This window comes from Herpailurus yagouaroundi, unplaced genomic scaffold, assembly GCF_014898765.1.
Source record: "Herpailurus yagouaroundi ecotype Mexico unplaced genomic scaffold, PumYag 197, whole genome shotgun sequence".
In the NCBI taxonomy this organism is placed as follows: Eukaryota; Metazoa; Chordata; class Mammalia; order Carnivora; family Felidae; genus Herpailurus; species Herpailurus yagouaroundi.
Window position 1 is genome coordinate 22935077 of NW_024412428.1, and position 144179 is coordinate 23079255.

Genomic DNA, 144179 nt, shown 5'->3' on the forward strand with positions numbered 1-144179 from the left:
CTTTTAAGTTGCATATAGATTGGTCTTATTTTTTTAAATCCATTCTGATACCCTATATATTTTGATTAGAGCATTTAGTCCATTTACATTCATAGTAATTATTGGTAGATGATAATTTAGTGCTATTGTGTTACCTAGAAAGTCACTGTTTCTGGAGATTTTCTCTGTTCCTTTCTAGTTTTTTGTTGGTTTTGGTGTTTCTTTCCCACTTCAAGGGACCCCTTTAATATTTCTTATAGGGCTAGTTTAGTGGCCACAAACTCCTTTAGTTTTTGTTTGTCTGGGAAGCTCGTTGTCTTTTCTTCTGTTCAGAATGACAGCCATACTGTATAACGTATTCTTGGCTGCATATTTTCCCCTTCAGCATGTTGAATATATCCTGCCATTCTCATCTGGCCTGCCAGGTTTTTGTGAGAGATCTACTGATAACCTGATTTATTTTTCCCTGTTGGTTAGGATGTTGGTAAGGTTAGTTTTCAAGATTATTTCTTTATTTCTATATTTGCAAATTGTACTATGATATGTCTTCATTTTGGCTGGCCTTATTGAATTTGATAAGAGTTCTCTGTGCTTCCTTGTTTGCATGACTGTTTCCTTTCCCAGATTAGGGAGGTTTTCAGCTATAATTTTCTCAAATAAACCCTCTGCTCCTTTTCCCTCTTTCGTTCTGTGACTGCTATGATACAAATGTTTTTATGCTTTATGGAGCCATTGAGTTCCCTAAGGCTACATTTGTGATCTAATACTTTTCTTTCCCTATTGTTTTCAGCTTCACCATTTTCTGTAATTTTATATTCTGTATCACTGATTTGTTCCTCTGCTTTGTCCATCTTCGTTGTCACCACATCCATTCAGTTTTGCATCTGGGTTATAGTATTTTTTATTTTGGGCTGACTAGAATTTAGTTCTTTTATCTGTACATAAAGGGATTCTCTAGTGTCTTCTATGCTTTTCTGAATCACAAATAATATCCTTACGATTGTTGTTTTAAATTTTGATTCAGACATATTATTTATATCTCTTTTGATTATATCCCTGGCCATGACCTCTTCCTGTTCTTTCTTTTGGGGTGAATTCCTTTATTTTGTCATTTTATCTAGGTTATTGTTTGTTTGTGTGTGTGTGTGTGTGTGTGTGTGTGTTACGAAATTTGTTATATATTCTGCTCCTGACTGAGAGTGATGGCTATATTAAGAAGAGGTGCTGTACTGTCCATGGATTGATGCTTCAGGAAGTATTTCAGAGAGTGCACTCTGCTGTTGTATTTTGGCTGCTTTCTTCCTCAGGACAGTCCTCTGAAGATTTTGTCCTTGACTGCAGTGGGGAGTGTTTGGACCTTGACCACAGTGTGGCAAGTTTTAAATAAGTGTGTTTTAGTCTGCTTATTAAGAGGCTAGATCCTGTTTCCCCTGGAGCTGGAGATTTGCAGCTCTCCATGATCAGTAGACTTGGTGTGTGTGGGGAATTGTATTGGTTTTCTGGGTGATGGTCCTGATGCCCTGGTTCTCAGGCTGACTTGCCTAGAAAAGATGCACCTGGAGGGCGCAGTGGGTAGGGGTTGGTGTAAGTTGCTCCAGCCTCCACTGGGACACTGTGTTGCTCACTGAGGTCTGTCAGTGCCGAGGGGCAGGGGAGTAGGGAGAAATGGCATCATCCCACACTTCAGTCCCTGGAGCATGGAGTTCACACCTACCACTATTCTGGAAACTCTCACAGAAGAGTGAACACTCTCCCCTCTTGTGTCCCTGGCTTCCCTCAGATCCCTGCCTTCACCCTGTGCCAGAGCTGTCTGCCTGTGTTTTATCGCAGGCACACAGCTGGGTTTCAAACTCCAAATTTTAGGGACCTGGCATGGTGACCTTTGCTGATCCTCTGGGGGAGGGTCTCCTCACACTGCAGTTGTGCCGGTTAGTCCCAGAAAAGCAGACACATGATCATGCAGCAGCTTGGAGTTTATGGTAAAGTACAGCAAAAAACCAACACCAGGATTTGCTGCCCTCAAAAAGGGGTCTGTGTTCCTATGCTAATGAATGCGGCAGCATGTTGGCTCCCACCATCTCTTTTGTCCCCTGAGAGATCCTGCCACCTCTCCCAAATGCACTCCAAGAAGGGAAATTGTCTCTCCTAGTGTGACCCAGGGGATTCTTAGACTACTACACTGTCTACTCCCATGCCTCTGCCCTCCTTCCCCACAGGAGTACCGCTATGCCTTCCAGGGTCCACCCAGAGGTGGTGTAGACTTCTAAAACTTCAGAGTTTGGGCTTTGATGCTTATAAAAACTTGCAATAATCAGCCCGTCTCATTTCCAAGTCATTGGTTTTGGGGAAGTATTCTCTTGTGCAGTCCTGTGTGCCACTTTCTCTCTGTCTCTCTGAGATCAAGACTCACTCCCCTCTTCAGCACCCACTATTCTTTTCTCCCTGGAATCATGTCTTGGCACCTCCTACCTGCCACATTGTGGCTTCTTTTCTCCCTCAAGTTCCTCAGTTTGTTCTTTGGCATTCAGATAACTTTCTTGGGTGTTTGGAATGATTTAATATTTATCTATGTTCTAGGGATGAGGCAAACCTAGGGTCCCCCTACTGCTCTGCCATCTTAACTCCTCCTCTATGCTATATTTTCTTTAACTTTAGCTTTGATTTTTTAAAAAATACCTTTGTTCTTTAATCTATTTGCATTGACCTTTTTGTATGGTATAAAATTAGAACGTAATTTTTTCACTGTGTACATGAAGGACCTTTTGTCTAAGCACATTTTATTCTATTCATGGTCTGTGTGATTCTCTTTGTTCCCACACTACAACTTTTATAGCTTTGCAATTTGTCTTAACATCTATGGCGTCTCAAGGGTGAGTGACTCATTGTTATTTATTTTTTTCAAATTGTCTTGACTATTTTGGCCTTTTATTCTTTCAAAGTGAATTTCAGGATCAATTTTCATGGAAAATACTGTTGGCATTTTAAATAGAATTGCTCTGAATTTATAAGTAGTTTGGGGAGAATTTTTATCTTTATGATATTGAAGGGACCCTCTTATTAACTAAGGTCTTGCTCATATGTAATTTTTAGACCAATAACATAGACATCACCTGGTCTTGTTAGAAATGTGGAATTTTAGTCTCCATCCAATACTTGTTGAACCAGAATCTTCATTTTAACAACAACCACAGAGTTGTATGCACATTCTTAAAGTTTGAGAAGTGTGGTTTTAAAGTCACCCCTTCCTTTCTTCTAAACAGAGCTAGAGATTAGGGGTTTAACTTTATATTTTAAACCTTTATCTCCACTACATTCTCTTAAGCAAAAAAAAAAAAAAAAAAAAAAAAAAAAGAGATGCTAAAATATCTATCATCTTAATAAGTGCACTCCAACCCCAGGTGCATATCACCCATTTATATTCACTCCCTTTAAAGTCAACCTCCTTGAATGAGACATCTGTGCTCATTGCTCCTGCTTCCTCACCTTCCAACCATTTCTCAGACTTCTATTCTCCATAATTTTATCAAAACTGCTCATAAGAATGAATGAGATTTTGCTATTAGTGACAACATGGATAGACCTAGAAGATATGCTAAGTAAAATAAGTCAGAGAGAGAAAGACAAATACCATATGATTTCACTTATATGTGGAATTTAAAAATCAAACCGTTGCAAATAAACAAATGAAAAAATAACCACACACATAAAGACAGACAACAAACTGTTGCCAGAAGGAAGGGGTTCGGGATAATGGGCAAACTGGTGAAGAGGAGTGGGAGGTACCGTCTTCTAGTTATGGAATGAAAAATCCATGGGGATAAAAGATACAGCATAGGGAATATAGTCAATGGTATTATAATAGCAATGTATGGTGACAGATGGTAGCTACACTTGTCAGCATAGCATGAGGTATACACTTGTTGAATCACTATGTTGTACACTTGAAACTAGTGTCAACTACACTTCAGTAAAAAACCCACACAAGGCATAATGTTGAGTGAAGAAGGCAGATACAAAAGGTGACTTGTTATATGATTTAGTATGTACAAAGTACAAAAATAAAAAATGACACAGGGTAACTGTATCAAAAAGTAAGAACCATTTGTATGCTGCCTACAAGAGACCCACTTCAGACCTAAAGCACATGTGGATTGAAAGTGAAGGGATAGAAAAACATTTACTGTGCAAATGGAAGCAAAAAGAAAGCTGGGGTAGCAATATTTATATCAGATAAAATAGACTTTAAAACAAAGACTGTAATAAGAGCCAAAGTGGGACACTATGTAATGAAGGGAAAAATCCAAAAGTTGATATAACAATTGTAAATTCTATGCACCAAACAAAAAAGCACCTAAATACATAAAGCAACTATTAACAGACATAAAGGAAAAAATTGACAGCAATCAACAATAGTAGGGGACTTTACCTCAGTGGACAGATATTTCAGACAGAAAATCAACAAGGAAACAGTTGCTTTGAATGTCACATTAGACCAGATAGAACTAACGTACATTCAGAACATTCCATCCCAAAAGAGTTGAATGCATCTTTTCAAACACACATGGAACATTCTCCAGGATATATTGTATATTAGGCCACAAAACAAGTCTTAATAAACTCAAATAGTTTGAAATCCTATCATCCATCTTTTCTGACCACAGTAGTATTAAACTAGAAATCAACCATAAGAAAAAAAATCTGGAGAAAGCACAAATACTTGGTGGCTAAATAACATGCCACTAAACAATGAATGGGTCAACCAAGAAATCAAAGAGGAAATAAAAAATACATAGAGACAGATGAAAATGAAAATGCAACAGTCCAAAATCTTTGGGATACAGCAAAAGCTGTTCTAAAATGTAAATTTACAGTAATGCCGGCCTATTTCAAGAAATAAGAAAACCTCAAATAAACAACCAAACCTTACCCCTAAAAGAGCTACAAAAAAGAGTAAAGCCTGAAGCCAACTGAAGGAAGGAAATAATAAAGATTAGAGCAGAAATAAATGAAACAGAGACTAAAAAACAAAACAAAGATAAAATAGATCAATGAAACCAGGAGCTGATTCTTTGAAAACATCAAAAGTTGATAAATCTTTATCCAGATTTATCAAAAAAAGAGAGATGCCTGAAATAAATAAAATCAGAAATGGAGAAGGGAAGGAGTTAAGATGGAGGAGTAGGGAGACCTTAGGCTTGCCTCATCCCTCAAACACAGATAAATATAAAATCATTTTGAACACCCAAGAAATTGGGTGAGAAACCAAAAATGTACAACTAGAGGTGAAAAAGCTGCTACATCATGAAAAGTAGGAACTATGGAGATTTCAGTTGGGGGACAAAAGAAGTGTGGGTGCTGCAGTGGTAGGGGGAGCCCTGATTGTGGAGAGAGAAGGGAGAAAGAGAGAGGAAGAGTGGAAGTACATGTGGGGAATTGCACAAGAAAAAACTCTTCCCCAAAAACATTGAGGAAAGGAGAGGGGAGGACTACTGCAAGTTTTTATAAACAGCAGAGTGCAGAGTCTGAGGTTTTGGAGGTCTGTGACATCACCAGGGTAGCTAGCCTTGGTGGTTTTAGCAGTGCTCTCTGGTGGAGAAGGAGGGTGGAGACCAGGGAGCAGGTGGGAAGGTCCAAAGATCCCCTGGGTTGAACAGGGAGAGGCAGTTCCCCTGCTTTGAGTGCATATGGGAGAGGGGGTGCAACCTCTCTGGGGGCAAGGAACCTGGCAGGCACCACTGAGCTGCCCCATTTGCTAGCATAGGAATGGGGGTTCTAGCTGAGGGCAGTGAGTCTCAATGCTGGCTTTTTGCTGTGCTTTGCCATAAAGTCCAAGCTGCTCCATGGTTATCTGACTGATTTCTGGGCCAAACCTGTATGTTGCTGCAGGGTAATGAGACCCTTCCCCAGAGAATAAGCACAGGCCCTCACCTCATGCATCTATAAAATTTGGAGTTTTGGAATCCAGCTGTGTGCCTGAGATAAAGCCCAGGAGTGCTGTGCTGCCTGGTAGGCAGATAGCTCAGACACAAGCAGGGTGAAAGCAGGGATCAGATGGAGGCCGGGTACACAGTGGGGGAGAGGGGGTTGCTCTTCTTTGAGGGCTTTCTGAACGTTGGTAGGTGCTAACTACCTGTTCTAGAGATGAGAGAGCAGGATGAAGCCATTTTCACCCCACCCATCAGCTCTGAATTCACTGAGAAAAGCAGTGCCACCAAGGGGAAGACAGAGTCACTTACACCAAGCCTCACAACCCTGTGCCAGGGCAAGTCCCCCTGAGAGTCAGCACAACAGGCCTCTCCTACAGAAGAGGAGCACAAACCCCTCACAAGCACAAAGTCTACTGGTCATAGAGTGCTACAAAGCTTCAGCTCTAGAGGAAATAGGAGCTTCCTTTTTATTTTTAATCTTTAAATTAAAACTTAAAAAAATTTTATTTTTCTTTTTTCTTGTTTCTTTTTAAACACACACACACACACACACACACACACACACACACACACACACACAATTTTGGACCTAGCTTCTTTTATCAAGCAGACAAAAACATACCTAGGATCTAGATTTTTGTTTTGTTTTCTCTATATTTTTTTTTCTGGGAAACATGACAAGACAGAGGAATTCACCCCAAAAGAAAGAACAGGAAGTAAAAGTAATGGGCAGAGATTTAATCAATACAGATAGAAGTAAGATATCTGAACTAGAATTTAAAACAACAATTATAAGAATACTAGCTGGGCTTGTAAAGCATAGGTGACACTAGAGAATCCCTTACTGCAGAGATAAAATAATTAAAATATAGTTAGGCCAAAATTAAAAATGCCATAACCAAGATGCAGACTTGAATGGATACCATGACAATGAGGATGGACGATGCAGAAGATATAGAATCTGTGATATAGAAGATAATATTATGTAAAATAATGAAGAAGAAAATAAGAGGGAAAGGTATTGGATCATAAGGTAGGCTTAGGGAACTCAGTTACTTCTTAAAATGTAATAATATTTGTATCATAGGAGTCCCAGAAGATAAAGAGATAGAAAAAGGGATAGAATATTTAAGGTTTATTTGAGAAAATTATGGCTGAAAACTTCCCTACTCTGGGAAAGGACACAGACATCAAAATCTGAGGAGCACAGAGAACTCCCATTAAATTCAACAAAAGCTGGCTATTGCCAAGACATTTAGTCAAATTCACAAAATACACAGAAGAGGAAAGAAACCTGAAAGCAGCAAGGGAAAGAACTCCTTATCCTACAGGGGGAGAAAATTCAGTTTCACAGCAGATCTCTCCAAGGAAACTTGCAGGCCAGAAGGGAATGGCAGGATATATTCAGCATGCTGAATGGGAAAAATATGCAGGTGAGAATAGTTTATCCAGCAAGGCTGTCATTAGATTAGAAGGAAAGATAGAGTTTCCCAGACAAGCAAAAACTAAAGGAGTTTGTGACAACTAAACCACTCCTGCAACAATATTAAAGTTGATTCTTTGGGGAAAAAAGACCAAAGCAACACAGGCTAGAAAGGAACAGAGAACATCACCAGAAACCCCAACTTTACAGGTAACACAATTGCACCAAATTAGTATCTTTCAATAACCATTCCAAATGTAAATAGACTAACTGCTCCAATAAAAAGATATTCTGTCAGAATAAAAATAAAACAACAAGATCCATCTATATGCTGCTTACAAGAGACTCATTTTAAAGACCTCAGCAGATTAAAAGTGAGGGGATGGAGAAACATCTATCATGCTAATGGACATCAAAAGAAAGCTAGAGTAGTCATACTTATATCAGCAAACTAAATTTTAAACCAAAGATTGTCACAAGAGATGAGGAAGGGCATTATGTCATAATTAAGGGGTCTATCCATCAAGAATATATAACAATTGTAAATATTTATGCCCCAAACATATAAATTTGTATATCTGGGAGTACCCAAATATATAAATCAATTAATAACAAACATAGAGAAACTCATTGATAATAATACAATAATACTCGGGGACTCTAACAACTCACTTACAGCAATGGACAGATATCTAAGCAGAAAACCAACAAGGAAACAATAGCTTTGAATGACACACCGGACTGGATGGACTTAACAGACATAGAACATTTCATCCTAAAGCAGCAGAACACACATTATTTTCTAGTGCACATGGAACATTCTCCAGAATAGGTCACATACTGGGTCACAAATCAATCCTCAACCAGTAAAAAAAGACTGAGATCATACCACGCATATTTTCAGATCACAGTGCTAGGAAACTTGAAATCAGCCATTAGACAAAATTTGGAAAGACCACAAATATGTGGAGGTTAAAGAACATCTACTAAAGAATGGATAGGTTAACCAAAAAATTAAAGAGGAAATAAGAAATTAGAAGGAAACAAGTGAAAATGAAAACATGATAGTCTAAAACCTTTGGGATGCAGCAAAGACAGTCCTAAGAGGGAAGTATATTGCAATACAGGCCTACCTCAGAAAGTAAGAAGAGTCTCAAATATACAACCTAACCTTACACCTAAAGGAGATAGAAAATGAACAAGAAATAAAGCCTAAGCCAGCAGAAGGGAAATAATAAAGATTAGAGCAGAAATAAACAATATAGAAACAATAAAAGTAGAACAGATCAGTGAAACTAAGAGCTGGTTCTTTGAAAGAATTAATAAAATTGATAAACCCCTAGTCAGACTTATCAACAAGAAAAGAGAAAGGACACCAAAAAATAAAATCACAATGAAAGATGAGGGATTACAACCGACACCACAGAAACACATACAAATATAAGAGAATATTATGAAAAATTATATGCCAACAAACTGGGCAACATGGAAGAAATAGACAAATTCCTAGAAACATACAAACTACCAAAACTAAAACAAGGAAGAAATAGAAAATATGAACAGAAATTGAATTTTGAATCAAAAAACTCTGAACAAACAAAAATCCAGGGCCAGGTGGGTTCCCTGGGGAATTCTACCAGACATTTAAATAGTTAATACCCATTCTTCTCAAATGGTTCCAAAAAACAGAAATGGAAGGAAAACTCCCAAACTCCTTCTACAAGGCCAGCATTTCCATCATTCCAAAACCAAAGACCCCACTAAAAAGAATTATAGGCCAGTATCCCTGATGAACATGGATGTAGAAATTCTAAACAAGATACTAGCAAATCAAATCCAAAGTACATTAAGAGAATTATTCACCATGACCAAGTGGGACTTACTCCTGGGCTGCAAGGAATCTTTGCAAATCAATCAATATGATACACCACATTCATAAAAGAAAGGATAAGAACCATATGATTCTCTCAAAAGACGCAGAGAAAGCATTTGACAAAATATAGCCTCCATTCTTGATAAAATCCCTCAACAAAGTGGGGATAGATGGAATATACCTCAACATCATAAAGACCATATACGAAAGACCTACAGCTAATATCATCCTTAATTGGGAAAAATTGAGAGCTTTTCCTCTATGATCATGAACAAGACAGGGATGTCCACTCTCACCATTGTTATTTAACATAGTATTGGAAGTCCTAGCCTCAGCTAGGATACATAGGAATAAACCTAACCAGAGAGATAAAAAATCCATAGTCTGAAAACTATAGAACACTTATGAAAGAAATTGAAGAGGACATAAAGAAATGGAAAAACATTCCATGCTCATGGATTGGAAGAACAACCATTGTTAAACTGTCTATACTACCCAAAGCAATCTACACATTCAATGCAATCCCTATCAAAATAGTCCCCTCATTTTTTACTCACCCAGCCAAACAATCCTAAAATTTGTATGAAACTGTATAAGATCCAAAATAGCCAAAGTAATCCTGAAAAAGGAAAGCAAAGCTGGAGGTATCATGATTCCAGACTTCAAGCTATATTACAAAACTGTAATTATCAAGACAGTATGGTACTGGCACATGAAAAGACACAGAGATCAGTAGAACAGAATAGGAAACCCAGAAATGGACCCACAACTAAATGGTCAACTAATCTTAGACAAATCAGGAAAGCATAACTGGTGGAAAAAGACTCTTCAACATTTGGTGCCGGGAAAATGGGACAGCAACATGCAGAATAATAAAACTGGACCACTTTCTCATATTATACACAAAAATAAATTCAAAATGAATCAAAGACCTAAATGTGAGACAGGAAATCATCAAAATCCTAGAGGAGAACACAGGCAGAAACCTCTTTGACCTTAGAGCAACTTTGTACTTGACACATCTCCAGAGGCAAGGGAAACAAAAGCAAAAATGAACTATTGGAACTTCATCAAGATACAAACCTTCTGTACAGTGAAGAAAACAACCAACAAAACTAAAAGGTAGCCTATGGAATAGGAGAAGACATTTGCAAATGAAATATCTGATAAAGGGTTAGTATCCAAAATCTATAACTTATCAAACTTAACATCCAGAAAACAAATAATCAAAATAAGAAATGGGCAGAAGACATGAATAGACATTTTTTCAAAGAATACATACAGATGGCTAACAGATATGTGAAAAGATGCTCAATGTCACTTATGTCCAGGGAAATAGAAATCAAAACCATAATGAGACACTACCTCACACCTGTCAGAATGGCTAAAGTTAAAAACAAAAGAAACAACAGGTGTTGGTGAAGGTGCAGGGAAAGGGAATTGCTCCTGCGCTTTTGGTGGAGATGCAAACTGGTGCAGCCACTCTGGAAAACAGTATGGAGGTTCCTCAAAATAAAAATAGAAGCACTCTATGAATCAGAAACTACTGGGTATTTACCCAAAGGATACAAAAATACAGATTAAAAGGGGTACATACACCCCATTGTTTATAGCAGCACTATAAAGAATAGCCAGACTATGGAAAGAGCCCAAATGTCCATGGACTGATGAATGGATAAAGAAGTGGTATATACATATACAACTGAATATTTCTCAGCCACCAAAAAGAATGAAATCTTGAAATTTGCAGTGATATGGATGGAGCTAAAGTGTATTATGCTAAGAAAAATTATAGAAAAATACCATATGATTTCACTCATATGTGGAATTTAAGAAACAAAGCAGATAAACATCTAGGAAAGCAGAGGAAGAGAAGAGAGGGAAACAAACCACAAGAGACTCTTAGTGACAGAGAACAAATTGTGAGTTGATGGAGGGAGGTGAGTGGGAGATGGGCTAGAAGGGTGATGGGTACTAAGGAGGACATTTGTTATGATGAGCAACTGGGTGTTGTATGTAAGTGATGAATCACTGAATTCTCCTGAAACCAATACTGCACTATATGTTAACTAACCAGAATTTAAATAAAAATTTGAAAAGGGAAAAAAGAAGTGGTAGAGAAATAATACCACAGCAATACAAAATATTATAAGAGAATAAAAAATCATATTCTAGGAATTGGACAATTTACAACAAATGGATAAATTTCTAGAAACAAATAACCTTCCAAAACTGATTCAGGAGACAGTAGAAAATTTGAAGAGACCCATTACTAACAAGTAATCAGTAATCAAAGAGCTTCCAACAGAGCAAAGTCCAGGACCAGATGGCTTCATGGGTGAATTCTACCAAGCATTGAAAGGAGAGTTCACACCGATTCTCAAACTATTCCAGAAAAAGAGAAGACAATCTTCCAAATTTTCTATGAGGCCAGCATTACCTTGATACCAAATCCAGACAAAGGCACTACAAAAAAAGAAAATTATTGCAGCATTGTTTACAGTAGCTAAGATATGGAAACAACCCAAATGTTCATCCATAGATGAATGGATAAAAAAAATCTGGTGTATATATATGCAATGGAATATTAAATGGCCACAAAAAGAATGAAATTTTACCATTGGCAACAACATGGATGGACCCAGAGGGTATAATGCTAAGTGAAATAAGTCAGAGAAAGACAAATACTGTAATGATTTCTCTTATATGTGGAATGTACAAAACAAAACAAATGAACAAAGGAAAAAGGAGACAAGCAAACATGCTCTTAAATACAGAGAAGAAACTGGTGTTTGCCAGAGGGGAGGTGTGTGGGAACATGGGTGAAATAGATAAAGGGGATTAAGAATACTCTTATTATGGTGAGCACTGAGTAATTTATAGAATTGGTGTACACCTGAAAGTAATATAATAGTGTACTTTAATTATACTTCAATTAGAAAGTAAGTAAAAATTTTTTGAAAAGGTTATAAAAATAGAGAAGCTAATGTATAGTGTTAGAAGTCAGGCTAATGTTTATCGTTGGCAGGATAAGTGCAATGGGCCAAGGGGAGGTTTTGGGTATTGGTATTGTTCTATTTCTTAACCTGGTTATGTGAATGTGTTCACACTGTAAATTTATGTGTACTTCTTGGTGTGCATGCTAAACTTTAATAAAAATCTCAAAAATACATTTTCCAAATTGGAAAAAAAAACCCAATCTGTTTGAGCTCAGGTTACTAAGGATTTTCTAATTTCCAAATCCATTGGGCATCTCGAGTGCTCACTTTACTTTACCTTTTTGAAGAATCATTGCACTTTGTTAATTCATTCTTTCTTTTGTCTATTTTCACAGCAGCTGACTCAGCTTGGGCCGCTATCACCTCCTGCCTGTACCCATGCAATTCTCTCCTATTCTTCCCTCTCCAGACAATATACTTTATCCTCTCTAGAGCTTCTTGACTTCTTCTAAATGTAAATCAGATCCGGTTAGTGCTTTTCTTCAGGTTCATATCTCACAGGTAAAACTTGAAACTTCTTGGGCCATCATAAGAGGACCTTGTGGATTATGTTCATGCCTGACCCTCTACCTCATTTCCTTGCCATTCCCTTTCATGAAACTTGTGTTTTAGCCAGGCTAGAAGGCTTGCAGTTTCTTGGTATCCCATGTCATTTCCCGTGTCCATGTCTTTGCATTTCCTTCTGCCAGAAATACCTTGCCTCTTTGCCTATTTATCAAGCATGTACTCATTCTCCCAGATCCAATTCAGATGGCTCTCCCTCTGTGGAGACTTTCTCTCCATTTAGAGGGGATCTCTCTTGGCCACCATGGGCTGAATTTCTATGATTGTACTTATCCCTTAGTATAGCAACTACTGTTTACCTCTCCTTCCCTACCAGCCTGTAAACTGGTAGTGAAAGGTCTTACTCTTACTTGTTTTTATATCCTCAGTGCAGGCATTCTAGGCATGTCATGAATGCTTATTGCATGAACAAATGGATGCCTGAATCAGGTTAGTAGAGGAGACATTTGTTCATGATGCCACTGCTGTCTCTGCTTGTAGTAGTTTCTGTTCCTGGAACTTGCCCACACCCTTCTGGGACCATAGAAAATTCTCCCTCGCCTGGGAAGCCCCTCGCGAGATGCTCCAGCTGGAAGGGACCTCTTTTTTTCTCGTGCTGAAATACCACTTCTTTCTGCCCCCTCTCTTAGTCACTTACCTCTTCCTCAGTATTTGTGCTTCTCTTGCTCAACACAAGTCATTTGTAAATTGTCTGAAGGGACTGTGTCTTACTCTTCTGTGTCCTTCCCCCAAATTCTCACCAAATGTCTTGTACATGGAAGACACTTGGTTGGTGTCTATTGAGTTGAATCAGCATGGTTTTAACTCACACAAATGTGGAGTTTTCATCTAGAACATAAAGGAAGCTTAGATTCCTGAACTGGAGAGAATGTTATGTGGGTGGAGCACACAGAGTGATTATTAGCATCAGGCAGGTGGGTCATTACAGAAATCAAAATAACTGCAAAAGAGAGAGCCTTAGGTCTGAAAAGGCCACCTCTGCAAGGAGGCTGCCTTACAGAAATGCTCTCAACCCCTATGGGGGTGCTTGGTAAACCTGTTACACTAGGGTGGGGGCAAAAACTGCCCTTCACTAAGCCTGTTTAAACTCAGATCAGTTTTGGGGGCCAAGTTCTGGGAAGCTTCTGAAGGGACTTTTAAGAAGATGTCAAAGGAGTGAATGTGATTAAATTTTCTTGAACTATGGGAGACCCTGGGAAAAAACACATTCCCTTTGCCTTAACTCCCTTGGATGAAACATCATGGTGGAGGAGAGTTTTGATCATTCCCAGAGGGCTTAGAATTCTAATCTGTGGTTAAATTAAGCAGCACTGGAGAGGAAAAAGAACTTACTTGGTAAAAACAATGAGCTTAAAAGGGACAAGCTGAGCTTGTGGTGCAGCATATGTCTTCAGCAATTAGATGAGCTCAGATCTCATCCTGATTCTTACCCACACTGCTGGCCTGAAGAAGGGGCTCAGTAATATCAAATATGCTAGTGGTGAACATTTCCTTTGATTTTCTCATGAGACATCAGAGATTTCAATATTTTCTTGTAATATGTGTTCATCATGTGCTATTTTAAAACCTGCCTTGAAAACAGGCTTTCAACCCTCAATCCTTTTTTTTTTTTTTTTTTTTTTTTTTTTAAGAGAGCAAGGATGTTCATGGCCCAGGTGGCTGCCACTGGAGTTTTGGCCACACTGGGGCAGGTGGGCTGAGTACTGAGATCCCCACCATTCCTCTGACAGGACAGAAGTCCTGGCTGGGTGACCTTTGAGCTTCTAGGACTTGGGAATGCTGATCAGAGTATGCAGTGTATGCACACAGTCACTCTGTGGCCCAGAAGGGTCATATCTAATTAAAAAAAATTCTTCAGTATATTCAACCCAATGAAGCATAGACGGAGTGTTTTCATGTGAAGGCAGTAGAGCTGCATTTCAGTGGCTTCCATTTTTTTTTTTTTCTTTTCAGAGTAGAGACAAAGGGAAAGGATTAAAGGAGGTTGGAAGACAGCTCTAATTGTATCTTATTCATGTGGTTGATGAACTTAACACACATCTCAATTCCGACATCAAAGAGGCCTGAGTCTTCTCCATCAAAGTGACAGTTCAGTTGGGAAAGCCATTATATCATGTAAGCACAATGAGTGAAATTGCGTTGGATGTTTTGTTTGCCCTTCCAGTTATACTCTCTTCCCTTTTCCATCATGCTTTGAGCCCCATGAATAAATCAGAAGGTTTCTTACCCTCTGGCTCCAGGTGGGGTTTGGGCAAAGGAAAGCACTAGCAAGAGATTGGAGGGAGGGAGGGCAATCAGGTTGAGGCATTCCTTGGCTTTTCTCCTGGTTATCATAGGTTATATGAGTTCTTTTACTTACGCGCACAGCTTCTGTTAAGTGATTGGTCCTCCTTTATAATTTTACTGATTTCTCAAGGTTTTGGTAATTGCCTCTTCCCCTGCTGGTCCAGTCCTAGGAGGAGATGACAGCTCTCTGGTGTTACTAGCCTCAGGGCTTTGCTATCCTTTCGTATCTCTTGACCCTGGCCAAATTTGTAAACAGTTACTTTATTAAGGGCCTCCCTGGGTGCCCTCACTAAATGTGTGGCTTATTTCCTGCCAGATGGAGGAGGCACCTTAGAAATGCAGCACAGGGTCACTTAACACAGCATGTGGGAATTCTGGAAGGTATTCTGGAGGAGGTGAGGCATGAAACAGTTAAGGGTTAACCAGGTGGAGGGGAATTTAGGCAGTTGGCCCTTAAGGGGCTAAGTTGGAAGCAGTTTGTAGTGGTTGAAACATTGTTCCTGAAGGCAAAGACATTACCTGTCTTGCTTATTGTTATAGACTCAGCTCCCTGAGGACCCAGGGCACATGGTTTATGATCAGTCATCGTTGCTGAATGAATGGAAGAATGGATGAAGTCAGGGAATTGCAAGAGAAGAGGCCAGAATATTGTTCTAGAGGATCCTGATCACAGGGACACTGTGAAGTCTTGGTAAGGAGCTGGGGTAAAGGGGGAGGGCCATATTTAAAAATGTGTAGGGGGTAGGCACCTGGGTGGCTTAGTTGGCTGAGCATCCAACTTTGGCTCAGGTCATGGTCTCATGGTTCATGAGTTCAAGCCGTGCATTGGGCTTGTTGCTGTCAGAGCAGAACCCACTTTGGATCCTCTGTCCCCTTCTCTCTGTGGTTCTCCCCTGCTTGTGCTCTCTTTCTCAAAAATAAACATTTAAAAAATATATGTAGGATGAACAAAATCAAAAGAACTTGATGAATACGTTGACGAGTAGAATAAAAGAAGATTCAAAGATGACAACCAATATGGATCTACATTATCTTTTTTTTAAATTTTTAAACATTTATTTATTTATTTTATGGTGAAACAGTTGCTTTTTTTAAATATGAAATTTATTGTCAAAATTGGTTTCCATACAACATCCAGTGCTCATCCCAACAGGTGACTTCCTCAATACCCATCACCCCACCCTCCCCTCCCTCCCACCCCCCCATCAACCCTCAGTTTGTTCTCAGTTTTTAAGAGTTTCTTATGTTTTGGCTCCCTCCCTCTCTAACCCTTTAATAAGCCATTTTCTCCTGTATTCATTTGAGGTCCTTTTGTGACCATTAATACTGACACCTTGGGAATTCCTGCTAACTGGAGATTTCAACCCTGAGGCAGATTATACCCTACATGTCTAGATAATCATTCAATCAAATGTCCTTGGGCCACCTGAGTTAAAGAGAGCAGTGCTCTGTAGTCTCTTAAGCCCAGGCTCTGGGAATTAGCACTAAGCTTATGTGAAGGAGGCCACATCTGCCCCACCAGACAGGCAGCTCTCTCTGAGGGGCTAGAACATTTCTTTTGAAAGATGGGCTATTCTTTTTTAAAATGCAAATACTTTAAGCAGGTTTCCAGATTTTTTTTTTCAACATGAGCTTTAAGTCTTCCTTTTACCAGTATTTATTGAGAGCCTACTGTGTGCCTGAGGGATAGATTTGGGGATTATAGAGACATGATCCTCGCTTTAAAGGGCTCATAGGACATTTCACCTGTAAAGACAAGACAGTATTCCCTCCCACACAGGATGTTCCTAAAAACCTCTGCGGAGAAGTGTCTGAAGTTTGGGATGCAAACTTTAACTCCTTCAAGAAAGAGCCGTGCATACTGAGATTCTCATGATTGCATAAAAGTGATATAGCCACAACTTTTAGGGGGGTGGGCAGTGTGGTGGGTCAGCCAGGGGTAGTTGGGAGGTGCACATGAAGAGGCACACCAGCTCAGCTTTCTGAGGTCAGGGACAACTGCTAAAATGAGGTTGCATCTGTGCATATAGTCTTAAAGGAATTTTAGGTCTGGGTGGAGAGCTGATGTTTCTGGAGATGATGTTTCTGTCCCAGCAAGTGGTGTATGCAGGGAGAACATTTAGGATTTACTCTCATAGCAACTTTGAAGTATATGATACAGTATCATCAATTATAGTAACCACACTTACATTGGATCCTCAGAACTTATTCATCTTATACCTGGAAGTTTATACCTTTTGACTAACATCTCCTTATTTCTCCCACCCCCCAAGTCCCTGACAACCACCACCCTACTGTTTCTCTGAGTTTGGCTTTTTTCGATTCTACATATAAGTGAGATGATACAGCATTTGTCTTTCTCTGTCTGACTTATTTCACTTAACATAATGCCCTCAAGGTCCACCCATGTTGTTACAAATGACAGGATTTTCTTCTTTCTCCTGGCTAAATAATATCCTATTGTAAATGTTTACCACATCTTCTTTATCCACTCATCAATCACTGGATGCTTAGGTGTTTCCTTGTATTGACTATTGTGAATAATGCTGCAATGAACATAGGGGTACAGATTTCTCTTCAAGATAGTGATTTCATTTTTTTTTTCAAATATATACCCAGAAGTAGAATTGCAGAAAAGAAAGTAATTATGTGAGGTGATGGATGTATTAATTAAGCTTATTGTGGTAATCATTTTGCAATATATATGTGTTAAATAGTATTGTACACCTTAAACTTATACCATGTTATATGCCAGCAATATCTCAATAAAGCTGGAAAGAAAAGAGTGAATTGTATGTGAATAGGTGAGTTTGTGAAGGTAGATAAATGGCAATATAGGAACTAAGCAGGAGTCAGATCACACATGCAGTTCCCTGCTATTCTCTTTCTATTAGCTAGTATTCCATTATGAAACAATACTTACTTACAGTAAACAAATCCAAATGATGCAGAAAGATATAAGGTGAAAAGTAAAAGTTCTTTATCTCCTAGTGCCACTGCCCAGAGGAATCAAAACCTTTGAGATATTCCATGTTTTCTTTCATTTTTCTCTGTGCATACCTCCCTGTGCATTCAATCTTTATTTTTACAATTTACACTGTGCCTGTTTCTGCAAACTGCTTTTTAAAAATAATTTATTTTTTTGGGGGCGCCTGGGTGGCGCAGTCGGTTAAGCGTCCGACTTCAGCCAGGTCACGATCTCGCGGTCGGTGAGTTCGAGCCCCGCGTCAGGCTCTGGGCTGATGGCTCGGAGCCTGGAGCCTGTTTCCGATGCTGTGTCTCCCTCTCTCTCTGCCCCTCCCCCGTTCATGCTCTGTTTCTCTCTGTCCCAAAAATAAATAAATTAAAAAAAAAACGTTGAAAAAAAAATAATTTATTTTTGATATAATTCCATTCCATTTCTACCTGACCTAATTATTGCATCTTACATAAGGAATCATCACAACTTATCAACCAAGTTAAATGATGGACCTTTTGTTGTTTCCCACTATTACAATTAATCCTGAAAGCAACTTCCTTACATCTTTGTGCAAATGTGTGTATTTGTGAAATAAATTCTTAAAAGTGGGATTGATAGCTGTCTATTGCCATGTTATTCTTCATAAATTGCACCATTTTTAGCTACACTTGTGGGGAGAATAGCATAGTACACAGAGTTGTATACCTGAAACTCATGTAACATTATGCTACAACAAAAGAATAAACTTTCTGACAGAATAGGTTCCTATTCAGTTTTAAGTTTTTTTTTTTTTCAACCTTTATTTATTTTTTGGGGGACAGAGAGAGACAGAGTATGAATGGGGGAGGGGCAGAGAGAGAGGGAGACACAGAATCGGAAACAGGCTCCAGGCTCTGAGCCATGAGCCCAGAGCCTGACGCGGGGCTCGAACTCACGGACCGCGAGATCGTGACCTGGCTGAAGTCGGACGCTTAACCGACTGCGCCCCCCAGGCGCCCCCCCTATTCAGTTTTAAATAAACATACTCATGTTTGTGAATACAAAAAAAGTTGCAACACTTCGTATTCACACTAATAAATGTGTGTTTGTTGAAAGGTGTCAAGAGGATGTGACCGCCTGTTGACCTATGAGCTACACCTGGGCTATCAGGCTGCTCACCTGTTCCCCATCCTTGGAATATACCTTCCACTTCGCTGGTTATTCCCACAGCCAGAGCCATTTTCAAGGACGCTTCTTTGAGAAAGCCACATGTTGTTGAGACCATCTGGGCTAAATTGTGACTGAACTCAGTGCAGGTCTCTATATAAACTTTTAAGATTCTGGAAGGCAGGTGTGGACATCTACTCATTTCCCAGCTGCCCAAGATAAGCCTGGTAAGTAAGTTCCCTTGCTTATTGAGATGGCCACCTTCCAGTCTGCAATGGCCTTTCTTCCATCTCTCCTCCTTGCTCTCTGGGCCAGGAACCAGGTCTCTTTTCACCAGGGGAACTCTCAAGGTTGTGAAGCAACAACGTCTGAGAGTGCCAGATACGAGATTTTGTTCAACTTGAAAAGCCTGGAAATTATCATATTTAATATTTCACCATATTGGATATAATTAGACTTTACTGTTGTCTAGCTGATATCTATTTTCACTTCTCTCCTCTGACTATATAATTTACTTAGATATTGGTAACTTCTTATGTATAAATTGCAAATCCCAGTTAGAATGAAAAGAAAGAAAATCTCATAGGTACTAATTAATAGCTTTCCCTTATTTGACCATTTAATTTCACTCCTAGTGTACTTCCTCCAGGACATTTCTACAGCTTCTGAAATGTGTTTTCTTTTTCTGCCTTAAGTAATGACTATTTAAAATTATTCTACATACTAAGTTTTTTCTTAGCCCATCCTTGCTGCTCTCTCTGGGTACTTAACCCTCCTTATTATTTCCTAATTTTTCCAAGGGTAATGTGGCACCTCAATTTCTGCTTATGTTGTAGTCAGGGAGGTAGAAAATAAGCAAAAAAGAATTCATATAATTTCAGATGGAGATAAGTCATGGAAAAACGAAGCAAGGGCAGATTACAGAGTGTTTGAATTAGAGAAGGGAGTGGAAGCCAATGTTCACAAATGAAGGTGAAGCAAGACCTCCTAGAAAAAGTGACTTTTGGGCAGACCCCAAATGGTAAATGAGAATAAGGCAGGAGGTGAACCAGGCAGATGGAAGAATGTGCAAATGCCCTGGGGTGGGAAGGAGCTTAGCATGTTTGAGTAGCAAGAAGCCAGCTTGGCAGGTGAGGGATGAACAAGGAAAAGGAAGGGAAGGCCATTAGGAGGAGTTTGGACTTGACTGGTTGGAAGGGAGACCGTTGGAAGGTGTTAAACTAGGGAATGACATGATCTGATTTATGTTTTTAAAAGGCCATTCTGGAGATACGTGCTCTACTGCCTCTTCCCCCAACTCTCCAACCCTCTTAGTCTCCAGCCCTCATAGTCTCAAGATCTTCTCCCTTTGTAAAAATAGCCCTTTTTTTTTTTTTTTTAAACCACTTGGCATTGTGAAGTTACCAAACAGAACAAAGCAAGGATTAAACTGCTTTATGTGTGGCTTTATATGTGGCCCTTGATCTCTCCTCTGAGTCCTTCAATTCATTTCATCAGAAATAGTTCAATTATATCAAGTCACTGGGTGCTAGCTGAAGGATCTGGAGATAGATCTGTCAAAAGATTAGATGCCATTTAAAAACAATCATTGTTGTTTTATAATACGTCCAAGTACAGATCTGGGTTGCTTTAGGTGCATCCTTTAACTTATTTAACTTGTTAGAGATGCCTGAAATGTTCCATTTCCATGGAAGTTTAAAAGGAAAGCAATTTAACATAAATCCTTTCCTTTTTCCTCTGACTCTAATTTTTATTAAAGTTCTCTTTGTGTAAAAACATTGCCTATAAAAGTCAACTTGAATGTGAATTACAATTAGAGATACAGCCTCTGAGGTTGCCAAAAGAGGTTCTTCACAGATCCATTAACATTTCCCCAGTTCTCTGTTGGATGATGTAGATTCAGCTCCAGGACAGCTTTTGGCTACTTCTCCATTTAGCCTCGGCACATTGGCTGATGTCTATCAAGCTAATTGCTGGCTAATTCTATAATAGATGCGTCCCAGGTGTTTTCTGCCATCTCTTGAAGCTTGTACTCTGTTTCCTTCTGCACTTGGACTCCTACTTACATCTTTACTGACTTGCATAATGCATAAGTATCTAATCTCTCAGAAAGCTAAGACTCTCTCCTTGTTGTAAGCCCTGGATTAAAAAAATCCTTGCTGACTACCGGGAGTAGTTTAGGAATTCTGATTAACAGCAAAAATCAAGTCTGAATGACTTGATTATTTGAAACTCAAATCTGGGACTGTGACACACAATAGCCAAATCATACAGTGCAAACAGAAAGGGAGTTGGCTGGGGTAGGTGGTGGGGAGTATTGGGGGGTGATAGTGAAAGGAAGGTGTCAAAGAAGAGTGATAGGCAGTGCCCACACAACTGTGCTGTCTGCTGTCTCATGTACTACTTGCTAATACAACAGCAGTGAGTGGACCTACAGCTTTAAGAGGATGCCAGCTATCCCTCCATGTTGCTTTTACTCTAGAAGCTAGAAGTTTGGAATCTAATGTTTTCTAGAACCTCAGATGATAGACTCTTTGGCATCCTGGGTGGAATTTTTGTTATCAGTCTTTGAAGCCACAGCTTTTATCTATGATCTGTTATGGAAAGTTTGTTTGAGTAGTACCTTCCTAAAGACACCCATCCTGAACCATTGTATTTAAAATTGCAACACTCGAGACTCCCTATACCTTGTTGTTATTTCCTTTTTCCTGCATCTGTCACCTTCTAATATACTATGCTGTTTATTCTGTTCATAGTCTTTTTCTTTTTCCTCTGCTAGAATATAAGCCTCAAGACTACAGGGATATTTGTTTTAGTGATTCACATATCCCAAGCACTTACTTAGAACAATGCCTGGAACATAGTAGGTGCTTAATAAGTATTCCTTGAGTGAATGAATGATGTTTCAAAATAATAATAGGTAGTAAATATCAGCTCAAGATTCTTTCTTATTTTGGGGATCTGATTAATTCAGCTGTTCAACCAATCTTCATTTGTGAACACTTGCATAATGTAATGTACTGTATCTACATCTATCATAACTTTTAGTATAATTTCCTTACGTACCATGTATATTTCAGTCTTAGGCTCAGACTATCAAAAGCCATTAAACTAGCTATTACCTTCTTGATAGACAAATTGATCTAATATAGTGTGATCCCTACAATTAAGTATATAATATCTTAAGATCTTTTCATTGTATACCACTTTTACTTTTATGTGAACATCCCCTCTCCTTCAATTTATCATAGTGTCTCTGGTGGGAGAGTCTGCCCTGTGTGAATGGAGGTCTCAGCCCTTGAATTCCCCCGCGAAAACATTTATGTGACTGTCCATGCTGGAGTAAAGACAGCCAGAAGGAAAGTAGTAAGCACAAAGGAGTTTATTAAAGCAAAAGTACACTCTCAAGGTGGGAGAGGGGCAGGGTGCTTGAGGTGGCTCCAGGGTTGTTTTGGTATTGGATATTTTTTGCACCTCTTTGAGCTTGGAGGAGCTGTGGCTACAGTGGGGTGGTCTCTACTGGAGGCTGATTCTAATAATTTGGGGCAAGTCCTTTAACAGGTTGGGGAGTTTTTGACCCTTTACAAGGTTGTACCAGAACCATCATGGAAACCTTTCTCTATCAGGTGGGGCTGTCCCGCTGAGCAAATGCAATACAATGAGTCTAGGGGTTACCCTGGGGCAGAGGTGGAAGAGGAAAGCTCATGCTCCACACCTGGGGCTCTTGATCTTTCAGCCCCAAGGTCTTGGAAGCCACTGGGTCGGAATGTTGTGCCCCCAGGCTTCTAATGTACTTTATTTCTTACCATCCTTGCCCCCGTTTATGTCCCTATCATTCCCCTTTAAGGATTTGGGACTCTACCTCCGGCATTCCTTCCACTGCTGACATCTAGTTTCTACCTAACATCAGCTAGGTACTTGATTACTAACTAAAAAGTGCCATAGGAATTTCAGTCTTATGGTGCTTGTAATGATTTTAAAATGTAATTGGATAATAGTTTTGTTATTGGTGGTGATAGCACCTCGGGATTTATTCTCATGAGATGTAAGTTGCACACTGGCCTGCTGCAAATGTTTCCTCCCAGCTGTGCTCCCTGCCCCCAGGTCTTTCCCCCTTGACTCTATCCTCTACAACTGCATCAGACTTTCTTCCCTAAAGCCCAGCTGTGACCATCCACGCTAATCTCAGAAACTTTCAATAGTCCCCCGTGTCTATGCAATTAAGCCCCAATTCTTTAGCATCTTATTGAAAGTTCTCTTTAATGACCTCAAATCACCTTCACAGGCTTACTTCACTGTCTATTTTCATATTCCTACATAATCAGGAGAGTCATTGCTTCCCCTTGTGCTCTAGGCATTGTGATTCCTGAACTTGTCTCATGCTGATTCCTCTGACCAGGAATGCCCCACAGCCTGGGTTCTGTCAAATTCTTGTCATCTTTTAGACCTCGGTGAAAGGCCACCTCCTTTATGGAATTTTTTTTAATTCCCATAATTGGTTGTGCTTCTCCTCTCTTTGAAGTACTGTAACTTAAAAAAAAATCACGATGTATAGATTCTAGTTCTTTTTTAAAACTTTCTTTCGTTGTGGTAAGAACTTTCTTTTTCCAGTTTTACCAAGGAATAAAATTGACAAATAAAATTGTAATATATTTGAAGTATATAGTGTGATGATTTGATATACATATGTATTTTGAAAAGATTCCCACATATAAGAGATACCATGCAGTATTTGTCTTTCTCCGTCGGGTTATTTTACTTTGCGTAATACCTTCTAGATTCATCCATTTGTCACACATGGCAGGATTTCCTTCTTTTTAAAGATCAAATAATATTTTATTGTGTATATATGCCACATTTTCTTTATCCATTCATCTGTTGACAGACATTTAGGTTGTTTCCATATCTTTGCTATTGTGAATAATGTTGCGAAGAGCATGAACATGGGAGGGCAGGAATCTCTCTGAGCTCCTGATTTCAATTTCTTTAGTTATGTATATCCCAAAAGTAGGATTGCTAGATCATATGGTAGCACTATTTTTAATTTCTTGAGGAAATTTCATAATGTTCATAATGATTGTACACTTTACATTCCCACCAACAGTATAGAAGAATTCCCTTTTCTTCACATCCTTACCAGCACTGGTTATCTCTTGTCATTTTGATAATAGCCTTTCCAGTGGGTATGAAATAATATCTCATTGTGGTTTCAGTTTGCATTTTCCTGATGATTAATGATTTTGAGCATCTTTCCATTTACCCATTGGCCACTTTATTTCTTTTCGGGAAAATATTTATTCGGGTCTTTTGCCCATGTTAAAACTCTTTGCTATTGTGTTATAGGAGTTTCGTGTATATTTTGGATATTAGATATGTAGTTTGCAAATATTTTCTTTCATTCTGTGGGTTGGCTTTTCATTTTGCTGATGGTTTCCTTTGCTACACAGAAGATTTTTGATTGGATGTAGCCCTCTTGTTTATTTTTGCTTTTGGTTTCGTTTTTGATGTTAAATCCAAAAATTATTGCTCAGACCAATGTCAAGGAGCTCATCCCCTATGTTTTCTTGTAGGAGTTTTATAGTTTCAGGTCTTATTTTCAAGTCTTTAATTCATTTTTGTGTATGGTATAAGATAGTGGTGCAGTTTATTTCTTTTGCATGTGGATATACAATTTTCTGAGCATCATTTATTGAAGAGGCTGCTCTTTCCCCATTGTATTTTCTTGGATACTTTGTCCAAAATTAATTGACCATATAAGGCATGAGTTTGTCATGGATTCTCGGTTCTCTTCCACTGATTTATGTGTCTGTTTGTATGCCCATCTATATTGTTTGGATTACGATAGTTTTGTAATACAGTTTGAAATCAGGAAGTGTGATGTCTCAGGCTTTGTTTCCTTTCTTAAGATTGTTTTGGCCATTTTGGGTCCTAGTGATTCCAAATTTTAGGATGTTTTTCTACTCTATGAAAAATACATGGAATTTTGATAAGGGATTGCTTTGAATCTGTAGATTACTTGTGTAGTATGGACAGTTTTACAACATTACTTCTTCTAATCCATGAAAACAGAATATCTTTCCATTTATTTATATCTTCAATTTTTTTATCAATATTTTATAGTTTTCAGTGTACAGAACTTTCCATTCCTTGGTTAAGTATTTTATTCTTTTTGATGTTACTATAAATGGGATTGTTTTCTTAATTTTTCTTTTTGATAGCTTATTGTTAGTATTTAGAAATATACCTGAACTTTGTGTATTGATTTAGTTTCCTGCAGCTTTATAAAATTCATTTATTTGTTCTAACAGTATTTTTGGTGGAATCTTTAGATTTTCTGTGTATTAGATGATGCCATTTGTAATTTCTTTCTTTCCTTTTTTTCCCCCCTAATTGCTATGGCTACCAATTCCAATTGCTATGCTATGTTCAGTGGAAGTCGTGAGAGTGGGCATTCTTGTTGTCCCTGTTCTTAGAGGAAGAACTTTTAGGTTTTTACCATTGAAAAGCTCACTATGATGTTAAGAGTGGGCTGGTAATATATGAATTTTATTATTTTGAAATACATTCCTTCTATTCCCAATTTGTTGAGAATTTTTATCATAAAAAGGATGTTGATTTCTTTCAAATGCTTTTTCTTCATGTATTGAGATGATCATATGATTTTTATCCTTCATTTTGTTAATGTGGTGTCTCACATGGATTAATTTGCATATGTTGAAGTATCCTTGTACCGTAGGAGTAAATCCCACTTGATCATGATGTATGATCTTTTTAATGTATTGTTGAATCCAGTTTGCTTATATATATATATATATTTTAAATGTTTATGTATTTTTGAGAGAGACAGCATGAGCAGGGAATGGGCAGAGAGAAAGAGGGACACAGAGAATCCCAACAGGATCCACACTGTCAGTGCAGAGGCTGATGCGAGGCCCAAACATATGAATCATGAGATCGTGACCCAAGGTGAAACCAAGAGTTGAACGCTTAACTGACTGAGCCACCCAGGCACCCCAGTTTGCTTATATTTTGTTTAGGAGTTTTGCCTCTGTAGTTTTTTCTTTTTTCTAGTGTCCTTGTCTGATTTTGGAATCAGGGTAAAGCTGTCTCTTAAAATAGTTTGTAAGTTTTCTCTCTTCAGTTTTTTTAAAGAGTTAGAGAAGGACTGGTATTCTCCTTTAAATATTTGGTAGAATTCATCAGTGAAGCCTCTGGTCCTGGTGAGGATACAAAATCTTTTGTTTATTGGTAAGGTTTTGATTAGTGGTTCAATCTCCTTAATTATAATTGGTCTATCCCATTTTTCTATTTCTTCATGATTCAATTTTGGTCGGTTGTATGTTTCTAGGAATTTCTGGTTTCTTCTAGGTTGTCTAATTTGTTGGCATATAAATGCATATAGTAATTTCTTATGATCCTTAGTATTTCTGTGTTAACCATTGTAATGTCACCTCTTTCATTTCCAGTTTTGGTCTTCTCTCTCTGTTTTTTTTCTAGTTTTTATAGAGAAAATTTTTCTTAAAAAATATTCACTCAATATCAGAAATTGATCTTTTCTATTTTTTTCTAGTCTATTTTATTTATATTTGCTCTGCTTTGCTATTTTCTTCCTTCTATTAACATTCTTCTACTTTTTCTAGTTTATTGAAGTGTAATATCAGGTTGTTGATTTGAGATCTTTCTTTTTTTATAATGTAGGTGCTTATTGCCATAAACTTCCCTGGTAGAACTGCTTTCAGTGCATCCCATTAGTTTTGGTTTGTTGTGTTTCCATTTTCATTTGTCTCAAGATTTTTGGATTCCATTTTGATTTTTTCTCTAGCCCATTGGTCTGGCCTGGCAGCTAATATTTGTTCTCAGCCACATTTTACCTTTTACCATGCTTGGAGGAGATAGGGCTATCAAGTTTTCTTATTCTCTACAAACTTCGTGTCCTTGTCACCTACTTTTTGACATTTTTGTGATCTAGGCAGCTAGAATATAAGTTTTCTTGACCCCTTGCAGACTGCAATCTCATCTCAATCAGAATTGTCAAGTGGGTTGCTGAAAGCCACTCTTTAGACTGATTGGAGAATAGAGCCCTACCTGGCTGCAGACAACTCTTTGCTGGGTATTTCCCAAACCTAGGACATTTCCTGCTTGAGTACATGGCTGAATCACAGAATATGCTCAGTCTGACCTCAGCATCTTTCACTTGTATGAAGTTGGAACCAATTATCAGAAAGAAATATTCTCTATTGAGTTTAGGAATTTTCAATTACTGAAGTTTCCTTTTAGAACAGAAATGTACTTTTTATTGTGCCAGACTACATGATTTTTTTTTTATCTTTGAATGAACGCATGGTTATTTTTTGTTTTTTTTTTGAAGCCTGACTCTTGGAAAGCAGTCTTATACTAATATTTATTTAAACATGGCAGACTATGGGTCAGAAAATCTAAGAGGTAATTTGAAATGCACTTTGGAGTATGTTATATTCAAATCTTCCAGGAGATCAATATGTTTCACTAAACTAGATACACAAAATTTTATATATTCCTTAATACATGAACAATGATTTTTACCAATAACATTTATAGTATCGTGGAGCTAACTCATCAAAGATAATTCTCTACAAGTGCTGCCAAAAATCAGAGCTGATCTTGGCATGAATCCAATGCTTCTGGGTCTGAAGTCTTAGGTCTCCAGGCATGGGGAATTTGGCCTTCTATCATCAGGACAACAAGAGAATTTCCTACATTTTGCCTAAAATGAAACTCAACCAATTTTTCTCCCATTTAGCACTTTAGTTACTTACCTCTAGTTATTTTTCACTGATAGGCAAGAAACTACTTTTATCAAAGAACATAGAAATGCATTTCATCTCTTTCTTTTTTAATGTTTATTTCTTTTTGAGAGAGAGCGAGGAGGGGAGGGGGAGAGAGAGAGGGAGACAGAAGATCTGAAGTGGGCTTTTTGCACTGACACCAGAAAGCCCCATGTGGGGCTCGATCTCATAAACTGCACAATCAAGACTTGAGTCAAAATCAGAAGCTTAACCAACTGAGCCACTTAGGTGCCCCTCAATTCATTTCTTGAATGCCTGTTTTTTGCGGGTACTGTGTGTCACGGGAATTTTTAAAATGAGTAAACTGTGGTCTCTGCTCTTTAAGGAATGGCAATTCAGTAGTAGGGACAGGTAAGGCATAAATAGCTAGAATACAAGGTAGCTCTAATCAGTGCTATAATTAGGATGTTGTGCAAATACCAGAGTATGAGAGATTAATGGTTTTAGAATACGAAAGACTTCCTTCTCCTATTTTCTTCTAGAAACTTCCTTAGGCTAACACTTTTGGCCTCTCTCCCCACTAAGTGAGGAGAAGTGATGTTGTTCAGATCTACTCTCCAATCTATCAGTTTCAGTGGTAGAGGCCTCTGGCCTTGTAAGCAAAGACTGTGTTTGTCTATGTTTGCCTTAGTGAGAAGCTTAATTCTGGCATTTAATAGGCCTCTTTGCCTTTTGTACCTTGCTCTTCAACAATGGTAATAAATTATTGATAATATTGCCAGAGATCAGAATGTGTGGTATAAAAACACATATAAACACTTTTATCAAAACAATTTAATTGTAGAGATATGCTAAGTTACTTCTCATTTTATTGATCAGTTACTTGAAAAATTCTGCACTATGTTAGTTTTTTGCTGATGCAATGTAGTATAATGAACAATTCCAAAATTTCGTGGCTTATGATAACAAATATTGATTCACTGCTTATAAGTCTAATAGTGGGCTGGCCATGGCTCTCCTGGGCTTTGCTAAGCTTGATGTGTCTTTCATTCTGGGATCTTCTCTGGCATGAGTTATTCTCATGGTGGAGGACAGGAATGCAAAAGGGGCAAACTGAAGCTTGTAATACCTCTTACAGTCTCTGCTAACAGCTGGCATATTGTCATCTCTGTTCACACTTGATTGGTTAAGGCAAGTCAAATGACCAACTCCAAAGCCAATGGGGCAAGGACATCTACTGTATTCACAGTGAACCATGACAAAGATGAGGACAGAATAAAGGGTTGTGATATAATTTCCCATATGTACTTCTGGGTTTCAGTTAGTTTCTTGTATATAGAATCTTTAGCTACTTCATGCTATTTGCATCATCTAACTTATTTATTCCATCTGTCTTTGATAAAACTCTGAAGACATTCACAATTGTTTAGTCTTCTGCCATAGAGTATCATTTGGGTGAATATTTTAATGTAAGTTAGTAAATATTACTAAATATTTAATGTGAATTATTTTAATATTCATAAAACTTTGGAAGAGCCTGTGAGGTTGGACAAATTCTTTACTACCAGAAAATGTTTTAATTCTTAATATTCTTAGATGAACTGGGGTCATAATTACTGTTCTGTTTGTGGTGGGCAGACTATAGGGTGCCTCCATGATCCCTGCTTCCTTGTTCTCTGATTCTTGTGGTCTCCTTTTCTTGAGTGTTAGTAGAGCTTGTGACTTGCTTGTAACAAATAGAATATGACAAATGTGATAAGACATATGTGATTATATGTAAATGATTATATAATATTGTAAACCCTGTCCTGCAAGGATATTCTCTCCTGCTGGCTTTGAGGAAAGGTATGACTATGTTGTGAAGGCAGAGATCTGAGAGTGACTTCCATCCAATGGTTAGCAAGAAAGTGAGGTTCTCAGTCCAACAACTTAATAAAACCAAACGCTGGTAACAACTATGTGGGCTTGGAAATCGATCCTTCCAGTTGGGACTCAGATTAGACTGCAGCCCCCACTGATATTTAGGTTGGAACCTTGTGAAATCATGAGTCACAGGACCCAACTAGGCCCATACTCTTGGTCCACAGAAACTGAGATAATAAGTGTGTATATTTCATGTATTGTTAAACATTATTAGAAAACTTTTTAATCCATTATCCATTTTGGAGTATCAAGGATAAAATGTCTTTGTTAATTGTGTTACCTGCTAATTTTATTTGTTTCATTTTGGTTTCCTACTTTGTTACAATTGGTTTTGTGTATTAACATCAAGAATTTTGGGTGGTAAATTCTGTGTAAGCAGATTTTCTTAAATTCCCTTCATCTCATACATACTTTTATGTTTACAGAAAATTAAAAATACATACTTTTAAATTAATATTTAGTAAACCTCTACAATGTATTTGGCACAATCCTATGTGATGGGGCTACAAAGCAAGAGACACAGAAATGGTTCCTGCCTTCATAAAGTTTATGTTTTATTGGAAGAATCAGATAATAACAATGAAATACAGTTTTGAAATTACACACTTGAATAACTGCATGAAGAAAATAAATAAGTTGTTGCTATCTAGGAGTAACTAGATCTTTTCTAGCAAAGTCTTTTGAGGAGTTAGCATTTAAACTGAGATTTAAAAGATGAGAAGCAGGGCGCCTGAGTAGCTCAGTCAGTTGGGTGTCCAGCTTCGGCTCAGGGTATGATCTTGTGGTTTGTGAATTCCAGGCACACGTGGGGCTCTGTGCTGACAGCTCAGAGCCTGGAGCCTACTTCGGATTCTGTGTCTCCTTCTCTCTCTGCCCCTCCCCCACTTGTGCTCTGTCTTTCCCTATCAAAAATAAATAGGGGCGCCTGGGTGGCGCAGTCGGTTAAGCGTCCAACTTCAGCCAGGTCACGATCTCGCGGTCCGTGAGTTCGAGCCCCGCGTCAGGCTCTGGGCTGATGGCTCAGAGCCTGGAGCCTGTTTCCGATTCTGTGTCTCCCTCTCTCCCTGCCCCTCCCCCGTTCATGCTCTGTCTCTCTCTGTCCCAAAAATAAATATACATTGAAAAAAAAATTAAAAAAAAATAAATAAATGTAAAAAAAATTTAAAAAAGAAATGAGAAGGTGAGGGGCAACTGGGTGGCTCACTTGGTTATGACTCTTGATCCCAGTTCAGGTCTTGATCTTGGGGTTGTGAGTTCAAGCCCTGTGTTGGGCTCTGTGCTAGGCATGAAGGTTATGTAAAGAGATAGGTAGATGAGAATGTGCAAATTTAATCTCATCACTTTAGAACTGGATGAGTTCTGTTGGTGCAGAATTTTGTTTGCTTTTGTGTGTGTGTGTGTGTGTGTGTGTGTGTGTGTGTGTGTGTGTAGAGAAAATATGGGTTGGATAGGAATTGGGTTCAGAAATGAATGCAAACAAAAATATCTTGGATTTCAAGAGACTGAAAGAAAATATAATTAACAAAAAGTGTATATAATCTTGTGATAACTTGGATAGGAATTGTATGGTATAATACTATGTCAACAATTCTTAGGTTAAGAAAAAAGATACTTAAAAATAATAGAGACATTGAGTCCCATCTAGTACATGTTGGCCATATACATACTTACTTATGAGAGCAGAGTCAAGACATTTCTGAAACTGCTTTGTATAACTATCTCCCTCTGCATCTCTTCCTTTTTTTTCTGCAATTGTTCTGCTGGCTTTTATTAAGCCATAGATATTTCACCCCACTGTGAATCTAAATCTTTTGCTTCGGTTACTTCTACACACCTGCACTGAATTTTAGAACAGAGGCCAGTATACATTCTGGGAACACCACGAAGAAAATAAAATTTTCTCTTACTTTGGCTTGAACTTTTTTTTTCCAGTCAGTTTCCAGAGTGTTTGTTTATCAGGCATTTTCTCTTGATGGCAAAAGCCTGTCTCCCAAAAGCATGTTTGGAACTGAAAGTGCATTTGTCTTGAAAGGCTGGCGCCATCTTAAGTGTAAATGTGTGCTTTGTGAACATTAGTAGTTGTTGAGAAAGACAAATAATGGAGATTGTGTGTATGAGTTCTCTGTGTCTGTATGTGGGAGAGGGAGAGGGAAGTGGGGAGGAAGATTAGAAGGGAGTCAGGAGGAAGAAGCAGAAGAGAAGTAAGGAGAGAAAAAGGACATCGTTTGAGACAGTTGATAAACAGAAATCAGTTTGACCTGAAGCAGGTACCAGAGTTACAAAGACCATCACCATAGAACTACATTTACTGATGAGACAGGAAATGATGGGAAAACGGGACCACTTAAAGAAATCCTGTCAGATAGACAGGAAGGTACCAGAAAAGAAAACCAGGAACGATATAGTCCTCCTTTTCTGGGCTATGTTCTAGAAAAAAGTGGCTAACTCAAGTTCCTTGTGACAATGGGTTTAATGATTCAGGAGCCAAATTTTTCAGGACTAGGATCTAGATAAGCAGCTAGATACCTGGAGTGTTGTTTCATTTTTCTTTTTAGTTAAGTTTTTAATTTTAATTCCAGTATAGTTAGCATATGGTGTTATATTAGTTTCAGGTGTATGACATAGTCAATAACAATTCTATACATTTCTCAGTGCTCCTCATGATAAGGATACTCTTAATCCCCTTCATCTATTTCACCCATCTCCCCACCCACCTCACCTCTGGTATGCTTTATTTTAAACAAGTACCCTTACTTAAGGTTTTTTGTTTTCAACAAGATCAATTTTTACTTGAAGCATACTTCAGAATACATGATTCTAAAAGATACATTTAAAATATTCCATCCAAGAAAGATGGAATACACACTTTCTTCTAGAACACATGGAAGAATCCCCTGCTTAACTCACATAATAAGAAACATAACAAATAGTACAAATTTAAGAAGATTGAAATCAAATCATTCTAATCACAATGGCACACAACTAAAGATCAACAATAAAACAAAGCCGGAAAATTTACAGTATAAATATTAAATATTTAACATATTAATATTAAACATCACACTACTACATAAGCAATGGGCCAAATAAATCAAATGGAAAATCAGAATAGGTCTCAAAAGAAAAACACAATATTCCAAAACCTATGGGATGTAGCAAAAGCAGATGTTAGAGTGAAATTTATCATATAAATGCTTGTATTAAGTTGTTTATTTGAACTTTTTTCCTAACATTATAACACAAGGAACTAGAAAAAGAAGAAACTTAGCTGAAATTTAGCAGAGGAAGGAAATAAAAGAAAATTCAGAAATAAAATAGAGATCAGAATAAACAAATACATAACATTGAACATAGTGACCAGTTTTTCCAAAAAAAATAAGCAAAATTGGCAATGCTTTAATTACATTAAAAAAAGGAACAGAGAAGCCTCAAAAACCAAAATGAGAAATGGAAGACAATCATCAGATAAACACAATGTGATAACAAGTTACTATAAACAATTATATACTAATAAATCAGATAACTTAGAAAAAAACCAGACAATTCCTAAAAATGCATAAGTTGCCATGAATATTTAATCCAAGAAATAGCAAATCTTCTTAGACAATAACAAGAATGAAATTTGAGTTAGGAATCAAAAATCTCCCAGCACAGAGAAGCCCATGACCACATGGTTTCACTGGTGAATACTACAAAACATTTAAAAAAGTAATTAAGAACAAACTTTATCAAAATCTTACAAATAATGAAATAGAGGGAACACATTCAAAATCATTCCCTGAAGCTGGTAGTACCCAGATACCAAAACAGGAAAAAAAATAGAACAAAAAAGTCTAGTTTGTCCAGTATAAATATTGCTACTCGACTTTCTTTTGACATAGGAAAGCAGAATTGCTTGGGAAATGATCCCCACAGATATTTATTTTCCTAGTACCAGAGAAGTTGAACACTTGAGGCTACCAGCAGGAGGTGCAAGAATGGAATTAGAAATGGAGTATACTAGAAGCCTGATTAATATGCTAAAGGATGTTAATGCAGTCAAAAAGTGACTCTGTCTATAAACTTGTAGTGATTTCAGAAGAAGTGAAAGCACAAGGCAATAGTCCTAATATCCTGCTTGGTTTTGGCAAAAGAAGACAGCTTATTACCGCTAGATCTCTTGGGGGACATCTATTCATTATGCTACTTTTCTGACCCCCACTCCTTATGTCACATACATCATTTTCAGCCCTCTTTCTTGAACATTTGCCATGGTAGTTGTTTAAACTCTCTCTCTCTTCTTTTACTTGCTTTTTAAGACACTCCACTTCTAACCTTTCAAACATTTCTTCTTTAACTCACTATGCTATTGGAGCTTTAAGAACCAAACATATATTAGATATTGTTACTTAATTCAACCATAATTTATCGAACACCCTGGTACTAGATATTGTGCTAAGTGTGGGGATGAAGAGATAAGGAAGCTGACACTGCTTCTTGAGATGCCATCATACCAGCAGGTTAGGATAGATTTTCATTAAACAAGCAGACACTACACAGCATATGCATTCTGATGGAGGTGGGTACAACAGACAATTCTGGGGATGTCCAGAGTGCTTAACAGGTGGTTACATTTGAGGTGGTCTTGAAAGATGGCTAGGAGCTCACTAAGTGAAAGGAGATGTGGGAAGGGCAGAGGAGGGCTTTCAGGACGAAGAGAATGAAGTAAACAGCCTGGTAGGTCTCAGAATTGGATGGAAGGGTAAAGCTGAAACCTGCGCAGTAGGTTTAGGGGAGTGGTGAGGGATATGAATTAAAAGGTAGAGAGGAGCCAGTTCCTGGAGGTTTGGTATGCTGGGTGAGGTAATAGTATGGATGTTATCCTATAGCTGACAAGGAGCCATTCAACGATCCAGGAAAGAAGTACTATGATCAAGATTTTACTTTAAAGATGAAATTATAATAGCTGTGCCAAGGACTGATTTAAAGACAGGTTAGATAGATGAAGGAGACACATTAGTAAGCTATTGCAATTGTTGATGTGAGACATGAAGTGGCTCTGAACCAGGTGGGGGTGGTGGGGATGGACTACTGGCTTAGATATTTGAGAGGCAGAAAAATAGTATTCAGCAACTGGTTGGATACTAGGGGTAAAGAAGAAAGGAGACTATGATTCAGGAGGAGAAAAGATGTTTGGGTGAAGAAAAAGAGTTAAGTTTTGGATATGTGCTTGAGGGGTCATAGGACACCTAGATGGAGTTAATGGAAGTCAGTTTCATTACAATAGAGGGTGAAGCTCTTGAAGAAAATGAGACTGCCTGGGACATTATAAAGAGAGAAAAGATCCTTGAGAATACCAGTAATTGAAAAACAGGGAAAGGAAGAAGGTAAGTCAGCCAAGAGTAAGAGAGCTGTCAGAAAGGTAGGAGAACCTCTTGCCAGTGCAAAATGCCTCTAATCCTGTGGGTTGAAACTGATAGAATTAATTACCTCTGCAAATGAATCACCATTCAAATCAGGAGTATTCACAAATTCAGAGTATTTTTGGTGCTCAAAAATAATGGTACTATATAAATGGTTGTCTTAAACGGAGTGTGTGAAAAGACTCTTCAATAGATCTGGGGGCTTAATGAAACTTACAATAATGTAGGAAGCCAATTTAATCCAGAATGTAAAGGAGTGAATTCAAAAAGCTTCAGTATGAAGGAGACTTTCTTTGAGCAGTTCATTTGGAAAATACATGATTTCTCTTACATTTGTCCTTTTACCTTAAATTTCTTTTTCTCTAAGTTTAGTTCAAGAAGAGATTGATATTCAAAATTAGATTTATGCAAGGGACATTTTAGAGAATTGTAGCTGGAACATCTGTATATATCAGATACAGTTGTGGCCAGTGCTTTTATTCTTCTTTCATTAAAAAAAATATCTTGGCTATCTTTCCATATCAGTACACAAAGAGCTTCCTTCTTTTTTTAAAAATTGCTGTGAAGTATTCTACTGAATGGATGTAAGTAAGATAATAGCTGACTTCATATTGCTGGAAATTTAGGTAATTTTTAATCTTTTCCACTACAAACAGTGCTGCAATGAATAACCATATACATGTGTCATTTTTACAATCTGTTGATCTATCTGTATGATAAATTCCTAAAAGAGGAATTGCTACATCAAATATGCACATTTGTAATTTTAATAGATCTTGCCAAATTGCTTCTATATGAGTTGTTCCAAACAGCATTTTCACCAGCAATATGGAAGAGTAGTTCATCTTTTTGCCACTGCTTTGCCAACAAAGCTGCGTCCAAATTTTCAAAATGCTGCCAATTGCATAAATTAAAAACACAGTATATTTTAATTTGCATTGTTGTTATGAATGTGATTGAAGGCATTTCCTATATTTAGTATATACAGGTCCTTGTCTGTGGACTATTTATTCATTTCTTTTGCCTTTTCTGTTTTTTATTGGTAGGAATTCATTATGTATTAATTAAACTGATACATAAATTTCCCAAAGTTATCTTTTGTCTTTTGCCTTTGCTTATGGTGTTTTTGCTTTGCAGAAAATTTTAACTTAAAAGTAGTCAAATTTATCGGTTATTTAAAATTGGTTTTAAAAAAATTTGTTTTTAAATTTTGTAAGGTATAAAAGTTATAAAGGTCTCTGTTATTCAGAAGTTGTACAAAATATTCTCCTGTTTTCCCTGTAATACCATGGTTTTGTTTGTTTTTTAATTTTCAAAGGTATTTGGAAATTTTGCTGATATAAAGTTGGAATCCCTGGGTAGACAATTAGCTTAGACCAGAAAAATAAGTAATTGAGAATGAGAAACTTGAAGATGTTCTTTTATCCTAAAATACTAGAATTATTATAAAAATTTTTGGAGTGGAAGGTGGCTGCCATGATCTCAACACTCCAAAATACTAGAAGCAATTTCATTTCTATTCTTTTTTGTTTATTTCAGCCATGTATTAAATAGAACTTAGGTAAAGAAATATTCTTTCTTTACATTAGCTTGGAGGCAGACACAAAGAGTTCTGACCAGTGGTAGGTATGGAATGGAAGAACAGAAAGTTAAAGAGCCTTAAAGTATTGTGAGGCGTGGACCAGACTTTTGAGGACAAAAGACACAATAGCATTTTATTTATTTATTTATTTATTTATTTATTTATTTATTTATTTATCTATCTATCTATCTATCTAACTACTAACTAGATTTTATTTTACTTTTTAAAATATTTATTTATTTATTTATTTATTTATTTTTTTCAACGTTTATTTATTTTTGGGACAGAGAGAGACAGAGCATGAACGGGGGAGGGGCAGAGAGAGAGGGAGACACAGAATCGGAAACAGGCTCCAGGCTCCGAGCCATCAGCCCAGAGCCCGACGCGGGGCTCGAACTCACGGACCGCGAGATCGTGACCTGGCTGAAGTCGGACGCTCAACCGACTGCGCCACCCAGGCGCCCCAAAATATTTATTTATTTTTGAGAGACAGAGTGTGAGCAGGGGAGGGGCAGACACACACACACACACACACACACACACACACAGAATCTGAAGCAGGCTCCAGGCACAGAGCCTGCCTTGGGGCTTGAACCAACAAACTGTGAGATCATGAACTGGGCCAAAGTCGGATGCTTAACCAACTAAGCCACCCATGTGCCCCACTACTAACCAGACTATTTTATTTTTTTATTTTATTTTATTTTATTTTATTTTATTTTATTTTATTTTATTTTATTTTATATTTTAATTTAATTTAATTTAATTTAATTTAATTTAATTTAATTTAATTTTATTTTATATTTTTGACCTTTTATCCTTTTTTACTAACCAGATTTTAGAGTGAAACTGGAGAAGGATTATTGGGGAAAAAACTTGAACTGAATTAGTATTGAATTTTACTACCAAGGATGTGATAAATAATGACTTTAAAATAGTCCTTGCAGGGGCACCTGGGTGGCTCAGTTCATTAGGTGTTGAACTTCAGCTCAGGTCATGATCTTGCAGTTTGTGGGTTCGAGCCTTGCTTTGGGCTCTGTGCTGACAGTTTGGAGCCTGGGGTCTGCTTCAGATTCTGTGTCTTTTTCTCTCTCTGCCCACCCCTGCTCTTTCTCTCTCTCAAAAATAAATGAACATTATAAAAAATAAATAAATTTAAAATAGCCCTTGCATTAAGTTTTGTCATCAGTTTGGTTTAGGTCAGGCCAGGTTTTGCTGCCAAATGAGTTTCCAAAAAACATTTGTTTTTCTGCAAATGATTTGAGTTGTGTCGCTGCAGTGATTTTCCCTGTATTTATCACTATCAGAAGAGGATAGTTCTCTGTGGCAGGATATTTTACTCTTTTGACAATGACTGCAAGAATAGAAAAGAAGATTCGTGTTTTATTTTTTTTAATTTTTTTTCAACGTTTATTTATTTTTGGGACAGAGAGAGACAGAGCATGAACGGGGGAGGGGCAGAGAGAGAGGGAGACACAGAATCGGAAACAGGCTCCCAGCCATCAGCCCAGAGCCCGACGCGGGGCTCGAACTCCCGGACCGCGAGATCGTGACCTGGCTGAAGTCGGACGCTTAACCGACTGCACCACCCAGGCGCCCCGGAAGATTTGTGTTTTAAATACGTCTTTACCTACAGTTTCATTTGATGGAATACCATGAACAAAACTCTTCCATAATATATTGTGTATGGAACATTCTCAGATAAAACCACAATCATTTTTTCCCATATATTTCATAGTTTTCAGATCACTTATATTGTGGCTTGTAGTTAATATTCCCCTGGTTAAATATTCTGCATACGTGTTTACACTGCGCATGGTTTTAGGTGTTGGGGAAACAAATGAGAGATGCTCTTGCAGTCCATTTAGTGAGACAAACAAGTAAACCAGTAAGCATAGCCCAGTGTGGTGAGTGTTATGTACAAATAGGAACAGGGTGCTTTGGGGACACGGCGGAAGCACAGCTAAACCAAACAGGGGGCTTGAACTGAGTTCTGAACATCCAAAGAAACTTGAAATTGTTCTTTGAGAAAACTTTTTGGAGTGGAAGGTGGCTTCCATGATTTTAATACCCTAAAAGACTAAAAGTAATTTTGTTTCAGTGTTTGCTTATTTTAGCAATATATTAAATGTAACTTAGGTGGATAAAGAAAAAAAGTTAAGTGAAGACCTGGAAAAATAAATGCAGGAAAAACAAACTTGCAAGGTACATGTATAGGGAAGTTCAAATGGTTTAGCTGGGCTGGAGTGAAAAGTGTGTAAGGGCTGAGGAAAGCACAGCCAGAAAGGTAGGAAAGAGATCACGAGGGGTCTTGGGTCCTGAGTAATGGCATATGACCATTGTTATGAAAGCTAGGGGGTTAAGGAATACATTGAATAATTTTAAGCAGAGATCTGACATAACTGTCTGCCTTTGATAAAGACATCGTGATATTTCTGTGGAGGGTAAATGGAGGTGGGTCAGAGGGAAGTTGGGAGATCTAGCAAAAAATGGTGAAGGCCTAACCTAACAGGACGGGTGGAAGGAGGGAAGACTCAAGAGGTATTAAGGCCATAGAAGCTATAGAGACCAATGATTGACTGAATGTGGAAGAGTGGAAGTAAAGGTGAGTCCCAGATTTCTTGGTTGAGTAGTTTGGTATCAGATGGTAATGACCTCACTGTGGAGGAGCTGGCTTGGAGAAAGGTGATCAATTTGCCAATGGGATAAATTAATAAAGTTACCCAGGATATGGTTAGCAGCATTTCGGCATGTGGGAGAGAGGTCAGCGCCAGAGAATAGATCTAGGCCTTTTCCCAATATTCCTGATTTTTGTGCCAGAGATTTGGATTTGACTATTTAGGGTGGGGCCATAGAGTAAAGAAGAGAGATTATGGGTCTGCGCCTTAAACAGACAAATGCATCTCCTATACAAATTGGGCAGCAATTATTATTTTTAAATAGTTTCCTGATAGGGGTGCCTATAAGTAATGAATTAACATTTCCAACTGGTTGGATCAAATGCTCAGATTGGTTAACACGTAGCAGAAAATAGCCAGGATGGAAAAGTGGCAGATAGGGCCTAAGTCTGTTGCTCCTGATTTGAGATTAAAGAGTTTAAGCTCTCTTTCAAAGGAGTCTCAGTGGATACCTTTCCACACTGGAGAAGTGACCTGAGTAGTGTCTCCAGTGGTCATCATGAAATATTATTGATTTCTTGTCTTCCTATATCTTGCCAGTGGGAGAGTGTTGGAATGTTATGGGCCTAATGTACATGAGCACTTGCAATTTTGTTGAGGGTAGTGAGGCCAGACTTTGGGATTTAGGTCTGTTATTGTTGAGTCTGAGCTGTCAGGTGTTGTTCTCCAGCTCTGGGCAAACTATCCCATTCCAATCTTTCTATCTCAGAATGTATGTAAAAGATAAAAAAGAAGCTTCCAGAATCTCTTTCCATTCCCATTTCATGCTACTCTCCCACTCATTTAGTGTGTTACAGAGTCACTAATCTTACTTTAGTGTCTTCAACTCACTGATCTATTTTATCTACCACAGAATTTCAGCACCCCCCCTACCCCCACTCTTACTCATGACTGGCACTTTCTCATTTTTCAAGTTTCAGATTATTTACTGTCTTTCTCGCTGATCATCAATTGCAAGTTCATCTCCCTTTCCACCTTCTCAGCAATATGTCCATTTGCCTACTTGTTTGATATATTTCCCTTACTAAATTTTAGATTTCAAAGGTAGTAACCCATTTCTGTGTTGTTCAATATCATATCTTGAAAATAATAATAATCATAATGCAAAGACATTTCAAATGCATTTTCATTTGAATCACTAACTGTACCAAGGAGTGTTATTAACATATGTCATTGATTAAATGAGACATTTGAGGACCAGAAAGCTCAAGTAAGTTACCCAGGGTCACACAGCTAGGAAGTGCAGAGCTGCACTCCTGATTTCTGACTGACAGGCCATTGCTCTTTTCATTGTCATGAGGGCAACATCACACTGTCACCTTCCAAAGGAGCAATGTTCCTCTCTAATAAGCTATCTACTTGCAAAGTCTTCACTTGTCTGTCTTTCCTTTTGAGACAGTTTCTTTTATACCCCCCTGAAATCTTAAGTAGATCTATTAGAACTCCACAGAGGGATGATTTTGTTTTCCCTGTAAAAGGGAATAGCCACTGCTTTCAGAACTGATTAGAAGTGATGTCTTTCCCTGGGGACACAATCAGCCCTGGAGAGTAGGTTCTGATGATGTCTGAGTTTCTTTCTCCTGCTCTGCCCTGGAGGAGGTGAAGGGCTTTCAGCCTCTACTTTTTAATGACTCTGTAAGGGAAAAAGAACGAGCTGATGCCAGAGAAGAGGGTGGTCATATTAGAAATGGTAACGGGGCGTGAGAGATTATAAGCCATGTGTCATTGGCAGGGGACTGACTTTGGAGTGCTTTTCCCATACATGGTAATGATTGTAAGGAGCTAACTAATTGCCAATTTCTCTCTTTAAATTACCTCTCTTCCTGTCATTAAGGAGCTCTGTAACACAGATACATAAGTAAAAGTGCCAATTCTATATTTACTTGCATAATCTCTTCCCTCAATATTTACTTCTAAACCAGGCAAGAGGGGGCCACCCTGACGAATCAGAATTTCAGAGAGTACTGATAGCCCTCCAATTAGAATAAGATGAAATAGAAATTACTCTGGGTGAGGTTCCTCCTCCTCCTCACTCTCCTGAACTATCTTAGATTTGTTTTATATAAACCACTTCTGACTTCTATATTTTGTTTCCATGCCACAACCCCCCTTACCCCGCCCCCATTCTGATAAATTTCTCCTTGGTTACAGTGGTGGTATAAAGGAGAACACTTTTAATATTGTCATCTCAGTTTGCTCTCTGAACAAAGAGAATAACACAAAGAAGTGGAAAATCCCTTCAAGGCCGCCTTGGTAGTTCTTTCCACTGTATCAAGAAAGGCCACAGAACAACTTAAAGCTTACTGTTGTGCAAACACATCATTGTATTGAAGCAGTTGCAAAGTCCTGTTGAAGCAGAGTTTTAATTTCCACCCTCAACAAAACCTTGTGTACCTACAACCCAGAAGATCCAGCAAATCACCCTTCAGTTAATGAAATTTGAGTGGAGAAATTCTAATGTATATTTTTCTATATTTTGAAGATCTGTAATTGCATACATTAATATACTGAAAAAATAAACATTATTAAAAATTACCGTGCATGAGCTTCTATATACTATAGAAAACCATGCAGAACAAAAAGACTAGAAAGAAATGGGGGAAGTTATTAATACTGGTTATTATTTTTAAGTTATTTTTACTGGATGGTGGGCCAATGGGAGGTTTGTTTTACTCTCATCTATTATGGAATTAGCATATGTTACTTTCAAAATGGGAAATTAAACCAAAAAAATGGAGTTAGAGAAAGAACCCACCAGTGTGGTAGTGTATACAAAACTTACAATCCAAACATTGATAGAAAAAGCACTCTGGACAAGAGTCCTGTAGCAAAACCAGACACTTTGTATTACAGACTGAAAGAAAAAAAAATCTTCCCAAGAATTTGGGTTACCTAAGCATCAAATTTACGAGTGATGAGGAAGCATGAGGCAGGCTGAGGGGCAAAGCACAAGCTAGCACCTCACCCCTCAGCCCCCCAGGTGGGATCCTGACACTCCTGGCTACCCAAGAACAAAGGAAAGGGGTTTAAGTGCTTGCCATGTTGATGTGGGAAACTAAGGCAAATAAATTAAATTCCCCGGGCACCTGGGTGGCTTAGTTGGTTAAGCGTCCAACTTCAGCTCAGCTCATGATCTTACGGTCAGTGAGTTGGAGCCCTGCATCAGGTTCTTTGCTGACAGCTCAGAGCCTGGAGCCTGCTTCAGATTCTGTGTCTCCCTCTTTCTCCGCTCCTCCCCTGCTTGCACTCTGTCTCTCTCTCTCTTTCTCAAAAATAAGTAAACATTAAAAAAATTAAAGAAAACTAAATTCCCTTACTTCCTTCAGCCCATTGACAAGTCCTTGAAACAGGCAGAGTGACCTCCCTCTAGGAGCTCAACTGCCTCAGTGAGGACACTTCTTTAGGGGCAAAAGAGAACCTTGGTTTAACATTGTCCCAACCTCAAGGATCCTGTAAATCTACCTCCTTTATCTCAGTTGCTCCAGGATATATGCTGGCAATCATGCTCCACCCTTATTGGCCCCCTGATATGCATCTGAAGGGTCTCAAGACTGTGGTTTTATTAAATGGTAATTTATGGTGTTTCCCTAGCAACAGCTAGCCCCTCAAGGTTCTGGAAACCTTGTTTCCAAAATTCCTTGGAAGGTACATACCTTGAGGATATATAATGAGTTGCCCATCACAACCCCAGAGCAGCTCTTCCTGCCCATGGGTCCTGTCCCCCGTGCTTTAATAAAATCACCTTTTTTGCACCAAAGACACCTTGAGGAATTCTTTCTTGGTCATTGACTCTGGACCACCCCACCATCACCCCAAAACTTGATCAGAAGCATGGTGTTCCTAAAGCTATTTATGAAGATGATCCAAGCACTTCAGTGGACATCTATGTACAGCATATGCTTCAATTGGTAAAACTAACCACAAGTAACATACTATTCCTTGAGTGTCTTTGTTTATTTTTTAATTTTATTTCACACTTAATATTTAAAAGCTTTACTGAAGTATAATTTGTAATATTTATCCATTTTTTAAGTATGTGAATTAAATTTTTAAATAAATTTACAGAGTTGGGCAGCCATTACCATGCTTCAATTTTATTTCAAATTTTTTCATTTCTGTGATTAATTTAAATTTAATTTTTTTTTAAATGATAATTCCAGTATAGTTAACATAGGGTGTTATGTTAGTTTCAGGTGCATAATATAGTGGTTCAACAATTCCATGAATTATTCTGTGCCCATCAAGATAAGTGTACTATTAATCCCCTTCACCTATTTCACTCATCCTCCTACCCACCACCCCTCTGGCAACCATCAGTTTGTTCTATATAGTTAGGAGTCTGTTTTTTGGTTTTTCTCTTTTTTTTTCCTGTTTATTTGTTGCTTAAATTCCACATATGAGTGAAATCTTATGGTATATGTCTGTCTCTAACTGACTTATTTGGCTTAGCATTTATACTCTTTAGCTCCATCCATGTCATTGCAAATGGCAAGATGTCTTTCTTTTTATGGCTGAATAATATTTCAGTGTGTGTGTGTGTGTGTATACATACATACATACCACTTCTTTGATTTCCATTCATTTATCAGTGGACCACTTGGGCTATTTCCATAATTGGCTCTTGTAAATAATGCTGCAATAAACAGAGGGATGCATATATCCTTTTGAATTAGTGTTTTTGTATTCTTTGGGTAAATATCCGTAGTGGGATTACTGAATTATAGGGTAGTTTTATTGTTGAATTTTTGAGGAACCTCCATACTGTGTTCTACCATGGCTACACCAGTTGGCATTCTCACCAACAATGCATGAAGATTTCTTTTTCTCCATATCCTCATCAACACTTGTTGTTTCTTGAGTTTTTGATTTTGACCAATCTGACAGGTATGAGGAGATAGCTCATTGTGGTTTTGATTTGTTTTTCCCTGATGATGAGTGATGTTGAGCATCTTTTCATGTGTCTATTGGCCATCTATTGTCTATTCATATCTTATTCCCACTTTCCAATTGGATTATTTGTTTTTTTGGTGTTGAGTTGTACATGTTCTTTATATATTTTGAACACTAAATCCTTATCAGATATATCATTTGCAAATGTCTTCTATTCAGTAAATTCTCTTTATTTTTGTTGATTGTTTCTTTGGCTGTACAAAAGCATTTAATTTTGAAGTAGTCATCACAGTTCATTTTTGCTTTATTTCCCTCGCCTCAGGAGACATAGCTAGAAAAATGTTGCTGTGGCTGACAGAGAAATTACTGCTTATGCTCTCTTCTAGGATTTTTATGGTTTCAGGTCTCACATTTAAATCCATTTTGAGTTTATTTTTGTGTATGGTGTAAGCTGGAGGTCCAATTTCATTCTTTTGCATGTACCTGTCCAGTTTTCCCAAAACCATTTGTTGACGAGACTGTCTTTTTCCCATTGCATATTCTTGACTTCCTTGTCGAAGATTAACTGATCATATAATTACGGGGTTTATTCTGGGCTCCCTATTCTGTTCCATTGATTTATGCATTTATTTTTGTGCCAGTACCATACTGTTTGAATTACTATAGCTTTGTAGTGTAACTTGAAGTCTGGAATTATGGTACCTCCAGTTTTGCTCATCTTTTTCAAAATTGCTTTGGCTATTTGAGGTCTTGTGTGGTTTCATACAAACTTTAGGATTATTTGTACTAGCTCTGTGAAAAATGCGGATGGTATTTTGATAAGGATTGCATTAAATGTGTAGATTGTTTTGGGTAGTATAGACATTTTAATAATATTTGTTCCAATATAATAAGCAAGAAATATCTTTCCATTTGTGTAATCTTCAATTTATTCCATCTTTGTTTTGTAGTTTTCAGAACATAAGTCTTACATCTCTTTGGTTAAGTTTATTCCTAGATATTTTTTTATTTTTGGTGCAACTGTAAATGAGATTGTTTTATAATTTCTCTTTCTGCTGCTTCATTGGTAGTGTATAGAAATGCAATGAATTTCTGTACATTGACTTGTATCCTGTGATTTTACTGAATTTATTTATCAGTTCTAGGAGATTTTTTGGTGGAGTGCTTAGGGATTTCTATATAGTATCATGTCATCTGCAAGTAGTGAAAGTTTTACTTCTTGTTTACCAATTTGGATGCCTTTTGTTTCTTTGTTATCTGATTGCTGTGGCTAAGATTTCCAGTACAATGTTGAATAAAAGCAGTGAGAGTGGAAAACCTTCTCTTGGAAATCCTGAACTTAGGGGAAAAGTTCTCTGTTTTTTTTCCCATTGAGAATGATGTTAGCTGTGTGTTTTTCATATAAATCTTTTATTATGATGAGGTGTGCTCCCTCTAAACCTACTTTGTTGAAGGTTTTTATCATGAATGGATGTTGTACTTTGTCAAATGTTTTTCCTCCTTCTGTTGAAATGATCATATGGTTTTTATCTTTTTTCTTATTGATGCATCACACTGCTTGATTTGCAAATATTGAGGCATGTTTGCCTCTCAGGAATGAATCCTACTTGATCATGGTGGATGATTTTTTAAAAATGTATTGTTACACTCAGTTTGCTAATATTATGTTGAAAAATTTTGGACCTATGTTTATCAGAGATATTGCCCTGTAGTTCTCTTTTTTGTGTCTTTATCTAGTTTTGAAACAGGGTGATGCTGGCCTCATAGAATAAATTTAGAAGATTTTCTACCTTTTCTATTTTTTGGAAAGCTGAGAGGAATAGGTATTAACTCTTGTTAAGGGTTTGATAGAACTCACCCATGAAGCCATCTGATTCTGGACTTTTGTTTTTTGGGAGTTTTTATTATTCAATTTTGTTGCTGTTAATTGGTCTGTTCAAATTTTCTATTTCTTCCCACTTGAGTTTTGGTCAGTTATATGTTTGTGGAATTTATTAATTTCTACTAGGTGTTTAATTTGGCATATAATTTTCTGTAATAGTCTCTTATAATCCTCTGTATTTCTGTGGTGTCAGTTGTTATTTCTCCTCTTTCATTTGTGATTTTGTTTGAGTTCTCTGTCTTCTCTTTTTATGAGTCTGTAAGAAACTTATCAATTTTGTTGATATTTCAAAGAACCAGCCCCTGTTTTCATTGATCTGTTGTTTTTTTAAATTTCTGTATCATTTACTTTTGCTATAATTTTAATTATTTCCTTCTTTCTGCTGATTTGGGGTTTTGTTTGTTCTTCTTTTTCTAGCTCTTTTAGGTCTAAGGTTTGTTCTTCTTTTTCTAGCTCTTTTAGGTGTAATAAATATTGTTTATTTGAGATTTTTTGCCTCTTGAGGTAGGCCCGTATTGCTGTAAACTTCCCTCTTAGAATGGCTTTTGCTGCATCCCAATGATTTTTGGACATTGTGTTTTCATTTTTCATCTGTTTCCATGTGTTTTTTATTTCTTCTTTTATTTTCTGTTTGATCCATTCATTGTTTACTAGCATGTTGTTTAACCTCCATGTATTTCTGCTTCTTCCAGATATATTCTTGTAGTTTATTTCTAGTTTCATAGTGGTTAGAAAAGATGCACAGTAGGACTTCAATATTTTTGTATTTGTTGATACTTGTTTTGTGGCCTAATATGTGACTTCTTCTGGAGAATGTTCACTCTGCACTTGAAAAGAATGTGCATTCTGCTGTTTTATGATGGAATGTTCTGATGTATCTTTTAGGTCTATCTGGTTCAGAGTATCATTCAAAGCCACTATTTCATGGTTGATTTTCTGCTTGGATGATCTTTCCATTGATGTAAAAGGCATGTTAAAGTCTCCTACTATTATTTTATTCCTATTGATTACTTCCTTTGTTTGTTATTAACTGTTTTATGTTGTTGGGTGTTCCCATATCAGGCGCATAAATATTTACAATTGTTATGTCTTCTTGTTGGATTGTTCCTTTTATTATTGTATAGTGTCTTCTTTGTCTCTTGTTACAGTCTTTGTTTTAAAATATATTTTGTTTGATATAGTATTGCTACCCTGGTTTTGTTTTCATATCTTTTTGCATGATAAATATTTCTCCATCCCCTCACTCTCAATCTGCATACATCTTTAGATATGAAATGAGTCTCTTGTAGGCAGCATATAGATGTGTTTTAGTTTGTTTTTCATTCCATTGCCCTATGACTTTTTTTAAGTTTAAAGTTATTTATTTAAATTCAAGTTAGTTAACATACAGTGTAGTATTGGTTTCAGGAGTAGAACCCAGTAATTAATCACTTACATATTATAGTATTTAGTCCATCAACATTCAAAGTTAATTATTGATAAGTATGCATTTATTGCCAGTTTGTTACTTGTGTTGTGGTTGTTTTTGTAGTTCTCTGATCCTTTCTTCTCTTGCTCTCTTGTCTCATAATTTGATGGCTTTCTTTAGGGATACACATGGATTTCTTTCTCTTTATTTTTTGTATATCTATTACTGGTTTTTGATTTGTGGTTACCATTAGGTTTGTACAGAACATCTTCTGCATATAGCAATCTATATTAAGTTGACGGTCACTGAAGTTTGAATCCATTCCTTACTCTTCTCCCTACCACATTTTAGATATATGGGGTCCTTTTATTTTGTACACCTCTTGACTGATCTTTATAGACATATTTATTTTTTCTGCTTCTGTGCTTCTTTTTCTTACTCTTGCCTATGGTCTTTACTTTCTACTAAAAAAAGTCCTCTTTAGTATTTTTTGTAGGGCTGGTTTAGTTGTCATGAGTTCCTTTAACTTTTGTTTGGGAAACTGTCTCTTTCCTTCTCTTCTGAACGATAGCCTTGCTGGATAGAGTATGCTTGACTGCAGATTTTTTGCTTTCGGCGCTTTAAATATATCATGCCACTCTCTTGTGGCCTGCACAGTTTCTGCTGAAAAATCCACTGACAGCCTTATGGGGTTTCTCTTATATACAACTGTTTCCTTTTCTCTTGCTGCTTTAAAAATTTTCTCTTTATCACTACTTTTTGCCATTTTAATTATTATGTATCTTGGTGTGGACTTCCTTGGGTTGATTTTGTTAGGGGAGTCTCTGTGTCTCTTGGATCTGTATATGTTTCCTTCCCCAGATTAGGGAAGTTTTCAGTTGTCATTTCTTTGAATAAATTTTCTACCCCCTTTCCTCTCTCTTCTCCTTCTGGGATTCCTATAATGTGATGGTATTATGCTTGATGGAGCCACTGAGTTCCTTAAAAAAAAAGAAAAGAAAAACAAACAAACAAACAACAACAGAAAACCCCAAAAACTATGCAAAATGAAAATAGACTTAGGGAACTTAGTGACTCTGTGTTCTTCATCTTTGATTGGTTCTTTTTTTTAATCTCTGTGTTAAGGGTCTCACTGAGGTCCTCCACTTTTTTCTCAAATCCAGTGAGTAACTTCATGATTATTTTAAATTCTTTGTGAGGCACATTCCTCATATTCCTTTGCTTAGGTTTCTTGCTGTGATTTTGTCCTGTTCTTTCATTTGCACATATTCCTCAGTCTTCTCTTTTTGCCTAACTCTATTTCTTTGTGTTTGGAAAGTCAGATAAATCTCTAGCTCTTGAAAGGAATTGCCTTATAAAGTAGAGATCCTTTAGCGCTCTGTAGTGCAACGTCCCCTGTTCACTAGAACCTGGAGCATCAGGGGTATCCCCTTGTGTATTGCCTGAGCCCTGCTGCTGTGTCTCGGCCACTTTGTCCTTTAGCCCAGTCATCTGCAGTGGCTCTCTTTGCTTATTTTGGTCAATGTTTGTTCCCTGTGGTTTTAGTGGACCGGCCTGGGCCTGCCTTGGGCTTAAGTTGAGGCAGACAAGGCATTTGCCAGAGATGAGGTAGCACCAGTCTGCAGTGCACTTTTGCTGTGTTGTCCCCTGTGAAGTTTTCATGTTGGCTGGGGCCTGCCATCAGACCAACTGCTGCCCTCAGCTCACTTCTGGGGCCCCAGTCTAACTGGTGCGATGTTTATCTTACCTCACCCTAGGGTAGAGTCCCTTTGGAGTGGTGTTTCCCCTGGTGGGGTTGTTGGCATACTGTCAGGTTTTTGGCCCCAGTTTAAATGGACTCTGACCAACAGCATATTGGAGAGGATACTGTTGCTCCTGGGATCATGCTGATTAGGGTGGGGTGTGAAGTTTAACAAGGTGTGCTCCAGTTTAATGAGATCTGCCCCTGCTGCCACCTTGAGCAGGGCTAGCTAGGGTGGGTCTGCTGGATGCGTAATTTAACAAGGTGTACATAGGTCTTCTGCAGGGTCCACTGCTGCCACTGCTTGGACTGAGGCCCTGTAAAAAGTGTGCAGTATTGGCAAGGTTTGCACCAGCCTTCTGGGAGAGGGGACCCACAGTGCCAGAACTGAGGCAAGCATGACTGGAAAGGCTGGATCCACTAAAGCCCAGTGGGGTGGGGCTTGGTATAAGCATGTTATAGTGAATGTGGGTGTCATGTGGGTTCCCACAGGTGGCCACAGGTGGCTGTGTGTTTATGCTCGGGGGCAGGGAAATGGAGCCTGCCAGCTCTTTGGTTTTTGGAGAAGTCTCTCAGCCACCCTGCCCTGTTGGGACACACTGTGAGATTAATAAATAATTCTCCCTCCCCTATGCTCCAGATGTTTTTCAAACTGCTACTTGCATACTGTTAGGCTATTTGTAATGCTGTTTCACTAAAGGCAGGAACCTATTGCAGGATACAACTAGATAGGCACACTATCTAGTTGTATTCATGGGATGAAGTATGCTTAGGGTCCTTCTACTCCACCATTTTCCCAGCCCCCCCCCCCCCCGGCTTAGGAATCATCTTTGTCTGAGACAGTGGGGTGAGAATAAGTTTCTTTGTTACTTCCCAGAGAAGTTTGAGGTCAGATAGATCCAAATTCCCCCAGGTTGATGACTATTCCATAGCAGTTAAAAAGAAGAAAAAGGAAGGAAAAACAAAAGCTCCTCTCTCACATGTGGAATTTGAGAAACTTAACAGAAGACCATAGGGGAAGGGAAGGAAAAATAAGTTACAAACATAGAGGGAGGCAAACCATAAGAGATTCCTAAATACAGAGTAAAAACAGAGGGTTCATGAAGATGGGAGTTGGGAGGTGAGGGAAATGGGAGATGGGCATTGAAGAGGGCACTTGTTGGGATGAGCATTGGGTATTGTATTTAAGTGATGAATCACGGGAATCTACTCCCAAGGCCAAGACTACACTGTATACCCTGTATGTTAGCTGACATCACAATAAATTATTAAAAAGAAAAAAACAAACAAAATGCCAAAACAAAACCTCCTCTCTCAAGCATTTCAGTTATATGTTGTCCCTGATGATCCTGAAGCCCCGTTGGTTTTCTTTGTTATACAGCTGATGAACGAGTGACTTTGTCAATTTACCAAGCTTCTCTGTGCTTTTGTTTTCTTATCTGAAAATAGGAGTAAAAATGTCTTTCATCATAGGATTGTCCTGAGGATAACATTTGACTTAAACGATTTCTTAAAACACTGTCTGACATAAAAGTAAATGCTCCATAAATGGTATAAATGCTCTTAGCATTTCCCTCCAGCAGTCAGAGCATCATCATTACCATCATCATCATCATTTTCACCATCAACATAACAACAGCAATAACAATACCTTAAAAATAGCCTAGTGGGGATGCTGAAGATGATGGCAAATCAACTTGGACTAGAATTTCTCATTTACACTTTTGCTATTCCTCCTGCAGGAGCCAGGGTTATTTCAAGAGTTGACACAGGCTCAGTGGATCTCAGGCACAGTGCATCTGTCCTGATTCAGGCATTTATTTAAAAAAATGTTTTATTATAATAGACTCTTAGATAAGGAGAACAAACTGAGGGTTGATGGGGGTGGAGGAGAAGGGAAAGTGGGTGATGGGCATTGAGGAGGGCACTTGTTGGGATGAGCACTGGGTCTTGTATGGAAACAAATTTGTAAATAAATTATATTTAAACAGCCAAAAGTTTTATTTTTGGATTCAGGAAAACTTAGATAAAATTAAAAAAAAAAACCATAAGGTGTTCTATTTTGCGGAGGCCACTGTGATGTATATGGCAAGAGTGATGTTCTAAGTTTGCTATGTGTGGGTAACTGAAAAGGAATAAAATGAGTCATCTGGTTTGTTTTCCATAATCTCATGAACTTTGCTAGTTCAGAGCTTTAAGTGGAAAAAAAAGAAAATCTTGATTCCATTGTCTAATAGCAGAGACTTTTCCCCCCCTCTATAAGCATTCTCTCTCTATGTATCTGTTTATACAGATGACAACCCCTCAACTCTTTCATTTTACTCCTTGGTTTAATGGTAATATTGTTTTAGTGATTTATTTTTCAGTTTTCTATTTTAACTGGAATAGCATCAGATGTTGAGTTTGTTGCCTGCTTCACATTTCCTTGCCCTTTCCACCTACTTACTCATCAGTGTTCCTCCTCATATCTGACTGGAACACAGCAGGAAACAGATGTCACACTGAAACTGGGATAATTTGAGGACGGTTTAATAAACGGACTATTTACAAAGGCATTGGTGGGGTGTAGGAAACCCCAGGGAATAGTGAATCACCTGGTGCTAGTAACAGAGGGAACTTGAGTGGGGAAAGGAAGTAGCTCCTTGAATCCTAATGGAGCCAGTGTGAGGAGGTGGGGCTGTGATGAGAGGAGCCCTGACTATTGCATGGTGAAGGAAACAGCCAGCCAGAAGTGTCCCCATACGGAGGGATGGGGCACCAAATGTTCTCACTTCTCCCTCCTGCCTCCCACCAGCCCCCTGCCGGGACTTTTCATTGGCTGATCTCAAGGGCAATCAGAAAGCATGGGAACCTGTTGGTACAATCACTACAGGTCAGTCTTAGCTGGGTGGAGTACATTTGCAGGGAATATAGGTGGTATCCACATGCTATCTACCTTTCTTTCTCTCCCACATCTGAGTCAGGGAGGCAATGCCCGCAGTGCACCATTGTCCATTAATCATCTTTTCTGTGCCCTGTCATCAATCTCTCCTTTTTGATCAACTAGGTCCCATCACTGGATACTTTTGTTCAGGTTTCTTCCATTTGACAACAACATCACAATAAAGAAACCTTCCCTCCTTGCCATGTGTCTTTTTAGCTTTCTTGAAGAAATGACAGTTAAGACGTGGAGGTTTGAGCTGATGTTAGCCAGGTAAAGAGTGCATTTAAGGCAGGAGAACAATAGCCTCAGCAAAGTTCCTAATTGTGACTAGGCAAAGGTCAGTGTGGTTGAAGTCTGGTGAGCAAGGCACAAAAAGAGACTGAAGGACTAGCCAGGACCCAGATCATGCAGAATCTTGGGTTTTATTTTGAGAACAAGGGGAAGCTAATGCAGTCACTATTGCTATATAACAAATCATCCCAAAATTATGTTCAGGTGTTGCCTGGGGCTACTGTCAGCTGAAGTCTCAGCTGAGTTGGAAGGGTAAGATATTTCCCTCGTGGTTGGCTATTGATGCTGGGAGCTCATCTGAGGCTCTGGACTGGAATGCCCATATATGACTTTTATGGAATGGTGGTTTCAGAGTAGTCAAATTTTTACAGTTGGCATCCCCCAAAATAAGGGTCTCAAGGAAATCAGATGGAAGCTTCATGGCTCTTTTGGACCTAGCTTCAGAATTCACACAGTGTCACGTACATGGCCTTCCATTAATTGTAAGTGAGTCATCAGGCTATTCCAGACTAAGGGGGGGAAGGGAGTTATACTCTGCCTCTTGATGTGGAGAGTCATAATCACATGTGGTCATATGAGCTTGTGTGATGGGGGTTATTATGGCCATCTTTGAAAAATATAATCTCTCAACCTATTGAAATATTTTAACACAAGAGTAATGCAGGCTGATATATGTTCTACAAAGATCACTATGATTGCTTTTCAAACAAAATTTAGAGAGTAAACAAGGCTGTACATGATAGTCTATCAAGGTAGTGCAGGCAAGAGATGACAATGGCTTAGTGTAGAGTGCTGACAGATATGGTAAGAAATGAGCAAATCTGAGTTAAGTTGTAGAGTCTGTATTGCCAAACTTCGATGAAGGACTGGGTGTGGGGTGTGATGGAGAAGTGATGCCAAATGTGGTTCCCAGGTATTTGGGTTTGAAGTTTCTGGGTAAATGCCAGTGTCATTTACAGAGGTTAGGCAGTGAGGAGGAGAAATTATGAAGGGGAAAATCAAGGCTTCACTCTAGGTTGATTGTAAGTTGTATTTGGGACAACCAAGTAGACTAGTCAAGAGGCTCATGTCTTGGAGCACAGATGAGAATTCCAGGCTGGAAATATAAATATGGCAGTTATCATCATATTGATGATATTTAATGAAGCCATGAGAAGGGAGGAGATACAACTAGAGAAAGCCTGCAGAGAGATGAGAGATGGAATGTTAGGAGAGAGTACTGAGGACATGTATCCAGCTAGGGAGCGGAGGAGGGGCTTCCAAAGAAAACAGAAATGGCCAAATACTGAGTGTATTTTCAGTGGAAGGATATGTATTTTTTCCAAACCCACATCAAGAGGTACAAAATCTCTCTAGAAATGTTAAATATGCTTCTCCCAATTATCCCTTAAAAAGAATTTTTCCCTCTTGATCAAGCATCTTTCATTCTTCACAGTCCGACAGGCAGTTTCTGATTTTCTGTGATTTCTGTGAGTGAGGTATTTATTTAAAATAATTAGGCATTAGAAGTGAATGCTGATCTCTGTTCTTAAATAACTTGTTTTGCATATTGTGTTCTTTTTGTTTAAAGCTACCTGGGTATAAAAACTACCTGGGTGTAAAAATAAAGTAATAACCTAGAATTAACTGTATTTAAAAACACTTTTTTAACGTTTTTATTTATTTTTGAGACAGAGAGAGACAGAGCATGAATGGGGGAGGGGCAGAGAGAGAGGGAGACACAGAATCTGAAATAGGCTCCAGGCTCTGAGCTGTCAGCACAGAGCCCGACGCAGGGCTTGAACTCACGGACCGCGAGATCATGACCTGAGCAAAAGTCAGATGCTTAACCAACTCAGTCACCCAGGCGCCCCTAGAATTAACTTTAAAAAGTGTCATGTGGTTTGCTTATTAGAGATAATTTGTTCAGCTCCATAGTTGTCAGAGAAATAACTGTCTTGAGGTAAAGGTGATGAAAAACCAAATGGAGGCTCCAAATTAGGTAGTAGACATATAGAGGACTTCTCTCAAGCAACAACATCATGAGGTGGGTTGAATGGCATCAAGAATATGGCTGGGTTGTATCATTTGGTGCAATATAAAGGTAAAACCTAGAATGTCCCAGTTTTTCATCAGTGCAAAATGACAGGAGTGAAGGCTGGCTAGGATGAAGTTGACAGAGGTAAGGTGAAATAATGAAGCTGAAAAGTGGGAATGAGTTGCCTACTAATGAGATGAAGAGCACATAGAGGAATTATGTGGAGGAGATAGGAAAAACATCTTCGATGAAGAGAATATTCCAGTTTTAATATTGATCTATCTTTAGAAGTGACCACCGGAGCATCATTCAATGAGTTTGCCACCTTTTCGAACTTGTAACATTGATCACATCCAACAAGTGATTGTAGGGGTCTCCACTAGAATTATTTGCCCCCTCTTTAGAAAGGGGATCTTTGCTCAGACAGTGGTATTTTCACAGCATGAATTTTGATGCAATAACAGTGAAAAATAATGCTTAAGCAAGAGAGTGTGGCATGATCTGATTTGTTTCTCAGGATGGACAGGGGGAAAGTTGGTGAGACGAGAGGCAAGGTGAATAGTTAGAACACCTGTAACAACCTAGATCTGACAGGATGGGCACCTGAACTGACTCAGTAGTGGAGATGGAAGGGAGAGCCTAGATTTCAGGGCAATTGTTGAAGTGGATTTATGTTTAATCTTGGTGATTGATTCAGTTGAGGCAGGTGAGATAAAAGTAGTGATGAGGCTGGTATATGGCCATTGGTGGACACAAATCTCTAAGAAGGAACGGCCCATGGATGTGAGACCAGGGATATGGAATGAGACAACTATAGACACACCCATACATTATTTTCTCAACAGCTCTATGAAGTGAGCCATGCAGGCATCATTCTCCTCTAAGGAAAGGCAATTCAGCCACTTTTAAAACCTAAGATCCTCCACATCTGCAGAGTTATTTCTTGCTTGCCACTAGCACCCAGGGGATAAGGAATAGGAGTAAGGGAAGGGATTTATCCATCTCTCCAGCACCATTCTAGCAATGACAACGTCCCCCTGGACTTTTAAATATGGTTCTCTTCTAGGAACGCAGTCCCAATTAGTCAGCTGGTTGTAACAAATGTCTTAGTGTAACCCAAGGCAATTTCATGATGCATTGGTTTGTATATTACTCATTCCAGTTCCCCTTTTCATTTGCCTTTTAGGTACTGGGAAGGCTAGAAAGTTAATAGCTAGAATTTCCACGTTCCCTTGCAGTCAGCTTCCATATGTAGCTCAGGTTTTATACATACATGAGATTTGGAAGAAGTGAGTGAGTGATGTGTGGGCACTGTGATTGAAGCATTTGGTTCTTCTGAGGAAGCTCTGATGGAAAATCTGGGGAGAGTGTGGCTTGTGGCAGGATTGAAGTTTGCCCTGCAATGGTCTCACAGTGGGTAGGGTGTTTCTCTTGTCTGCATTCGTTCTTGGTTGTGTAGCATTTACTCTTGATTCTTGGCCCTCCTGGAGATGTTGTGTACCACTTAACATTCTCCAATAAATGCCTTTCTGATCTAACTATCTAGAGTAGATTCTGCTGACTGCACCTGAGAACAATGATAATGCTCAAAGTGTGTGTATCTTTTTTTCTATCTATCTGCTATAATAGACATGTATACGTTCATGGTGAACAATTTCTTTTGGCACAAATCACAGCTTTGATAGTGATTCCAGCATGAAGCATTTTAAGATCATGAAAAGTTATTAAAAATTTAACATTATTAAAACATTAATTTACCAGGCATTAATTGAACACTTAGGATTTTTAAAGCACTGTGCTAGACCTGGATGAATTTGATATAGTCAGTTCTGGCCTTCAAAGACTCTCCAAACCTAATGTCATTCTCCTGCTTAAAATTGCCATTGGAAACTAACCTTAGGGGGGCAGGTTCCATGCCTTTTTCATTCACCACTGTATCTAGGGCCAAGCACCTGTTCTCAGCACAGATATGTGAGCGCACATGCACACATGTGCATATGTACGTGTTCACATATATGTACACAGATATGCATTCATTATGTGAATGAATAAAGATATATGCCAAAGATAATAAGTAAAATAAAGGGGGAGAAATTCTTCTGGGATATTCATTGCCAGACTAAAATGTCTTTCAGCCACCAAACCCTATTTTAAATGTGACTCTAAATTTCTCTAACATAATTTTCTTATAGTAAACTTCTTATCTGCAGGGTAATTTGTTCAGGACAGAATTAACAGGTTTTCTCCTGCTTCCTGATGTGTAGTTCTCCTAAAAATCTACTTCTTTATTGTGGTCATGCAGACTCCCAGTTGGTCAAAACATGATTTCCAGGCAGCTTTTTCTTCTAGGTACTTATCCACCAACTGTTTCTTTCCAGATCAAACATTGGTTTATCTACTGCTCAGTCTATTCAGTTATGCTAACCAATATAGATAAGCAGTTCTATGGGATTTTTTTTCACAATTCCATACATGATCCCTCCCCACCCCCACATTTGGTGTCTGTAGTTCAGGTAAACAGTGAGAGGTATATTTTGCCACATAGTGCCATTTTATAATTGAGAAAATAGTGAAATAACGAAACTAAGAGACTTTCCTGACTTTACTCAGAACTGGAGGAGGAAACAGTTTTTGCTTATTGGTCATTTATCTATGGTCAATGTGCTTGTTCAAGGTCATCTGAAATTTGTACTCTAAACATGTTCCTAGGGCTTTGAAAGTAGGGTCATCTCAGGTATAAAATGACAGTGGTGGCTTAAAAGAAATTATTAAGAGTCATCTCCAGTCTGCATTCTCAGACCACAAAGCTCAAGTGGAACATACAAGGTGATAGAGATCAGGCAGGTAAGCCTCATACTGTTTAGGAAGAGAATGTACTTAAAGTCTAATGTGTTTTTTACAGTTAGAATCTTTGCTTGAGGCTGAAATAACTATCTATAAGAACAGAGAACTTCTAAAAAACGAACAGTTGCCCACCAGCTTCTCAGCCTGAATTTCCTCTCCATTACAATGCAGAAGAAATTATAACACATCAGTTTTTAACTTTATGTTTTTCAAGTTTCTAGGACTATTGATTCTTTGAAAATCTCAAATTCAGTCTTAGATTTCTATAGAGTTGGCTGGGGTTGACGCCATTAACCTAAGCTGGCTTCATTGAAAGACTTTAGATCTAGGATGACGGAATATCAGCTTGTGGCACCTCAGAAAACTGACTTGTGCCACTTTAGACCAAATCAATTTAACAAACATTTATTGAAGAATTTCTCAGACGAAGGCTCTGAAATAAGAGCTCTGGGGTGACAGTTGGAAAAATGTCCTTCCTGTCACAGTTGTTAGACTAATTGGGAAATAGTCAAATAAAAACAAAATCAAGCAAAACTCATCTAATCACAGACTAACATATAATAAGCTATGATATAGGCACCTAGAAAAATGCTCTGCAACAAGTGAAGCAAAAAAGAGGCAATAACTGAACATCCAGGTTCCAAGCATGCAGTCCAATATTTCAAAGGGCATTAACCTCATACACTCAGGTCAGTATCAATTAATCATCTTAGAGGTTTTAGACCAAAAAGTAAGTGAACAATAAAAGAATAGAAAAAGAAGTCTACATGAAACCTAAAGTAAGCATAAAGGAAAGGAAACAGAAGACAAAACAAGAACCACATACCAAAAAACCACCTGACTTTTGGTTAGTGAAACCAAAGCTCATTCAATGAGAGGGTTGATACAATTTATAAGTCAGTAGTCAGACTGATCAGAAAATGATAAAGTATGAGAGAAGTGACATCCTGAAAAATTCTACACATATTAAAAGGATAATAAGGAACTATTGTGATGATCTTCACCCCAGTAAATCTGATGATTTGATCAAATGGTAAAAGTCCTTGAAAGACACAACAGCCGTAACTCAAAAAATAATCTGAATGCCTATGTCACTCAAAGAAATTGAATTTCTGGTTAGAATCCTGCACACACACACATGCACACACACATGTGTGTCAACTCCGGGCAATATAGATGGCTTCCTGAGTGAATTTCACCAAACATTTAAGAAATAAATAATAGTAATTCTACACAAACTCTTTCAGGAAATTGAAGGGAGAGGAATGCTACTCAGACTATTCTAGAGGTCAGTATTATTCTGAAAGATGGTAAGAAAAGAAAACTACAGTGGGCCTCGTAGCTCAGTCAGTTAAGTGTCCAACTCTTGATTTCAGATCAGGTCATGATCTCATAGTTTATGGAGATCAAGCCCCATGTAGGGTTCTGCACTGATGGTGCAGAGCCTACTTGGGATTCTCTCTCTCTCTCTCTCTCTCTCTCTCTCTCTTTCTGCCCCTCCCCCACTCATGCTCGCACTTGCTCTCAAAATAAATAAGTAAACATAAAACAAAAAAACTACAGACTAATGTTGCTAATGATCACAGAAGTAAAGATTCTAGACAAAATTTTAGAGAATTAAATCCAACAGTATATAAGATAGGAGAACATACCATAACTACATGGGATAGTCTTGTTTATGTCAGTCTTGTTAAGGTAGCAATTTTCGTTAAATTGATTTGTTGATTCGATGTAATTCTAAACCAAATTTTAAGCAAACTTTTCCCTAGAAATTGACAAGCTGATTATAAAATTTATATGGATATGTAAAGGTTCTAGAAACACCAAAAGAACTTTGAAAAAGAATAAAGTTAGGGGCTATCACATTTCAATACTAATTATAAAGGTACAGCCATGACATTGGCCTAAAAGTAGACAAATAAGATCAAAAGGAACTGTATACACAGTCTAGAAATAGATCCACATATGTATAAGCAAGTGATTTTTTCACAAAAATGCAAAGGCAATTCAGTGGAGAAAGTATTAACAAATTAGCTGAAACAAGTGGGTATTCATGTGCCAAGAAAAAACAAAACTTGTGTTCATGCCTTCTATCATTTATAAAATTTAATTCAATGGAATGTAGGCCTAAATGTAAGTCCTAAAATTAAAAAAACAAAAACAAAAACAAAAAAACTCCTTCCTTTTAGTTTTTTTTTTTTTTTTTAAGAAGGCTCCATGCCTGGGTGCCTGGGTGCCTCAGTCAGTTAAGTGTCTGACTTCAGCATAGGTCATGATCTTGCCATTCATGAGTTTGAGCCCTGCACTGGGTTCTGTGCTAAGATCTCAGAGCCTGGAGCCTGCTTTGGATTCTGTGTCTCTCTCTTTCTCTGCCCCTCCCCTGCGTGCTCTGTTTCTCTCTGTGTCTCTGTCACAAATAAATAAAAATTAAAAAAAAAAAAAAAAGAAGTCTCCATGCCCAATGTGGGGCTTGAACGCTGACCCTGAGATTGAGAGTCACATACTCTACCAACTGACTGCCCCCAAAACTACACAAACTCCTAAAAGAAGACACAGGAGAAAATTTTGTGATATTAGAATAAAGATTTCTTTGCTATGACACTAAAAGTAAAACCAATAAATCAAAACAATGATAAATTGAACTTCATCAAAATAGAAAACTTCTCTCCAAAGATATTGTTAAAAGAATAAAAGTAAGAGTCGGAGAAAAACATGAAAATCACATTTAGTAAAGGATTAGAATCTAGACTATATAAATACCTCTCAAAACTCAGTCAGAAAACAAATAAGAGAATGGACAGAAGACAACAAACTCTACCTAACTCTATAATTTGATGCTTTAGGTATTCAAAGGCTATATTGTTAGATGAATATGTGTTTAAGGTTATTATAACTTACCTATTATTTTTAATTGGTATTACTATACCTCTTTGTTCCCCATGCCATTTTTGCCTTCCATTACAGTTTTTTCAGATATTAAAATTCCCACTTTGTTTTTTTTTTTATAATTTACATCATAGAGATAAATATTAACCATGCCTTTATATTCAAGGGGTCACCTGAATAAACACTGAGAGCACTCTGCAATCCCCATAAAGAAAGGGTAGCTTTCTCAATGACAGTGATGCAAGACAGCAGCCATATTGGTCCTAGGAGTAAAAATCCCTAGAAATTTCTGACATTGGAAGAACTTAAAAAGGAGTGGGAGATGGCACAGTTGGCTGGTATCTAGAAAATGAAAAAGATACAATATATACAAAATGAACAGGGTCAACAGTTGGGCTTCCAAGAACATTATGAAAACCATGAAATGTATATGAAAGACAGTCTTAAAATAGAATGGGAACCATGAAAATCAAAAGCACTTCCTGTTTTAAGATATGTAAGCAGATTTTTATAAATGAAGTAGATGGTTTTAATGCGGTAGTGGACCCGGATGCTATCACCAACTGAAGGGTTTTTAGCTCACATTTTATTTAGGGGAAAAAAGCAGTAGTTCACCAGGATCACTCAGTCCTGACAGCTCTGAAAAGCCTTGGTAGTTACATTTGGAGAAAGGACACAGAGGCTCTTGTAAGCACACATGTGTCCTGAATGAAATTTTTCCCCATAATTACTTTTGCTTTTGAAAATTGAAAAGATGTGCTTTAAACAAACAGGGCTCTTGTTCTCCACTGAGTACTCATTTAGAATGTGACAAATATAGAACAAAACTAACCTTGAATTCAGTGCCTGCTTTGATTTCCTGGCTTCTGCCTCTTACATTCCTCCCTAGGAACTAAGAAAGAACTCAGCATACCCAGCAGATCCCTCAAATTGGCTATTTCACTTCTTAGCAAATCACCACCTTTTCTGATTTTCTTTTTGGAGCTGCTCAGGGCCGAAATGTGGGTGCAAACCAAAGTAAATCAATTCATTTTGTCCTATGGGTTTTTTGTTGTTGTTGTGTTTTGTTTTGATCCAGTACTTGAGTAAATTCACTTTTGAAGCAGCAACTATCAATTCTGAAAAGCAATAGATAGTCTGATTAATCTTTTTCTTGGGAAAATCTTAGTTGCAAGGTTATAGCATCTTTTTAGAGTAGAAGTTAAGCATAACATTACTTCACAAGTAGCCTTTTTATTGTCAGATCATTTCTTGATTTTAATATCATACAAAGCATATGCTAATTAAAAAAAACCCAACTCTACCTCCATTGCTAATAAAGCCTATACAAGAACAAATTGTATGATCAGTAGGAAAGATTGAGAATCTGGCCCTGGGTAATAAAGAATCTGTGAAGTACGGTTTCATAGGGAGGTAGCTACTGGCATCAGAGACTAAAAGGGTGAATATGTTTCTGCAAATGAAACAAGGGCATTATAAGCAGAGAGAAAAGAATGTTCAGAGGCAGAAGGGAGACCTGCAAGACTTTCTGCTGTGGTCACAGTTTAAAATATTGACATTCACCTGGGTCAAGGTGGGGGCAAGACAATGCACGATGGTGATGCCAAGTCATAGGTCTGCATCTTTGGATCCATGAATATACCAGAATATACCATTATAGAAGAGTTTGCGGATGTGTATCTCATAATCCTACTATCTTAAGTATAGTTTCCTAGAAAAGAGAGACTGAGGCAAATAATACAAGATAATGTTTTATTAAAGAGTACAATTCTAGGATTTCAACAGAGTGGAAGGAAAGTGGGGAAGGAGCAAATGCAATTACAAGGTGATGTGTTACTGTCCTGCAAGAAATCAAACTGATTGCTTTACCATGTGTAGTGTCTCTGGAGAATCCACAGAGAAGCACCTTGTCTAGAAACAATTCTTGGGGTAGAAGTGTGGGATTGAGAAAGAGTAAGGAATTCATCCATTAGCTCCTTCATCTGTTTCTTAGGGGCCAAAGTCTGGATTAGTGTTTCTGATTCGTGACTCATTTTCTTTTATAGGAATAGACATATATATCATTGCACATTCTGTGCACGAGATTTTGCAGTCCTCCAACCACCCCAATGATGTTGTGCCTGGCCACTCTTATGTGGAGGGGCTCACTGAGTATTACCAGCTGACTGATGAGAAACATGACAGTGGAATGTCCTGGCAAGATTATCCAGAAGATGATAAAGCTGCATTATAGAATTCTGAGCTATAAATAGATTCTGAGAACATAGGAATACTACCCAGTTAAGTTGTACTAACACATCTGAAGATCACTGTGGTCAGGATTTGTGGAAGAAGTCTACCAGCCATGTCTCTGATGTGCTTGTCTGAGAGAGTAGCTGAGGCAAATAAACCTCAGAGATGGAGGGGAAAATGCTGACAGTGGAAAGTGAACTGGGGAAGAGAGTAGCTAGCTGGCAAGCTGAAGGGTAACACGGCCAAGGTGGACCAGTAGAAATGAGCTCGACAGCCCAGGTAGCTGGTTTAAAAGAATATTTTCCCTCACAGGTAAGGCTGTCCCTCCATTGCCATGTTAGTCTGCATGGTACTGAGTAAAGCCTCTTCATAGCTGTATGTAAAATCCTGAGCCAGGATTGAGCAGCTATGTAGCATATCTTAGTGGCTATGAGCACAGGCTTGGGAATCACGCAGATCTGGGTTCAAATTCTGACTCCTTTACTGTGTAACTATGGGCATTTTCTAAATTTCTATAAGCCTTTCTCAGAGATAAGGAGAAACAATTTGAAACATGGCTTGTAGGAATTAGCACTGTTGGATGGGAGACCTCTACCTCCTAGGTCCACGGTAGCATTGTTAAGTCCTAACTTCTTGTTGGGTGGCTGGGGCCCTATGACATTCTGGCCAGTGAATTGTGGATGGAAGCTATGGTGTCATTTTTGGGCCTGGTACATAATCCTCTAAAGACCTCTTTCCCTCTAGCATATGGTGATCAAATGTTCAAGATGGTGGCTGCTCTGTCAATTTGCTTCCTGAATAAGTACCGGGAGCAGAATCCCACTGCTGATGTGCAGAATACCTGTAGTGTGAGCAGGTCATAAACCTGCATTTTTATAAGCCACTGAGATCTTTGATGGTGTTGACTACAGCAGCATGACCTGTCCTTTCCTGATATAGCATGAAAGCACCTGATATAGCAGAAAGCTTCTGGCACATAGAAAGTACTCAAAAATATAGTTATTAAAATGGAATCTTATAGTTCAATTAGAAGTATCCTCCAAAGATGTTTTAATGTCTTATCATTAGTGAAAAGGAAATAGGAAGGAAAAGAGCAAAACGGACCTGAGTATCTGAAATTTTGAAGTTTCTTTCTTGTAGTCATTAATGTCATGATCATAATGAATAAGCCTACAGGCAGATCATTATTGCACATGTAATTAGAAAAGTCTGAAAGTGTTGAGACAAGTAATTGATTTCATGAAAAGTTTATGTAGAAGGTTAAGTATAAATGCATATGAATTTCCTCTTCTAATTTCATACCTGTGATAATTTCTAACTTGTTATTTACTTGGACAAGAACTCCAGATAATACATTGGTTATTCATTCAAGGGCTATTATAAAAATAACTGGACAGAAGATGAGAAAGCATCTCATTAGTTTTCTTTAGGTGACATTCACACTGTTACTTCAGTGGTCTCCAAATTCCAGTCATGATGTGCTGTATCAGAATCACTGGGGAATTGGGGCGCCTGGGGCTCAGTCGGTTGTGCATCCGACTTCAGCTCAGGTCATGATCTCGCGGTTTGTGAGTTCAAACCCTGTGTGGTTTGTGAGTTTGAGCCCCACGTCTAGCTCCGTGCTGATAGCTGGGACCCTGGAGTCTGCTTCAGATTCTGTGTCTCCCTCTCTCTCTGCCCTTCACCTGCTTGTGCTCTGTCTTTCAAAAATGTATAAATGTAAAAAAAAATTTTTTTTAAAAGAATCACTGGGGAATTAAATGGAAGAATTCTAATTTAAAACTAAATAGTTTTAAATCCACACAAAAGTTGCAAGATTAACACAGAGCTCTTGAATTCATTTTATCAGGATTTACTAATTTTTTAACATCTTCCACATTTGTTTCCTTTCTCCTGAGTCAAGGATATTCTTTTAAATTACCACTGTAGAGTTATCCAGCTGTAAGGATTTAACAGTGATGTGCTATTTTTATGTAGTAGTTTATAATGTGACTTTGTTTATGGCCCAATTTTGTCAATTGTTTTAACAGTGCTTTTTTTTTTAAATTTTTTTTTCAACGTTTATTTATTTTTGGGACAGAGAGAGAGAGCATGAACGGGGGAGAGGCAGAGAGAGAGGGAGACACAGAATCGGAAACAGGCTCCAGGCTCTGAGCCATCAACCCAGAGCCTGACGCGGGGCTCGAACTCACGGACCGCGAGATCGTGACCTGGCTGAAGTCGGACGCTTAACCGACTGCGCCACCCAGGCGCCCCAGCAGTGCTCTTTATAGATAGTTATTCTTTCAAGAAAGGATCCAGTCCAGGGTTATGGAATGCAGTCATATTCCATGTCTTGCTAATCTCCTTCCATCTGCGATGTTTCTCTTTTTTTTGTCTTTTGTTGCATTGACACTTTTGACAAATACAAGTAATTTATTTCATAGAATGAGCCTTACATTGTTTGCACTTCATGTTTCCTCATAATTCGATTCAGGTTATGTATCCCTTGCCAGAATGCTATAAAAGTGATGTGTGCCTTTCTCGGGGCATCCTGTCCAGAGGTGCTTAAAACCCATCTACCTCTCCTTAATGATATTAGATTCGATCACTCAGTAAAGGTTTTGTACAATTTCTCCACCTGACAGTTACCATTTTTCCTCTTGCAAACAACAAGCAATTTATGGTTAAGTACTTTAAGATAATGCATATATTGCACCTTTCATCAAGTATTACACTTGTAGGTTTAACAATCATTGTTGATTCTGGCCCCAGAAAAACAATCTCTACATTTACCATAACATTACATTATGTTTCTGTGTGTTTATGCTCTGTCTTTATCTATCTACATTATCAGTATGGACTCATAGATTCCTATTTTATTCAGTGGATTATTATCTAAAACTATTCTTACCTGTTTAGATGCTCAGATTGTCCTAGGTGTGGCCAGTAGGAGCCCCTTCAAGCTGACCTAGCTGCCTTCTATGTCTTTTTGACATGTTTCCAGTGTGTGTGTGTGTGTGTGTGTGTGTGTGTGTGTGTGTGTGTGTGTACTGGCAACACCTCCTTACTTTCTAGCAAGGCAAGGTGTTCCAGGCTCATGTTGTACCTCCTCTTCCCCGGCCCTGGATTTATAGATTCCAGACAGTATTTTTATTTTTATTTATTTATTTTTTTAATATATGAAATTTATTGTCAAATTGGTTTCCATACAACACCCAGTGCTCATCCCAAAAGGTGCCCTCCTCAATGCCCATCACCCACCCTCCCCTCCCTCCCACCCCCCATCAACCCTCAGTTTGTTCTCAGTTTTTAAGAGTCTCTTATGCTTTGGCTCTCTTCCACTCTAACCACTTTTTTTTTTTTTTTACTTCCCCTCCTCCATGGGTTTCTGTTAAGTTTCCAGACAGTATTTTTAAAGAAAAGCTCCTAAATAGTTCTAATGTTCAGGTAGCTACATGAATACTGTATTATTCTAGAAAGGGGGTTATAAAATACCTCATAATTGCATTAATGATCAGATCTCCTGGCACTAGGGTGGGTTCTTGATTCCTTAAGGACTCTTTTTTACACTTTCAGACCATTACAATGATATCCAGTCGCTTTCAGGAAATGTCACCCTGTGGTCAAACTGGTGACAAAGTGGTTCTCTCTTTCATGCTCCCCTTCTTGTCTGGTTCTAGCCTTCTTTATCTCAACATTTTTTATTCTCACCTTCAGGTGCTTAGTGCTTTCTTTCCCAGTTCCTTCTTTCAAACCATTATTTGCCAACATAAATCAGGCTTAACATATTTCAGGAACTGAGCAAGTTGTTGGATATCAAGTTTTATTCATTGAATAATCAACAAATATTTATTGGTTAGTCTGAAACTTGAGCTTGCTGGGGTAATTTTTAAAATAAGCATGAAATCAAGCTTCCTCTTTATTTTAAATGGCCTGGGAAGCCAAGAGCAACAGAATTCAAAACTCACAATGATTTCTCTCTCCTTTGCTTTTGGTTTGAATGCCTAGGTAATCATTAGTGATGAAATCCTCTAAAACAACTGGCAGTTAATTATAATGTCTTAGCTAAAATATTAACGGTTTGTTTAATTTGAGTATGAACTGAAGAGCCCCTGTCTCCTGGCATTCACTTACATGCTTTTCTATTTGCTTCCTCTGCAAATACTTCATGAGTAAAGTTTTCTATGTCCTTACTGACTAGAGATAAGGAGCAGGTGTAAGAAAGAAGGACGACAAGATGTGAATGTGGAAGGTGATACAGGTGAGGCAGGCATTAAATGCTTAAGACATACAAATATCAAGCTAAATCCTCGTGTCCAGGGAGTAGATGGAAGAAGAATAGTAACAGGTGAAAATGAATCCTCATGGGAGTCACCATTGAAAGTAATTTTTGATATGAGAAATTAGAAGGCAGAGACAGCCTTCCTCAGAAGCTTCATAGACATCATAGATGCCTGATGGGAAGCTAAGAGTGGGTTGCTGCCCAGATATAAAGCTGGAGGGATCAAATAGGGGAACCTATTGCTTTATATATCCAAAGTATCTGAAAGAGGTTTTCTATAAACTTAAAGCATGAAATAGACTTCTCAGAGAGTCACTCTGATTTCACACTGAGAGCCTCAAAGGGAGAAAACCCCCCAGTAAGATGTGTTCTTTGCTCGGGCCTCTCTGAGAACAATGGGTTTCTGTAACGACTTGCCTGTTTATAGCCTGAGCAGTCCTCATAACTGGAGAAAAAAAGCATTGTTAATGCTGAAGCCTGCACAGCCACAGTTGACAAAAGGCCACATGAGGGAAATTGCTTGTTGGCCAGGGAGTATGAAGATCTATTTGATCTTGTTTCTTCTTTAAGCCTCTTTTCAGGAAACAGCAGTCGAGCTTCCTGAGCTGCTGCTGGTACAAGGTAATGAAAGTTCCATTCACAACAGCATTGAAGGCATGGAAAGGTAGGCCCTCGAACTCCTTGTAGATCTTTCGCGGTCAATCATTTCCCTGTCATGGAAACACATGGCGCTTTTTCTCTCAGTCCTGATGCCTGCAGTCCCCCCACGATCCTCACTGCACAGCTCTGGCTCAGACAAGGCAAGAGCAAGAAAACAATTGACCAAGATGCACGTGTTTCCAGGAAGCGTGTGTGTGTGCAAGGTAAAAGGGGCATTAGGACAGGGAAACGGAGGCCTGCCCCGGAGCACCTCTGTTGCTCTGATCTGTGGCAAAACTACAAAGCTGGTCAGGAGAGAGGAAGATGCAATAAAAAATAACAGGTGGCTAAACCAAGTCAGTTGCAGTGTGGGACAAGTTCAGCAAAGCTCCTGAGAAACTGAGGTCTTTCTACCTGCAGGCAGTTGGAGAACAGGGAAATGCTTTGCTCATTTGGTGACAGACAAAGCTCTAGAGAAACCTGGAGGGCAAATGCAGATGGCAAGGTTGTCATTTAGCAAAGGCAGAGTTTTGAGAAGTGTAATGTCATTGCCACCACACAGTTATAGCTCTTCCTTCGTTGTAAATTAAATGAGCTCACGGCTTCTGAAAATAAACCATAAATAATTTGTAGATCAGCTTTTGATGAATAATAGCAATCCTTAGAAGAGATGAAATATAAAAATGTGCACTTCTTAATAAAGGAGCACAGTGAAATTGCTTGCTGGTTGTTGGATGACAGCCTGTAGGATTGATGTGCTCTTAATCAGGGTATATTGGGTGTGCCAGGCTCAGAGAGGAAGGTTTATTTTCTGTGTTTTGCTGACTTGCACAGTTCCCCTTAAGAAAAACAACAGCAACAACAAATCAGTTACTGAAAGCCCCAGCTAAGAGCCTTGGCTAAGTAATTCACTCTTCCTGTCACTTGTGTGTCCAAATGGCCTGAGCCTGGGGCTGAGTGCCCATGACTGGGCAGCATCTGGGTCCCTGGGTGAGGTGGTGCCTCCCCTCCCACCTCCGTCCTCTGAGCCTTTCTCTCCCAGCAGGAGACCTTTGAAGTTACAGGCTGAGTCTCTGTCAATGACCTCACCTCAGGTAAGGGTACAGGGATGCCTTCTAAAGAGATTTTTAGGATTTGCAGCATTCGCTTTGAGTAGCCTCTGAACAAAATGTCACAGGGGACTAATAGACAAAGAATCAGGTAAAGAGGCTTTATAATTATGTATTGGTTTTTATTCAGAGACCATCTGTATTTAATATTAACATTTGAAGTATTTCCAATTGCTCTGCCCACTCACTTGGATTCAGATACCTGCTGCTCTTCAAGGGCAGCTTGCCTCTGGCTAGCTGCTGCTGCCGTCCTAGCAATAGGGTCCAGGCTTTCTCCCTAGTAGGGAGACGGGGGGGGGGGTGTCATCAAATGCTCGAGTAATGAGGTCAGAAGAGGTTCACATCTATCAGAAGCCCTTACTCTGTGTGCTCAGAAGAGTAGAAGAAAAATATTAGAAAAGGAAGCACCTCTAAGAGAGACAGAAGTATCTGTTGAAAGCATCTCTGTTTTGGGGGTGGTTCACTTCATGTGCACCTGTGGAGCACCACAGCATTCACTGGTCTTTCTTTTGGGTCACTCTCTAGAGTAGCACTGTCCTAAAAGAAATATAATTTGACCCACGTAAGTGATTTAAAATTGTCTAGTAGTCACATTAAAAAGGTTAAGAGAAACGGGTGAAATTACTGTAAAAATTTATTTAATCCAACACACATAAAACATCGTCAGTTCAACATGTAAATAGTATTAAAATTATCAGTGAGATATTTTACGTTCTTTTTCTTTATACGAAGTCTTTGAAATCTGCTGTATATTTTACACTTACTTTTTAATTTAACTTTCTATTGTAAGTATCACTCTGTATTGCTAATCCCTTTACTGAACACAATTTCTAATTGTTGAATGTTACTGAATCACGGAAAAGTGCTGTAATTTTCTGCTTCTATATATTTGGACATGGATGGTTTTCATTTTGGGCTATTATAAATGACACGGTTATTTAGCATTTTTATGTAAAATTAATTTCAGTGTTATGACTATTAAGCCAGATTCACAGGAATAGAACTATTTAGATCTCACAAAAGCTAATGTCGAAAGTTTGTATCATCTAAACTTCCATTACCAATCTATGAGAGATCGTTTTACTTCACTGCCTGTAAATGGAAGGAAGATGTTAAACTTCTTAAAGCCTTAGATCATTTATAAGACAAAAAAGAATTTGAAAAAGATAGTGAATGAGAGAACTCTTTTCCTCATTTGCCAATCAAAAATTACATAAGTGCCCCTAGAGTTTGGAGTTTGGAGGTGGGAGGGGGAGATAAATGTTGAGAGAAAGAGACAGACAGATTGACTGGGAGATAAAGCAAGAGAGTTAGATCCTGTTGTGAGAAGCTGTGTGCATCTTTCTCATCTGGCCTTCCTATGTGCCAAGTCCTGTGCAGGGGCAGGGGATGAAGGAACCCTATTCCACGTTAAATTTGGAGATCTAAGAGTAAATGAGATAAATGGCACCCTTGGGGATCTCTCTGCTCTGGAAATGTTTGTTCCCACAGAAGCATCCTTGAACCATGACAACACATCAGAAAAAAATATGGCTGCATGCAGCATCTTGGGTCTGAGTTCTCTCTGATGCCAGTGGAATGTGGGAAACAGTCAGCTATTTCCTTGGTGGTTAAGGGTGTTTTGAATGAGATGCCAAGAGCAGGAAGGACGCAGAAGTGGCCATAGGGTCAGGCCTGGGCAATGCACCTGAAAACAGCAGTGTGGACAGTACAATTTTAAGCAGTGGCTTTCCAGTAGACACCAATATTAGGAGGTGCCTGTGGCTTTCATACGGGCTACCATAGATGAAGATAGAGGAATGAATAGCTTCCTCCTTACCTGTGTTATACCCTGAAGGATAAGGTGTGGAGAAAATTCTAAAAGAAATTAAGTTAAACCCAAAGTGATTGAGATCACTGGATTTGACAGACTTCACTTGGAATTGAGTTAATTATCATGCCATCAGGTGGAAGTGATGATGGGTAGAGATGAAAATTTAATCTGGTTATAGAAAAATAAAGACATTATTTTTTTCAAAATAAAAGGGGAGGAGTGAAATAGCTAAGCTTTAAAATATGCATCACTTCTGTACTTTTTGTCATGGCTGTGTTTTTCAGAGGTGAAACAAAAATAAATGACTTCGACTGTTCCAGTGCTTCAGAATTGCATGAATCCCAATGGTGATTATTTTCTTCAAGAAACATAGACAGTAACCAAACACAACTTATTTCGGCTGTCTGTATTTGACATGTCATTTCAACTCTATCAAAAGTTTCTGTTTTTCTTGAAAAATAGTTTCATTTATCTCTTTTGGTAGCAAAACAAATTAAGAAGTCTTTCAAGAGGAACAAGATGTGGGAGCTCACTGAGGCAAAGTAAGCTGGGCATGAGGTTCAGAGACCTATTAAAAGGAGAGTCATCTTCATTAAAAATTAGCATAATTGCAATGCCCTGAATGTGTCTTGTGTAGGTGACAAGAAATTGGTAGTAAATATGAATGTGGCTCAACTCAGGTTCCATTATTTGTTGATGATTTACTTAGGTTATTTAAGTCTGGAATGGCTATTTGTGGGCAGAAAGGTCAATAGTTATGGCACCACAATTGAGTATACACTTAAGTGCAGCATAGAATGTTGCAACAAGTAAAATATTCAACTTTCCCCCTGTAGTTTGCCCGCAGAGGAAGACAATGTGGACAAATGGTGTGTCATGGAATTTTAGAGGAAGGGGGAACATCAGAGCGTCTAGTATAGTGACTCTCAACCTTTCAGACCCAAGAACACTTTTATAACGAATCCTTGGTGACACCCTTGTCCTACCCTAAAGTAAGATTCATAGACAAGTAATTTGAGTATGTATACATCTAAAAATACCCTAACTAGAAGAGAAATAAAATGAAAGTGATGATGATACATATTTCAATACTAGATTTACAGGTCTGATGAAAGAAGACGTACTGGAGTAGATGGGACTTGTACTTATGGTGAGTGAGTTAGATTTAAAAGATCAGGAGCCATTCTGTACAATGCAAGTGCAGAAGTACAGGTAGATATTGGAATAAAAACTAGTAGGACCAGTATATTTTAAAACTGTGCAAAAATATTCTGCTTCTCTGTGTGAAACAGGTTTTAGGTTAATTAACTATAATAAAGTCCTTCACTTACCTCAATGACAGAGGGACATTAGAAAGTCATGCAGGATGCAGAACAATTTCTGATTGTCCCAGACTGTGCTAAGCGTTGAAGGACATCTAGCATCCCTATCCACACTTGCTAAATGCCAATTGCACTATCCATTCCTGTGACAACCAGAACTTCTCCCACACATGGCCATTTCCCACCCATGACTCAAATGTCCCCCTGTGGGTAGTGCTGCTTCTGTGGAGAACCACTGATCTAGTCTAATTCTCTTGTTTTATAGACAAGTAAATTGAGGACCAAAGGGATTCAATGACTGGTTCAAGGTCTCTTGGCTGAGTAGAGGCAGAACAAGGAATGGTTCCTCTGATTCTTGCCTAGAGCCTTACCAACCCTGGACTACATTCCTTTCTGGTGTTCCCAAAACTTTTTGGGAAATGGAAAGTCAAATTAAACACCTTCCAATTTTTGGAAGAGGGGACCAGGGCATGCATTTTGAAGCTAAGTTTTCATGCAATTTAGGATTACTGGAGGTGGCTTGATGAAGCTAATGGAGATTATAGAGGAGCTACCCCAGCATTGCTCTCTCCTAAGTACCTCTTGGAGTTGTCAGTTCCTCGGGTCCATTTCTCACTGTGTCTGCCTTGGGCAAGGCTCTGCTTTTAGGCAATTCTTTTCTTCCCAGATATAAGCAATCTGACACTGTATCAGTTATAGCCTCTCCAATACTAACGTCATGAATAATAGTTTTCTATTGCCCTACGGTAGTTTTGTGTGGATTATAATTTTTGTTTAGTACAACTCTTAGTAAAATACTACTGCCACATATCTATCTACTATGTGTCAGTTACTGATATAGGCTCATTTGCAGCTTGATTTATTTTCCTTATAACGATTAAGGTAGGTATTATTAGTCCCCATTTACAAATGAAAAACTGATGCTTAGAAAGATGAAGGAGGGAAGGACAGAAGAAAGAGCACTCCAGGTAGCTGGCAGAGTCTACAAAGATCCCAAAGCTATAAAGTAGGGACTAGTTTAACCAAGGTCCAAAGACTTTGGAGAAGAGTTGGGAGTTGTTCTTTTGTCTCTCTCATTGTGTCACTCCTTCTGAATTAGCTTCACAGTCTCATTTCTTCCATCCCTTTGATACTAGATTTTATGAAAGAAGGTTCCCACACCATATAGGCAAGTTCAAATCTGCAATATATCTCCAAGCTGCACTCTCTAGCAGACATCAGCCTTGGGAAAACCTCCAGTGACCTTCACATTTCCACGTTTTTTTTTGACTCTCCTTTGGTTCCTGGTTTAGAAGATTCTAAAGCTCTTGACACAAATGGCCACCCCTCTTTCTTAGGTCTTTCTTCTCTCTCATGTCTGCTCTTTGTTTCTCCTGTTTTCCTTCAGCTTCCAAATATACATGTTTTTCCCATTACCATGTGCAAAGAATCATTCCCTACAACCATAGATGCCCTTCTGCCCTTCTAGACTATCATAATTTGAATGAAATTAATTAGTTGATTCACATGACTTGGTTCCATAAAAGAATTGAGGCACTTTGGATGATGCCTCTCCTGAGCCATGATTCTGATTTCCAAACACTTCCAGGGAATCCTCATCTAGGGATGATATTGACATCTGAAACTGGGTATTGTCAAAATGGAATTTATTTTTCTCCTGTAAATAAGCTCTTTCACTTTTTGATTTTTCTTCTTCAGAATGCCATCGTTATTCCCTCTAGCATCCTCTTAATAGCTGCTTCATTTTCTTTGCTTGTCATATTTATTAGGTTATAAGCTAAGTCCCAGTGGTCTCAGCTTTTCAGAATCTCTCATATTCGTCTTCCCTTTTCCATCCTTACTGCCACTGGCCTGCCTCACTGTGACCAGTTATAATATTTTTGTTTCTTCATTTTATATTAGACCTCCTCCAAGCCATCTTGCACTCTGCTTCCAGAATAATTATTATAATGCTCTTCAAACCTACAATGTCTCCCACACCCTCCATTGCATATATATTTAATGGAATAATATTTTTATACATTAAATATTTTTTCCTTTCCCTTGATTATTACATCCTCTTCATTCCATCAGTTAGCCAGTCCTCCTGTTCATTGTCTCAGGGCAGAGATGAGGTAGAATTAAAAACGGAAATAATCAGGGAGTTCATACACTTTTTTCCCAAAAGACGGAGCCCTTGAACACAGAACGAGAGCTCGGGTTGTCAACAGTTTCTTGATCAAAAAACCTGCAGGAGTCAAGATTGTCCCAGACTAAAGAGCAGCTGCAGTCTGTGCTGGAGGGAAAAGATGTGTGGTGATGTGGTAATGGTGGTAATAGTAAGGACATGGTCCACTTTCTTTTTTTTTTTTTTTTTTTTTTTAAATTTTTTTTTCAACGTTTTTATTTATTTTTGGGACAGAAAGAGACAGAGCATGAACGGGGGAGGGGCAGAGAGAGAGGGAGACACAGAATCGGAAACAGGCTCCAGGCTCTGAGCCATCAGCCCAGAGCCCGACGCGGGGCTCGAACTCACGGACCGCGAGATCGTGACCTGGCTGAAGTCGGACGCTCAACCGACTGCGCCACCCAGGCGCCCCTGGACATGGTCCACTTTCTAACCCGTGCAACCAGTAATTGCAAAGACTTAGAGAAGTTTGTGGAATTCTAGAGAGGGAATTTGGGCTTCTCAGTATCACTGCTGGGGATTTGGGGTTGTGGGGGTGACCATATGTTATATTAGACAGATAGGGCAATAATTGGCCTTTGGAAGGAACCTCAGGGGCTGGCAAGCTAGGAAGGAAACATCTGTGCAGTAAACTGGATGGGAGACTCAAAGATCCTGTAGGCCAATGACTTCCCGATGCCTGGGCATGATGCAAACCCTGAACTTACTCATTCAGGGGGAGAAAAAGGGAAGAATACTGAAAAAAAGAGATTCAAATTTCTGCCCAGTTCAGCAGAGTGGGGCTTAAACTAGAAATGAAGTTGAATGATTGAAACCAAGTTATATTGTTTACACATGGAAGTTTGTGGACTGAGATGAAGTTTCACATAAAATTAGGTCAAAGCCTTCAAACTGAGTATGAAGCCCTGTAGAATGGTGCTTGAGTCAATGTTTCTAGTTTTTTCTTCTTTTTTGGGGAGGGGGTGCGAGGGGGGAACTTACAAACTTACATTTTATTTTGACGAGTCTGTTCACAATTCCCTGGTCATGTTTTCCTGCTCCTGATGCTTGTTGGCCCTTCTCTCTGCCTAGAAAGCACTCCTCTAACACCCCTCTCCCCATTCTTACCAGCTTTTCAACACCTTCTCAGATTCCATCTGTCTCACAAAAACTCTGTTGTTTCCCTTTGCTGAACTCACAGGCATTTTGCACATCCTCTCCTCTGGCCTTTGCTAGACCGGAACGGGAACAGGAACGCCAGACTCTGCATTTACACTCACCTCTAGGGTGGATGCAGCTAAGCCCATGGACTTTAGCATTATTTGTTCTCATGATCTGCCCCCCATTGATAATTAACAGGCAGAGGGTAAGAAAGGGGATGAGTTTTAGTGACATTCTAGACGGTCACTTAGTGCAGGAAAACCTTGATCAGCTTAGAGGATGGAGGAGAGAGGAGTTCATCAAATGAGCTTAAACAGTGATATGCAGCCCAGTTCTGTGAACTTGGGCACAAGAGCAATGGAACCTAAGTGTCACACTCTGCATCTAACATCAAGTCTCTGTAAAAAGGTTGGTTGGTTTGTTGGTTGGTTGGTAAAAATCCTTAATAAATCTGTTTCACTTAGAACTTTCCTGATCTGTTGTCTGAACGTTGGGGAATTGTTAAAGCGGCAACAAGCCTGGCTCCCCAAATCTACCAGGAATGATTATTACTCAAACTGGGGAGACTTCCAAGGGCACTCACCGTAATCTGCCTCATGTCACTATTACTTGAGTATGTCTCCTATCATTCAGTTTTACACTGCTTGACGTTAAAGTCTATTTGCCTATTTTTATATACTTCTTATTAACTGGTCACTAAATGGTCACTAAATGTTGAATTGGATTCTTTCTTTCATATCATTTATTGAACCTATTTAATCTTTTCAGGAATCATTAATTTTTTAACTAATCTCAAAATGAGACACTGTACGTTAAATGTCTAGGACAGACCATAGTAATAGAGACTGTCTAGGATTTTCTGAGACAATCTCATTTCATGTGCTCTTTTCTTCCCTTTTCAGTAATAATACTTCATTAAATATGAAACTATATGCAAAATCATTTTCTTCGTTTGTAAGATTTTCACATAAACTTTTAATTCAAACTGTTTATGTACTAGATGATGTATCCTAATATTTATAATGGAAAATATGGTGTCTGTTCACATTATAGATGTCTAGTACTGTTTGCTGATTCTGAATCAACTGTATTTATCAAATGTTTTTCTTCTTAGAGTTGCGCTTTGCCTATAAAAGCAAATTGGACAAGGTTATCCTTCTCCAGGAGATTTGAGTTTATATCAGAAATGACACAAACATATATATTAGGCATAATTTTTTGTTAGATGAAAATCACTTCTGATCATTGCTTATTCAATTGAAAGGTTTAGACTGAAAATAACTTCTGCCTTTGCATTGCTTACCAGGGTAATGATAGAATTCATTTTGTACACTTTGGGGGTACCGTGTGGCTCTAAGAGAAAAAATCAACATAAGAGAGTAAATGCCAATTACAGGTATTTGTGATCTAGCTGAACCAGCCTGGTACCAAATAACCTATAGACCTTTTAAGTTCTCATTTTCTAAGTGTGCCTAGTTTAGGAAATTTTTGGTTGTACCAAGCAGTGATAAAGACCAAAATATGACCTTTCAGGCTTGAATAGGTACATAGAAACCAATCTTGTTTCCTGTAAGAATGAAGCAAATGCCTTCTTCATCATTGTGTTTCGTGTGGTGTTTGAGCCTTTGGGGATGTTGGGTAATATCTGAGACATTCAGTAGGAACTTGCAGTCAGATTCCTACTAGAATATGGTTGTGCATGTTTGTAAGTATATGTGACAACACGGATGGATAGGGTGATGACACAATTGTTGTACAAATAAATGACTTTCTCACTACCTATAAATTTTTTGAGATCAGAGTCTGGGTCATTTTGTTTGCCCTTCTTTTTCCCACATCCTTAAAAGTTTAAGTGATTGAGAAAAACCTGTTGAATGGATGAAAGAATCTTCTACTATAGATTAGATTCTATGTAAGCCAACAAGTCCCTAAAACGATGGATGGATCAGAAGACTCAAGAAAGGTTCTGAATGTTTTGATATATGGCAACTATGATGGTTAATTTAATTTATTTTTTCACTCTATAAGATTTTTATTAATTCAAAACATTTTTAAAATTTATTTATTTTTTAATTTGAATACAAGTTACTTAGCATATAGTGCAACAGTGATTTCAGGAGTAGATTCCTTAGTGCCCCTTACCTGTTTAGCCTATCCCCCCTCCCACAACCCCTTCAGCAACCCTCTGTTTGTTCTCCATATTTAAGAGTCTCTTTGTTTTGGCCCCCTCCCTGTTTTTATATTATTTTTGCTCCCCTTCCCTTATTTTCATCTGTTTTGTACCTTAAATTCCTCATGAGGGAAGTCATATGGTATTTGTCTTTCTCTGACTAATTTCACTTAGCATAATACCCTCTAGTTCCATCCACATTGTTGCAAATGGCAAGAATTCATTCTTTTTGATTGCTGAGCAATACTCCATTATATATACATAACCATATCTTCATTATCAATTCATCCATTGATGGACACTTGGGCTCTTTCCATACTTTGGAAAGTACTATTGTTGATAGTGCTGCTATAAACATTGGGGTGCATGTGTCCCTTCGAAACAGCACACTTGTATCCCTTGGATAAATACCTAGTAGTGCAATTGCTGGGTTGTAGGGTAGTTCTATTTTTAATTTTTTGATGAACTTCCATACTGTTTTCCAGAGTGGCTGCACCAGTTTGCATTCCCGCCAGCAGTGCAAAAGAGATCCTCTTTCTCCTCATCCTCGCCAACATCTGTTGTTGCCTGAGTTGTTAATGTTACCCATCCTGACAGGTGTGAAGTGGTATCTCATTGTGGTTGTTATTTGTATTTCCCTGATGATGAGTGATGTTGAGCATTTTTTTCATGTGTTGGTTGGCCATGTGGATGTCTTATTTGGAGAAGTGTCTATTCATGTCTCTTGCTCATTTCTTCACTGGATTATTTGTTTTTTGGGTGTTGAGTCTGATAAGTTCTTTATAGATTTTGGATCTAACCCTTTATGTGATATGTCATTTGCAAATATCTTCTCCCATTCTGTCGGTTGCCTTTTAGTTTTGCTGATCTGTTTCCTTCACTGTGAAGAAGGTTTTTATTTTGATGAGGTCCCAGTAGTTCATTTTTGCTTTTGTTTACCTTCCCTCCAGAGACATGTTGAGTAAGAAGTTGCTGCAGCCGAGGTCAAAGAGGTTTTTGCCTGCTTTTTCCTCTAGGATTTTGATGGCTTCCTGTCTTATGTTTAGGTCTTTCATCCATTTTTTTTTTTGTGTATGGTGCAAGAAAGTGGTCCAGGTTCATTTTACCGCATGTCACTGTCCAGTTTTCCCAGCACCATTTGCTGAAGAGATTGTCTTTATTTCATTAGATATTCTTTCCTGCTTTGTCAAAGATTAGTTGGCCATATGTTTGTGGGTCCATTTCTGGGTTGTCTATTCTGTTCCATTGACCTGAGTGTCTGTTCTTGTGCCAGTACCATACTGTCTTGATGATTACAGCTTTGTAATACATCTTGAAGTCCAGGATTGTGATGCTTCCAGCTTTGGTTTTCTTTTTCAAAATCGCTTTGGCTATTTGGGGTCTTTTCTGGTTCCATACAAATTTTAGGATTGTTTGTTCTAGTTCTGTGAAGAATGCTGGTTTTATTTTGATAGGGATTGCTGTGATAGTTAATTTTACGTGTTAACTTGACTGGGCCACAGGGTACCCAGCTACTTGGTTAAACATTATTCTGGTGTTTCTGCAAGGCTGTTTTTAGGTGACATTAACATTTTAATTGATACAGTAGATTGTCCTCTATGATGTGTGTAGACCTCATCTAACTAGTTGAAGACCTGATTTGAACAAAAACTGATCTTCCTCTGCTTGCCAGACCCTGAACTTCATTTGTACCATTAATTCTCCTGGGTCTCAAGCCTACTGGCACATACTGCAGATTTGTAATTACCAGTCTGCATAATAACATGAGCCAATATTTTACAATGGATTCGTTTCTATAAATGTATATATACATCCTATTGTTTTTATTTCTCTAAAGAAACAAAACAGCTGGCTAATACAGCACCTGGGTGATTTTAGGCAGGTCACCTAGTCTCTCTGAGGCTCTCTTTCCTCTTCTTTAAATATTGATATTTGCCCTTCAGAATTAGGATTATATATGATTGCACATTTGAATCAGATACCTGTGGTTAAAATGTGATTCTAAGTGGTTAAAAATAGTAACTCATGTAACCTTCATAACAATCCAATGAGATAACTTATACCCATTTTATATATAAGGAAACTGAGGCACAAAGGAGTTCAGTAACTTGCCCAAGTTTACATGGTTAGCAATATTACACGTTCACTGACAGTCATGAACTCTTTCTCAACCACACCAAAAAGCTCCATTTCCTGGTCTACCCTGTGGTTAGGTAGAGGGTAGTCTGATTGATTTCTAGTTGATGAAGTGTGGACAGAGATGATGGATATTATTTCTTGGCCTGCCTATAAAATACAGCCGCAAACCATCACCTTCCCTTTTTCTCTTCCCTTGATCACATTGAGGTCATTTGTTGAAGGTAGCAGAGCTATGAGATTAAAGAAACATGAGTCTCTGAGTCATCCCTTTGGGAAGAACTCCAGCAGAGCTGCCCCATGAGAAAAATCTACATTGTGCTTTGCATGATGAGCAATAATTCCTCACTGAATCAAGCCTCTGAGATTTTAGAGTTTATTTATTAGCCCATCATAGCCTAACCTAGACTGTCTAATAGTGTGTTAGAGTTGGGGTTTAAACTAAGGCATTCTGGATGTAGAGATTATTCCCTAAATTGGTGTGGTGCTGTGCTTTTCAGCTCCAGGCACATGGAAGACACTTAAAAATACTCATTCTGATTATTATCTTGCCTTTTGAGAAGTCTTCATAATGTAAATAAAGTAAAAGCACTTGGGTTTTTTTTATTAAAATATAATTAACATATAGTGTTGTATTAGTATTAGTTATATTAAAATATAATTAACATATAGTGTCGTATAGGTATACAATACGATTCAGCAAATCTATACATTACTCAGTGCTCATCAAGATAAGTGTACTCTTTATTAATTTTTTTAATGTTTTATTTATTTTGGGGGGGGAGAGAGAGAGACATAGTCCAAGTGGGGGAGGGGCAGAGAGAGAGGGTGACAGAATCCAAAGCAGGTCCCAGGCTCTGAGCTGTCAGCATAGAGTCCAATGTGGGCTCAAACCCATGAACCATGAGATCATGACTTGAGCTGAATCCAGTCACTTAATCCACTGAGCCCCCCAGGGTGACCCAGGATAAGTGTTCTCTTGAATTCCCTTCACCTACTTCACCCATCCTCCCACCTACCTCCCCTCTAGTATCCACTAATTCTCTAAGTTTTTGTTTTACATTTTTTTCCTTTGTTCATTTGTTTCTTAAATCCCATATATGAGTAAAATCATATGGTATGTATCTTTCTGACTTATTTCACTTAGCATTATACCCACAAGGTTCATTCCTGTTGTTGTGAATGGCAAGATTTCATTCTTTTCTGTGGCTGAGTAATACTCCATTGTATATATCATATAGTATCATATGTGATACTATATCATATATCATATGTATATATCATGTACATATATGTATATATCATGTACATATATCATATGTATATATCATATACACTATATAGTGTATATATATCATATATATCATATGATATATCATATCATATATATAATATATATCATATACATATATATGATATGTATATATATCATATAGTATGTGTATATATCTATATATATATAGTGTGTATATATATATATATATTGTGTGTGTGTGTGTATCACACCAACTTTATTCATGTATGGCTGCACACTTGGGTTGCTTCCATATCTTGGCTATTATAAATAATGCTGCAATAAACATAGGGGTACATATATCTTTTAAAATTAGTGTTTTCATTCTCTTTGGGTAAATACCCAATAGTGGAATTACTAGATTATCTAGTAATTCTATTTTTAATGTTTGAGGAACCCCCATACTGTTTTCCATAGTGACTGCACCAATAATTCCCACTAATAGTGTACAAGGGTTCCCTTTTTTCCCTACATCCTCACCAACACTTGTCTTTTTGACAAAAGTCTTTGTCTTTTGTCCTGTCTTTTTGATACTAATCTTTCTGACAGGTATAAGGTGATATCTCATTTTGGTTTTGATTTGAATTTCTCTGAGTGATGTTGAGCATCTTTGTTTTAATTAAAGCTAAATGGGTTTTGTTATAGTTGGATTTAATATGCTAATGTGCATTATGAATTTTGTAGAGATAGGAGAGTATGAAGTATTCCTAAAATGACTTGTCCCATAGAACTCTTTCTGTGAACAACATTTAGGAAATGTATTTTGGTAACAGCATGTGTAGTAAGCACTTTGGAGCTATACTTTCTCGGTTCAGATCCCAATTCCTCCACTAATAGTGCTATGGTCTTGGACCACTTCACCTTTATGAACTTCAGTTTCTTCCTAGGAAAAATGGAGATGATACTAAGTACCTAACAGGGTTATTATGAAATTTTCTTGGTCTGATGTTTTTAAAAGTTTTAGAATACTGACTGGCCTATAGTAAATGCTCTTTCTCTCTGTGTGTGTATGTGTATGTGTGTGTTTAGTAAATTAATGAATACATCCTTTTCTAGCCTTGTTTACTAGTTTCCTATATTGTAAACCCCCTGAAATTTAGGAATGCTTTTTACAATATTTAGAGATGTACAATGTTAATACCTAGGAATAAGTATTAAGCATATACCTTGTGCTTAATAAATATTGGAGAAATGAATGGAAAAATGGATCTCATCCCATGAAAAGAGATCAGTAATCTGTAACTAAGTTTTTGTTATCTTTATGCAGATCCAAGTTAAAGAATACCCACCTTTTGACATTGTTATCAATAGATACCTGGATGAGAAGAATTCAACAAACAACTTTGGCCAAGATTCTGGTGCTTGGGGTGCACAGGTAAGATAAACAACAATCTGTTTTTCTTCTTCAGGGTGTTACATACCATGTCAGAACTTGAGAAAATAGATTTTAATTAGTTAAACAGCAGAATTAGGTTAAGGATCATTAGCTAATTTTCTTCAATCATTTTCTTAAGGCTGTAATTAATGTTAGTTATTTATCCCAAAACAATATTTTACCTTGTATGCACCAGCAAGTGCTAATCACAGGTTCACCTTGGTGCATATTGGCCTATGTTTCCAGAATCTTCAACCAAAATTTCTAATTGTTGGAAATAGAGACTTGAGCTAACAAAATGCAGTTGATAGACAGAAGGTAACAAATGGAATAAAGAAGACTAAGGAACAACAGCCAAAAATTAGAAGGCTGAATTAATAAAATTTATACTCCACGGAGAGAGGAGCCAAATACTCTCCTTTGTGGGCAGAGGCAAAAAGAGAAGACAGTAGCACCAGGTGGGTTTGGAGGACCCAAGAGTGGTCTTTCCCACAAGTAAGGTATGTGGAAGTGAGATTTGGAGGGGTTTCTCACTGGTGATAAGATATATCCACATAATGACATATGATAGTAAAACTAAAAGATAATCAATTCATAACCATTTGCTGGACTTCTCTCTTTTCAGGAAGGCGAGTTGAAAAGAAGAGAGGTTTGTTGTAACACAGTGTTTACAAACTGGGGTTCTCAGACCCCAGAGATCTTAGGATGTATTCTGGGGTGTCTGAGAGTTCTATGAAAGAATTTTCAGATATTATATTTTCACTATGATGACAAAGTGACCACCCTTTCAACTCAACTAATGGATATTTTGGATTATTTGTATGACCACAATATTATATGGAAAGATGACAGGATATTTCCTTCATTTCAGTACCTGGGTTTGCTATCAGTTAGAAAAATGGGTAGATTAAATATGAAAATGAAATGTTCATGTCAGTTGAGAACCAAATGGTGCCATGGTGTGCTGAAGTAAGAATTTGAGTAGATAAATGTGTGGAAGAATTGAGTTACAGCACATGACAATGTAACTCAATAACATTTAAAAAATATTAACTGATTATTAAAAAAATTCATTTGAGTATAGTTAAAATATATCACTTTAGATTCAGGTGTACAACATAGTGATTTGATAAGTTTATATATTATACTATGTTCATTACAAGTGTAGCTACCCCTTGTCACCATATGACATATTACAATATTATTGATTATATTCCTTATGCTTATGTGCCTTTTATTCCTGTGACTTATTTATTACATACCTGGAAGTTTTTATCTCCCACTCCCCTTCACCCATTTCTCCCATACCTCCAGATCCTCCCCTCTGGCAACCATCAGTTTGTTTTCCATGTTTCTAAGTTCGATTCTTCTTTTAAAACTTTTTTTAGATTCCACATATGAATGAAATCATAAGGTATTTGCCTTTCTCTGACTTATTTCATTTAGCATAATACCCTCTAGGTCTATCCATGTTGTCGCAAAGGGCATTGTTTCACCTCTTTTGTGGCTGTATAATATTTCAGTGTGTGTGTGTGTGTGTGTGTGTGTGTGTACACACACACATGCCACATGTTCTTTATCTGTTCTTCTATGGATGGACACTTAGGTGGCTTCCATGCTACTGCAAACTATGCTGCAATAAACATAGGGGTACATATATCTTTTCAAATTAGTGTTTTCATTTTCTTGGGTAGATACCCAGTAGTGGAATTATTGGATTGTGTGGTATTTCTATATTCAATTTTTGGAGGAATGTCCATACTGATTTTCATGGTGGCTTGTACCCATGTACATTCCTAACCAACAGTGCATGAGGGTTACTTTGCTTCTATATTTTCACCAACACTTGTATTTTTTTACTTTTTTATTTTAGCTATTCTGACAGATGTAAGTTGATATCTTAAACTTTAATTTTTTTTTAACGTTTATTTATTTTTGAGACAGAGCATGAATGGGGGAGGGGCAGAGAGAGAGGGAGACACAGAATCCGAAGCAGGCTCCGGACTCTGAGCCATCAGCCCAGAGCGCGACGCTGGGCTCGAACTCACGGACCGTGAGATCGTGACCTGAGCTGAAGTCGGATGCTTAACGGACTGAGTCACCCAGGCGCCCCAGTTGATATCTTATTGTGATTTTGATTTGCATTTCCCTCATGAGTGATATTGAGCATCTTTTCAGGTGTCTGCTGGCCATCTATATGTCTTCTTTGGAAAAATGTCTATTTTGGTCATCTCCCTACTTTTAATTGGATATTATTATTTTGGGGGGGATTGAGTTGGATAAGTTCTTTATATATTTTGGACATTACTCCTTAGTTATATAATTTGCAAATATCTTCTACCATTCAGTAGGTTGTCTTTTCATTTTGTTGATGGTTTCTTTTGCTATTAAAAAGCTTTTGATTTTGGTGTAGTTCCAATAGTTTATTTTTGCTTTTATTTCCATTGCTAAAGGTTACACACCTAGAAAAATGTCTCTGTGGCTACTGTCTAAGAGATTAGTGCCTATGTTTTCTTCTAGGAATTTTGTGGGTTTAGGTCTCTCATTTAGGTCTTTAATCTACTTTGAGTTTTTGTATATGGTAGAAGAAAGTGGTTCAGTTTCATTCCTTGTATGCACTTGTTCAATTTTCCCAGCACAACTTATTGAAGATACTGTCTTTTCCCCATTGTATATTCTTACCTCTATTGTCATGGATTAACTGACTATATAAATATGGCTTAATTTCTGGGGTCTCTGTTCTATTGACCTATATGTCTATTTTTGTACCAGTACCATACTGCTTTGAATACTACAACTTTGTAGTATATATTGAAATCTGGGATTGTAGTAACTCCAAGATTGTTCTTTCTCAAGGTAGCTGTGGCTATTCAGGGTCTTTTGGGTTCCAAACAAATTTTAAGGTTATTTGTTATAGTGTTGTGATGAATGCTTTTGTTATTTTGATAGGGATTGCACTGAATCTGTAGATGGCTCTGGGTAGTATGGACATTTGAACCATATTAATTCTTTCAATCCAAGAATATGGAATATCTTTCCATTTGTGTCATCTTCAGTTTCTTCATCAATTTCTTATAGAGTAAATGTATTTTACCTCTTGGTCAAATTTATTTCTAAGTATTCTTTTTAGTATAGTTGTAAATGGTATTGTTTTCTTAATTTCTCTGTCTGTTACTTCATTATTAATGTATAGAAATGCTACCAATTTCTGAATATTAATTTTTTATTCTGCAACTTTACTGAATTCATTGATTACTTTTAGTAGTTTTTTTTTTTTTTTTAGGATTTTCTACATATAGTATCATGTTATCTGCAAATAGTGTAAGCTTTATTTTTTTCCTTACCAATTTGGGTGTCTTGTATTTCTTTTTATTATCTGATTGCTGTGCCTATGACTTCTAGTACTCTGTTGAATAGGAGTGGTGAGACTTGACATCTTTGCATTGTTTCTTAGAGAAAATGCTGTGTTTTCCACGTTGGAGTGTGATCTTGGCTGTGGTTTTTTCATATAGGGCCTTTGTTATGTTGAGATACATTCCCTCTAATCCCACATTGTTGAGAGTTTATCATGAATAGATGTTGAATTTCTTCAAATGCTTTTTCTGTATCTATTAAGATGATAACCTGATTTTTACCCTTTGTTTTCTTGTTGTGTTGTAGTATCAACTGATTTGTGAACATTGTATCATGTATAGCTTCCTTTTCTGTGGTGTTGTATCTGGTTTTGGTATCAGGGTAATGCTGGCTTCATAGAATGAATTTGGAAGGTTTCCTTTCTTTTCTGTTTGGAGTAGTTTGAGAAGAATAGGTATTAACTCTTTTCTAAAAGTTGGATAGAATTTATCTGTGAAACAACCTGGTCCCAGACTTTTATTTTTTGATGTTTTATTGATTATCAATTAAATTTTGTTATTAATAATCGGTCTGATCCGATTTCCTATTTTTTCCCAATTCAGTTTTGAAAGATTGTATGTTTCTAGGAATTTATTTTCTAGGTTGTGCAGTTTGTTGGCATGTAATAATTTTTCATAGTGTTGTCATAATTTTTTGTATTTCTGTGGTGTCATTTATTCACTTTCATTTCTGATTTAATTATTTGGGTCATTTTGCTTTTTTTCTTGATGAATCTGCCTAAGGGTTGTCAATTTTATCTTTTCAAAGAAACAGTCCTTGGTTCACTTGATTTTTTTTTCTGTTTTTGTTTGTTTTTTGTTTTTGTTTTTTACTTGTTTTTGTTTTTGTTTGTTTTTAGTCTGTGTGTCATTTATATCTACTCTGATCTTTATTATTTCCTTCTTTCTACCCACCTGGGACTTTGTTATTTTTCTAGCTCCTTGAGGTGTAAGGGCAATTGTTTGAGCTTGTTTCTTTTGGTAGGCCTCTATTGCTATATATTTTTCTCTTAGAACTGTTTTTGATGCATCCCAAAGATTTTGGACCATTGAGTTTTCATTTTAATTCATCTCTTTGTATTTATTTAAAATTATTCTTTGATTGATTCATTGACCAATTGGTTGCTTGGTCTTGTGTTGTTTAGTCTCCATGTATTTGTGTTTTTTTCTAGGTATTTCCTTGTGATTGATTTCTAGTTTGATTTCTACTGTTGTGGTCAGAATAGAAGTATAGGATGATATAAATCTTCAAAAATTTATTGAAGCTTATTTTGTAGGCTAATGTGATCTATTCTGGAGAATGTTCCATGTGCACTTGAAACGCATATTTTGTTGATTTTGGATGGAATGTTGTATATATGTTATATTCTTCTGGTCCAATCCCTTTACTGTATTTTTTATTTGAGTTATTGTATTCTTCAACTCTGGTTCTTCCTATTATTTTTTATCATTTTATTGAAGGTCTCACTGTGTTGATTCATTCTGAAGGAGCAAAATGATAGAAACAAGGGCACTCTTCTTGGGGACCCACATATGCTACCAATTAACTAGTCCACAAACGCTAGTGTGGACAGCCTGGTGAGCATCTTTTCAATCATTACTTACATTCTTTATCAGGCATATTGCTTATCTGTATTTCTGTTCTTTTTCTGTGTGTGTGTGTGTGTGTGTGTGTGTGTGTGTGTGTGTGTGTGTTTTCTTATGCTTTCTTTGGAGCATATTCCTCTGTCTCCCCAGTTTGCTTGACTGTGTGTTTCTGTGGATTAAGTGGAACAGCTACTTCTCTTAAACTTGAAGGAATGGTCTCATGTATGGTTGTCCCCTATGTAGACTATTTGTGTTGATGACTTTTGCTGTCTGCTAGAGCTGTGGTTGGTGTGTACGGGGGTCCCTGGATTCTCCACACAGTGAGTGCCTTGGCAGATAGCTAAAGTTAAAGTAGGTGCACGGTGGGATGTCCTGAGGGTCTGCATGTAGAAAGCACCTAGAAAGGATAGTTGAAGCTGAAGCAGTAGTTTCTGGGGTGTCCTGGGGCTCTTTGTGCAGAGGGAATCCTGGCAGAATGGCTAGAACTGAGGTGATGTGTAGGACTCTCTACGCTGAGGGCAATGTGGTGGGACAGATGAAGCTGAATTTGGTGCAAGCCAGGTGTTCCAGGGTACTTAGTGCAGGGATTGTCTTGGCTAGATAATTGGAGATGAGGCTGGTGTGGGCAGGAGTATTCTGGGGCACTCTGTGCAGGAGGTGCCCTGTAAGCGTGGCTGGAACTGAAGCAAGCACAGACTTGGGGTTCCCGGGGTGCTTCATGTAGTGAGTACTTAGGCAGGGCAGCTGGATTTGAAGGAGACATTGTTCAGGAGTTTCTAGAATGTTCTGCACTGGAGGTGCTTTAATAAACCATCTGGAGCTGAAGTGGCATGGGCCTGGAGTGTTCCCAGGTGTTTTGCACCTATGTCACATTGGCATGAAGGCTGAAACTGTGGTAAACACTGATCATGGGTGTTCTCATGGGATTGGTGGCTGGGGTAGGCTGGGGGTCTGGAGCTCACTGAGGAATCAGGCTGGTTAGGATGTTCAGACTGTGCACTGGTTTGTGCTTTCAAGTTGGGGGTGGAGTATAGATTGTATCCATCTGCCTCTCCCACCTGAGAGTGTTCCAGAAGCTCCATCCACTGTTTGGCACAGGTTGGAGGACTGGCCCTGTTATATGCTAATTTTTCTGTTCTATTCAATGCTTATTTTTGAGAGAGAGAGAGAGAGAGAGAGAGAGGAAAATGAACAAGTGGGGGAGGGGCAGAGGGAGAGGGAGACACAGAATCCGAAGCAGGCTCCAGGCTCTGAGCTGTCAGCATAGAGCCTGACGCTGGGCTGGAACTCACAGACTGTGACATCATGACCTGAACCAAAGTTCGATGCTTAGCCGACTGAGCTAGCCAGGCACCCCAATGTTAGTTGGGAAAACCACAGCTTTTCTTATGTGCCCCAGGGTGACCAGGGCTGGTGTGGGCCATGGGATCTGGGGCTCACTGATGTGGCAGGTTGGCTAGTATGCATGGTTTCTGTTCCTCTTCATGTTTTTAAGGTGGGAGTGGGGGAGTATGTAAATTGTGTCTGCCAGCCTCTCCCACCTGGAGGGCATTCGGGCAGCTCCCCTCTGTTTGGCACAGTTCTAGGGCTGTCTCTTTTATATACTAGTTGCTCTTTTAAATCACAGCTTTTTTTTCTGTGCCCCAGCATGACCAGGGCTGGTGTGGGCCAGTGAATCTGGAGCTCACTGAGGTGGTGAGCTGGCTCTGGCATCCTGACCCTGCTCTGATCTGTGCTTTTAAGGTGAAGGAGGAGCATAAATCACGTTGGGCTCCAGTCTCTCTGATCCAGAGAGAATTCACTCAGCTCATTCACCACTTGGCAGAGTTCTAAGGCTGGCTCTTTTATATGCTAGTTGCTTTTTTAAACTGTGGCTTTTTTTCTGTGCCCAAGGAAAGTGGAAATTGTTTCAGGTCCCTCAGTATTACCCCTTCCCAATGCAGTTTGCAACATCAGGGCTAGAGGTTCCCTTTGTTACTTTGTCTCAGTCCCTTTTCTCTTTTACTGTTACATCTTTTGTTGTATAGAAGCTGTTTGGTCAGCCCTCAGTTCTTCAGGAGGAATTGTTCTACACATAGGTGTAATTTGGTGTGTTTCATGAAGGAGGTGAGTTCAGAGTCTTCCTTCATCACCATCTTGGACTACAAGTCTCCTAACAAATTCTTTGTGTCCATACTGTTCACAACAGAGATGTTAGAGGAGTCCTTTCCTACATGGACTTTATTTTGCATCCTGATACATAAATAGAACATGTAGGAGGTGGAAAACGTTTACATATATTTGGGGCATCCAGAAGTAGAAGGTATCTCTACTTTGCTCCCAGGGTTAGCGCCTAATGAAGGTGGCAAGATCCATACTCATTTTGACTGTTGAGTATAGCTGGGAAATGGGGTCATTGACAGTACAGTGGGGTCTCCTAAGCTTCAGCCAGGCATAGATATGGAGGAAAGTGCTGGAAGACTGAAGGAGCAAAAGGATAGAAACAAGGGCATTCTTCCTGGGGACCCACGTGTGCTACCAATTAACTAGTCCACAAACACTAGTGTGGACAGAGGATTTGAATATCAGATAGTTACATTCCCTGTCCCACCAACCTCCTGTCTCTTTTCATCTCTGTCATGTGCTTTGGTACCATCTAAGAACCACAGAACTTAGGTGCAATCAGGGGGAGAAGCAAGGCAAATCCTGAATTAACTCTGAGATTAAGTTTCTACTGTCCTGGCAGATGACAGCTAAAGAGAAAAACTAAATTGAGTCGTGGAAATGATGAATAAAATGATTTTTACACCTGAATTTATAGACAAAGGTATATTTCTCTGTAGCATTAATTATAGGCATACCAACTCCAATGAACGTGGACAATAACAGATCATTCCCTCTTCTTGTTATAAACAGTGATTTATTTTCAGCAAAACAAGATTATCTGTTACATTAAATAGTGTTAAGTGGAATTTTATCAGTTTTGTAATTTTGTTATATTTAATTCATTTTGGTTTTATAGTTTTTTAAGAGATGTAAGAATTATACCCAATTTTATATTTTTATATGTTGAGTATAAAATACCACGAATTCACATCAACATTTAATCTACTGGAATATTTTTTATTTGAAAGGCGTCCAGAATTTTTAAATCTGAGAAACATTGTCATGAAGACAGAGATGGTAAACTTCAAGGAATCTAAGAACATGAAATTAAGAAGTAAGATTTTGACATTGTTTTTCCAGTGTTGACCAGAAACTGACCACTATTAACTCTGCAAAACCATTTGAGTTAATTATAGAAGCAATCTTTAGATGGAGACGGCCATCTATTTATTCTTGATCAGCCTTAGTAAGTTTGCATTGAGCACTAAGCTAGGGTTTAAAGCAAGAAATAGAGGGCTAAGAACAAGATGGTGAAGGTATGGGAAGAGAAGCATTTGTAAGAGGTAGTAATAATAAAACATTGTCAAAAATGTCAGAGAACTAGGAAATAGAGGCCTATGAAAGGATAACTTTGCAGGGGTATAGTCAACAGTGTTCAATGAGGTCAGGAGGGTGAGAATAGGAAAACATTTATTGGATTTGGCAGTGGTGAGAAACACATTGGTGACTTCAAAATCAGGAGTGTGTTTTTGTGGGACTGCCAAGCCCTCTCCTGTCAGTAGGAAAATTGCAGAAAAAAAAACAAAAAAAAAAAGTTAAAACACCTCTAGCTTATTATCACATCAGCAAGCTCAGATGAGCATTTCCAGTGTGTGTGAATCCTTGGGTTTACATGCAGGGTAATCTCACACTCTACCCCAACTAAGTGCAGCTTGTGATTTCTTCTTTCCTGCTGATCATGCAGGTGCACATTTCTTCTTCTTCATAATGAAAATGTATTGACTGTGAACTTTCAAAGGTGGAATTTATTTCTTGATATTCTTGTTAAGTATCTCTCAACAACTTCAAATGCCTGAGATCATTACAGTTTCTGGGCTTTGTCATTAGAGCTTATGGAACACATCTATGGGAATAGCTTTGATTATGTGGAATTGGAATAAGCACCAATTTTCTGCTGAATTAGGATAATAGCAAAAATATTGAAGCTGGAAAAATCTTTGCGAGCAGGAAAATATAGACAAGGAAATCTGTCTTCTGTACTGTGTTATTTTTAAAAAAAAATATTTTAGAGAGAGAGAGCACAAGCAGGGGAGAGGGACAGAGAGAATCTTAAGCAGGCTCCATGCTCAGTGTGGAGCCTGATGCTGCAGGGCTCAATCCCATGAACCTGGGATCATTACCTGAGGTGAAATCAAGAGGTAGATGCTCAACCTGCTGAGCCATCCAGGTGCCCCTATGCTGTGTTCTTTCTAAAAATCAAAACAAAACATTGATCCTGTTGTTTCCCTGACCACTGACTCCTTAAAGCTACTAAATGAAGTTAAGCTTTTCTGAATTTTCCTCTACCCTACCTCCTTGGGCGCAGTATTGAGAAAATGTGAACCCCTTCCCAAACCTTATCTCAGTATAGCTCCTGCCCACTAAACTCGGCTCTTCAGTCCTACTTGCTCATTGGCTCCTGGGGTGGCATACCTTATTCCATAGAAGGAGTTCAGTCTCCTGTATATCTTCCCAGCCAAAAAAGGAAAAATATCTCTGGGACATCCTCTTTCACTCCTCAGTATTTTCCTTTTACAACTTCTATATTTTACTCTTATCTCTCCATATTTTCCTCAGGCTTGCCATCAGATTTGATATCTCCCTTTTTGAAATAGGCCTTGCTATTTCAGCAGATATGTTTTGAACACATACTCCATTTCTCCTCTGTTGGGAAATGTGACTAACTAAGTGATGGCCTATTCTCTGAGGAAGTTCCCAGAGCAGTTGGGTTTCAAACCTACCAGAGCAGAGACTGCCAGACTAGAACGTATCAGCGTTAGGTAATGTGCCATCGTGATAGTCGCAAAGTCTGGCACTGGGCTTGTCGCCTAGTAGAAACTTCAATATTTACTTATTAACCAGTTCTTAAACTTGATGTGCCTCAGTGAGATGGTTTTAATAATAGATCAGCCTCATGGAGTGGTTGGAGAGAGTTACATTAATATATATGAGGTCGTGGATGGACTTCTGGGGAGGATGGCAGAGTAGGAAGATCCGTACCATAGATACAACTGGATGTCACCATATCAGTGTAAATAACCCAGAAAATGACCCAGAGACTGGCTGAACAGACTCGCCACAGCTAAATGTAGAGAAGAAGCCACAGTGAGGAATTTAGGAAGGGCAGAGACACAGTTGGGAGCTAACCAGACCTTCAAGACTGTGGGAGGGAGAGGCGCCACAGGCACAGAGAGGGGGAGAGAAACAGACCCTCACACCAAGCACTCCAGGCATGGGGAACCCGCATGGGAAGATGAATCCTATAACATTTGGCTTTGAGGACCAGAGGGCTCTAATTTCATGAGAACTTACAATTCAGTAAGTACTTACAATGAGTACTTCCAGGCATAACATCTGGAATTTTAGAAATCAGTGCTTGGCTCTGGGAGAGCTGGAAAATATTGGGAAACTGAGTTCAATCCCTTAAAGAGACAGCACAACAGACAGCCCCTTTGAGATCATAGAAGCAGCAGTTTGGAAAATGCCAGGAGTAGGTATACAAGAAGGAGGATTATTTACTAATCTCAGAGAGTACTGGAAAAGCAGGGATCTTTAGGAGACTTCTCCAGGGACAAATGAGCTGGAGAGTGCCATTCCTTATCCTACCCCAGCCTAGACACACAGATACCTACAGGAATGACACAGTGTCAACGTTCTCCACGTAGATTGCTAACACTGTGTCCCACCTCCTACATTCTCCTGTGAAGTTGCTCCATCCATCCAGGCCTCAGCTTGGGGTCTCCTCCCACAGCAGACCTACCCCTGCACTCTTCTGCAGATCTACTCCTCCGGCCCCTGTGGCAGCAGTTTTCTAAAGAGGATCCAGTTCCTCTCCCAAAAGAGACCTGCATAAACCTTGCTAACATTATGTGCATCAGCCCTGTGTTCTCCTATCTGTCACTTCCAATACACCCTTGCCAGAGCCTATCCAAAGCAGAGCCACAAACGGCAGTGTGCAAACAACTCTGAAGGGATACCACCACTCCAAATGACTCCTGCTATAGGGAAAGGGGAAGATAACCACACACACCAATCCAACTGCAGCCCCAACACTGGGCTGGGGTAGGTATCTAGTCTGACTGCAGACCCTACCCACCATGAAGCTTCTCAGGAAACAACACAGAGGAAGCATTCTGTAGGTCAGTGCTACTGCATGTCTGGCAAATGCCTGGTCTGACTCAACTCAAGCCCAAGGTGGCCCCACACTAGCCCTCTAACATCACAGGGACCAAACACTGCCCACAACAGGCAAAGGCACCATTGCAGATGACTGGACTGAAGGCAAAAGTGGCTCAGTCATAATAGTAGGGCACATAAAACACAAATAGGAGACACCCCTGAAGCAGAAGATTCTGGTGAACATCAGATATTGCAGTACAGAACACTACAGGACTTCTTCTTCATAAGGCCACTGCTTTCAAGAGCAGGAGCTGACTTTCTTAATACATAAAAACAGACACAGAGAGTTAGACAAAATGAGACAGAAGATATGTCCCAAATAAAAGAACAGGACAAAAGAAAAGCAAGTGAGCTAAATGAAACAGATCTAAGTAGTATGCCTGATGGAGAATTTAAAGTAATGGTCATAAAGATAATCCCTGGGTTTCAGAAAAGAGTGGAGGACCTCAAGAGACCCTAAATGAAGAGTTAGTAAACATAAATGAGAACCAAGCATAGATCAAAAATTCAATATCTGAAATTAAAAATACACTAGATGGAATAAATTGTAGACTAGAGGAAGCAGAAGAATGGGTCAGTCACATGGAGGACAGAGTAATAGAAAACACTAAAGCTGAACAAGATGGAAAAATTGGGGGCTCCTGGTTGGCTCAGTCACTTAAGTGTCTGACTCTTGATTTTGGCTTAGGTCATGATCCATGGGTGTGGGATTGAGCCCTGCATCAGGCTCTGTACTGAGTGTGGAGCCTGCTTGAGATTCTCTATCTTTGCCTCTCTCCCCCATATGTACCCATGCACTCTCTCGCTCTCTCTCTCTCTGTCTCTCTCTCTTTCCCTAAAAAAAAGGCAAGAGGAAAAAAATAAATGAAACTAGACTTAGGAAATGTAGTAACATCAAGTGTAATCACTTTCATATTAAAGAGATTCCAGAAGAAAGAAAACAGGGACCAGATAATTTTTTTGAAGAAATAAAAGCTGAAAATTTCTTGACTCTAGGAAATGAAATAGAAATACAGATCCAAGAGGCACTGAGATTCCCCCAACAAAATCAAGCCAAGGAGATCCATAGCAAGACACACAGTAATTAAAATGGAAAAAGTAATGATAAAGAAAATTTTAAAAGCAGCAAGAAAAAAAGAAAACAGTTGCATACAAGGGAAACCCAGAGGCTATCAACTGATTTTTCAGAAAATAAGCCAGAAGGGAGGATACATTCAAAATACTGAAAGGGAAAAATCTGCAGCCAGGAACATTTTATCCAGCAAGGCTATCATTCACACTGGAAGGAAAGAGAAAGGGTTTACAAGACAAAAGTTAAAGGAATTTATGACCACTAAACATGCCCTACCAAAAATGTTAAAGGGGGCTTTTTGAGTACAAAGGAAATATCATAAGTATGAGTAAGGAAAAATATGAAGCAGAAAGTAGTAAATTTAAGTATATCTATAAAAATCAGTCAAGCCATTCACAAAATGAAAGTATATAAAGTATGATGCAATATACCTAAACGTGGGCCGGGGGTAGAACAGTAAAAATCAGGTTCAAGCTCAAGTAAGAGACTGCCAGATGCATAAGATGTTACATATGAACCTAAAATAGTCACAAATCAAGAGCCAGTACTAGATATGGAAAAAAAAAGAGAGAAAAGAATCCAAAGATATCACCAAAGAAATCCAGCAAACCATGAGAGATGAAAGCAAGAGAAAAAAGCAATAGATGGCTACAAAAACAACCGTAACAAAAACAAGTAACAAACTGGCAATAAGTACATATCCATCAATAATTACTTTGATTACAAGTGGACTAAATGCTCCAATAAAAAAAATAGGGTGACAGATGGACAAAAAAACCAAGACCCATCTATATGCTGCCTACAGGAGACTCATTTCAGACTTAGACACATGCAGATTGAAAGTGAAAGGATCTAAAAGCATTTATAATGCAAATGGGGGTGAAAAGGAAGTCATGGTAAGAATACTTCTATCAGACAAAACAGGTTTTAAAACAGACTGTAACAAGAGACAAAGAAGGACACTATATAATCAAAAAGAGAACAATCCAACAAGAAGATACAACAATTGTAAATATTTATGCACCCAATATAGAAGCATCCAAATACATAAAGTATCAAATAACAAACATAAAGGAAGTAATTGATAGTAATACAATGATAGTAGGGGACATTAACATCCCACTTACATCAATGGACAGATCATCCAAACAGAAAATCAAGGAAACAGTGGCTTTGAATGGCACAGTGTACCAGATGGATTTCCAGGTATATTTAGAACATTCAATCCTAAAACAACACAATATACATTCCTTTTAAGTGCACATGGAACATTCTCCAGATTAGATCACATAGTAGGCTACAAAACCAGTGTCAACAATCTAAAAAAGATTAAAGTCATACCATGCATCATTTCTGACCACAATGCTATGAAACCTGAAATCAACCACATGAAAAAAATCTGGATAGAACACAAATACCTGGAGGTTAAATAACATGCTACTAAAAAATGAATGGGTCAGCCAAGAAACCAAAGAGCAAATCAAAAAATACATGGAGACAAATGAAAATGAAAACAAAATTGTCCTGAATCTTTGGGATGCAGCAAAATCTATTCTAAGAGGGAAGTTTATAGCAATACTGGCCTACCTCAGGAAGCAAGAAAAAAAAAAAAATCTCAAGCAACCTGACCTTACACCTAAAGGAGCTAGAGAAAGAAGAACAAATAAAATGCAAAACCAGAAGAAGGAAGGCAATAATAAAGATTAGAGCAGACATAAGTGAAACAGAGACTAAAAAACAATAGAACAGATCAATGAAACCAGGAGTTGATTCTTTGAAAAGATCAGCAAAATTGATAAGCTAGCCAGATTCATAAAAACAAGAGGATTCAAACAAAATCAGAATGAAAGAGGATAAAAAACAATTGAAACCACAGAAATCCAAAGGATTATAAGAGAATGTTATAAAAGTTATATGCAAACAAATTGGACAACCAGGACGAAATGGATAAATTCCTAGAAACCTTTAACTTCCAAAAACTGAATCAGAAGAAATAGATCATTTGCATAGACCAATGACCAGTATTAAATTGAATTAGGAAAGCAAAAATGCCCAAGAAACAAAAGTGCAGGACCAGACTTAACAGGTGACTTCTACCAAACATTTAATGATTTAATACCTATTCTCCTCAAACTATTCCCAAAATAGAAGATGGTGGAAATCTTCCAAATTCATTCCATAAGGCTAAGATTACCCTGTTAATAAAACCACATAAAGACACTACAAAAAAGTGAAGGCCAATATCTTTGATAGATACAAAAATCCTCAATAACATATTAGCAAACCAAATCCAACAATATATTAAAAAAATGATTCACCATGATCAAGTGGGATTTATTCCTGGGATGCAAGGGTGGTTCAATATTCACAAATCTGTCAATATGACACATCACATCAACAAGATAAAGGATAAAAACTATATGAAGATTTCAACAGATGCAGAGAAAGCACTTAAAGTACACATTCATTCATGATAAAAACTCTCAACAAAGTAGGTTTAGAGGGAATATACTTCAACATATTATAGGCCATATATACCTCAGAGCAAACATCATACTCAATGGTGAAAAACTGAGAGCTTTCCCCCTAATATCAGGAACAAGGAAGGATGTCTACTCTCATTACTTTTATTCAACACTGGAACTTATAGCCATAGCAATCAGAGAACAAAAATAAATAAAAGGCATCCAAATTGGTAAAGACGTAAAACTTTCATTATTTGCAGATGACATGAAACTGTATAGAATACCCTAAAGATTCCACCCTGACCTGCTATAACTGACAAATGAATTTAGTAAGATCCCAGGGTACAAAATCAGGATACAGAAATCTGTTGCATTTCTATAAATTTATAATGAAGTAGAAGAAAGACAAATTAAGAAAACATCCTTATTTGGAATTACTTCAAAAAGAATAAAGTACCTAAGAATAAACTTAACCAAGGAAGCAAAAGACTTGTACTCTGAAAACTATAAAACACTGATGAAAGAAATTGAAGATGACACAGACAAGTAGAAGGCTATTCCATGCTCATGGACTGAAAGAATTAATATCGTTAAAATGTCCAGACTACTCAAAGCACTCTACAGTTTTAATGAAATACCTTTTAAAATAACAAAAGCATTTTTCACAGAAGTAGAACAAATAGTCCTAAAATTTGTATGCAACCACAGAAGACCCCCCTGACTATGCAAAGCAATCTTGAAAAAAAGAAGAATAAAACTGGAGGTATCACAATCCCAGATTTCAAGATATATTACAGGGGCTGTAGTAATCAAAACTGTATGGTACTGGCACACAAATAGACACATAGATCAATAGAATAGAGAGGCCAGAAATAAACTCACAATTATACGATCAACTAGTCTTTGACAAAGTAGACAAGGATATGCAATGGGAAAAAGTCTTTTCAGCAAATGGTGTTGGAAAAACTGGACAGCTACATGCAAAAGAATGAAACTGGACCACTTTCTTATACCATACACAAAAATAAACTCAAAATGGATTAATAAGTTTAGTGGATACCTGAACCCATAAAAAGGCTAGAAGAGAGCACAGGCAGTAATTTCTCTGACATTGGTCATAGCAACATTTTTCTAGATATGTCTTCTGAGGCAAGGGAAACAAAAGCAAAAATAAACTATTGGGAGTACATCAAAGTAAAAAGCTTTTGCACACCACAGGTAAAATCAACAAAACTAAATGGCAACCTATAGAATGGGAGAAGATATTTACAAATGACATATCCAATAAATGGTTAGTATCCAAACTACATAAAGACCTTGTACAAACTAACCAAAACCTGCCAAATAGTCCAATTAAAAACGGACAGGAGATATGAGCATTTCTAAAGAACGCATCTGGATGCTCAACAGACACATGAAAATATGCTCAACATCACTCATCATCAGGAAAATGAAAATCAAAACCACGATGAGATATCACCTCACACCTGTCAGAATGGCTAAAATAAAAAAAACGCAAGAAACAAGTGTTGGTGAGAATGTGAAGAAAAAGAAATCCTTGTACACTGTTAGTGGAAATGCAAACTGGTGCAGTCATTGTGGAAAACAGTACGGAGAGTCCTCCAAAATAGAATTACCATATAATCCAGAAATTCATTACTGCTATTTATCCAATGAATGCGCAAACACTAATTTTAAAGGATATATTCACCCCTATGTTTTTTGAAACATTATTTACAATAACAAAATTATGAAAGCAACCCCAGCATCCATATAAAAATGAATGGTTAAAGAAGATTTGGTATATGTATCCAAAAGAATGAGATCTTGCCATTTGCAACAATGTGGATGGATCTACAGAGTATAATGCCAAGTGAAATAAGTTTGAGAAAGACAAATACCATATGATTTCATTCATATGTGGAATTCAAGAGACAAAACAAATGAACAAAGGGGAAAAGATAGTCAAACCAAAAAAAGAGACTCTTAACTGTTGAGCATAAACAGATGGTTACCTGAGAGGACGTGGGTGGGGGTATGGGTGAAATAAGTGATGGGGATTAAAAGTGCTTATCTTGATGAGCACTAAGTAACATATGAAATTGTTGAATCACGGTATTGTACCTGAAACTAATGTAACCCTGTATGTTAACTATACTGGAATTAAAAAAAGATTTCACATCAATAAAATAGAGATTATGAATTTGTAGTTAAAAAATAAAATAGTAAGTGTAAATATAGTATCTAGCAAAATACTTGTTGTATAGTATGCCCTCAATAAATAAATCATTTTAAGAATTCAGTGATTTGAAAAAAGAACAAAGGTCTTCATAGTAGGGCTGATCCCACTGTGAGAAACTCTAGAGTAATCCAGTGGTATCAATTACTCTCATTGACTGAATGTGAATTCCCTTTTGGGTCTGTTTTATTGTAAAGGAAACAATAGCTTTTTTCTAATACCAGATCACAATTAATCAAAACTTTTGATTTCTAGGAAGAGGCATTTTAGAAATTTGGTAAGAGTCAAACTCCAAGAAAACAAGAAGTTATCAACTATCTATTTAAAAAAATATATTTCATTGTCTTGGGGTCAGTACACAGTTAACCCAAGAATCTACATACCCGTATTGGTGTAATGAGAGTTGGTTTTTAACATCATTTCAGAATGACCTCAACCTTCTACAATATATTGCATCTTCAAAGACAAAATGCTTTTAATATGGTTGCACTGTAATATTTTCTCACCAAATCAAAAAGTAGAGTAATACGTTTAGGATGAGTGTTTCCCTTTTAGATTTGTATATGTATTTCTAGAAGAATAACTGATAGAAAAAAAATTCCATTTAATGATTTTCTCTACTTTGGTATTAATATTGCTAATCCTGGTGAATAAAGTGTAGAGAACTCTCAACCAGAAAATACAGTAATGGTAGCATTAAAAATACAGTAGTCAAGGTTTTTGTTTCCTCAAACCAGACAATTATAATGTTAAAAGTATATTATTTTGGGAGCTTTTCTTCAGAACCCTAGGCAGATTTCAGTAGGGTTGCCCTTTGTACACATAGAAAACCTGTAAATAGCTATATCACAGAAGGAATTCTATAGCTCAGGATCTTTGTTGTAAAGAGAAGTTAGAAAAATTTTGAGAACATTCAGAGCTTCACTACTCTTGGTAACGCTACACCTTAAAAATGCAGAATATGGAACATTTTGGCTGAAGTATGACTCTTGATGCATTTAAATATTCAGTTTGTATAAATCAGTCAATTGCTGACTAATATTTATTTAAATGCCTTTCATGTGCTCCAATTAATGTTCCCACTGACTGCTTTTGAAAAGGAATGCTATATTCTTTTTGAAAGTTGGACCTTTAATAAATCAATCAAGTATGAAATAAAATGCCATGATTCTACAGATCCCAGACTTAGAATTCATTTACAGTTTATAAACTTTTCTATGATTTTTCATTATGCAATTTTATAGAAATTTAAATAAATAATAAAGTTATTAGTATTGCATATAGTTACACTCATAAGTCTTTTAAAGAATCTACAGAACTACATCATACGTACCTTTAATTTATGTGAATTTAATAATACCTGCTCAGCCAAGGGGATAAAAGATTCAAGAAATAGAAATAACAATTTATGAAGCCAAAAGGTGTATTACCTTGGTTGATTTAAATTATTTAAAGTGACATTGATTTAAAAATGTTTCTTCTGCTTTAGACTGCAAGGATCCCTAGGCTGTGAAAAACATTGTTGAAATTCTTTTTAAAATTCCTTCCCTCAATAGCAGGTGTATTTTAATCTCTTCACTAGGGAGCCAAAGGATTTTCAAGGGATAATTTTGGGCATATGCAATCTTCTGTTTGTTCTAATGGCTAATACCTGGATAACATGTACATCCACTGTATGTGGTACCATAGGAATAAAAAGAAATCATATGAAGTTTGAGATGATCTATATTCCTTTACCGTTTCCTTAGAAAATAACCAAGTCTCTGAATAACAGACATCTGAGCAAACTATAATGAAAGGTTTATACTCTGCAACTAAGCAAACATTTTGCTTAGCAGATTAATTCCTCCCACCTGCGGCTACTTTTAAGCAGGTGATAGTTTTTGCTTTAATTACATAAACTGTATCACAGTTTTAATGTTCACCAAAATAGTGTTAGTCACAAGATAGGCAAAATGAAGAATGTTTCAAGACTGCTTAAAGTATTAAAGTTCCTGTTTTTAATTTTTTATTGTTCTGAATATCCAAAAGTGTTAGGGATAATCAAAGATTCATTTAAAATATCTCCTCTCAGGAATGCTGTATATGTGGTTCCACTTCTTATTTGATTCGGGTTTAATTTATTTACTACCTACTATGTGGCAGCATAGGGCTAGCACTTTCACAACATTTGGAAAATACTCAGAAAATAAATGAAATTTTGTATTGGGAATTTGTCAGTGTATTTTCTTTTACTGTTGCTTTAGCAAATTAGGTTTACAAGTGATGCAGACTGAAGACCAGTGAGTGAGAAGGCAGTGGGCATCCTATCATCATCCCTGTCATTGCTGTACCAAAACACTCTTAGATATCTGTCAAGAACTTTCTTTACAAAGTATGTGGATTTATAGACCTGCAAAGGGAAACACTCTGGTCACAAAGATGAGCTGCTGGTTTAGAGATGGAGAGAAGTGTCGCAGATGGGGAAGGATGAAATTAATGTGGAAACTTGGGGGGTTTTAGTGGAGGTCCAGAAATTATGAGGGACGGCTATATTAATTGTCTATATAGAATCAAGAGAACAACAACAACAACAACAACAACAAAAAACCCACCACTATTGGATGGTACTGGGCTATAAAAAAGGAAAAAGAAATCAGGAAAAGGAGTCCCCAATTTAGGGTATAATAGAGCCGTTCGAAAGTGACTCGGGGCGGGGTGGGGGTGGGGTGCCTGGGTGGCTCAGTTTGTAATTTTCAGACTACTTTGACTTTGGCTGAGGTCATGATCTCACTATTTGTGGGTTCAAGCCCGTTGTCTGACTCTGTGCTGACAGTGTGGAACCTGCTTGGGATCTCTGTCTCCCTCTCTTTGCCTCCCACCCCGGCTTGTGCACTCGTGATATCTTTCTCAAAATAAATAAATATAAATTGATTGGGGACTGTGGTTAGAAGTATTCTTCACTAGGGATCTGTTTACAATTAAGAATGAACTAAATATTGCTAAAATTCTAAAGATCCTGAGAGATGAAGAAACTAAATAGACCATCCACTTGAGGAGAAATACAAATCATGGACAATGGACAACATATAAAGAAATGTCAAACTCTGTAGTAGCCATTAATGCTTTTCATTAAAATTTTTATTTCTGCTTTAAGGTACAAGGTATAATTGTATTTTGGGCATGGGAAGATAACTTGCTTTAAGCAATGAAACATGAATGAAACAATGTTCATCGCTTGCAGCACGAAGTGCAATAGTAGGATATGAAGCAAAGAGGTAGTGGTAGGGCTATGGGCCATTGTAATGCCTTTGTTTTTATCTCCTATGAAGGAAATGGGAAGCCATTGGAAGGTTTTGTTTAGGAGTAGCTTGACCTAAAACATGTTTAACAGCATTATTCTCTCTACTGTGTTGAGAAGAGATTATAGGGAGCAAGAAAAGAAGTAGGGAGATTAGTCGGGAGGCTACTGTCTTAATTCAAGTAAAAGATGATGGTGGACCAGACCAAGGTGGTGAGAAAACTCACTGATATCAGAAAATGGATGTACACTGCACTTAAATGTTAGTATTTGGGGCCTTGGAGTCATCATTGTAAGTAGTTCTTTATCTGTATTGAACTCCCAAGTTCTACACATTTTGCTAGAAACTGGGGACACAAAGAAATTATCATTTAGAGGAAGAAAGAAGCCCAGCAGATATGCTTATGAATTTAATTTCTATTTCATGATAACACAATTTCAAAGTAATTATTTTTTTCAGAATAAAATTCGTTCAGTACTATGAATACAAACAAAAAATCACTGACTCAGAAAAATCAATTACAATGTGAACTGGGAATGTAATTTTTGAGCAAGAAATTAGGGTATGAGTTACTTAGGTGTTTCTTTGCTTTGGGTTTCTGTTGTTTTTAAATAATTTTTTGAATACGGTTGATATACAATGTTACATTAGTTTCAGATGTACAACATAGTGATTTGACAAGTGTATACATTATGCTATGCTCACGATAGGTGTAGCTGTGTCTTTCACCTACAACACTATTACAGTATCATTGACTATATTCCTTATGCTATGCCTTTTATTCCTGTGACTTATTGATTCCATAACTGGAAGCCTGTATCTCCCTCTTAACCCATTTTGTCCACCTCCACATCCGCCTCCTCTCTCTCCTCTCTGGCAACCATGAGTTTGCTCTTAGATCTGATTCTGCTTTTGTTCCTTTTTTTTTTTTTTTTTTAAGATTCCACATATTTATGGTATTTGTTTTTCTCAGGCTGATTTATTTCACTTTGCATTATACTCTCTAGGTTCATCCATGTTGTTGCAAATGGCGAGATCCTATCCTTTTTATGGCTGTGTAATATTCCATTTTGTGTGTGTATGTGTGTATCACATCTTTCTTATCCAACTGTCTATCAGTGGACAGCCAGGTTACTGCCATATCTTAGCTATTGTAAATAATGCTTACATAAAAATAGGGGTGCATGTATCTTTTCAAATTAGTGTTTTTGTTTTCAGGTAAATACTCAGTAGTGGAACTTTTGGATCATACGGTATTTCAATTTTTATCTTACTGGGAAATATCCATACTGTTTTTCACAGGGGGCTATACCACTTTATATTTCCACCAACAATGAATGGGGGTTCCCTGTTCTCCACATCCTTTTCAACACTTCTAATTTCTTGTTTTTATTATTATTTTATTTTAGCCATTCTAACAGGTGTAAGGTGATATTGTGGCTTTTGAGCTTTCTGATTATTAGTGATTTTAAGCATCTTTTCTTGTGTCTGTTTGCCATCTGTATGTCTTCTTTGTAAAAGTGTGTGTCTTTTGAAAAATGGTCCTCTGCCAATTTTTAAATTGGATTTTTTTGGGCATTGAATTGTGTGAGTATATGCTTTGGGTATTAATATTTGCAAATATTCTCATTGATAAAAACTGCCTTTTTATTTTGTTGATGGTTTCCTTTCCTGTGCAAAAGCGTTTTATTTGGATATAATCCCAATAGTTTGTTTTTGCTTTTGTTTCCCTGATCTTAGGAGACATACCTAGAAAAATGTTGCTCTAGCCAATGTCAGAAAAATTAATGCCTGCATTCTCTTCTAAGATTTTTATGTTTTCCAGTCTCACATTGAGGTGTTTAATCTGTTTTGACATTATTTTATGTACAGTGTTAGAAAGTGGTCTAGTTTCATTCTTTTACAATGTCACTGTTTTCCCAGCACCATTTGCTGAAGAGACTGTCTTTTTCCTTTGTATCTTCTTGCCTTATTTGTCATAGATGTACCGTAGAAACATGGGTTTACTTCTGGGTTTCTGTTCTGTTCTATTGGTGCGTCTGTCTTTTTTGGTGCCAGTACCATACTGTTTTGGTTACTACAGCCTTGTAGTATATCTTGACATCTGAATTTGTGATGCCTCCAGCTCTGTCCTTTCTCAGAATTGCTTTGGTTATTTGGCTTTTGTGGTTCCATACAAGTTTTAGGATTATTTGTTTTAATTCTGTGAAAAATAATGTGTGTATTTTATAGTTTTTGGATCATATATCTTTCACCTCCTTGGTTATTACTAGGTATTTTACTCTTTTTAGTGTAATTGTAAATATAATTGTTTTCTTAATTTATCTTTCTGCTAATTTATCTTTCTGCTTAATTTATCTTCATTAATAGTATATAGAAATATCATTGATTTTCATATATTAATTTTGTATACTGCAACTTTACTGAATTCATTCATTACTTCTAGTAGCTTTAGGATTTTCTAAATTCTGAAGTAGAGTCTTCAGGAGTGCCTAGGTGGCTCAGTCAGTTGAGCGTCCAACTTCAGCTCAGGTCATGATCTCATGTTTCGTGAGTTCGAGCCCTGCGTCAGGCTCTCTGCTGACAGCTTAGAGCCTGGAGCCTGCTTTGAATTCTGTGTCTCCCTCTCTCTCTGCTCCTACCCCACTCATGCTCTGTCTCTCTCTCCTTCAAAAATAAATGATAAAAAAACATTGAAGTAGAGTCTTCAGTATTTTCTATGTTTAGTGTCATGTCATGTGCAGTTAGTGGCAAGTTAACGTCTTCTTTACTGATACAGATTGCTTTTATTTCTTTTTCTTGTCTGATGTTGTGGCTAGGACTTCTAGTACTATCTTGAGTAAGGGGGGTAAGAGTGGACATCTTTATCTAATTTATGATATGAGAGGGAAGGTCCTCAGTTTTTTTACCATTAAGATGTCAGCCATGGGGTTTTTTCACGCATGGTCTTTATTATGTTGAGGTAAGTTTCCTTTACATCTACTTTATTGAGAGTTTTTATCATGAATGGATCATGAATTTTATTAACTGCTTTTTCAGCATATATTGAGATGATCATATATATGATTTTCATCCTTCATTTTGTAGATGTGTTGTATCCTGTCAATTTGCAAATAGTGAACCATCCTTGTATCCCTGGAATAAATCCAACTTGATTGTGGTGAATACTTTTTTAATGCATTGTTGAATGCAGTTTTGTAATGTGTTGTTGAGGACATTTTTATGTGTCTTATTAGGGTTACTGGCCTGTAGTTTTCTTTTTTTGTGGTGTCTCTGTCTGTTTTTGCCATCAGGGTAATGCTGGCATTGTAGAATGTATTTGGAAGCTTTCCTTCCTCTTCTATTTTTTTCAAATAGTTTGCAGAGAATAGGTATTAATTCTTCTTTAAATGTTTGGCAGAATTCACCATCTTGTTCTGGACTTTGTTGGAAGTTTTTAAAACTTTTTAAGTTACAGAGTCAATTACATAGTAATCAGTCTGTTCAGATTTTCTATATTTTCATGGTTCAGTTTTGGAAGATTCTATGTTTCTAGGAATTTATCCATTTCTGCTAGATTGTCCAATTTGTTGGCATATAATTTTTTTCAGAGTACTCTCTTATAATTCTTTGTATTTCTGTGGTGTCAGTTTTTACCTCTCTCTCATTTATGTTTTTATTTAGGTCCTTTCTCTTTTTTTTCTTGATGAGTTTGGCTAAGGGTTTATCAATTTTGTTTATCTTTTCAAAGAAACAACTCTTGATTTTTTTCTATTTTTTTAATTTCTGTGTCATTTATTTCTGCAATAATCTTTATTATTTCCTCTTTCTACTCATTTTGGGATTTGTGTGCTCTTCTTTTTCTAGTTACTTTAGGTATAAGATTAGATTGTTTATCTGAGCTTTTTCTGGTGTCTTTAGGTAGGCCTGTATTTCTGTATCTTTCCAAGAACTGTTTTTGCTGTATCCTGAATATTTTAGACCGTTGTGTTTTCATTTTTATCCATATCAATGTATTTTTCAATTTCTTCTTTAATTTCTCCATAGACCCATTGGTTGTTCAGTATTGTGTTGTTTAGTCTCCAAGTGTTTGTGTTTTTCTGTTTTTTTTCTTGTGCTTGGTTTCTAGTTTCATACCATCATGATCAGAATAAATGTATGGTATGATTTAAATCCTCAAAAATGTATTTAGCCTTGTTTCGTGGCCTAAATGTGATCTATTCTGAAGGATGTTCCATGTGTGTTTGAAAGAATGTGTATTCTGTTTTCAGATGGCATATTCTCTATATATCTGTTATGTCTCTCTGGTCCACTCTGTCACTTTCTTTGTTGATTTCTATCTGTATGATCTATCCACTGATGTAAGTAGAGTGTTAACGTCCTCTATTATTATTATATTACCATCACCTTCTCTCTTTATGTCTGTTAATATTTTCTTTGTGTATTTAGGTGCTTCATTGTTGAATGGGTACATATTTATAATTGTTTTATTTTCTTTTGGGTTGATTTATCATTAGGTAATGCCCTTCTTTGTCTCTCTCACAGTCTATTTTAAAGTTTATTTTGTCTGATGTAAGTAGTTCTTCCCACCTCCATTTGCATGGCAAATGTTTTAAATCCCTTCACTTTCAGTCTGTATGTGTCTTTAGGTCTGAAGTGAGTCTCATGTAGGCAACATATAGATCGGGAGGTGGCTGGCAAGACAGCTAAAGCTAAAGTGTGTGCAAGGCTGTGAGGTTCTGGACTGTTCTGCGCTGGGAGTTCCCTGGAAAGACATCTGAGGCCAAAGTTGCATGGGCCTAGAGTGTCCCAGGGTGCTTTGTGCCTATATCATGTTGATATGAAGGCTGTAGCTGTACTGACTGCTGACGAGGGGTGTCCCAGTGTGCACCACCCTGTGGCCATATTGGTGGGATGGCTGGGGCTGGTATGGGCATGGGTTCTGGGCTCACTGAGGTGGCAGACTGGTTAGGGTGACTGGACTGTGCACTGAACTTTCAAGTGGCAGCGAGGGGAAGCACAGATTGTATATATTAGCCCCTCCCTCCCAAAGAGTGTTCATGCAGCTCCCCCCCAACTGCTTGATGGAATCTAGTGCTGTATCTTTTATATGCTGGTTGCAAGGACAGAGGAATTTGTTTCTGATGCCTCAGTGCTATCTCTCCCAACTGTAAGTTCACAGCAGCAGGAGTAGGAGTTTTCTTTGTTATTTTGTCTTTGTATCTTTGCTTTTCTCTCTTTTGTTGTGCAGAAGCTGTTCAGTTGGCCCTCAATTACTCTTCCACAGGAATTGTTCTGTAAATAGGTGTAATATAGTGTATTTCATGAAGAAGGTGAGTTCAGGGTCTTCCTTCTTGGAATGGAACTTGCTTTGAGTTTTTAAATAGTGAAGCTTCCTGCCTGAAGGAAAATAAGAACCAACCATTTAAAGATAATAATATGGTCAGAAAAATAATACCAATGTTATAGCTTAATTCTGTCCTGAAATTTGAAATAAATGCCTTTGAGCATAAAGACATTAAAAATAATTCTCAGATTTAGCACTACTCTGAATAAATGAGAAAGCTCAACAGTTTGGAGGGGGAACTATTGATTCAGATTCTAGTAGCTTTGTGAGTCAAAATTTCTTTGTAAAATGTGAGCATTGAGTTAGTTAGATCTTTCTCTGACTTCAATCATAGTTATAGAACTGGTGACACTGGTTCTTTCTTCAAAGAAGAGTTAAGTTGAAGAAGAGTCACACAGACATTAGTCATTCCTGGATATTCATAAAATTCAGGGTCAGTGTATAAGTACACTGGCCTATTTATCTCCTTGGGTGGATACATTTCTTCAAAACAGAAGAATGTATATTACTAACATTCTGTTTAGCTTCACATGATTTATTTTCTTAAATGTAGAAATTCCAATGAGTGCTTTGTGGTAGGCAGAATTTTTTGCTTTATAAAATCTGATCTCTTTTTACCCTTCAAGTGAAGACTTAGCTGTACATGGACATTGAAGATAGCTTAAAAGGGATGGGTCCTTAAAAGGAGCCAGCCTCAACCCATCTAGCTGACTCCCAGGTCCTAGTCTGAGAGTAGAGTTAATATAATGAATTAATAGCCAACATGTTACCAGCTTTCTCACGGGGCAACAGCCACTTATGAGAGTACCTTATTTTTCTACCCACATCATTCCTCCTCCTGATTCTGGGAAAACCATTTTCGTTCTTTGGATGCCCAAAGCTGCTGCAGGGTCACCTGATTTCCAACTCTACAGCTGGCCACCGGCTGCCATGCTTGCTCAAAGCTTTCTCAGTGTCTTCTGCTGTACTCAGTCCTAACCTAAGTAAGGGTGTGACTTGCTCCCCAGTGCTGGTGGAAGACTCAGGCTCAGCTTACTGTCAGCATAGACCCTCACTGAGACATGCCTCCATCTTGGATCCTGCAGTCTCCCTGGAAGAGCTGTACAAGTGGCTAGGATAGATGATGGATGGATGGATGATAGATAAAAATACACAGAAATATATGTAACCAGATAGACCTACAGTTGATAAATACATAGGTATGGAGAATATTATGAAAGGAAAACTACTGAGTGATTGCCTTCTTGCCACAATGAGTAAGGTGAGCCAAGATCCAGTGAGTGATAAAGTGAGTAGCAGTAAGTTATCAGTAAAGGTTGTAATTGCACAGGCACCCCTTCACGGGCCCACATCATGGGGTAATGACATTATAATGAGAAAAACCACAGGCAAATGAAGTAAACAGTAGTTCAAGGCAGACATATAAAATCTTGCTAGCTTCATTTTGGCAAAGTCCAGGGAAGTGCTTAAATTACCAGGAGGAGGTGTTATCAAACATGATAGCTTCGATGATACTGTGGTAATAATGTCCAAAGATTAATGGATAAAAACAAATACAGAACTATTTCTTGCTTATGTTCCATGTCTTCTGTGGGTGTACAGAGAATTTTATTTGTTAGTCAGCCATTTGTTTGGAAATTGGTCACTGCCAAACCAAGGTGGAGAAAGAAAGCTCTGGAGGTTTGTGCATCATCTAGTTAAGAACTTTGGCTTAAAAAAAACACACAGCATTTCCTCTTACCATTTATCTGTCTCAATAAATCACATGGCCCTATCCAACCACAAGGGGGGAAGGAGGGTGCAACTCTACCTCATCCCTTGGTGGGGAATAAACAGAACAATTTCGTGAATGGTACTACTACCATTTGCTCTTTTGTTCAACACTATTCCCTTCGTCTTTCATCACACACATGCAATAGCATCACTCCTACTCCATGTGAGACAACCAGTAAGTTTGATGTGGTCATCAAGCTCAAAGTTTAGAAAAAGTAGTATCCAGGTGTGATGCATAACCCTGAAACCTCAGTACCTAGCACCCAACCTCACTGCTTCAGTCTCCCTTCCGACCCATATGACATCTTCCTCCTCCAGAGGGCTTTTCAGACTGTGGCTCCTAACCTGTCTGGGTTCTGTTGTTTTGGCTTAGTTGAACCTGCTGCTCTTACGATAGGAGAGGTGTTTTAATGGACGCTGGGAAGGGAGTGTAGGTGGAATACATGTTTAAGTTAGTGTATTTTGCTCATTTTAATTTTTTAGAACAGTTTTATTTTTTATATTTTAGGTATAAAATATAATGAGTCAAAAATTCTTTACCTTACTCACTGCTTATCAATAAGAGTGTATTCTTCATACCCTTATCTGTTTTCACCATTCCCCACCCACCTCTCCTCTGGCAACCACCAGTTTGTTCTCCGTATTTAAGAGTCTGTATTTTCTCTTTTTTGGTTTCTTCATCTGCTATGTTTTTTTAAATTCCACATATGAATGAAACCAAATTATTTGTCTTTCTCAGGATGACTTATTTCACTTAGCATTATGCCCTCTAGGTCCATCCACATTGTTGCAAATGGCAAGATCTCATTCCTTTTTATAGCTGAGTAATATTCTATTGTAAAAATATAGGACCTCTTCTTTATCTGTTCATCTCTGAATGGACAGTTGGGTTGCTGCCATATCTTTTTTTTTTTTTTTCAACGTTTATTTATTTTTGGGACAGAGAGAGACAGAGCATGAACGGGGGAGGAGCAGAGAGAGAGGGAGACACAGAATCGGAAACAGGCTCCAGGCTCTGAGCCATCAGCCCAGAGCCTGATGCGGGGCTCGAACTCACGGACCGCGAGATCGTGACCTGGCTGAAGTCGGACGCTTAACCGACTGCGCCACCCAGGCGCCCCAGTGCCATATCTTGACTATTATAGGTGATGCTGCAATAAACATAATGGTGCATATATCCCTTCCAAGTAGTGTTTTTATTTTTTTGTGTGTAAATACCCAGTAGTGGAATTAGTGGATCTTATGGTAATTGTGTTTTTAATTTGTTGAGGAACTTCCATACTTTTTTCCACAGTGGTTGCACCCATTTACATTCCTGCTGAAACTGCATGAACGTTCCTCTTTCTCCATCCCATCATCTGTTATTTCTTGCCTTTTTAATTTTAGCAATTCTGACAGGTGTCAGGTGATATCTCATTGTGGTTTTGATTTGCATTTCTCTGGTGATGAGTGATGTTGAATACTTTTCATATGTCTGTTGGCCATGTGTATGTCTTTTTTTTTTTTTAAATGTCTACTCAGGTCCTCTGCCCATTTTAATCAGATTATTATTTTTTTGGTGTTGAATTATATAAGTTCTTTACATATTTTGAATATTAACCCTTTATCGAATTTATCACCTGCAATATCTTTGCCCATTCAGGTTTCCTTGATATTTTATTCGTTTCCTTTGCAAAAATCTTCTTATTTTGTAGTCTTAGTTGTTTAATTTTTCTTTGGTTTCCCTTGCCTGAGTAGACATATCTAAAAAATGATGGGGCACCTGGGTGGCTCAGTCGGTTAAGCCTCCGACTTCACCTCAGGTCACGATCTCACGGTGTGTCTCCCTGTCTCTCTGCCCCTCTCCTGTTCATGCTCTGTCTCTCTCTGTCTCAAAAATAAATAAACGTTAAAAAAATGTTGTTAAGGCCACGTAAAAATACTTACTGCATATGTTTTCCTCCAGGATTTTTATGGTTTCAAGTCTCACATTTAAGTCTTTGAGTTTATTTTTGTGTATAGGGTAAGAAAGCGGTCCAGTTTTCCCAGCACCATTTGTTGAAAAGACTCTCCCATTGTGTAATCTTCTCCTTTATCATAGATTAATTGACCATATAAGCATGGCTTTATTTCTGGGCTTTCTATTGTGTTCCATTGATCTATGTGTCTATTTTTGTGCCAGTACCATATTGTTTTGATGATGCCTCCAGTTTTGTTCTCCTTTTTCAAGATTGCTTTGGCTACTCAGGGTCTTTTTTTGGTTTCAAACAAATTTTAGGATTATTTGTTCTAGCTCTGTGAAAAATGCTGATGGTATTTTGATAGGGATTGCATTAAACCTGTAGATTTCTTTGGGTAGTATAGACATTTTAACAACATTTGTTCTTCCAATTCATGATCATGGGGTATCTTTACATTTGTTTTTGTCATCTTCAATTTCATTTATCAAGAAATTCTTGTTTTTAATCATTCTTTGGACTTTTTGTTGCTTAGCTTGGTTACTTTCCATTACCCTGTCTTCTAGGTCACTGATATGTTCTGCTATGGATTCTATCATATTTTTATTTCAGTTATTGAGTTCTTCATCTCTGATTGGCTCTTTTTAATATTTCCTATGTCTTTGATGAAGGTGTCACTGAGATTCTCCACTCTCAAGTCCAATAAACATCTTTATGACTATTACTTTGAATTCTCTATCAGGCTTATTGCTTATCTTAGCTCTTTTTCTGTACCCTTGTTCTGTTCTTTCATTTGGAACATATTCTTGTCTCCTCTTTGTCAAACTGTTTCTATTAAGAAAGTCGGCTACATCTGATCTTGAAAGTAGTGGTCTTATGAAGAAGAGGTCCTGTGGTGTCCTATAGCACAAAGTTTCCTGTTCACCAGAACCAGATGCTTCAGGGGTATCTACTAAGTGGACTGCATGTACCTTACTTGTATGGCTAAGCCTTGATTGCTTTCAATATAGTCAGCTGAAATAGCCCACTTTACCTGTTGTGGGCATGCTGGGCAGGGTTTGGTCCCTGTGCTACTTGGGGCATGTTTGAGGTGCTTATAGATGGGCCTTGTCAGCAGTCAGACCAAATGCCTGCCCTGAATCTCTCTGCTGGGGCTTCAGTCACACCAAACTGCAGGGTGCTCTCCCTACCTTGTTCCCTGAGAAGCTGTCCTTGCTGGGCACACTGATAGGCAGGGCGCTCTCTCTATGTTGCCAGCTATAAGGTTTGACTACTGAGACTGGGGGTACACTATTGTGTGTGTGGTTATTTTCCCCTTTCCCAAGGCCAGAAGTCACTTTGGAGTGGTGCTGTTCCCTGCCAGAGTTGTTTGCATGGGATGTCAGAGCAGGAGACACCTTGGCCTGATGGGGGTTGGATGCGGTAGGGCATATGGTGCTAGCAAGATAGGTGGGGAGTGTTACGCTGATTCCCACAAGTGTTTAGTTATCTAGACTGTTTGGAGGGTGGGGTGGGAATGGGTAATTCCAGCTCTTTTGGTCTTGGAGAAGTCTCCAAAAGATCCAACACCTCCAATGCATATTCTAAGATTAGTAAATAAATCTCCTTTGTTTATACCCAGGTGCTTTTTAAACTGCCACTTTTATGCTGTGTCTTGGCTGGGTTATTTGTTATGCTGGCTCTTTACGGGTGGAGACTCCATTTCCTACTTATACCCCAGCTCTCCCAGAACTAAGCCCACTGATTTTTAAAATACCAGAAATGAAGCCCCACTGATTGTAAAAAACTCACAAAGGTAAGTCTTACCAGTTTTCAAAACCAAAGTTTGGAACTCATGTCCCTGGTGTGGGGTCTGTTCCTCTTGCTTCTCTGTACTTGTGGTATCCCTTCTGTTTGTGGTTAGTGTTGATGTTGGGTTCTGTATCATGTTTCTGTCCCTCCTACCCTTTCCAGTGTGGCCTCCTCTCTATGATTTACTGTGTAAGTCTGTTTGGCCAGTCTTCAGGTTGTTTTCTGGGTAAATTGTACTGATATAGCTGTTATCTTGGTGTGTCCATGGGTCAAGGTGAGCTTAGGGTCCTCCTACTCTGCATCTTCCCAAAAGTCCTGCAAATATTTTTAAAACACTGAAAATCAGTCTCTGTGAAGATTTGTTGAAATAAGTACCTTAACTTTTTTGTGTTTATGTGGGATACTAGCTAGCAATGCACATTGAAATTGTTTAACAAATGGTTTGCAGAAATGCCGTTCCTACCATTTTTATTAGCATTTGATCATTACTTGAAAAATAGGAGAATTGGATAATTGTGCAGGTTGTATGATCTCCTGTGATCCCTGTGTTCATTGGTTAAATCTTGTTGATTATATTGTCTCTGTATGCTTTGAATTTATTTTCAATAATCCACTCCCCACTGACAGCACAGAGCCTACACGGGCTTCCCTCTCTCTGTCCCTCCCTTGCTTACACTCTCTATATCTCAAAATAAATAAACTTAAAAAATACACTGGAGGGAATCAATAACAGATTAGAGGAGGCAGAACAGGGCAATGATCAGGAAGACAGAATAATGGAAAGTAACCAAGCTAAACAGTAAAAGACCAAAGAATTATAAACAATAAGGGAACCCAGCAACATCATCAAATAATAATGTTCACATTATAGGAATCCCAGAAGAAGAGAGGGAGAGAAGGGGCAAAAACCGTCTCTAATCTTGGGAAAGAAAAAGACATCCTGATCCAGGAAGCATAGAGAGTCCCTAAGAAAATTAATCCAAGGATGTCCACACTAAGACCCAATTAAAATGACAAACAGTAATGATACAGAGAGGAATTTTAAGACAGTAAGAAAAAGGAAAAGAGTTACATACAAGAGAAACTCTAGATGGCTATCACCTGATTTTTTTAGCAGCAACTTTGGAGGCCTGAAGGAAGTGGTGTGATGTATTCAAAGTGCTGAAAGGAAAAACCCTGCAACCAAGAATGCTCTTCTCAGCAAGTTTATCATTCACAATAGAAGGAGAGTTTCCCAGACAAAAAAAAGCTAAGGGAGTGCATCACCATTCTAAGGCAGCCTTGTTAGAGTATTAAAGGGAATTCTTTGAGTGGAAAGAAAAGTCTAAAACTAAAGGTAAGAAAATTATTAAAAGGAAAAATTTCACAGGTAAATATATAATAAAAATGGTAAATTAATCACTTATAAAACACAAAAAGCAGTGAAAGCACAAAAGCAGTTAAATAAATTATATCTACAAAAAATAGTGAAGGCATACACAAAAGGTGTAAAGTATCACTTCATATACATAAAATGGTACTTGGGGAGATAAAAAATTTCGTGCTTTTAGAATGTGTTTAAAGTTAATTGACCATCAACTTAATATAGACTGCTACACATAAACTGTTATATATCACCTTAATTGTAACCACACATCAAAAACCTATAACAGATACAAAAAAATAAAGAGAAAGGGATCCAAGCACAACACTAAAGAAAGTCATCAAACCACAAAGGAAGAGAGCAAGAGAACAAGAAAGAAACAGAGAAGAACTACAACAACCAGAAAACAAGTAACAAAATGGCAATAAATGCATACCTGTTAATCACCATTTAAATGTAAATGAACTAAATGTTCCAGTCAAAATACATAAGGTTAATGAATGGATAAAAAATAAGACCCATCTATAAGCTACCTACAGGAGACTCACTGTAGTCCTAAAACACATGTTTACTGAAAGTGAAGAGAGGAAAATACATATACCACGCAAATGGAGACCAAAAAGAACAAAAAGCTGTGATGACAATACTTATACCAGCAAAATAGACCTTAAAACAAAGACTGTAGAAAGAGATAAAAAAATAAGGGCACTACATAATGATAAAGGGAACAATTGAACAAGAGCATATAACAACTATAAATACCTACGCACCCAACATGGAACCACCTAAATATATAATGTGATTATTAATGGACCGAAAGGGAGAAATAGACAGTAATACAATAATAGCAGGAAACTGAAAGACCCAACTTACATCAATGGGTTGATTATCCAGGCAGAAAATCAATAAGGAAACAGTGGCTTTGAATGACACATTGGGCCAGACGGACCCAACAGATATATGCAGAACATTCCAGCCAAAACAGAATACACATTCTTTTCAAGTGCATATGGAACATTCTCTAGGATAGATTGCATTTTAGGCCACAACAGAAGCCTTATGATTTCAGTCTTAAATTTCTTATCAAGCATTTTCTGTGACTACAAAAGTATGAAACTAATTTTTAAAAATTTTTAATTTTTTTGTATATCTTCTTTCTTTTCTTTTCTTTTCTTTTCTTTTTTCTTTTCTTTCTTTCTAAATATGAAATTTACTGTCAAATTGGTTTCCATACAACACCCAGTGCTTATCCCAACAGGTGTCCTCCTCAATACCCATCACCAACCCTCTCCTCCCTCCCACCCCCCATCAACCCTCAGTTTGTTCTCAGTTTTTAAGAGTTTCTTATGGTTTGGCTCCCTCCCTAATTCTTTTTTCTTTCCTTCCTCTCCCCCATGGTCTTCTGTTAAGCTTCTCAGGATCCACATAAGAGTGAAAACATATGGTATCTGTCTTTCTCTGTAAGACTTATTTCACTTAGCATCACACTCTTCAGTTCCATCCACGTTGCTACAAAAGGCCATATTTCATTCTTTCTCATTGCCACGTAGTATTCCATTGTGTATATAAACCACAATTTCTTTATCCACTCATCAGTTGAAGAAATGGTCAGAAAACATGAATAGACACTTCTCTAAAGAAGACATCCAGATGGCCAGTAGGCACATGAAACTAATCTTTAATTACATGAAAAACAATCTGGGGAAGAACACAAATACATGGAGGCTAAATAATATGTTACTAAATAATGAATGGATAAACCAAGAAATTGAAGAAATCAAAAAATACTCGGAGATAAATGAAAATGTAAACGGAATGGTCCAAACTCTTTGGAATTCAGAAAAATAGGTCTAAAAGGAAAGTTTATAATAGTACAGACCTACTTCAAGAAATAAGAAAAATCTCAAATAAACAACAAAGCCTTACAACTGAAGGAGTTACAAAAAGAACAAAGCCCAGAGCTAATAGATAAAAGAAAATAATAAAGATAAGGGCAGAAATAAAACAGAGACTAAACAAAAAAACAAACCAAAAAAAATCCCAATAGATCAATGAAACCAGGAGCTAGTTCTTTGAAAAGATAAAATTGATAAATCTTTATCCACACTCATTAAGAAAAAAAAGAGTACTCAAAATCATAATGAAGTAGGAGAAACAACAGATAGTACCATAAAAATACAAAGGATTATAGGAATATTAAAAAGTTATATGCCAACAAATTGGACATTCAAGAAGAAATGGACAAATTCCTAGAACTATAACCTTTTAAAACTGAATCGTGAAGAAACAGAAAGTTTGAACAGGCTAATAAATACTAATTCAATTCAATTCAATTTAATTTGTCCCAACAAACAAAAGTCCAGGGCTAGGTTGCTTCAGAGATGAATACCCGCAAACATTTAAAGTAGAGTTAATAATTATTCTCCTCAAACTATTACAAAAAATAGAAGAGGAAGTAAAGCTTCTAAATTCATTCTATGAGGGCAGCATTAACCCGATACCAAACCAAAGACAGTACAAAAAAGAAAATTATAAAACAATATTTGTGATGAACATAGATGCAAAAATTTTCAACAAAATATTAATAAACCTCATATAATATTTTAAAGAAATCATTCATACAATCAAGTGAGATTAATTCCAGAGATGAAATACTGGTTGAATATTGTCAAATCAATTAATATATCACATTAATAAACTTAAGGATAAAAATCATATAATTCTTTCAACAGATGCAGGAAAATCATTTATGATAACATTCATTTATGATAAAAGTTCTCAACAATTAGTTGTACATGGAACATACCTCAACATAATAAAGGCAGTATATGAAAAACCCATAGCTAAAATCATAGTCAATGGTGAAAAACTGACAGCTTTTCTTCTCAGGTCAAGAATAAAATGAGGTGCCTGGGTGGCTCAGTTGGGTAAGTGTCTGACTCTTGGTTTCATGGTTTGTGGGACGGAGCCCCAAGTCGGGCTCTGCACTGACAGTGTGGAACCTGCTGGGGCTTCTCTGTCTCCCATGCTCATGCTTTCTCTCTCTCTCTCAAAATAAATATTAAAATAAGAATAAGATAAGGATGTCCACTCTCACCACTTTTATTCAACATAGTACTGGAAGTCTTGGCTGCAACAATTTGACAAGAAAAACAAAAGGTATCCAAAATGCTATGAAAGAATTAAAACTGTCACTATTATCAGATGACATGCTATTATATATAGAAAACCTTTAAGATCACCAAAAAATTAATAGAAGTGATAAATGAATTTAGTAACGTTGCAGTATACAAAATTAATATACAGAAAACTGTTGTATTTTGACATACTAATAATGAAATAATAGAGAAATTAAAAAATAATTCAATTTTAAATTGTACCAAGAAGAATAAAATACCAAGAATAAATAAGACCAAGGAGGTGAAAGACCTGTACTCTGAAAAGTATAAAACATCAATGAAACTCATTGGAGATGACAAAAAAACTGGAAAGGAAATACATGTTCATGGATTGGAAGGGTTAATATTGTTAAAATGTCCCTACCACCCAAAGCCTTCTACAGATTCAGTGAGATCATTATCAAATTACCCACAACATTTTTCACAAGACTGGAACAAATAATCTAAAAATTTTTTGGAAAAAAAAAACATCCCCAGTAGCCAAAGCAATCACGGTTTGAGGAATCAATCCTAGATGTCAAGATACAATACAAAGCTGTAATAATTAAGATAGTATGGTACTAGGAAAAAAACAGACACATAGGTCAATTGAATGGAATAGAGCTCATAAGTAAAGCTATGGTTATACAGTCAATTAATTCATCAAAAAAAGTGCCAAGAATATACAATGGGGAAAAGACAGTCTCTTCAATAAATCAGTTCTGGGAACACTGGACTTTCTAACACCGTATACAAAAATAAACAAAATGGATTAAAGACCTAAATGGGATACCTGAAACCATAAACCTCCTAGAATAAAGCCTAGGCCGTATTTTTTTTTTTTTTTACATTGGTCTACCCACAATTTTCTTTCTGCTTTTTTAAAAATTTTATTTAAATCCAAGTTAGTTAAAATATAGTGTAATAATGGTTTCAGGAGTAGAAATTAGTGATTCATCACTTACATATACAATCCAGTGCTCATCCCAACAAGTGCCCTCCTTAATGACCATCACCCATTTGTTCTATTCCCCCACGCACCTCCCCTCCAACAACCCTCAGAGTGTCTTCTGGTTTTCCTCCCTCTCTGTTGTTATCTTATTTTTGCTTCCCTTCTCCTATGTACATCTGTTGCATTTCTCAAATTCCACATATGAGTGAAATCATGATATTTATCTTTCTCTTACTTATTTTGCTTAGCATAATACACTCTAATTTTATCCACGTTGTTGCAAATGGCAAGACTTCATTCTTTTTCATTACCAAGTATTCCATTGTACATATATACCACATCTTCTTTATCCATTTGTCAGTCGATGGACACTTGGGCTCTTTCCATAATTTGTCTATTGTTGATATTACTGCTAAAAACATGGGGGTGCATGTGCCCCTTCAAATCAGCATTTTGGTATCTGTTGGAAAAACACCTAGCAGTGTTTTTGCTGTGTCATAGGGTAACTGTATTTTTAATGTTTTGAGGAATCTCCATACTGTTTTCCAGAATGGCTGTGCCAGTTTGCATTCCCACCAGCAGTGCAAGAGGATTCCTCTTTCTCCACATCCTTGCCAACATCTCTTGTTACTGAGTTGTTAATGTTAGGCATTCTGACAGGTGTGAGGTGGGATCTCATTGTGGTTTTGATTTGTATTTCCCTGATGATGAATGATGTTGAGCATTTTTTCATGTGTCGGTTGGCCATCTGGATGTCTACTTTGGAGAAGTGTCTATTCATGCCTTTTGCCCATTTCTTCACTGGATTACTTGTTGTTTGGGTGTTGATTTTGGATCCACATTTTTCTAGATATGTCTCAGACAAGAGAAACAAAAGGAAAAATAATGTAGTGGGACTGTACCAACATAAAAAGGTTTTACACATCAAAAGAAACCATCAACAAATGAAAAGGCCAACTATTGGATGGGAGAAGATATTTACAAATGATATATACAATAAGGGGTTAATACTCAAAATACATGAAGAACTTACAGGACTCAACACCAACAAAGGAAATAATCTGACAAAAAAATTGGGCAGAGGACCTGAATAGCCATTTTTCCAAAAACATACCGATGACCAACAAACACTTGAAAAGATGCTCATCATTAATCATCAAGGGAATGCACATAAAAACCACAAGGAGATATCATCTCACATCTGTCAAAATAACTATCATCAAAAAAAAAAAAAAAAAACAAAGAACAAACATTGGCAGGGCGGGGGGTGGTAGAGAAAAGGGAGCCTTTGTGAATTGCTGATGGGGATGCAAATTGATACAGCCACTGTGGAATACATAATGGATGTCCTCAAAAAATTAAAACTAGAATTAACATATGATCCAGTAATTTCACTATTGGGAATTTACCAACAGCAAATAAATTGGAAAAGATATATGCAGACTTCTGTTTATTACAGCCTTATTTATAATAGCCAAATTAAGGAAGCAACCTATGTGTCCATTGGTGGATTAATTGGTTAAAAAAAAAGAGGTGTTTATCCCTAATGGAATATTACTCAGCCATTATATATTCTTGCTTCCTTTGTCATATATTGACCATATAAATGTGGGTTCATTTCTAGGGTCTCCATTCTATTCCATTGATGTGTCTGTTTTTGTGCCAGTATCATATTTTTTGATTACAGTAGCTTTGTAGTGTATTTTGAAATCTGGAATTGTGATAGATCCAGATTTAGTCTCCTTTCTCAGGATTGCTTTGGCTATTTTGTGGCTTCTGTTCCGTACAAATTTTAGTGTGATTTTTTTTAGTGTTATAAAACATGCTGTTGGTATTTTGATAGTGATTGTGTTGAATCTGTAGATTGCTTTGGATAATATGGACATTTTCACAATATTAATTCTTCTAATCCATGAACATGGAATATCTTTCCATTTGTTCATGTCATCTTCAATTTCTTTCATCAGTGTTTTATGGTTTTTAGAGTACAGATCTTACCCCTCTCATTTTTATTCCTAGGTATTTTATTGTTTTTGGTGCAATTGTAAATGGTATTGTCTTTCTCTTTCTCAACTTCATTATTAGTGTATAGAAATGCTACCAATTTCTGTGTATGAATTATGCATCTTCTGAATTCTTTTAGTATTTTTTTGGCAAAGTCTTCAGGATTTTCTATGTATAATACCATGTCAGCTGCAAATAGTGACAGTGTATCTTCTTTTTTACTGATGTGGATGTCTTGTGTTGCTTTTTCTTGTCTTCTGTGTCTAGGAATTCCAATACTACATTGAATAAACGTGGTGAGAGTGGACATATTTGTCACATTCTGGACCTCAGAGGGAAAGTTCTTGGTTTTTTACCATTAAGTATGATATTTGCTGTTTTCTTTTTTTCATATATAGCCTTTATTATGAAGATATGTTCCCTTTAACCCCATTTTGTTGAGAGTTTTTATTATGAATGGATGTTGAATCTTGTCAAATGCTTTTTTGCAAGTGTTAAGATACATATGATTTTTATTTTTCATTTTGTTGATGTGGTGTATGATGTTGCTTGATATGGGCATATTGAACCATCCTTGCACCCCAGGAATAAATGCCACTTGATTGTGATGAATGATCTTTTTAATGTACTGTTTTATGTGGTTTGATAATATTTTCTTGAGTTTTTTTGCACTATGTTTATCTGGAATATTGGTCTGTAGTTTGTGTGTGTGTATGTATGTGTGGTGTCTTTGTCTGATTTTGGTATCAGGGTAAGCTTGCCTCATATAATGTATTTGGAAGTTTTCTTATTTGTCATAGTTTGAGGAGAATAGGTATTAACTGTTCTTTAAATGTCTGGTAGAATTCACCTATGACTCCATCTGGTCCTGGATTTTTATTTTTTTGTTAGTTTTTGATTGCCAATTAAATTTTCTTACTTGTAATCAGTCTGTTCGGGTTTTCTATTTCTTCCTGGTTCAGTTTTGTAAGACTGTAGGTTTCTAGGAATTTATCCATTTCTTCTATTTTGTTCAGTTTGTGAGCATATAATTTTTCATAATGTTATTTTATAATCCTTTGTATTTTTATGGTATCAGTTGTTATTTCTCACTCATTTCTGATTTTATTTATTTGGGTCCTTTTTTTCTCAATGAGTCTGGGTAAGAATTTTTAAAAATCTTTTTAAAGAACCAGCTCTTGGTTTCATTGATTTTTTTATATTTGTTTTTAAAATTTCTACATAATTTATCATTTCCTTCCTTCCACTCTTCTTGGGCTTTGTTCATGTTTCATTTCTTGAGTTTGGCTTGTGTTGCTATATTCTTTCTTAGAAATGCTTTTGCCATGTTCTAGAGATTTGGGGCTGTTGCCCTTTAGTTTTCATTTGCCTCTATTTTTTTTTTTAAATTTATTCTTTGACTGCTTCATTGACTCCATTGGTTGTTTAGGATTATGTTATTTATGTCTCATGTATTTGTCGTTTTCCTTTTTCCATTTTTGTGGTCCAAAAAAATGCATGGTCTGATTTCAATATTCTTAAATTTATGAGGCTTATTTTATGGCCTGATATGTGATCTATCCTGGAGAATGTTCAATGTACACTGGAAAAAAGTGTGTATTTTATTGTTTTTGAAGTACAATGCTCTATGTATATTGGTTATGTCCATCTGCTCCAATGTGCCAAAGACATTGTTTTCTTATTGGTTTTCTGTCTGGATGATCTCTCCATTGATATAAGTTGATTGTTAAAGTCTCCTTCTATTGTATTTCCATCAATTTCTCTCTTTATGTCAATTAGTATTTGCTTTATATATTTAGTTGCTCTAATGTTGGGTGCATAGACATTTATGATGGTTATATCTTTTTGTGGGATTGGTCCCTGAATTATTATGTAATGCTCTTCCTTGTCTCTTATTATATACAGTCTTTGTTTTAAAGTCTCTTTTGTCTAAGTATTGCTATACCAGTTTAGTTTTTGCTTTCATTTGCATGGTCATTGTTTCTTCATCTGTTCACTTTTTTTTTCTTTTTCCTTTTTTGCTTTATCTGCAAAGTTTATTTCTATAAATAGAGGTGTAACAGATTGTTCCAACATGTAACAGTTTTGCAGAAAAATACCAGTAACTCATTTCTTAGGATGATCATCTCTGCCTTCTATATGAAAGAGGTAGTGTATAAAAATACTTTTCAAATCTAAGGTACGAAGCTCTAATCTATAACAATGTACACAACTCTGAATGGCAAGGAACTAAGGAATAAGAAAGAGTAATTCCTTCATTTTACGAATCCAAGACTGGTAGCTAGAAAGGAACATGAGCCTGCTTGAAACTCTTTGTGATTCACCAGAAAACTCATTAGCTGGACAACTATTGTGCATTCAAGTTTTAGTTGATGTATTAAGCAGAATTCAATGGATTTCAGGAAACACATCCTTTGTGTGTGCGTGTGTGCGTGCATGTAAATGTGTGTGTATGTGTCTTTAGCTCTTAAGTCTTTAGATCTGTGGTGAATATCCTGTAGGCACCATATATATATGGATGTTATCTATTCTGCCATTCTGTCTTTTGATTGGAGCATTCAGGTCATTTAAAGTAATTATTTATAGGTACACACTTATTGCCATTTTTAAAATTTGTTTTCTGGTTGCTTTTGTAGTTCTTCTCTGTTACTTCTCTTGTTCTCTTTCTTTGTGATTGATGAATATCTATTGTGTTTTGTTAGGGTTTTTTAATTTTTGTGTGTGTTTATCTCAGGTTTTTGATTTGTGGTTACCAAGACATTCATAAATAACATCTTAAGTAAATAAATTTCCATATTAATTTATGGTATTTTAAGTTCAAATACATTCTTATAAAAAGAAAACTGGAAAAGGGAGAATAATCTTCTTTTTCCCTTTTTCTTCCCTTTTTACTCCCTTCTTCACATTTTATGTATACGTTGTCATTTTACATATTTTTATTCATAGATTTCTTATGTCTATGTCTATTTTCCACTTAAATTGACTTATAAGAAATGTTAAAGGAATTTCTTTTAGTGATGATAACTTCTTTATTTTTTGGAAACATTTTTTATCTCTTTCAAATCTGAGTGATAATCTTGCTGTGTGGAGTATTCTTGTTGTAGGTTTTTTCCTTTCAGCACTTTGAATATATCATGCCACTGCTTTTTGGCCTGGCAAGTTTCTGGTGAAAAACCAGCTGCTAAACTTATAAGGTTTCCCTTGTAGGTAACTTTTTCTCTCCTGAATTTCTTAAGGTCTCTGTTTATTTTTAACCTTTGAAATGTTAATTATTATGTGCCATGGTGTGGACCTCTTGGATTCATCTTGTTTGGAACTCTTTGTGATTCTGGGACTTGAATGTCTATTTCCATCCCTAGGTTAGGGAAGTTTTCAGTTATTATTTCTTCAAATAATTTTTCTACAACTTTCTCTCTTCTTCTGGGACCCATATAATGCAAATAATGTTCACTTGATGTTTGTCCAAGCGATATCCTAGTCTATCCTCATTTACAAAATTCTTTTCTCTTTTCAGCTTATGTGCCTTCCATAATCCTGTCCTCTAGATCACTGATAAGTTCTTCTGCATCCTCTAATCTACTGTTGGTTCCCTCTAGTGAATTTTTAATTTGTTATTGTATTATTTAACTCTGGTAATTTTTAATATTTTCCATATCTTATTGAAGGCCTGCATCCTTCCACTCTTTTCTCTAGCCCAGTGAGTATCTTTATGTTCATTACTTTAAATTCTTTATCACACATATTGCTTATCTCTGTTTAATTTATTTTTCTGCGTTTTTTTTTTCTTGTTATTTCTTTTGGAACATATTGCTCTGTCTCATCCTTTTGCTTGACTTTCTGTTTTTGTTTCTATGGATCAGGCTAAAAGGCTACTTAAACTTGGAGAAATGGTCTTGTGTATGGTGTCTCCTATGCAGACTGTGTATGTTTTGTGACTTTTGCTGGCTGGAACTGTGGCTGTATATGCTTGTTACTGTTTTAAACCATGGCTTTGAAAAGAAAAAGAACAAGAATAGAAAAACAAAGTGAAAAATATAAAATAAGAAAAAAATTAGAAAAAAACTCAAGACTGTGGCTTGTTTTTTGTGTCCTGGCATCACAGGGTGGCTGGTTTGGGCTTATAGACCCTGGGATCACTGAGGTTGCAAGCTTACTATCAACTGGATCCTACTTCCATCTGGGATTTTAAAGTGGAAGGGGAGAGCGTCTTTTCTTTTAAACCCTGGCCTTTTTTTTTTCCTGTGCCCCAGCACAACTAGGGTTGTGAGCTTGTGAACCCTGGGCTCGCTGAAGTTGCAAGCTCACTAAGATAACAAGACTCACCTGTAATGGTGTCCCTGCTTCAGTCTAGGCTTTTAAGGTGGAGTGGGAATGTAAACCATGTAATTTCATCTGGATAGCTTTCCCACAGTTTTTTTCTGCCACTTGGTAGAGTTCCAGTGTTGTCTTTTTTATATACTAGTTGTTCTTTTGAACTGTGGATGTTTTTCTGTGCCCAAGGATGGAAAGATTTGTTTCTGGTCCTTTAGTACTATCTCTCCCCACTGCTGTTAGTAATGGGGATACAGTTCCCTTCCTTACCATGTCTACATCTCTCTTGCTGTCGATATTTGGTTGTTCAGTAACTGCTTAGCCCTCACTTCTTCAGGAGGAATAGTTCTAATAGGTGTAATTTGGTGTGTGCAGGGGAGGAGGCAAATTCAGAGTTTTCCTATGAATGACAACCTCAAAATGGTTTTTGCAGCAAGTATAGATAACGTCTTGACTAAAAAACTTTAAAAGGCAAATATTTCTGAGGATTTATAAACACCCAAAAGGGCATATGAATAATTTGGTGGGCTGTTTCCAAGTTCAGTTCATTCATCTTTTAACACTAGTGAATATCACAGAGATTTGAGTTATAAGACTGAATTTCAAACCTGGGTTCTAACTTTAACCACTGGCAAATTATTCAGTCTCTCTGTAGTAGAAGCATATTGGATTATTTGTCTAGCACCTATTCACAAGATTGTAACAGATGCCCCATATACATTTGATATGACCCAATTTCCTTACCATAGTTCACAGGATCAATAGATGCTATCCTGGCCCATAAATTTGTTTGTCTTCTTTCAGATATTTGCAGTAAGTTTAGTCTTTCTCCAGATGGCTGGACCATAACATGTATACTCAGGAGCTGTAGGCAGCCATGTTTTTTGCCGTTGTGGATGGAGATGTAAAAGGTACACATTTGTTATAAACTAGGCCCAGAGAGAGTAACAAGAGATGATGGATAGACTAAAGACCCGCTCTTAGTTTATTCTCAATACCCACCCACATTTCTGCCAAGACATTAAACCTGGATGGCTCTGGATATGCATTTATCCCCCATTTTAATTGCATAGCTGAAAGCTGGCTTAGAAGGGTTGAGTTACCATAACAGGGGAGCATGCCCATCTGAACTCAGAGTCTCTTGCTTTCTAACAAGGCCATTTCTGTGACCCCAATCTCCCAATGTTACGTAGTCACATAGATGTTCCCTGACCACTGGTGCTATGACCATATAGAGCATTATGGGAGCAAGCCTCCTCAGTACTGGAACTTTCACCTTGGTGCATGCAGATCATTTATACCCTACTTAATGAATAGTTGTTAAGATCCAGGGTGATTGTTCCCTCTCCACTACTTCTAAAGTTTCCTTTGGTAATCTTTATTATAATTGCATTGGATAGTATGAGTACTTTGTATTCACATCTCCTGTGCAGGACAATTTCTTTCTTTGAGATAAGGGAATCTATTTTAAGTCAGTCTTCTTGTGTTCAAGTTGGGTTTCTGTTACCAGTAAATTGAAGAGTCATATCCACCCAACTATGGTCTCTCTAACCCACAGTGATCTCTTTTAAAAAGTGGGGCAAACAATACCAAGTGAGACAATAAATATAAAACTATTGGTACACAAAACATGTTCTGTAAATTTAAGCAGGATATTTCTTGAAGGATCAAAATTATAAAGATATGCAAATGATAAAAGGATCTTGGAAATAAATTACTTTCTACTATGCAATTTAATTTTGTGATGGGGCAGTTTCAATATTCTATAAAGATTTGCAAAATTCATTGCATTCTTTAGTACTGTGATATTTGACCTTTTTCTTTCTGTTTCATCATTTATCCTACTTTCTTAGTCTTTTCTATTAGTTTTCATTCCCAACTCATTTATTGTCATGTATTTATTGCTGTATATTTTTGATATTTGTTCATTTTATTAATCCTCAAGTATTCTTATTTAAACCTTACAGGGTTTCTACAGTTAGAATGTTTTTGGCTACAAGCAACGCTTCCATCTCCAACATGGATTCCGACTAAAACAATACGTAACTTTATTATTTCACATAAGATTAAGTCTTCAGGTAATGATGAATCTGTAATCAGTTAGGTTACCATCTAAACAAGATGCCAGAGGCCGACATTCTTTCTACCTTGACTCTCTGCTCCCTTTAGCCTGTTGGGTTTTATCCTGAAGCTGTCATCCCTTATGATCACAGGGGGCTCCTTGTTGTTCTGGTTGCCATATCATATCACAAAACAACATGCAGATGAAAAGACTCCTTTTCTTCCTTTATGTCTTTTTATTATCAACAAATGCTTTCCTAGAAGCCCCCAGAGACTTTTTCTTATGTCCCAGGAGCAAGCATCACCCAGCATAACAATTCATAAACCAAATGTCAGCAAGGGAGATAGGATTAGTGGTACTGGCTTCAGAAGTGAAATGCATAATTTTACATTAATGGAAAGCTTTGCCTGTCCACATCAGGACTCCTTTGGGAATCTAGAGGACAAAGCAGAAATAAAGACATGTACAGAACTTTTAATCACCCAGAAGCTGTGATGCTGCCCCACAAAGCAGCACAACTCACTTGGCCCTTATTCTGTCTGGCCCCACAGTGTTTTTACATGCTTGTGTGAGTCTTTTGGGTCAGGTTTAAATCCTGGCTCTTTCAATTATTGCTTCATGATATGGGTAATTAACTCAGTTTCCTTATTCAGAAATAGGGATTAATAATAGCACCACATTCATAGTGTTGTTTTGAATATTAAAGGAGTTAGTATAAGAAAAGCATTTAGAATGGTGCCTTGCTATACGAAATAATCAGTACATTGTACACACACACATTTACCCATTGATTCATATTTATATGAATTGAACCGAATGACAAGAGGAATCAAATATTATCAAGGTAAGGTATTGTCACATTCATGCTGAATCCTCATTTCGTATCATCTTTTGCCTTAGGTCAGGTTCCCTGGTAAAGAACTCTGAGATTGGATTGCAGGAGGTTTGCTGAAAAGTGCTTTCAGAAACACTCCTGTGAGGGGGTAATGGAGGTAGGATTGGGCAGCAGGAGAAATTGGGCTGTAATGAAGTTGCCTTGAAGTCCTTGTCTGAGTCTGTGGGGAGGCTCTAGAGCTGGGATAGTTTTCCTGCTAGAGCCTCCCAGATTGAGGCAAAGGGGCTGGGCCCTTGCACTCTGCATATTGCATAATCAGTCACTTATGCATACTACAGAGAGGGGGTTTAATTTGGGGTGAGGCACCTTCCTTTGTTGAGGGTGATTGCTGGAGAAAGGAGCAGCTATGAGCCCAACAGTCCTAGCAAAGGGGCGTTCAGGGTGCCCCAGTCTTAAGAAGCCATGGTTCTAGGCAGATTCCTATAGTATCAACTCTGGAAGGTAATTGCTGTCACTCTGTGTGGATAAAGTGGAGGACCACAGAGCAGAAGACAATGCCATGGGATGAATTGCCTAAAGCTTCTACCTCTAAGGCTTCCAGCTGTAGTGAAAAATCAGCCTCAGGTTAATGAGGTATTCATTAGTAAGCCCAGAACACCTGAATTGACATTGTGCTAGGGTGACCATGAGGTACCATCTGCTTGTTACACATGGCCCAGGACTGGAAAAGTTGACGGAGTCAGAATGCCATGCTTTGGAGCAAAGGAAGCCTGAATATTCTTAGGAAGTTTTAAATCATAATCATGAATGTGAAGGAAGGGATGTCAGAGCACAAAAGACTTCGATAATTTAGATAATTATTTGTAATTATGGAAAGATAAAACTCCCAGAAGTGGGTAATATTCTGAGTGAAGGTTCACAGCAACAAATAGGGATGAGAGAGAGAGAAAACCCAGTTTGCTACTAGTAGTGGCAGATATATATTCTTCAAACCAGTTTCCTCTTTATTTTTTGAGATATATCCATTATACTTGCATTTAGGTGGAGTCGTGGGACTTAATTCTGGCCAATGGAAAATAGATGGAAGTAATGTATATCACTTCTATGAGTGGCCTATAGAAACTTCCTTTCAAGATCAATCCCTCTTCCCTTTCTGACTGGTTGAATGGAGACAAGCTCTCAGCCCCTCTCCTCAGGGCAACCTAGACAATCATGTGGTGAAGACAGCAGGCCTTCCAAAAGATGCCTACTAGAGAGCACCCTCCCTCCCACACACAGAACACCAAATTGAACTGTAAGGTGAGCAAGAAATAATTGTGTTGTTTTTATTTTATGTCATTTCATTGTGTTAAGTCACAAAGATTTCAAGCCTCACCTGATATGGCAGCTAGCAAATATCTCAATAAATATGCCCATCTTTGTGAGCCTGGAGAAATAGATGACATATCTAACTATGATAGCAACTGTTGGTATTTTTCTTTCCTACTATAATCTATCTTTTGTATACATATCTTTTTAGAAACTCCTGTGGTTACAAACTAGAGGCTGATAGGCTAGGTTGGGGCACAGATATTTTTATTTGGCCTGTGCAATATTGTCTGGATTCATTGTCAACACACACACACCTTTTCATGTCTGGCATTTCTGAAAAAAGCAGAATATCCATAACGCTGTTGATGGCAACTATTGGTTTGGCCAAATAGAGGTCCCTGTCGATAGAGCATAGGATCTCCATTTGCCACTATCCCTAACCCTCTTAACTGTATCATGGCCAGGCCACATTCCCCTGTGTATGTTGTCTGCCAGGTCTCTGGAGCCCTTAGGACTTGTCGTTATCCCCTTTCTTTGTAAAGAGTGCTGGGCTTTCTGAGAGGTGTTCTTTGGTTAGTTTGTTTCTCTAAGCATTTTCTCCCAATGACATTTCAAATGCCCTTCCAAGTTGTACAGGGCAAGATGGGGTTTTCCTCCTTCTGTGCATCTGCAGTACTAACGGATGCAGAATCAGCACTTCATGTGGAATCTGAAAGCTGTCAAGCTTCTCCCCTGACTTTCCACTTAGGTGGTGGGAGGGCTTTATCAACTATCCAAAATAACCAAAATGGACCTGCTGCATTCCTGCTGCATTTCTTTCCAATACATTTGAAACCTTTGTTCAGATATTGGACATGCAAGACAACAAGCGTCAAGACAATGGAGCCACCAAGAATTGTGACCCTTTATCTAGCCCTGGGTGTGGAACTATTAATTACTGCAGACTATGCCCCACTTCCCTGATGCTGAGAACAACATAATGAAGCCCTGTGGAGACACTGAGAGAAAGAATACCTATCATTAACTCTTCACACAGACAGATAAGGCTGGGAAAGTGCAAACTTGGATAAAACTCTTCTTTATGGATATCCAGGGAGATGAAGAGTGTTTCTTTAAAATAAAGCTTGTCTTAAAGAGAATCACTTTCAAGGATTAAAGGTAGTAGTATATGAGTAACATGCTTTTAAGCAACAACTCAAGGGGACAAAATGATATCCTTTATGGCCAGAGCACTCTGAAAACATGGTTTACATTCTTCAAATATTATCATTTTTGTTTAATTTTTAGAGAATTGCAATAAGATGGTCCCATTTCCTTATAGCTCTCTTTTGGTGACCTCATCCAAATTTAAGTTTCTAAATCTGAATGTAAATGAATGGATCAGACCTGTATAAGTCAGGGCCAGTGAGAGAAATGGGCACTTTGTAATAGAAGTAATTTCAAATTCCAGTAAAGCTCTGCTTGATTTCCCCCTTTTCCATCTAGCATGCTAATCTCCATCTGGCTGCAGTAGCAGCATCTGCCTTTAAAATGACCCTTTTCCTTCTCAGGAAGGAGAGCGAATTGTGCTCTCCATGTTTCAGGACTGCACCTCTTCTGGGTCACCCTCCTGACTAATGTGCTTTTCTATGAGTAATATCATAATTCACAGTTTTTTCCTCTTTTTCTTTGAGACTAACTGGGTAATTCAAGTTTCATTTTCTCTCTCTGGGTATTTAAAGGCCAGCCCTTCAGACCAATTTTAGCCATCTATTACTGGTGAGCCAATTTCTTGAGAGGCCTATTTGCAGAGCTGATTCTGTAAGCTTGAGCCTGCTCCACCAGCCAGGCCCTTACATTGCATGTGGAATTTATTCAGACAAAGTCATTTTTTGAGCATAAAATGAATGTCATGGAGTATCACTGACTTTGTAGGCTATTTCCAGTACCATTTAGGCACTGATTGGGCCTTTTACATGGTCTCTAATATTACAGATTTGGTAAATATCAAGTATTAACCAAACTACTTCTGACACATTCCAACTCATGACTTCCTTCCTTTTTAATTGTGTGCAGAAATAGAACAGAATATGACAATAGGAAGATGTTACATGGTTCTATGATAGGTGACAGGATTAGGGAGAGGAAGCAACTCTCACAATATGTCTTATGCCATTTTGGTAATAAGCAAACGTGGAATTTGGATCCAAGCTAATGTAAATATATTCATATTGGTGCACATATGTTCCTATTTTCATGTATGTTTTATGGAATCTGTCTCATAATTTTGTGATCACAGCTCATATACATGACTAGGACATGAAATCTTGTGCATCTAATTGACAACAGGTGTCATCCTGTATATGGCAAATGAATCTGATATTCCATGTAGTGTTTGGTATGCATGGTCATCTACAAAATCCTATTTGTGAAATATAAAATTTGGATTTTGTATGTGCTTTGTTCTGAAACTGGAAAGAGATGGTATTTCTTAATGTTTGTCTTTCCTGATATGTAGCCCTGATTATTTGTAAAATTGAGGTATTTAAAAATGATTGCTGGAAGCTTTACAATCTTTGAGAGGAATGATAGGAAATGTCTAAGGAAGTAAGAGGCTTTGGAGTTATATGATAATCAGACAGAATAAAACCCACAATTTTCTGGCTTCTGTAAATAATAGGGATATCACTGGTCATGGAGGTAGGTATAGAGTTGAAACAGTGATGGCAAGAGCTTTTTCTCCTCTTCTTTGGAACACATACATATTTGGTAACTATATTTTTATTCATTTTGAGAGAGAGAGGGCAGAGAGGTAGGGAGAGAATCCCAAGCAGGCTCCCTGCTGTCAGTGTGAAGCCTAACGCAGTACCTGATTCCACAAACCATGAGATCATGACCTGAGCCGAAATCAAGAGCCAGATGCTCAATTGGCTGAGCCACACTGTCAGTTGTGGGGTACCCCCACAACTATATTTTTTAAATCAATAATGGGGTCATGTAATATGATGATTTGAACATTCTTCAAGGCTCTATCTTTGATATGAAAATTTTATGTGTAATGGTACAGAAATTTAAATTCAGCTCTCAGAAAAACACATGTTCTTATTTTGAATTTCCCTTAATCCTCTAGGAGAATATTGATCTTATTAGCTAATGAGAGAGCTCTGGTGGGCACCTCTCTGTGTGTTGGTCTTCTAGACTCAGTCCCTTTATTTTCATTGTTTTCCTTAGAATGGTAAGAATTTCAGGACTGGTAGGGGAAGAGTGTTAAAGCAGATCCCAAGAACTCATAAGAGAGATAAAAATCAGTCATTAGGTAACAATTTTCAGCTATTCATCATCAGTTTGCCAATATATGGTACTGATGGACAAGCATCTTTCAGCTGAAGTTAGCTAATACTTTTTAACAACAGTAATAGCAAATATCACTTATTAAATGCTCAGTATATTCCAGACATACTAAACACCCTCTCTATCTTATTTAGCCCTTACAACATACATATGAGGCAGGTACCATTATCTTTTTACAAAAGATGAAAGGAAACAGCTTTAGGGAGATTATTCTATTTCATTGATTCTGAGGCAAACGTTATTTTACATTTTATTTTCTTAGCCATCATGCTGCATCTTCAAATTGATGGAATCTTATGACAGTTTTCATTGTCTGATCATAAACATCAACAGTGCCAGGTTGAAAACTTGCAGAATGGGTGCCAAGTTTAGGGAAGAAAATCCCAGACGGGATAGTGGGATTTTTAACTCCCATGAAGCAAATAGTTGTGGAGGTGGTGAGAAAGGAGGCATATCAGACAGATTTAGCATCATTCCCAACACTTTTAAGTTAACTTTTAAATTAAAAGTAAGCTAGCTCTGCAGAACTAGAAACCATGTGTCTTTTGTTCTCTGTGAATTTTCTTACAAATGCAGCACTGTTCATGCTGTCAATAGACTGAGGATCACTGTATGATATGATGTAGAAAACCACGGACATTTATGACTCTAACATGTTTCAGAAGAGTCAGATTCTACATGTCAACAAGTTTTAGAAATACCTTAACCAATTTGTCTATACAACATAGACATAGAAGTGATCCATGACAAAAATCCATGGCTAATAAAATTTAAAGTAGCTCTTTCATTAATTCTAACATAAAATGTTTCAGAGATAAAAAGCATCATGTCATAGTCTACAATCACTAGTATCTTTATTCAATAAAATAGAGATAAAGGTTTGTCTGGATTTAGAAGCCAAGGTCAGAATGTTAGGCTACAAGGTATTCACTAATGTTATGTTAAAAATTTCTTTCTTGAGGACAAGCATGGCAAGACCACTAATCTCTTTTTGGTGAAGACATCCTGAGACCAAGAAGTACTAATTATACTTATTACTATTATGTTATTTTCTAAGACAGGGTGAGAGAGAATCTTAAGCAGGCTCCATGCCCAGTGTGGAGCCCAACATAGGGCTCCATCCCATGAACCGTGAGATCATGACCTGTGTCGAAATCAGGAATCAGATGCTTAACCAAATGAGCCACCCAGGCACAGATACTAATTATTATAATGCCATGTTAAACTTATACTGCACCTTAAAGTTTGCACAGCTCTTTCACTAATTTTGCTTCTTGACTTCTTAAAACAATGTGATGAGGTAGAAATTGTCCCCTCATTTCCTGTAAAAACAGAGTGTCACATGGATTATCACCACATACATTTGCTGACTTATGGTGGATTGCCTGGGAAAGAACTCTGAGTGGAAATGTTTCTGTAAGAAGTTTGTTGAAGAGTGCTCCCGGGAAGGTCCACTAGGGATGGGTGGGAACAGAATTGGGCACAGTGGCAGCTGAGCTGCAATAGAGACCTTAGGTGACCCCATGGAGAGCTTTGGAATCGGGATGGCCATTCAGACTTCACATAAGGCAAGGGGGCAAGGCCTATGTCCCCTACATCAACTAGCCATTGGATGTGGACTGCTCTGAAAGAGGGGATGTAATCTTGGGTAAGGCCACTTGCTACCTTGAATTGATAACAATTACTGAACTCAGCTGTGAGCCATCAGCTGTCAATACTTTTAATAGCTGGCAACATGAACACTGGTTCTGAAGATAGAGTCTGGGTGGCATACTACAGCATCTGCTAAAGCCTCCTTCTTACGTTTCTCATATCTACTTGTTTTGTACATAAGGTCACCCCATCTGAGAACTGCTCCTCTATGATTCTGGTACATCAGTTTCTCTGAGAAAACTTAGAAGGAGTGGGTACTCAGAAAAACTTAATCTCCTGCTGCTACAGCTAGATTCAGGCTGTACTGATACTCTCCACCTCCAGCTCTCTTACTTATTCCCCTTTCCTTTGTTTGGCTATGACCTCACCTCTCCTAGGTGACATACCCAGTAGGGTGACACAGACCTTTATCCCTGAGAGGTATGAGCCTCTGACCATATCTGTCTCATGACATGGTTGCTGTAACAGTCTATTTACTGTTAATGCTGGGCAAGGAGGATTTGGACATACATCAGTGGATTACCTGGGTGTCAGATATCTGTCCCTACTGTGTGGCAGCAGTTCTATCTCCTAATGACAATCACAGTCTATCACCCCTATCTATCACTCACTCTTTCCTTGCTTGCTGGTCTCTTGACTCGAGGACCACAAAGTGGATGGCATATATCTCTGTGAATCACAATGGGATGCGGGGGGGTGGGGGGTGTAGTACTGAGGGATAGGGAATAGATTCCTCTGTCCTTGGGCACAGAAAAACAGCCATGTTTTAAAAGAGCAATTAACTTATAAAAGAGCCAGCACCATAACTCTGCCAAATGTTGGAGGAACTGTAGGAACACTCTCTGGGTCAGAAGGACTGGAGAAGAACAGGGTTTATATTCCTCCTCCACCCTAAAAGCACATGGGGGGTGGTGGTCCAGATGCCATAAAGAGCTTGCTGCCTAAGTGAGCTCTGTCTGGGTCTATAAACCCACACCAGCCCTGGTTACTCTGTGGCACAGAAAAAAACCACTTTTTTTTTTTTGCTTTCTTTTTTTTCTTTAAAAGGTCTTGGTTTAAAAGAACAACTAACATATAAAAGAACCCAACTGACGAAGAGGTGGAGGAGCTCCTGGAAAGCTTTCTGGGTAGAAGGGGCTGACCGACATGGTCTGTGCTCCCCACCTTCCCTCACATTGGAAGTAGAGACTACTGTACAGGCTGGGTATCTGAACTGGACGGCTGCCTCAGTGAGCCCTAGACCCCTAACCCATAACAGTCTCAACCATCTTATCCAGGTGTCCACAGGGTGGTACACACCAGGACACCCTTAATTAGTGTTCACTATAGCCCCAGCCTTTGTGCCAAGGTGACACAGGTGCAAAGCATAGTGGAAAGCTCCAGGCCCACATCACTTTGACTTCCGATGGCTTGCTAAGGCACCCGTTATGCACAGCACTCTGGAACCTCCCACCTGACATGTTTTGGGTCCAGTATTCCTGCTTTGACATGCCCTGTGTGGCCACCACAGCAGGCACTCCCTGCACTGAGCACCTTAGGATACCATGGCTTGCGCCCAGTACAGCTTGACCTGTCCCTCCATGTCACCCTCAGAGGAGAGATACCAAGAACAACCTGGCTAGCAACTATTTGAGCTCTCTTGCCAGGGCACATTTTGTGTTGAGAGCCCACAGTTCATACCAGACTGTACCCATGTTAGTTTTAGTTGCACAGAGTGCAGAGTGCCCCAGGACCTTCCGACTTGTGCCCATGTTGGCTCCAGTCACCCTTTAAGGGCACCCTCTGTGTGGAGATCCATCTATACCCCTAGTTTATACCCACTTCAGCTATATACCCACCCTCTGCAGACCACTGGGTCCCCCCAGGTAGCACCCACTTTAGGTTCAACTATACTGCCAGGGAACCCTCAACACAGAATGTTCAGGAACCTCCCAGCCCACACACTGCCTCAGCATCAGCTACCCTGTCAAGACACCTCCTCCACAGAGTACCCTAGGACACCCCAGTTTGCACTTATTTCGGCTTCATCTGTCCTGCTAAGATGGCCTCAATACATAGAACCTTGGGACACCATAGCCTGCATTGAATTAAGCTTTAGCTGTCCTGACATGGTGCCCATTACCTGTAAGTCCCCAAGACCTGCAGCCCACACCAGCCACAACTCCAGCCAGCAAGGAAAAGTCACTAAACATACACAGTCTGCATGGGGAATGGCCAAACACAAGACCATTCGTTTAAATTTAGGAGAATTAGGGGGAGGGGAAGAAAAAAGGAAGAAAAAAAAAAAGAGGTTAGAGTGGGAGAGAGCCAAAGTATAAGAGACTCTTAAAAACTGAGAACAAACTGAGGGTTGATGGGGGGTGGGAGGGAGGGGAGGTAGGTGATGGGCATTGAAGAGGGCATCTTTTGGGATGAGCACTGGGTATTGTATGGAAGCCAATTTGACAATAAATTTCATATTAAAAAATAAATTTGGGAGAATTATTTTGTTGCCTAATCCATAGAAAAAACACAAAGAGACAAAATGCAACAGAGATATATATTCCAAAACCAGGAATAAGAAAAAAACTTCCAAAAAATGACTAAATGAAATGGTGATAAGCAATATGCTTATAAAAATTTAAAGTAATGATCATAAAGACACTTAATGGGCTGAAAATAAGAGTAGAAGAACTCAGTGAGACCTTCAATAAAGAGGATGAAATACTAAAAAGATCAAATCAGAGTTGAAGAATACAATACTGAAATGAAAAACCTACCAGAGGAAACCAATAGTAGATTAGAGGATGCAGAATGTATCAGCAATCTGGAAGACAACGTAAAGGAAAGCACACAAGCTGAGGAGCAAAAAGAAAAGAATTTTTAAAAATGAAGATAGGGGCATCTGGGTGGCTCAGTCAGGTGAGCATCTGACTCCGGCTCAGGTCATGATCTCATGTTTTGTGAGTTCAAGCCCCAAGTTCAATCTGTGCTGACAGCTCAGAGCCTGGAGATGCTTCAGATTCTGTCTCTCTCTCTCTCTCTCTCTCTCTCTCTGCCCCTCCCCTGCTCACACACACACCCTCTCTCTCACTCAAAATAAACATAAAAAATGTAGATCTCTCGAACAACATCAAATATTGTATGGGTCTCAGAGGAAGAGTGAAAGGGGTAATAAAATTATTTGAAGAAATAATAGCTGAAAACTTCCCTAGAGAAGGAAATAGATGTCCAGTTCCAAAAAGCACAAAGAGTTCCAAACAATATGAACCTGAGGAGGTCCACACCATGACACATCATGTCAAAGGTTAAAGAGAGAATATTACAAGCAGCAATAGAGAAGCAAAAAGTTACCTACAAGACAAAACCTAGAAGGTAATTAGCTGAATTTTTAGCAGAAGCTTTGAAAGCTGGAATGCAGTGGCATGATATACTCAAAGTGCTGAAAGAAAAAACCCACAATCAAGAATACCAAGCAAGGTTATCATCCAGATTTGAAGGAGAGAGAGTTGCTCAGTTAAACAAAAGTTAAAGGAGACAATCACCACTAAACCAGTCTTAAATGTTAAATTCACTTCTATAAGTGGAAAAGAAATGACCATAAATAAATGTAAGAAAATGATGAATAAAAATATAAAGTATGACAGCATATACATAAAATGTGGAGGAGATAGTTAAAAAAAGGAAGGTTTTTTTTTTTTTAATGTATTTTAACTTAAATGATCAGTGACCATCAACTTAATAAAGACTGCTGTTTACTTAGGATGTTATCTATAAATCTCATGGTATCCAAAAATGCAAAATGTATAATTGATACAAAAAAATAAAGAGAACAAAAGCCAAACATAACACTACAGAAATTCATCCAAATCAAAGAAGAGTAAAGGAACAGAGAGGAACTACAAAAACCACCAGAAAAAAGTGCAAATAAGTACATATCTATCAATGATTACTTTAAATGTAAGTGGTCTAAATGCTCCAATCAACAAACATGGGTTGGTGGAATGAATAAAAATATAAGGCCCATTTATATCCTGCCTACAGGAGACTCACTTCAGACCTAAAGACACATACAGACTAAAAGTGAAAGTATGGAAAATATTTACCATGAAAATGGAAGCAAAAATAAATTTGGGGTAGCAATACTTAGATAAAAAATAGACTTTAAAACAAAGATTGTAACAAGGGACAAAAAAGGGTATTTCATAATGATAAAGGAAATCAATTCAACAGGAGGATATAACAATTTTAAATGTCTACGCACCCAACACTGGCACCTTTTAAATACATAAAGCAAATATTAATGGAGATGAAGAGAGAAACTGTTGACAGTACAGTAAGAGAGGGGGACTATAATACCCTGCTGACATCAATGGATAGATGATTTCTATCATTCAGGTAGAAAGTCAACAAGGAAACAGTGTCAAAATGACACATAAGACTAATTGGACATACCATATATATTCAGAACATTCCATCCAAACACAACAGAACCCCATTCTTTTCAAGTGCATATGGGACATTCTCCAGAGCAGATCACATGTTAAGCCACAAAACAAGCCTCTAGAAATTTAAGATTAAAATAATACATCTTTTCTGACCATAATGATATGAAATTAGAAATCAATCGCAAGAAAAACTAGATGGCACCAGAGTGCATTATGCTAAGTGAAATAAGTCAGAAAAAAAGACAAATATCATATGATTTCACTAACATAGGGGAAGAAAAGGAAAAATAAGATAAAAACAGAGGGAAGCAAATAAGAAGAGACTCTTGAATATAGAGAACAAACAAGGTTGCTGGAAGGGAATTAGTGGGGGGGGGTGGGCTAAATGGGTGATGGGCATTAAAGAGGGCACTTGTTGATCACTGGGTGTTATATGTAAGTGATAGTGATTCATCACTAAATTCTACTCATGAAACCAATACTACACTATATGTTAACTAACTTGAATTTAACTAACCTTAAGTTAAATATGTTAATTAATTTAACTAGCTTGAATATTATATGTTAACTTGAATTAAATTATTTAGATGGGAAAAGGAAAAAAAAAAAAAGGAAAAAATGCAAACACATGAAGGGTAAACATGATATTAAACTACAAATGGACCAATGCAGGGGCACCTAGGTGGCTCAGTCAGTTAAGCGTCTGACTTCAGCTCAGGTCATGATCAGGACCATGAGTTCAAGCCCCGCGTTGGGCTCTGTGCTGCCAGCTCAGAGCCTGGAACCTATTTCAGATTCTGTGTCTCCCTCTCTCTCTCTGCCCCTCCCCCACTCATGCTCTGTCTCTCTGTCTCTGAGAAATGAGTAAACCTTAAAAAAATAAATTGTAAAAAAACAACAAATGGAGCAATGAAGCAATCAAGAAGAAATAAAAACAAACAAACAAAACCCCCAAACCAAAAAAAACAAATGGAAACAAATGGAAATGAAAACACAGTGGTCCAAAATCTTTGGGACTCAGTAAAAACAATTCTAAGAGAGAAACATACGGTTATACAGGCCTACCTTAAGAAATAAGGGCCTAAATAAACCATCTAAGTTTATACCTAAAGGAACTAAAAAAAGATGAAAACCCAAGGCAAGTAGAAGGAAGAAAATAATAAAGATCAGAGAAGAAATAAATGAAGTGGAGACTAAAAAAGCAATAGATCAATGAAATCAAGAGCTGGTTCTTTGTAAAGATAAATAAAATAGATAAACCCTTAGCAAGACTCACCAAGAAAAAAAGAAAGGACCCAAATAAATAAAATCAGTAATGAGAGAGGAGAAGTAACAACTGACACCACAAAAATACAAAAGATCATAGGAGAATACTAGGAAAAATGACACGCCAACAAATTAGCCAACCTAGAAGAAATGGACACATTCCTAGAACCATACCATCTTCTAAAATGAATGAGGAAGAAATAGAAACTTGAATAGATTGATTACTAGTAATGGTATTGAATCAGTTATCCAAAAAATACCCCCCAAAAAGTTCAGGATCAGACGGATTCACAAGTTAATTGTAGCAAACTTTTAAAGAAGAGTTAATATTTATTCTTCTCAAAGTATTCCAAACAAATAAGAGTAAGGAAATCCCCAAAATACATTTTACAAGACCATCATTACTCTGATACCAAAGACACTGCACCCCTATGCTTACTGCAGTATTATTTACAATAGCCAAGATATGGAAGCAACCTCAGTGTCCACTGATAGACTAGATAAGGAAAATGTGGTATACATATACAATGGAATATTACACAGCCATAGAAAAAGATGAGATTGTGCCATTAGGAACAACTGTATGGACGTAGAGGGTATTCTAATTGAAATAAGTCAGACTGAGAAAGACAAATACTCTATGACTCCAGTCATATTTGGATCTAAAAAAAGCAGAATCAGGGGCACCTGGGTAGCTCAGTTGGTTAAGCGTCCGACTTCGCTCAGGTCATGATCTCACAGTCCGTGAGTTCAAGCCCTGAGTTGGGCTCTGTGCTGACAGCTCAGAGTCTGGAGCCTGTTTCGGATTCTGTGTCTCCCTCTCTCTCTGCCCCTCCCCTGTTTATGCTCTGTCTCTCTCTGTCTCAAAAATAAATAAATGTTAAAAAAAATTTTTTTAAAGCAGAATCAGACCTACAATACAGAGAACATACTGATGGTTTCTATAGGGAAGTGAGTGAGAGGATGGACAAAATGGGTGAAGGGGAGTGGGAGACACAGGCTTCCAGTTATGAAGTGAATAATTCATGGGAATAAAAGGCAGGACATTATGAATTTAGTCACTGATCCTGTAACAGCATTGCATGGTGATAGAGAGTAGCTATACTTGTGGTGAGCAAAGCATAATGTATGAACTCATAGAATCAGTATGTTGCACACCTGAAACTAACATAACAATGTGTCACCTATACTCAAAGGAAAAAAAAAGAGGAAGTAAGGATATTTAGAGATATTTGAATACTGAAAACAATTTAAATATATACTTTCTGGTGTTATTTGTACAGGTCTGAATTATTGTTCTAACTCAAGGGTCCATAAACAGTAGCCCACAGGCCCAAACAGTCTGTTATCTGTTTTTGTAAATAAAGTTTTACCGGAACACAGCCATGCCATTTGTTTACAAATGTCTATGGATGCTACTGTGCCAAAATAACCGTGTTGTGTGGTTGAAATAGAGACAGTGTGTCCGTAAAACCTAAAATATTTACTCTTTTAGGTTTAGGTAGCTCTTTTCAGGAGCAGTTTGCCAACCCCTAGTCTAACTAACTGAATTGTGGTTAACAATTCATTTGGTCATAAAAATAACAAGTTTGGTATATTTAGAAAATAAGTTGTAAATAAAGTTTATTTGAGGGTAACATACAAAATTTTTTCATGAAAAAAATAAACTTTTTCTCCTAAATATTTGGTGACATATATTTAATTCTATCTTTCTTTTGGACTTCTGGGATTTTTCTCACTTTTTAATTTCTGTCTAATGGATTGTTTGGCTTAGTTGTTTATCCTGCAGCATGATCTCATGTCACACTTCCCTATCCTGAGCTTACTAAATTTTGAGTCTTTTGAGTTCTTGTAGCCTTTAAATGCTTTTTTTTTCTGCTTTGTTATTCTTTCCTTTTTAAACATCGTTAGGAGCTTAAGTCCACATTCTGTGCCAACAGCACTCAAGTTGTAGGGGCCTAGTGTACTCAGTTGTCTCATCCACTGGGAACATTCCACAATGGTATAGATATAAAAATTGTGTCTGGCTTTATTCCAGGAGACTTTTTCTCCTACGGGTACCAGTGAGGTCATCGAAGGAAGCATGTCTGGTACTTTCTGTAGTTGCTTGATGAGGGGCTTCCAGAAACAGATTCGGCACTGGAGCTATAGCTCTCAGCAATGTGTGTGCTTTGACTTAAGTCAAGCAAAGATACATTAGTTTAACTGTCACTTGAAGGTTTTGCTGTATTTTCAGAAGTCCCTACTGAGCAGATTAACATCAGAAAAGGCCCATTTTTCAACTAAGAACCGAACAAAACAATCCCCCCTTACATCATTCCTCATAATGAATCTGCCTACAGCTAGTCTTCCTATGAGAGATGACTGTACATGATTTTTCTGACCATGAGGGAAGATGGATTGGGAAGGGGCTACCATATGTTCTTATATAAGGGTCTGTTTGAAGAAGAAATATCTTTCCCTGCCCCTGTACTCATTAGTTTATATGTTTGTGTGGGGTTCTTCTGCATGGCTGTTCATCAATGCCCTTTGGGGTGTAGAGTTTGTACTTTGGGGTGGAGGAGAAGGGTGTGGATGCTAAAATGAGAACAAGGAAAGAAGAAGGTAAATGTTCTCCAAGTCCTGCAGTGGAGCCCTGAGCAACTCTCGGCTACCAACGTTCCAAATTTCTGTGTTCTGAGAAACTTCTGGTACTTGCAGCAAGTATATAGCTCCAGGGGTCCTGTAGCCTGGAGACACTGCAACAGCATTAGCACAGTATGCCTGAGTTGGGGTAGAGCTGAGCAGTGCCCCCTCTATTGCCAAACCCTCTGAATGAAACCACTCTGGAAAGCAAGCCTCACTTTAGGGTAACTTGTCAATGGTGCCTGTTCAATTTTAACTTATATATCCTCTTCCATTAAATGCTTGACAGCAAAGAACTTTAAAGAATTCATGTATTAAAAAAAAATTCTACCGAGGACAAGAAATTGTAACTGGCTAATAGATACTAGGCATCTGCTTACTATGCAGAGGCTTCCTACACATATCCTGAAGAATCTGTAGATATGCAATTATTTTTCCTTTACACTTTGCTGAAGTTTGGCCAATGGCCAGAGCATCACAAAGATTCTGGAAGCTGTAAGCAGAAGAGCACAGAACGTTTCTGCAGAGATGGGAGCGTGCTCGGCGATTGCTAAATCCCTTCTTTGGCTTGACTTTCAGGGAACAAGTCCAGAGGTCAGAAGACAGATTAAGTCCTCTATCTTCATCTTTTACCAGAACATTGAAAGGCCCAAATCAATTGAACAGGTTGGATGAGAAAGCAAGGGGATAATCTACTGTAAAAGGAAATCTTTTTGGATACCTAAGCAGGTACAGAAAAAAGAGTCTCTGGCTTGCCTGGAAGAGCAAGCGTGGTTTCTGAGAAGGCAGTAGAGTACATTAGGTAGGTAGTGAGTCTCTCAGTTCCTACATGAGGTGGCCGGGCATAATTGAGAGAACAAATACTTCCTGAACTCCTACTCTCTGTGCCAGGCTGTAGAGAGACAATGTGAAAGATACCATGTCTTTGGCCTCAAGAATTTATTATCTAGAGAAGAAACTCTCAAACAGAATCATTTACATTGTGGCTCTTTGTTGGATTAAATGAACGACAATTGGTCCTATAATATTTAGGACTAATGTGCTGAATTATATGTACAGTTTATAGGCATTCTTCCTAGGCCAGATCTAATGGGTAGGTTATTTTGTAATTCTGGGGCAGAATATAGTGGAAGTGGTAGTGTGCCCTGTTCCTTGGAGATGCAGCCCTGGGGCGTGGTGAACAGTTGGTGGACGTGGTTCAGCCATAGCCTGCATAGTGCTAATCTCCAGAGTCTGCCACTCCTCTTCGAGGTTGCCGTTTCTCACCAAGTATGCATGTGCACTTGGGATGCTTGTCATAAATTTAGAACACCTCTCCTGGGATGGTAATTATGAATTACAGATGACAGAAAGATCACTTATTCAGGAAATGTTCCAATTCCAAAACTAAAGACAGAAGAGGTATCTAGATGTAAAGCTCTGACAAATCTTCAAGCACAAATATTTGCTAGGATATTAAAAATACTAACATTAAAATTAGCTCTCATAAAATTCAGGTAAAAATGCTTCTTAATGTCAAATATTAAATAAACTTGACATCTGATTCCATTAGAGTTGATATTTGATACCATTTTCAAAATACAAGTGTATTTTTCTTCCAAAAGGAAGGGTGACATAAATAATATTTGCAATTGATATCTGTTCTTGTCAGGATTAAGGGCAAATTT

General features: G+C 37.8%; 1 long non-coding RNA gene across 1 annotated transcript; it reads left to right on the plus strand.

Annotated features, from left to right (window-relative positions):
* Positions 1-14724: 14724 nt before the first annotated feature.
* LOC121012962 (uncharacterized) lies at positions 14725-82156 on the plus strand. The gene is made up of 3 exons (XR_005782426.1): positions 14725-14880; positions 15592-15742; positions 81942-82156. It is a non-coding gene; the product is annotated as an uncharacterized LOC121012962 (long non-coding RNA).
* Positions 82157-144179: the final 62023 nt, after the last annotated feature.